This window comes from Lepisma saccharinum, chromosome 2, assembly GCF_977018435.1.
Source record: "Lepisma saccharinum chromosome 2, izLepSacc3.1, whole genome shotgun sequence".
In the NCBI taxonomy this organism is placed as follows: domain Eukaryota; kingdom Metazoa; phylum Arthropoda; class Insecta; order Zygentoma; family Lepismatidae; genus Lepisma; species Lepisma saccharinum.
Window position 1 is genome coordinate 167609906 of NC_139230.1, and position 135679 is coordinate 167745584.

The following is a 135679-nucleotide window of genomic DNA, read 5'->3' on the forward strand; positions in this document are numbered from 1 at the left end:
CATTATGGGATGCCATCAGGAATATATGGTGTTAGATCCCCATGGAGACATATCAGCACCTCGTGGAATCCATGCCATGTTGTGTCCAGGCCGTCTGCTGAGCCAAAGGTGGACCAACAAAGTATTAGGTAGGTGGTCGAAATTTAGTGAGCACTCAGTGTACAATTGCAGAGAATATGCATTGCATAAGTTGATAATAGGAGATTGAATTGTGTTTTAAGTCCACTTTGTGCACAGATAGGCTAATTAGGACTGGATCTACAGTTTAAAGTGGGATCCAAACCACTATGAGCCTCCACCAGGATTGAACCCAGTTCACTTGATTACATAATGGGAGATTGGAAGGGCAGAGTGTGAGATGAAGAAAGAGTCCATAGACACATGGGCAGATATGGAACTGAAAACACTGTTAGTACAAAAGAAAAGAGAGTGTTCAGTTTCTTTATAGATAAGTTAAATGTGAGAATTGCATAACACTATGTTTGTCCTCAGCAGAACAGGGAGTTTATATAAGAACACTATGTATAGATATAATTGAAAATTACTTACACTACTTTCATTGAATAAATGTATAAATGATGATAATTCATCACTTCACCTTTCTCTCTATATAATATAATAGTTTAATATAGAGTTTGAAAGTTTATTGACTTACCACTGTTTCAATTAAAGTTTTGTTTTCCACACAACCCCACACTATTTCCAGTGGAATCCCCTTGTTGTCTTCATTGATCTTTTCAGTTTTAGTCACAATAATAGACACAAGGAAATCTTCGCTATTTCCTACAGGAGATGGATCCACATATATAATATTATTCGGTTGAACTTCAGTTGCAGCATACGCCTTCATTTTCTTGATATACAAGGAGAAACACTTGGTTAAGAAATTAGTAACAAATATCAATGAAAACAATAAACAATAAGTAAAAATCAAAATCATGGTTTACATCAGTGATATCAGTGTCTGAAAAGTTTCTGTGGTAGATATAAAAAGTGCCAATTGAGTCCAAATATTCTAGGAATTATACAATGCATAATTTTCATAAATTTTGATCAAGTATTGTGTGACAAGTGTAGATCAACCAATCAATCAATTCATGATTAAATAATGTCACATATGAATTTAGGAATGACTAAACAATACAAAAGCAGATATTTTTTGAAATTCTATAGTTCAGATGGAATTCTTTAACATTTAAAATTGTTATGAACAACTTTCAATAGCTACAATGTTAAAAGAAAGGGAAATAACAAGTCTGCACTTGAATTTTGTGAACTCAATGAATTTAAAACTTCTGAGCTTAAAAATGAGTCTAAAGCAATTGATGTTTTACCTGTAAATTGGCGTATTCAAACAGGAGCTATTGGCATTGAGACCTCTGGAATATTCTGGAGCTAAAACATAATTATGGGAGGATGTGCTAAAATAGCATTTACATTTGCAAATTTTTAGATGAAATTTTCGTTTCATTCAAAGAAGTGAGTCACCCACATTCTGGAAAGAATTTGACCTCAGAACTTTACTAAAATTTTGAACCTATGGCTTGTAGACATCAAGGGGAACATATTTTTATATTTTTTTCTTTTAGACTTCATTTGTAAATTAGGAGCCCTCAAAAAATATTTTTTATCCTGTATATATGCAACCACATAGTACAAATTTATGTACAATGAAAAGCTGTAGTAGATACGTATATGAATACCTCTGGATCAAATCATTAGCATCAGTTGCAGGACTCGTAATATTGAAATGAAGACTGAAAGCTACTTATCTTGATATCCTCTTGTGACTGGTTGATATATATGAAAGGCAATGTATATTGACATTATTTAGATAGTAACTTACCTGTATGCATGCAACGTTGATGCAATCTGCAAGTATTTGACGATACAACATATCAAATATCCTAAACCATCTATTAATACTCATTGTTGGACTAAATGTTGTAGTAATTATGTGTGATCTTTCTTTTTTTGACATATTGTCAAATAATTTATCTTCATATATCTGCAGAGAAGAAGGAACAATAGTACAAGAAATTAGTAAAGCTTCTTGGCACTCTAACACAGCAAATTTACTTGAAAAAATAGAGGAGTTGGACAAATATATGGAGTCAAAATAATGGGTTAAATTGATGCATGTTTGCTTCCTCAAATTGGATGGAATGTGACATGCATTGGTGCCTCTATGTGCCTCCACCGGGTATCAAACCTGGGACCCCTTAATTACAAGGCAACAGTGCTACCACCATACCATCGGGGAGGCCCACTATTCCAACAAGAGAAAAGAGTGCTGCAACACATGCAAATTGCAGCCTGCTGAGCAATGGAAAACTGTCCAATGAATCATACTTCATGTTGCTCCCAAGCATATTATCAAACCTGGGACCTCTTGATTACAAGGCGACGACGCTACCATTGTGGCATCGGGGAGGCAGAATCCCTAAAGGAACTGAAAGCGGTTTTGCATGAAGAATTGTATAGGATTCCATTATCAACCACCCAGGACAAATATTTGCCCATCTCAAGGTGCATTCAGGACATCTTAGATGCCCAGAGCAGCCCTAAACAATATTATATCAGGAAGCCTGGCTTTTGCCAAGCATTTCCATATTTTTGCCCAACCACTGTACATATCATTCATTTCCGAATTGTGTGCATTATATTTTTTTAAAAAAATAGTAATGATTTGTGGGTTGGTATGCTCTCTAGGAACATGATCTTGAAATACATTAATTATGCTAGAATCAGTGTGGTATTTAAGAAATTTCCAGAGGGGGGAAATTCTACTGACTGTCTAGAGACAGCATGAGATAATGCTTTATATGCTGTGTATGTATATATATAGCTATATACACATATGTTTGTGGCCGCTAGAGGAGAGGGGTTGCGGGTGGGGTGTCTCGATAATTTTAAATGGTAAATGGGGTCACTCCACACTTTGTTTTATGCCACCCAACTTTTTTTTTTTTTTTTTTTTTAAAAAAAAGAGCTTTGAACAACACATATTTTAAACAATTGCTAAAAATTGCCGATTTAAATTTGTATCTTGACAAAAGAAGGTCAAGTCCACTTTATGATCAAAACATCTAATTGAGACTAGGCATACAATTTTTAAAGTGAGATTTTGAAACCCATCCTCAGAAATCTATAGTCTGGACCTAACTTTTGGGGATCTGAATCGAACTTGGACTAGGGGGATAGAATCAAAAGTTTTCTACTCCATAAAAATAGGGCCCAAGACTACTTTGCTAAATTACGGTTACATTTGCGAAATCATAAATATTACTCATTAACTTGCTTCTCAGGTCCCAGGAGGTTAACACAAGTTCCATTAGCTTGTTAATTCTGAAAATTTGTTAAGTGAGCGAGTGCCACCACCAAGTTACGGCTAATTAGTCTGAGGCTCCTTGAATACCAGACAAAAGCAATTACCACTATTATATATCTAACGCCCATCATTGTGTACGTAATTTCATAATCAATTGTTGTTATGGTACTGATTAAGATAATAAATTCAATATAGATTCTTCTGTACTTTTAGTCATGATATTTTATAAATGTCTTTAGCTTGATGCAAAATAACAAAACTACCAACTCGACAACACATGCTCAAACTGAAAAATATTTCCAACAAAGGATACCACATTCCGACTCGCCAATGTGTTTTAGTTTCATTGATTTAGTTTATTTTACTTCACTTTTCTGCCACTTTGGGCTAATTGCGAAGAGGGGGATGAGTGGTGATATGATGAAATTGATGAATGGACACTCACAAACACTCATGCTCAGGTTGAGATTCCAACCCAGGACCCTTGGCATCGTAGCACAATGTGCTAACCACTCTGCCACGGGGACCAGCCTATGTGTTTTAATTCAGATTCCTGATATAGCAGAGTCTGGAACTTGTAATGCTCACTTTTCCACTAATATTCTAGCTTCACAAAGAAATCTTTTAAATATGACTTCGTAAAGGGCTATCACGCTCATGTCAAAAATTCCATGTAGGCTATCTTTGTGCACTATTGTTCCACTCATACGAATACAGACGTTCTGTGGTGACAAGTTCGAGTCACGTAACAACTCATTTGTAACTTTCATATTGATTGGGGTGGCATTTTCCTGCCAAATTCTGTGGACAGAAAAGGGAAGAGGGGAGGTGTCTTCAACCCTGGCCACTTGTTTGACAGTTCCAGGAATATAGCAGCGCTTGAGGCCACATCTATGTTTTCCTATTAGAGATTTCAGTTATCTGACAGAAAATGTTACAAATTAAAGGAGAAGTGGGAAAAAGTAAGTAAATTGCCAATAATTTATTGTTTCCCCCCAATTATCATTCCCCACCAGGGATAAAATTTATCAAGCAGAGAGGGGGACACAAGTATCCAGAGGAGGGAATTCCTCCCATCCCCCCTACAAATACCACACTGGCTAGAATAACTATTGTTTAAGTATATAGGCAGGAAAATAAGATTAAGCAGAGACAAAACAACTTATATTATGCACATCATTTAAAATATAAAAAAGAAATTCAAGTGTTCAGTTGTTACTTGCATGAATGGAAATCTTTAATCAGTACACTATCTGTATAACTGTATAAGAGAGTGACAACGTATTAGTTCATCAGTAAAATTGCTAATACAGTATTTCTAATTTATAATAACATAAACTGACAACATATCTTATTGTGATATTGTTTGCAGCAATTCTATGCTAATTTACTTTTGCAAAACTACATACATTTCAGTGAAAATGTAAGCTTGACCAGGACTTGAACCCGGTTCTCTGGCTTCTTTTTCTTTTAAGTCAACCGTAAGTCGATGTTCCCCTGCCATTCTTTTTCTATTGTTTTCTTATATCAGATTGTACTCAGTTCTCTATTTTTCACATTCATGACAAACACAAACATCCATGACTTACCCAGGATTTGAACCTGGGACCCCCAGCTTACTAACTGAGTTACAGAACTGATTTCGCCTGACTTTTAGCTGTTATAGCTGTGTGGAATTGTCTATCAGTGCTACTGCAGTGCGATCTGTTGCTTTTGAAACACTGTTGACATCGACTGTGATTATAAGTTCCTCCCAGCATAGAGTTGTAAATTACCTTACTATCTGACACACACAGGAGATGTACTACGTAGAAATTTCAGCGAGGAATTGCAGCCTCAACCAGGACTCGAACCCGTACCGTACCGGTAGTTTTCCCTGTCATTCTTTACTCTGTTTTCATAATCAACCATTGAGGACAATCCCAAACATTTGGCCTGATTTTTGCTGTCGCTGTGTGGAATTGTCTCTGTCAGTGCTACCGCAACAGGTAATATCTTTCCCTGAAATATAAATATTTTGTACCTCAACAGCAGAATGATCGTCCATATTGGTATCTCGAGAATGAACATCTGTCAGGTTGACTATATTCCTTTTCTCTCGTCCGGTAAACCCAGCCATTGGAAAAGGCTCATGACGTGGATGAAAGGATGTACCGCTTATAGTATTTGGCAAAATAATAACTGGAATTAGAAGTAAATTCAAAGAATTAGATCATTGGAATAAAAGAAAATACATAATAATAATTTCTAATGTCAAGAAGGGACAATAAGATATAAGATCAAAGATCTTATATTTTTATATATTTTTAACAATGCAGTTCTCTAGAATTCGCTACTGCATGTCCCCCTGATTGGGGGAGGTGGAGGTGGAGACCTGACGAAAGTTCAGTCAGGGAAAGAAAATCTATAATAAATTCTATCTCACTGTTTTAAAAACTCTGTTTTGTAGCTGTAAATGTGTATATATGTATGTTTATATGTCATACCTGAGATATAGAAATGGAATTCATATTTATTTACAAAGTAAAGGAAAGCCGAATCTACACAAAATTCATGACTCTTAAGCTTAAACTTCCACTACACATACACTTGTGAATTGAATGCACATATACACGTATATATCCAACATTAAAATGAACTTCTGCAGTATCCTGTCATACAATTGTTAGGGTGTTGGGATGAAGGCATCCAAATGTCAAACTCACTTCCACCTAGTAAACCCGGTAACTATAGTCTTGCAAGCCAACAAGGCTCTGGCGCTTGGACCTATGGCCAGTATAATCCTCCGTTGGCTGAATTTTGTTCTATGTTTTGTCCATATACAGTGTATCCGTGCTTCAAACAGTGGAACCAATTATTTCAATGATACATTTTGATGATACTTATTTCTGATGAATTTTGATGATTTATTGCAATGATTTTCATTTCTGATGCATTTGGGTGTTGATTCTTATTCTGATGATGATATCATGCATTTTGTTGAATTTTGATGATGCTTCTTATTTATGATGCATTTTCATGAAAATTCTGATTCCGAGGATGTTCTTCAATGACGATTCTTAATCTGACGCATTTTGATGATGATTCTTATTATTATGATGCATTGTGATGATGATTCTTATTTACATTGATGCATTTCGATAATTGTTCTTATCTCGATTATGCATTTCAATGTTGATTCTTATTTCTTATTCTTATAACTCTTGTTTCTGATGCATTTTGATGATGATTGTTATTCCTGATGCATTTTGATGGTGATCCTTATTTTGATTATGCATTTTGATGATTAACTTCTACGATGCATTTTGATGATAATCCCTATTTCTGATGCATTTTCATGATATTCGTATTTTGACGATTATTCTTATTTCTGATGCATTTTGATGATTCCTATTTCTGATGCATTTTGATACGACTTATTTGTGCTGCATTTTTCTGATTCTTACTCCGATGATGCATTTCGATGATGATTTTTATTTCTGATGCTGTTTGATGACGATTCTCATTCCTGATGCATTTCGATGATGATTCCTATTTCTAAGATGCACATTGATGGTGATTCTTATTTCTGATGCATTTCTGTGATTATTATTCTTATTTCTGATTCATTTTCGTTGTGTATTTTGATGATGATTCTTATTTCTAATGCATTTTAATGACTATTCTTATTTCTGATGCATTTTTATGATGTGTTTCGATTATTTTTTATGCATTTTGATGATTCTCATTCCTGATTCTCATTTCGATGATTATTTTCTCTAATGCATTTTCATTATGTATTTTGATGATGATTCCTATTCTGATGCATTTTGATGATCCTTATTTCCATGAGGCATTTTGATGATTATTTTTGTTTCTGGTGTATTTTGTTGAGGATTCATTTCAATGATGCATTTCCATGATGATTCTAATTTCGATTATGTATTGTGGCGGGGCAATATGTAAATTACATGAAATTTGTTCTGAAGATTATTATTGATCTTAATAAAATAAGTAGATTAACCCGGCATAGCTCATACAAATACAAACACAAGTAATAAATAACCTTCATGCATCTTATGGCCATAAGTAAATGTTTGTTGGGATCCCTTACCTTTTTATTGTCACTTATGCGATGCACTTCCTCACACACACTGCTCCTACTTTAGATTGAGGGGGATGGTTGTGGTTCGTTGTTGAGGGGGATAAAAGAGGACTGTTCACGGCTTCAGGTCAGGCTGGCTGACGTTCCAGTCACATCGTGTGATCTGTTTCACGTATTGTTCAGTATCCACACGGAAGTAGTTCCACTTACACAAAATTAAAACACAGCTCTTCTTGCTGCACTGTGCTGTCAGCTGTCACCAATCGCACTTCACCTACTTTGGTGGCTGATGCTCCTGCGACATGTTGTGATTAACCCGGAGAAGTAGCTCGAATTACACAGGAACAAAACACCGCTCCTTCCGCTGCACGGTGCTGCCAGCTGCTCAACAGCCACACTTCCTCTACTTTCGTAACGTGTCTCCTTGCATCGCTGGATGCTATACGCAAAGTTTAGCCACACTTCTAAATACAGCTCCTCACTCCTCTCACCTCTATCCTTGTGTGTCCCGTCTTTCCCCCAAAGACGCTCAAACTTCCCCTGTGTTCTTCCAATGTTGCCGGTTTTAGCCTTGTACAGTGGCTCTAACACACACACACAAACACACCAATACCAAAAAGGAAGAAAAAACTAAGAAAAAAAAAGGACACCCTAGCCAGTGTAACTTGCCTAAAGAGCCCGGTTCTCCCTTTCGCCATGCCAAGCAAGGGACTGGGTGCGACTTTGAGGAAAAAACCAAGACTAGTACAGGAGAAGGCTGGGGCCATACCTGATCACGTGGTCCTTGACTTCACGCGCGGACAGATCGCTCTACGCTCCGGTTTCGCAGCCGAATCAAAGCAGTAATTATGAACAAAAAAGAGCCGTAATTATGCCCAGAAGCTAATTGGGACCGAACACACAGACTTACTTAGGATCCGACATAACGTATGTCCTTACAGTTGGATTACACAGCCATTTACGCACACATTTTATCGGTAGTTTATAAGTCGTCACATTCCTCTGCGAAACATTAGTTTCATGTAAAATTGCGGTTAATACACCTAGTAATGCATTTTGTTAGGGCAGAAAGAAAAATATATATGTTGAATGCGTAAAATAATCTTGTTAAATAAAGAAAGGCAGAAAGCCAAAATTATGGATAAGTTGAATATGTAAAAGAAAACAAATTATGGATAAGTTGAATATGTAAAAGAAAACAATCTCGTCTATTGCTCTCTTTTAGGAGTGAGAGTGGAGCTGTTTTCACTTAACTTCTTCAAATTTGGTAACTTTGCTTCGACTATTGGTATTTATTTCTTAATTAATTTTCGTTATTCAGATTACAATTCTGAGTCTTATGAATCTTTGAACTACACAGGCAGGAATGTGAGGAAGTTCCGTGTGTATTATGTAACACACACTTTAAAAAACTTTTCACTGAACGAAAACTTGAGACATAGAACTGAAGAAAGTCGAGGGTCACTTTATATACTTATACGTATATATAATCAGTGGAATGTCGAACAATGTAGGACGGAAGTTGTCATTTAAGCATCACTCGTATATAAATAGAAATTTTTGGTGTTTTTTTTTTTGTGGCCAAGATTGTTGGTGGGGGGGAAATCCCCCTCGTCCCCTCCAGGATTTCGCACCCTGAACCCAACAATCCAGAAATACAAGAAAAAAGGAGCGAAAAGAAACAAACAGATCAGCCTTTCCACGTTTCTTTCCGTATGGGGTAAAGACTCAGCTGGGTTTTGTCCGCCCAATGACGTCACACCCGCGGCAGTCGCGAAAAGAGGCGTGTCTGACCCCAGCCTTTCCTTCTAGTAGTCTTGGGAAAAAACTGGTAAACTAACTGATAAAAGAAAAACGAAAAGCCAAAATTATATAATAAAAAATTTAAAAAATAATAAATTTAGGGTGGCACTACAGTATTACGATCATTACTATCTCTGATGAATCTTAAAGATATTTATTTCTGATGTATTTTCATGATATATTTTATTAATGATTCATATTTCTAATGCATTTGATGATTATTCTTATTCTGAAGCATTTTGATGAATATTTATACTTCTTTCGTTGGTGCATTTTGGTGATGTTTCTTATTTCTGATACATTTTGATAATGTTGCTTATTCCTGATGAATTTCGGTTATGCATTTCTATGATCTATGCATTTTGATGATTATCTCTGATGCATTCTTATTTCTGATGTATTTTGATGGTGGCTGTTATTTTGATGATGATTCTTACTTGTGGTGCATTTCGATGATTCTTATTTATGATTCATTTTGATGTTTGATTTTTAATGCATATCGATAGTGATTCTTATTTCTGATGCATTTTCATGATGATTCTTATTCCTGATGCATTTCGATGATGATTTTTATTTTTGAGAAGCACTTTGATGGTGATTCTTATTCCGATGAAGGATCTCGATGATGATTCTCATCTGGATGAGGCATTTTGGTGTGTATTTTGCTAATGATTCTGATTTTCGATGCATTATCATGATAATTCTGGTTTCGATGATGCTTTTCATTCAATGATTATTATTTGTGACGCATTTTGATTATACATTTCGATGGTGATTCTTAATTCTGATGAGTTTTGATGATGATTCTCATTTCTAATGAATTTTGATTATGATTCTTATTTCTGATGCATTTCAATGTTGATTCTAATTTCTAATGCATCTTAATAATGATACTTATTGATGATGTATTCTGGTGATGAATTTTTATGATGTATTTTGATAATGATTGTTAATTCTGATGTATTTTGATGAGGATTTTTATTTCTTATTAATTTTGGTGATGGCCCTTATTTTTGATGCATTATGATAATTATTTTTATTTTCATGATTTTTATCTCATATTTCTGATGCATTTTGATGATGTTTTGATGATTCTGATTTTATGCATCTTGATGATGTTTCTTATTCCTGATGCATTTCGATAATGATTCTTATTTCTGATGCATTACGATGATGATTCTTATTGCGATGGTGCATTTTGATGATGATTCTCATATCTGATGCATCTTAATGATGTTTCTTATTTTGATGCATTTTGATGAATATTTATTATTTCGATGATACATTTTGATGATTCTTATTTCTGATGCATGTAGGTGTTGATGTATTTTGATAATGATTCTTATTTCCGATGAATTTTCGTGATAATTCTGGTTTCGATGATGCAGTTCAATTCATATTCATATTTGTGATGCATTTTGATGATGTTTCATTTCTTATGCATTTTGATGAATATTTATTATTTCGATGATACATTTTGATGATTCTTATTTCTGATGCGGTGGCTCAGTCGGTAACGCGTCTGACTACCATGCTCAAGGTCCCGGGTTCGATCCGGGAACTTTTCTAACGGTGAAAGCGGCCCCGGCGTCCACCCAGCGTCGAATAACATGGGTACCTGGGGGAAACCCTTGGGGGTAAAGGCGGTCAGGGGCGTGATGCTGATCACATCACCCCCACTCACGACCGGATCAAGAAAGTGTGGGGCGTTACCCCACACCCCCTATACGCCTTCATGGCGTGGTGCTATGCACAGGGAACACTTTACCTTTACCTTTTTATTTCTGATGCATGTAGGTGTTGAATCTTATTCCGATGATGCATTTCAATGAGGATTCATATCTAGATGATGCATTTTGATAATCATTCATTCCTCTGTGATGCAGTTGATTAATCTTACTTCTGATTCATTTTCATGGTAATTCTGGTTTGGATGATGCTTTTCAATGATCCTTATTTCTGTCGTATTTCGGTGTTGATTCTTATTTCGATTATGCACTTTGATTATTCTTGTTTCTGATGCATTTCGATGATGATTCTTATTTCGGTGTCGATTCTTATTCCGATTATGAATTCCGATGATGCATTTTGATGATAATTCTTATTTCTGATGCATTTTCATGACAAATCTGGTTTGGATGATGCATTTTCGTAATTATTCTTATTTCTGATGCATTTTCATGATAATTTTGGTTTAGATAATGTTTTTCAATAATTCTTGTTTCTGACGCATCTTGATGATGTTTCTTATGTCTGATGTATTTTGATGATTCCTACTTCTGTTGCATTTATGATTCTTATTTGAGCTGCTTTGTATGATTTTTATTCCGATGATGCATTTAGATGATTCTTTTTCTGATGCATTTTGATGGTGTTTCTTATTTCTGATGTATTTCGATGATAATTCTTATACTGATGATGATTTTTATTTCTATGGTGCATTTTGATGATGATTCTTTTTTCAACGATGCATTTTCATGATAATTTTCATGCTTTTCAGTCAATGATTCTTATTTGTGACACATTTTGATCATGCAATTCGAAGACCATTCTTATTTCTGATGCGTCTTGATGATTCTTATTTCTGATGCATTTTGATTATGAGCATCTCTGATACATTTTGTTGATGATTCCTATTTCTGATTAATTTACATGATGTATTTTGATGATGATGCTTATTTCTGATGAATTTTCATGATGTAGTTTGATGATGATTCTTAGTTTCGATGCAATTTGATGATGATTCACATTTCTGATTCATCTTGATGATAGTTCTTATGTCTGATGCATTATGATATTTTTTCGGTGATGCATTTTGATGTTTCATATTTCTGATGAATTTTAATGACGTTTTTCATTTCTCATGCATTTCTGTGACGCATTTAGATCATGCATTTCGATGATAATTCTTATTTCTTATGCGTTTTGATGATTCTGATTTCTGAGGCATTTCGATGATGGTTCTTATTTTTGATGCATTTCAATTATGAGTATCTCGGATACATTTTGTTGATAATTCCTATTTGTGATGAATTTTCATGATGTAATTTGATGATGATGCTTATTTCTGATGAATTTTCATGATGTAGTTCGATGATTATTCGTATTTCTGATTCATTTTCATGATAATTTTGATTATGATAATAATTCTTATTTTGATGATGCATTTTGATATTGATTTTTTAATGCATTTTGATGACAATTTTGATTTCGATGATGCTTTTCAATTATTTTTATTTCTGACGCATTTTGATGATGATTCATATTACTTATGCATTTTGATGACGATTCTTATTTCTGATGCCTTTTGGTGGTGTTTTTTTATTTCTGATGATTGATTCTTATTTTATGTTGCATTTGGATAATTCTACTTTAGAGTAATGCATTTCGGGTTGTTTCTTATTCCGATGATGCATTTGGATGATGATTCTACTTTAGATTGATGGAATTCCATGATTATTCTTATTTTGCATTCTTATTTGCATTTGCGTTTTTATTATGATTCTTGCCGTTGCATTTTGATGTATTTTGATGATGATACACTTTCATGATGATTTATTTCGATGATGATTCTTATTTGTCATGCATTTTGATGAATATTTATTCTCATTTCGATGATGTATTTTGATGACAATTCTTACTTCTGATCCATTTTGATGGTGTTTTTTATTTCTCAAGCATTTCGTGTTGATTCTTATTCCGATGATGCATTTTGATCATGATCGTTATTTCGATGATGCATTTTGATGATGATTCTTATTTTTAATGCACTTCGATGATGATTCTTATTACGATGATGCATTCTTATTTCTTATGCATTTTCATGATATTTCTGTTTTCGATGATGCTTATCAATGATTCTTATTTATGACGCATTTTTATGGTCGATGCATTTTAATGTTGATTGTTATTTCTGATGCATTTTGATGATTCTTATTTTTGATGCGTTTTGATGATTATTATTTCGATTATTCATTTCGATATTGATACGTATTTCGTTCATGCATTTCGATGATCAACATATTTTGATGCACTTTGATGATGATTCTTATTTTTATGCATTTTGATGGTGATTCTTATTTCTGATGCATTTTGATGGTGATTTTTATTTCTGATGCATTTTGATGGTGATTTTTATTTCTGATGCATTTTGATTAATGTTTTTATTTTGATGATGATTCTTATTTCTGATGCATTTTGATAATGTTTCTTATTTCAGATTCAAATCGGTGTTGATTTTTTTATTTGGATGTTGCATTTCGATGATGATTCTGATTTCAATTATGCATTTCGATGATGCCTTTCGAATTGAACATTACATCGCTTTACTGCTAGATCCCTAAGTGACATCCCTCGTCCCTTGTTGGAAACCTTGTCACATTACTTTATTTTTTTATTTTTTTTATTTTTTGTGGTGGTTACAGATTGTGGATAGCCGTCCTTGACTCGGTGAAGAGGTAAGGAAGGCGGATGAGTAAAGCACACTCACCTAATCGGGCAGCGACCCCTTTGGCATCTCGGACTCTGGTGACGACCACGGCACGAGCGAGGCATTCACCTCGGGTAACCAGTGGCGTAGCATGGACATTTCGGGTGGGAACGCCAAGTCCGATGGAAAAGGTCAGCCCTTTTTTGCATAGTAATTTACTTATGGTATTAGTCGCCACAGGTATTATTTGCCTGAAGTAAGTTGGGTTTTCAATAAAACATCATCTATGCACGTTTTAGCTAAAAAATTAGATGCCACAAATGTTTTGAACTCTGGTGTTTTATACCTTTTTGCATGCGCAAGTCATTAAAAAACCTACCTGAATCACAAGCGTCTCTGAAAAACAGTAGACGTCATTGTTGTGGGCGATTTAACTACTGATAGATTTGGTTTATTTTACTTCGCTTTTCTACCACTTTTGGTTAACCGCGAATATGAATATGAGTGATGATATTTATGAAGTTGATGAAGGGACATTCATAAAGAACACCCGTGCTAACGCCGGGATTCGAACCAGGGACCTCTGTCGTCTTGGCGCGCTGTGCAAAACACTCTGACATGGAGGTGGGTGGATGATCCAACTATCGTACACTCTACTGACGTAGCAGTGCCGATTAGTAATTCAGATCACTGTTTATTGCATCTTGGAATGGTGATAAAAATTTTAAAATAATTTTGTCCACAGACCATTCGATATTAAGAATTTTCAAATGAATGCTGAACATTTCCATTGACACAATATTAAGCAGTTAGATACTAACAAATAATAATAAGAAGAAAGGAATAGTTTTGCGGGTTAAGTGATAGAGCAGGCACAGGCTGAACTTCTACCACGAGGACTTCACCAACTTATTTGACAAAAACTGTGTTGATCTTTTAGTTTTTAATGCACATCGCTGTTCGTCCGATAAATTATACAATGCAATGGTCATTAAGAAATGGTATATTTGAGTTTGGTAAAGTTACGTCAGTCAATATTGCGTATTGTAGCATCACATAGCACGAGTGGCACGAGCGCGAAGAACCGGCTAGGAATTCTACCGCTGTCGTCTGCTTCAGAAGGCAGAAGGGTCACATGAACCAATCACGTAGCCCTCTGCTCCATACGCTGGCGTACGAGAGAGCATTTGCGCGCGTGCTGTAGAGATCCAAGCCTGTCCAAGCTTTACCTCCAGAAAGACAGCAAGGAATATAGAGTTCTTTACGCCGAATCTGCCCGGCGTCCAGGCAGGAAAGGCATTGAAAAAATGCTAGAACGAGTGTTGTTAGTGGAGCGTTGCAAGCGGATCGCAAAAAATAGCTGTTATAATGCCATGAAGGTCAAACATATATGAAATTAGTCAAGATTTACTTTATATTTACAGCATTTACGCATTTTTGAAATTTTAAATCAGGGAACGCCGGGCGTATGGTCGTACTATAACGCTACGCCACTGTGGGTAACAGACGTAGGCTGTCAGCACCTGAACTGCGGCGCGCGACCACGATAACGTTTTCACACTCCTAATGTTTCCAAAAGTCCGGGGTATTTACTTATTCGACTCGCCACATGCTGTGTTTCTGATGAGCTTGCAAGTTTTTATTTTTATTTTATTGCTTTATTTTACTTCGTCTTTTGTGCTTCTTTTGGCTAATTTGCGAAGATGGAGATGAGTGATGATGTGATGAAATTGATGAATGAACACTCGCAAACATCCATGCCCAGGTCAGAATTCGAACCCCTGAGCTTGCAAGCTACCGTGCCACTACTTCCCTCTTTCGATCAGGAAGAGCGACCCGGTAGTTGCAAGCTGGATTCTGTCTAGCCAGAGGAATTTTGTTATTGTCGTCGCCTTGCTCGAGTTAACTTGGTTTTTACTTTAAGCTTTTGATGCCCGTTCACCTTCCCGTGACAATATATACAATACATACATACACATATATTAAAAAAATACCGTTTCGGAGAATTTTTAAAGAATTTTGAGGTGGGTACGACTTCAGTCTCAAAATCTACGCCAGTTCAACATTCAACGAGAAAGACGCTCACATTCGCCTTCTGATACTAATAGTGCAAACTATCCAAACAAACCTACAATTTCAGTTTTGGGGGTTGAACTGGTTTTTTAGATTGTCGGCGTTGATCCAACATCACACGGTAAATTAGACTCCAGTCTTGAAAGACAAGTAATGGAAATGGTAAAATTCGACCTAGCATACTCCCAGTTAGGAATGTCCACTTGGAACACTGTAGATCACAATAAAAATCATAACACAGTGGATAATAAGAACTGGTTCAACATAAATTTCCAAAAAAATCCAATAGGGAGAAAAATAAATTTCACAAAATTACCCAAAATAATATACCCTGTGCAACAGTAGAAGCGGGCAACAAAAAGCAGACTTCTTGAGCAACTTACTCTTCCTACTCGATTTATAACTGTGGACAATTTACAATATATTGATCTATGACAAACAATGTTTAGAAGTTCGAGATGAGGGTTTTTTCCCCTATTGATGACTATATCGAGCAAGTAAGTTCATTCGCTATTTCGGATGTCAGATTGGTTGGGTCCCGCTGGCTGACCCAGCACACTCCCGATTATTATCTCAGACACAAGGATGTATTTAGGGGGAGGGTCCAGAGGGTCTGGATCCCCCCCACCACCGAAATAATTTCCAAGTACAAAAATTAAATAATAAAAATATACGTATTTAGTATTTGTTGTATAATCGATGGCTATTTATTTCTATTATATTAGGATCATATGATTTTGATTGACAGTACCAAAGAAGATTTATGCGCACTACTACTTTTGATAATATGCATAAAATATTAATCAGGAACTTTATACTTTTCGTCAACTGGATCTAGCATCCTTTTTTGGTTATAAAAATTATTCAATTCTTTATCTATGTGACATTAATTTCCTTGCCAGGCCATCTGTTTATGTGTAAATTTTGGCGATCTTAACTACGCGTAGGCTAAATAATGAATACGTGCTGTTATATCTGTATTCCTACACCGTCTTTCTACCTATTCATGTAATAATAATTATAAAATATTAATTTAATTTTTAAAATTTAAACATACATTTATATTCTTAATATCATCATCATCATCTCTGAGACACTTACTTCCGATCCCCTCGAAATATATTTCTGGATACGTGCCTGTTCATATATCGTCTTATGATATGTCCTTGGAAAATTACTCCCCCCCCCCATCGATCACATTAAATAATGAATAATAATAATAATAATAATAATAATAATAACCCGTGGCTCGGCAGCCCTTGAAGGGCCTAGGCGATCTCCCGACTGCCAGTCTCCGTCCCAAAATCCTACCTAGAGGTGTGGAGATCTTCAACCAGTAATGGAGTAACGTGGGGTCAGTACGTCGAACCCTCATCCGTTATAGGAGATTTCCGAGACTGGATTACGCTACTCACTCGTAGCTCCCCAATTTCCTCACGATGGTGGGTTGCCACCGGTCCTATACACAGGCCGAAAACACAGAGACTGAACCCAGGCGGACTCGAACCCATGCCATCCCGCAGTCGGAGTCAAAAAGTACAGCGCATAGACCGTACGCCACGGAGGAGGACAATAATAATAATAATAATAATGAACACTGAGTCGTGAAGTTATTCGCTGTGCCCGTTGACTCGTAGATTACAGTTAAAACTGTTGATATATGTTCTAAGTTCACTGACAGAAAAGCATGTGTTTATATTCAGTGCTCGCCTCAAAGAATCTGTGGATTTTCTGGGTTTACACAAAATTTCAGGAACACAGACAGAAAATTGCGGAGCCCCTACACCTCGAGGCCCCTCTGTATTTCGGTGGTTGCGGGGCGGCTGCTACTCCACTGCTGCGATTCTTACCAGTATCTGCTCATGTATCTTCATGTACAGTACTTCTTGCTGTTAGCGGAAACTTGAGTCCATGGTCACATATCTAGAGCAAGAGTATATTTCCAAATTTTCTTTAAAATGAAAGATTTTGCTGGAATGCTGATTAAATGAAATGTATTTCATTAAATTTATTAATTTATTCATTATCATGACTCTCTCTCTCTAGTCTTCTCAAACCCGAAGCTTTATGGCTGCAGCAACACAAGCTTTCCATCTGTCCCTCTCCTGGGCAAGATAAATCCAATCTTTTCCATCCCCCCCGATTATATATATTTTTTCAACAAACGAACAATATTGATTTCCGTATTTGATTGACTGATACGTTCGGATCCCCGTCGCAACGTTAATATTTGGTTATCTTGGATTCGAGACAAGCAAAAAAATACCATGAATATCATAAAAATATCGTCACGATATATGAAATGACAAATACCGACGGGATGGTATTTTTACATTATGTTTGTTTAACGTTTTATATTCATGGCAGTGATCGAAGTGAGCGGTGATGCAGGGGGGATGGTATCCCCCAGCTATCAAAATTTTCTCAAATCATCTCCCCAGCTGTCTCACTGTCACCATGGTAAATCATAGGAACATCTCCTCGGCTACCCCCCAGGCTCGACCAAACATCTCTCCAGCTGGCAATTTCCACTTCAAGCACTGGTTAATGGATATAGTGAAAGTGAACGATGCTTAGATGAAACATGACACAATGGAACATTTATGCCCTAGCCAGAACTCGAACCCACTCTTTCGCAGCGAAAAGTTTTATTGCAAAATAGCGTCTACTTCTGGTGGTCAATAAGCAAAAAAAGTGCATTTTTAACCCTAGCAATGCCAAGGTATTTTTTGTTACACGGATTACCAGGGGGGGCTCAGAGGCTCATGAATGAAAGTTCAATTGAACTGGACTGATGTGTCTTTTCTGTCATGTGTACACGTAAGTTAACTAATTAGACACTACTTTCATGTTTTGTTATTGATTATACATGAAAGATAAATTACATAATAATTTTTAAGTAATTATAGTAAAGCACTGTAACATTTATTACTTTTCTTCAATTACAATGTTGATACTTGGAAAAATGCTTAAATTGTGCAAAATTCTAGCAAGGTTATGTTTTTTTCTTTTTCTACTACCCATACGTTCATTATTTCAAATTGTTACTATAGTTTAGCAATTGAATATATCCTCTCATGTATTAAAATACCTTTAAAACATCATTGCAAAATCTTTCCCGTAAACAATATCAACGAAATAAAGTAACTTTTTAATGAACATTTTTGGGAAAAATCACGCGCGATGTCATTCAAATTATTGCAAAGAACAATTACTATTTTTTATGAATTTTTACATTGATGGATATACATGTAATACGCAAGAAATGAATCAGTGGGCCTGAGAGGCCCCCCCCCTCCTTGGTATTGCTAGGGTTAAAATATACAAAAAATGTTTTTTTATAGGTAGGTTTCATGTGACGTCAGGATTCGCACCGCCGCCATGTTCGCGACCAAGTTGTTTGTCGTCTGCAAGGAAATACCCACCACGAAGCGTTCGTTACACCTGCGCCAACTGTACATTTGTTGTTAGTACTGTGTAAAATGTCGGTAACATTGCACAAAATTAATGACAATGTTGTGCCATCTGGAAAGAGCGGTAATTTTCATGTGTTCAAGCTCTTTGCGCAGTCGACAGAAAAATATATGGAGAAAAGAAGCGAAGTTTTGCGGTGTAGATCCAAATGATCTGGACAATAACGAAATGAAAAGGGGCCTAAACCTTTGGTCAACTCTAGTTCACGTGTGTTTATTTACTTGACCAAGCTAACTGGAATCAATTTGTGTTCATATTTTTTTAGTGGTTCTGATTCTGCTTGAAATATTTACATCCAATACAGATTAACTAAGATTTCCAAGGCTCTGCCATTATCGTCTCTGTTTCCCATTAAGGTTTGTTCAAGCGCTGTAATTTAAAATGTTGAGTTGCTCTAAAACAGTAATTTCACTCCTTGCTTTAACAATTTCGGATATTCCGGCCTCCGTGGCGCGATACGATGCCAGGGGTCCCGGGTTTGAATCCTGGTCTGGGCATGAGTGTTCTTTCTGAGTGTCCCTTAATCAATTTCATCATATCATACTCAGCTTTTTCTTCACGATTAGCCAAAACTGGCAGAAAAACGAAGTAAAATAAACTAAATCAATCAATCAATTTGGGATACTTTGATATATCATTACTATGTATTAACCAAGCAGTGTTTTTTCTCTGACAGTACGCAAACCCTACTACCGGCACCTTTTCTCATGGATCGGATAAAAATTAATACGACATCGTTTAAACAAAATATAGCGTTAACCAAATGTCAAGAAAATGTATTTTTACATGTGAACGTTTCTTAATGAAAAATTCTCAACGAAAAATTACTTCTTTCTGTTTTGTTTTGAAAACCATGTGTTCTACATTTTAATTTGCTGTACATGGGGTTGTGTAATTGCGCGTTTAAAAAGGTTTTCTACATGACACGTAATTACGCGTAAAATAGTATAAAACGTAAAGAACGTAAAAAACTAGAATCAAACACAAAAATTAAAAGAGAACATGTTTTTTGCGATAATTATTGTTATGTATGGCAGTTGGCAATGGTAGGAAACAAAAACAAGATTTAAAAAAAAAATCCTTCCGAATTTGTATGTGCTCTTATATCAGAATTTTACAAACTGCCATATCCACATTCACATCATAATTAGCCTATGCAAGTGTAAAATACGCATAAAAAAGGAATTTGAAACTGTTACTAAAACTTTGAAATCCAATCCAAATCAATTGTCGTTAATCGTTATGTTATGTTGTAAATGAAAGTATTAGTGCAAGACATATATCAACATGTTTCTCAATTTTTGAGAATATGTGAAAGAACAGTTCTATTTTTTAAAATATTTTAGTGTGGGTGAGGGGGCTGTATAGCTAAACAATCTTCAGAAAATAATGATTTTGTGCTGAAATATGTAAGAAAATTAAAGTTTAAAATATAATGCAATTAAAGTAGTCTTTTACGAAAGAAAATTAGTTTTTTACGTCTGCGTAAAAACTGGAAGTAAATTACTAGTAAATTACGCGTTATTTACATAAAAAATTACCTTGCCAGCCCTGGCTGAACATAAAAGTAGCCACCCATGTTCGAAAACTTAAAAATTAAAATACATTGATTTTGACACAAATGTCCAAATAACTGCTGTATTAAAAATGAGAAAGCATATTTATGTGTGTATGTGCATGCGTTTAAAGTACGTTGTTCTAAACAAAACAAACTTAAATGTAGGTGGGTGTGAGCATGACAATAAGCGCAAGTTCGTGCAGCTGGAAATAAGTTGAACTCTAGACGGCTGCTCAGTATTTTTGGGATGCTTTATAAAAATATATAGAAACAAAAGAGAACAAGGATATTATAAAAAAAACACATTGTGGTACTTACATAGAACGGCTACAGCGTGTCCCAAACCCATTGCCAAGTTATGATAAACTACGCAACTAATTTTCACTGATAATTAACAGAATCGGACCAACAAGGTTGGCGGTCGGTTCTTTCGTTCGTTCGCTAATGGAAAGCCAGGAACTATGAACAGCTTGAAGCATGGGCTCTTTGTGATACACTAAACCGTCAGCACGTCACGTAACGTGAACCACACGCAGTCATTGGTCATATCGGTTACCGAGAAAGCCGTCCGAATTTTCTCTAACGCTGACGCCCTCTAGTTCACAAGTTTAAAATTAACACCTTTAGCTTGTGCCACGGATGTACTTCAGAGTTTTATTTTAGGAAATAAACCTCGTGTCTAATATCTAATGGTTTCTTCTATTCTGGTTATTTCTTTTGCTTTTCTGACACAAGTTGATTGATTGATTGAGTTGGAGATTCAAGTCCACTTTATGCACAGTAAGGCTAATTGGGACTGGGTTTACAGGTTTACAGTCTAAAGTGGGATCCGAACCATGACTTCAACGGGTATCGAACCCCTTACCCCTGAATTACAAGCAGTGGTGCAGGAAGGTTTTTCGTTTGGGGGGTATAACTTGACAAGTTTAAAAACAAGACGCTGCAATCCATTGTTTGCGCACCTCACATCACATTTCCCCACTCCATTGTCTGCGGCGACTTTGGTTCGCAGTGTTGCAACCTGGAGGGAGTGGAATCGTCTGAGAATTTTCAACGAAATTTGAATGTGAAAGGCATGAATTAGTATCCCCTCACCTACGCTACCTATCCTTACGCTAAATTCTAAATACATTTTGATATTTTCCCTTTAAACCTTAAATGAATTAAGTTATATTAGGGATATTTCTTACCATCACAAGAAATGTATGAAATAAAATGATAGAAAAATGAAAAATATATAAACGATAGAATTGTGCTCACCTTCTAAATGTTTTCCAGTTCTTCTCCAGTTTCACTCTCGCACTCATCCGAGTCTGTGTCTACCAATGAATCTGTGTCCGTGTCTGAATGGGCTTCACTAAGTCAGTCTAATTATCAGTTCATCTACACGCTCCTCCATAAGTCCATCTCTTTCAAAGTAAGAATCTTGCAGCCAAGAGTAAAGAGCATGAACATTTCAATGCTATAGAAAAGAACACAGGCAAGCGTGTTATCAGATTGACTTCTCGTAGCGATTGTTGTACGATAAACAAACGAACCACCACCCCACTTGTTTTTTTTTTTTTAAAAAAAATAAAAAAACAGGCCAATACTAGATTTTGCATTCAGAAGATGAAGTCATTCGCCCACTAGTTTCTCTTCGTTATAAACCTTAACGCACGTGCGTAATACTACAGTTTACGATCGGCGCACCGCACGCATTTTCAAAGGCCGGATTAAATAAAATGAACCACTGATATAATAGGAGCCTGCATGCACCGTCACGCTAAACAGTGAAAATCGTTTGTCATATTTGTTTTAGCTTAATTTTGCTGAGTTGGCACCACTGGTACTCTCAACGCCAGACCAGTGAGTAGAAGAGTGGTGGGGAGGATGACGTAATAGGAAGTGCTCCGCAGCGATCTGCGCATATCGGGACTTAACTTGTCAGGCTATAGTACAAGATTCAGCCTCCCATATATATATACATACATACATACATATATATATATATATATATATATATATATACACAATATATATACACACACACACACACACGCACACACACCTATGTATAATGTAAGGGCATATGAAATTCTCTTTTAGTTATGTTATCATACTTATAAGGTTTCAATTCAGTTCATTTTAGAACCCCAGCTTCATATATGTAAAAATATCGTTAAGCAATTTATGTCACATGTGTTCCATATACAGTGCCTTTTGGAAGCCATGTATTCGATGTTTTCACAGAATACTAGAGGGTGTGTAACAAGTACTTTTCTATCGAATATTAAAACTATTTGTGACGGATTTTGTGCCACTTCGTCCCTTAGCGTTATTCCAGCACTTATTGACAACTATAGTGTTGTCTACAAAGAAAATTCAACACACTCCCACCTCGCTGGCCTCCGTGGTGGAGTGGTTAGCATTGCTCGCTACGCCGTGTTCGAATCCTGACCTGTGCATGGGTGTTATTTGTGACTGTCCCTTCCTCAATTTCATCATAATCATCCTCATCCTCGCGATTAGCCAAAAGTGGTAGAAATGCAAAGTAAAATAAACCAAATTAATCAAACATTTACACCTCACTCCCCCAAGACCTTGTGAATCCAATCCAAATTTTACCAATATCTACAGCTGAATGTGAAAGCGGGTGGAATGACTGATTAGAGATTAAATTACTAACTGATTAGAGAAATCATTTAGAAGTTTTAAACCTGCTTTTTCATTCAAAGCCCCAGTGCATTGCTTTGATGCAGAATAAATTGCAACAATTAGATCAGGTGTAAGCATCATAGTGCCCTTGACAAGTAACTGGCAAACCATTGAACCTGCAGTGAGTCTTATTTATCTCGCGCATTCATCTGACTAATGTAATTTGCATACAGTTTTACTGGAGTTTTAACTTAAAAAGGTGCCGTGGTTGTTGAATTCGATATCAAAATAAGATTTTATGAAATTAATGTCGAATTCCAAGCATATCTAATATAGGTAAAAATAAGTCCTCCCCCTCTGATAAAATCACAAGTCGCACCCTGTTTTAATGTCTAAGAAACATCGCTGCTCCATTTCAACTAGGAATCATATCGAGATGAGACGAGTCGAGAATTATCACAGTCTCATCTCGTCTCCTGTGTGGTTAGGTCCTCGGTCTCGTTTGTGCTTATTCTTGTCTCGGTTTCGACTCAAAAGTTGTTAAAACTTTTTCTAGGTTTACTTCATGCTCAGATATGATAATTTGGTCTACAGTTTAAAGTGTAATCCAAGGCACTGTGCATGTGGGACCTCTTAATTACAAGGCGAGATATCTCGTCCTGACCCACGAAATATTTAGTATCAACATATATGGACGGGTTAAGGTTACAATGGTGTAAGTCACTTTAAAAAAAAAAGACTTGGACACAGAAACCAGATCTATATAAGTCAATCTGTTAACAGAAAACGTGAAGTAAATCAGATATTCATTCAACTGTCAACAGATGACAGTTTAAGGTCTAGTGATAAAGGAAACAGCTGTTGTGTTGATCATCAAAGTGAGGTGAGTCAGACTGTTTTTTTTTTTCTTTTTAAAGAAGTGACTTACACCACTGTAAGTATATTGTGTATGTCACCACTCAAAACTTTCACAACGTATATATTCCATGAAAGCAAAAACGTTCACATCTTGTTTCAACTCTACGAACTGTCGAAATACGGAGTTGTATACTGAATATATGAAACCGGACAGCACAGGCTCCCAATTGTCACTACTGGATTTACTTTGCAATTGCAATATACAAAATATACGACTTATTTGAAAAATCTATAAGATATACATTTAGTATGTCTGAATAAGACATAGTAATTTAAATGTATTTTTTAAAGTAATTCTTCAAATATGATACGAAAGTTTCGAACGAAGTCGTGTCGGACATCAAGTATAGTCTCGCTTTGATTCTGTAGAAATTTATTTCAATCTCGTCTCAAAACTTGAGAGGAAAGAGAAACTTTTCTTGTCTCAGTACCATCTCTATTTTCAACAAATCTTTTTCTATAGGTTTAAGTATAGTTTTCCGAACACCCTCTGACAAAGTTATGAAAATAATCGGTGAGGTACAGGAGTACATTGTACCCCCCAAATTGGTCTGTCGTTTCTCGTCTCGTTTTCGAGACGAGACAAGAATAGTGGAAGCATTTCGTTTCGGAAAATTCCATTTGAAAAATTCAAAAGGAGAGAAGGTCAGCCACGTACTCTTCGGATGCAGATTTATATATTATCTTCAAATCGACGCGACCATTTCATTAGAAAAGTGTACCCCCCTTAAGCAAAAGGATCATCGTCTGCAGCGTGATTTTCTGAAAGTAAACTTCATCTGAATACATCGTTCCACATACATTCTACACAATTTTCATCTCCTTAAAAAGGTTTCTAAGAACACAGATTATTGAACTATCTAATAGCACAATATCGCAGAATAGGTTTACAATGCTTTGAATTCCTGTGGTAAGGAAGAAAATACTCATAAACAATATATATTCTTTTGCATTGAGCGATTAGAAAATAGGTTCTGCCTGTCAAATTATCTGAGGGGGCACAAGGGGTACAACTGGATCTATAGTTTTAGGGGGTACAGTAACCCCCTTCAAAAATTTAGGGGGTACAATGCACCCCTGTACCCCCTGTTCCTGCGCCACTGATTACAAGGCGACGACGCTACCACACCGCCATCGGGAATGAACCTCTTCTGCCACTAGTAATGGCGATAATGTGGATAAATGATAAAATGGTTGATGATACAAACACCAGGGTGCGAAATCTTGGTTGGACATGGAAACTTTCCCCCAACAACAATCTTGCCCTTAAAAATCCCCCACCATCAAAACTTTCCGGAGGGGAGAGTTTTTGTTATAACAACAAATGTCGTTGTGAGTGTTGAATGCTTTCTCCCTCCCTCCCTCCCTTTCTCTCTCATTCAAGATATGATTAACAGATCTACACCAATAACAATATTTACGCACAATAAAAGTAAAATAAGAATACAAGACAAATATAACTATGACATTTAATTGATTTATATACATAGTAAATACTGAAGAGAAACTTAAACATGATAAAACTGTTTCAACTATTTCGTAATTTTTTAACACCTTTAACCAGTTAGTGATGGAATTTATTTTCTACTTTATAAATATCTGATATATGTAAAAGTTACAAATTAATTCCTTTTTGTGTATTTAATAATAGTGTATTTTTAAATAATTTACTTTTATAATGAATAACATTATTTGTGTGTGTATATATATATATATATATATATTATATATATATATATATATATATATATATATATATATATATATATATATATACTGCTGGACAAAGAAAAACGGACACTTGCATTTTTTGTAATAACGCATAAATTCTGATTCGAAGGCTAACTAAATTATTGGAAATATATTCAACAGAAAACAAACTTTGAGGATGTTCTACATACATTAATAAGTTAAATTAGAACAAAAACGAAAGTTACAGGCAACTACCAAATTGAGAGCGTAATTCATAAGTAATTGCAATTCCGATGTCAAATATTAAGGTGTCCGTTTTTTTTTTTTTTGTCCAGCAGTATATATATATATGTATATATATATACAGAGCATTTCGTGACATTCGCTACGAGACTCGGCGGCAAGCGGCCTGGCGTCAGCGTTTGTCTTTCCCGGCGAACGGAGTCCGCGACAGTCTGTTTTTTTTGGCTCTCCCTGCCTTCGCTTTCTTTCCCTTTCTGTTGACGTTGCAGACTGACACCAGTATAACCCTCCCTCGGAAGTTGTGTTGTGTCGTGTCCGTGTGTTGAAGATTGTGGCTTACTATGGCACCACAAATGTTTACATGACAACAAAGGATTTATCTTGTCGAGTGTTACTTCAGAAAGAGGAATTGTGGAGAAGTGCGACGACGTTTTGCAACGAAATTTCCTGGTGTTCCCGTTCCACATAGGACCACTATATTAAACCTCGTAAAAAAGTTTAGAGTAACAGGGTCAGTTCTGAATAAAAGTGGAAAGAAAAACCCACGTGTACTTACTGAGAAAAAACTCGATGAGATAGGACAAAGGTTAGAACAGTCTCGGCCGACCCTGTGGCACATCGCGCTGCGACGCCAAGGGTCCTGGGTTCGAATCCCGGTCGGGCTTGGTTGTTTGTGAATGTCCATTCATCAATTTCATCATTTCATCACTCATCCTCATCTTCGCAAATTAGCCAAGAGGCACAAAACGCGAAGTAAAATAAACTAAATCAAATCAAATCAAAAGAACAGTCTCATCGGAACTCTCTCCGCCGCCTCTCACAAGAAACGGGTGTTTCAAAAACCCTCTAGGTCCCTCGATTTGTCAGCCTGCGATTTTTATTTATGGGGAAATCTAAAAAGTAAAGTATACAAAGACAATCCGCGCACCATCCGCGAGTTAAAAGAGAGTATTGTACGATAAATCGGGATAATTTCAGTAGACGAACTTGCACGTGTAAATGCCAATTTCCTTCGGAGATGCCAGGAATGTGTTGCAGCAGAGGGACATCATTTTCAACACCTTCTGTAGTCAAGGTTAGTACACAATATGAAAACTGTAATTTTAATAGCCTACTCTACCGACTGTCGCGGTACCCATTCGCCGGGAAAGACAAGTTCTGACGCCGGGCCGCTTGCCGCCGAGTCTCGTAGCGAATGTCAGGGAATGCTCTAGTATATATACAGGGTGTCATTTTAATGGCGCCCACGGACCACGGAAATGTATAGAGGACATCAAAACAAACAACTTTTTTCAATAACATTTTTCTCGTTGGTGCATCAGTTCGGCGCTACAGTCGTTCAAAAAAGCACGTTTTGCCGCCTGAATGCTGGTAACCACAAACAACATTTGATTGCATTTGTGACGTCATATCCCGTCGTAAAGCGATGCATTCCAGGGTTGCCAGGAACACACACATTCTGTGAAAAATGACATCTCTACAATCAGCCATATTATGTACCGTAAAACAAAACGAGAAAACACGTTCTGTAACCTAACAGGAAGTAAACATACGATACGAAAAATGGTAGAAAGAAAATAGAATTAAAGTGGAAGTGGTCATATCGAATTTTGTCTCAGCTTACATGTCAAATACTTGCAAATCTACTTACCGAGTTGGCATCTACAATTTAGTCTATCCACTTCGTCCTTCTGATACTAGTTGTCTGTGACACACTGAACAGATGGCAAAATAGAAATGAAAGAACTCAAAATTCCAAAGGTAAGCAACACATAATATAATGTATATTCAGGGCATTACGAGGCAAGTGGCAAAAATGATTGAAAACATGGGCGTATATATAGTTCACGTAAGGGGAGGGGGTTCAACTTTTGGTATGATTAGGGTTGCTATATTTCATAAGTGAAAATCCGGGACACTGCTGAGCGGAAGCTTGTTGGGGATCGGGAGGGAAGGGGGTGCTGGATCCGACAAAGTTGTGTGTATGTACAGTGGGATCCATGAGTATTATCGTGCAAATTGTCCATCACCATGTTCGTGCACTTTATTTGACCCATTAAGATCTTCAAGAATTAAAAGAAAACTCAAAACAAGCAGTTGACAACTTCTGCACCAGCATACATAAAGATCAATCGCTTAAAAACACACAGGATATAAGATAAAAATTAATGAAAATAGTCATGGACAATTTGCACGGTAATACTCATGGATCCCACTGTACATATCCATTATCATATTCTTTACACTTAAAAAAAATCCACTTCGAAGTATATAATTAATCTTGAAATTCTTTTCGGTGTCATAATGATATAAGCTGCTACCACCCAAGCACTGACTGTTTACAGTAAAGAGCTTACTATGCAATGGAAGAGATTTGCAACTGAAATTCAGTGCTGCTAGCAGACGTAGGAGCTATCGTGAAGTTTGACTTTGCAGTATCTTCTTGTAACTTGATAACTCTTGTATTATTATCGAGAGGGAGCGGTTCAATGTACACCTGCCAAGTTTCATGGAAATCGGAGGGGGACACAGGGGTCAGATCCCCACTTCAATTTGTCCTCATCTTGACATTTGAGGGGGGTATTGCCCCCTAAACCCGTTTCTTAGCCGAAACAAAAAAACACTATTTGTTCCATTTGGCCCCTCTATACACCTGCCAAGTTTCATGAAAATCGGAGGGGGACACTTAGAAAACCTCCCTCATGTGTTTTGCTGTCTCTGGTCATAGCCCGCCCCCAAAGTTTACAAGAGAAGCAAAGTAATACATTAGATCCTCGTAAGCAAATTATCTGGGATCTCTGCCCCCACATTGTTAAAATGGGGGGGGGGAGCTCGATCACCCCCAAGCCCCATGGGGTCGACGCCTATGCTACGTACAACAGGGATTGAATTTTTAAATTGTTAAAACAATATATCTTAGTAATTTAAATGTAATAGGTTTTTAAGACAGTAAATTAAATTTCTTGCCCGACTTCGCGACCCACCAAACGCCTCCTCGGGACCCAGCAGTGGTTCGCGCCGCTTAGGTTGAGAAACGATGTTTTAGTCCATGCTTATTCACTGCTCTACAAATAACGGAACACACAAAACAATACAACCCGCGACGCGAGCTAACAGTGAAACATTGTTTTTTGGAACGATCTTTCTCAAATTTAGACTTGATTTTCAAGCTAACTCCTAGGCTTTTATAAAACGGGACAAATAGTGATTTTTTTTAATAACATCAACGGGACAACCGGGACACGCCTCTGAAACGGGACTGTCCAGGTCAAAACGAAACGTATGGTCACCCTAAAGAAAAATTTACGTGTAATATTATCAATAACAGGTTTTAGAACATCATTTCCTTGCCTCGATAATTATTTCGTTAAATTATCTTTACAATATCTTATTTCACACAAGGAAACCCATAATCTCATTTCATCCAGTGTAAATCGAAAAATTTCGACGGGGGCACGAGCACCCAGAGCCCGCTCCCCCTAGAAACATGCCTGCTCAGGTTGAATTTGCTATCGTAAGTTGTACAACAATTTGTATTAAATACTCAAATTGTGGGGTTTTAAAATCTAATTCTCCGGCCACAAACATTGTTGAAGAGCAGATATATACATAATTTTCTTTATGACATTTGAGATAAACCAATCAATATGCTAGTTTTCCGTATTGCGAAAATTTGATCGAAGTACGGAAATCCCTCAGGGATATAGAACATTTTTCTCCGCCTTGCTTCGATAACTATCTCTCGTTAAATAATCCTCACAATAATTTATTTCACACACACAAAAGCCAAAATCCTCATTTTATCTAGTGAAAACCGTGAAATTTCGAGGTAAGAGCTCAAGCTCCTGAGCCCCCTTTTGTATCCATGCCTGTCCCAGGAGGAACTAATCGCAGAAGTGGCTAATCAGCGTTGCAGCGAGCGTTCCAGTTAAGTCACATACTCTCTGGTGATATATAAAGTTCATGGATGCAGGGCAATCATCCGTACCCCAGATCCCCCCCGCTAGTTACGCCTAGTTATTGGCGATGATTTCCGCCCCAATTTAGCTCGCTCTTATGGGGCTTTGGTCGTTTGCCTATTTACGTCTGCTGGGCAGAGTTTCAGCATAGAACTATGCAATGGTTTCAGTCGTATCAGCCGGTAAATTGCACTTGCCACTCTAGTGACATCTTTGGTGCGTGGTTACGAGGAACTATAGTTCGCACAGAACGTTGTATGAAAGACCGAACGTTTGAGTTAAAAGACGGCTGGGACTCGATGATCACTTGGTTACTTGTTTATGTTCGCAAAATAGTGGCCGTGAACTTGGTGTATTACTCATTCATGTGATAATTTTATATGTTGAGAATAATATGAACTTAGTGAGTCTCTGTGATAGTCAGAACCTGTTTATTCCCATGCAAAGCGCGGAAGTGATAGATTCCTGACAGTTAGCAGGTAAATCGCAACTTTATTTATTGTTCTTTACGAGTACCGTTAACTAAATGGATAACATTGGGTCAGACGGCACACTTTATGTACCTGTAACTTCTTTTATGCTCCATCGCATATAAAGAATTCAAGTTAATGATCCTGTTAAAGTATTTGCAAATTTTCGTCAATGCAAAACATATATGTTTCACGTCTTAAATTGTCTCACGCATGTTGTAGTGCTTAAACGAACGTACATGACCTTCATTTGCACATCATATGACGAGCTTTAGAAAAAGGAACCGTTAATTTTATCATGCTGGATTGAATACTTGGTGTTTAGTGAAATCCAATCTGTCTTTGATGAAAAATGGATGATGTCCTTGCACTTAAGGACGTAAGAGTTTGCATGTGTTGACATGTTACTCTTAATATTGGATGGTATACGGCGACCAACAAACCAGCCGGTTTCAAGGAGTATTCTATGACAAGAGTTGGTGCCACTTTCGACTAGACTAGGAAATTTTTAAGATAATTGTGAGGATGTGTTAATATGAATGGAAAGAGGAAGAAGTAAGAGAGCTAATTCTAAGCAGCAAGAAAATAATCATCTTAAAATTTCTTTTTCGTAGTTCACTTTAGAAGTGTCTGACGAATAACAATAAATTGACAGCTTAAGTAGGAGAGGCCTAACTTTCGATTGCTGAATGCTAATCTCATTATTATGCATATGCTTGTTCTATGCCATATGAATTTGCTACACATGCATATATACACACATGCTGTGGAGACATGACAAAGAATTACTGCATCTTTCTTGCAGAATGATTTTTTGTCCCATGAAATGTTTTATACAGGGTAGTCAATTTCAATAGTGCTACAATCTTTGGAAGATTAGTAAATGGTAATGGTTCCGATTGTGTTATGATTTCTCCTAGCACAAAGACTAATTATCATAGAATTTTGGAAATGATTGTCACACGAAATTTGAACCTTCCTTAAAGTAATGAGCACTGTTTGGACTCGAAAAAGAAGTTATTCATGTTGAAAAATACAACTTAAAAATTACCTTACACAAGCATGCATACTTCCCATGGAGAAGATATTCTCTGTCGACAAGCGACAGTAAATATCGTAGAAGCATGGGAATGAATGTAGAAGTAAATCGGAACCTTAGTAGAATGTATTTACGGACTTTATTTTAATGCTAAGAGAACCAAACCTAACCTGCGTAACCTAACCATGAAAGCATATATTGAACAAAACCTTAAGTAATTGCTAAAACTCCGCAGTGTGTGTTAACAGGCATACATCGAAATCGGACCATGTAAAAATTGCATTCATAGCATGATGAAATCTGAATAAAACAAAAGGAACTTGGGCCGATTAAATGTTATGCACAGTTCTGTCTTCCCATCCCCCCCCCCCCTCAAAGAGAAATTTATTCATTCCGTGGCCCAAGTTCTGATTGTTTAATTTTGATTTCATCATGGTACTCAGGCATTTTTTACATGTTTCTATTTCTATCTATGTCTGTTAACACATACTTTGGAATTTTAGCAATTACTTACTGCATGTTTGCTTTAGAATAGTTTTTTTTTCCCTTCCATATACTCCTACATGATTCTCTTTTTACCACCAACCATTTGTTTACTGTCATCTTGGTTACAGACTGCCAATCTGCCATCTATAGCCCCATCTAGTTCGCTGAACTTTTTGACACTCTGTGTAGTGCAGGTGTATTCCAGTGTCAGGGTGGTGCAAGGAAATTATGTTCAACCAAGTAGATGGAAAGTGGTGTTCAAGTTCAGAAGATTCAACAAATGCCTGTCTGCTGCTTTAAATGTTCATTTGATTAGTTAGCACTCACCGCGTGACCATACACTACACATACACCGACCCAGAACGTAGTGCAAATGGTGCAGACCCCAAATACACTACGACTCCAAATCGACGGACTAGATGACTTGGTGTTGCACTGTCACATCTGGGGTGTGAAGGGGTTTTGTAGTTAGGTTTAGCAGTTCAGGTTTAGGGCTCTTAGCCTTTGAATAATGTCCAATAATGCATTCATAGTTGAGTTAGGTGGTCAATTTAGGTCCCTTAAGCATTCAAATAACATTCCTATGTGCTTTCAAGGTTAGGTTAGGCTGACTGACCAGGTTTAGCACTCTTATCATTACTGTACAATAATTTCCCTAAATGCTTTCAGCATCTGATAATGTTGGTGCTTGTCTCAAGCATGACTCCCCACAAGCCTCATGTCAAAATCCAGCATCTGTGGAATGCATTGTTGATGGGAAGCAGAATTCTTTGCATAAGGTATCTACTTTTTCTAATAAAAGGGACTTTTTGAAACTGCAAGCAGTGCTAGTTACTTTCAGGAAACTTCAGATTTACTTTCGCAAACATTTCCACTAGTCTGTGATGCTTTCCTTTCTTCTATAAATGAAGAATACCTTGTCAATGGGAAGCATGCATGCTTGCGTAAGGTACTTTTTACATCTTTTTTCACCAATAAATTGCACTTTGCATTTGCCTATTCCACCCGTCCTTCTTATTTGCTTATACAATTGTTATTATTATTTTGAAATCTGATAACACAGTTTCAGCAGCTAAAATTTGTGAGAATGATGATTTCCCCCAACTAGGTTTTAGTAAGCATATACCCCTTTCTGCAACTTCAAACATTAAATTAAATTCTGGGTTCGATACCCGGTGGAGGCACATAGTGGTTTGGATCCCACTTTAAACTGTAGATCCAGTCCCGATTAGCCTTACTGTGCATAAAATGGACTTAAAACACCAATTCAACAACAATTAAATTCAATTGATTTTGAAAAGTTGGAATATTTTCTCCATCCTCAAGAGTTATGAAAAGCATATAACATACAGTCAGAGAAATTAGCATAATATGCTACCAAGTATTGTGACTTCTTTTCAATGTATTATGTTTTTACGTAATCTGTATGTCTCTCATATTTTATGTAATCTATATGTCTCTCATATTTTCCTGAGCGTAAAGTAAGATGCCGCGGTGGCTCAGTCGGTAATGCATCTGACTACCATTCTCAAGGTCCCGGGTTTGATCCCCGGCTGGTTCAAATCCGGGAACTTTTCTAACGATGGAAGTGGCCCCGGTGCCCACCCAGCGTCGAATAACATGGGTACCTGGGGGAAACCCTGGGGGGTAAAGGCAGTCAGGGGCGTGATGCTGATCACATCACCCCCACTCACGACCGGATCAAGAAAGTGTGGGGCGTTACCCCCACACCCCCTATACGCCTTCATAGCGTGGTGCTAAGCACAGGGGAGCACTTTACCTTTTTTAGTATTGTGACTTCTGTTCAATGTATTATGTTTTTACGTAATCTATATGTCTCTCATATTTTCCTGAGCCTAAAGTAAGATGCATTATATGTATATTTTTAAAAGTATGCATGTTGTAATTTGCTATTTGAATGCTTAAAAATATTATCCTTTAATGTTGCACAATGCCCTAATTTCTTTTACCATATGAAAACTATTGGTTAAATATTTACATTCTTGCACATTCCATGAAATTCGAAACTACAAACTGAACCAGTGACTGGTTGTGTACCTTGAAAATGTTGACTTTTTAAAATTTTATTTAATTCACAGATTTCAGTGTTCAAGCTAACATAAAATTTATTTCAAACTGTGGAAACCGCAAATAACAGAGATGTTTAGCTCTGAAGTATGTTGAGCGTTCAGCCAATAATATGTTTCACCTTTCTTTTTATAATTAAATAATTGTTGAAGGCATACACATGAATCCAAAAACATGCTGACATTCCAATAGTATTAATACCTAACACTCCTCACTAAATACAACCAATCACATCCAAAAGAAAACCATCATCATGAAATACACATACAGTCCATGAAAATCTTAATTTACTGCTACATAGTTACAAGTATGAAAAGGATATTTGTGGATGCATCAGTATCTGTGTGACCAATATTTATCCAATTTGTTGTAAACAGGAGTACAATTTGTTAGGTATCATTTGCTTTTTTGCAAGTACATGGGGGGTCACCGGCACCATATAAACCAATACAATGAAACGCAAAGTATATTGGATGAGTTGAGTTGGTATTTTAAGGCCATTTTATGCACAGTAAGGCTAATTGGGACTGGACCTACAGGGTTTCTGTTCCGATCGCGGACCACTCAATTTCGCTTATTTTGCAATTTCTACACATGACCCCCAAATTTTAACTTCAAATTCGTGATTAGGAGGCCTCAATTAGTGAGTATGCGAAATATTACAAAAATCGGGGAGGGGTCCGGTATTGTAAATTCGCTACGTCCGTCATTTGATTTGATATTGAAGTGAATGATTTGCACAGTTAATTTGGACTGTTTGGTGTGCAAGAAGAGTCAAGTTGGTTAAAGCACTGGATTTGTAGTAAAATCACAGGCTTATTGTAGGTTTGATTCCCACCACTGGGAAAAAAAATCGCCTGAAGACGAGAGAAGAGGTGTTCTCTCAACATAGTGTTAGAATAGTGTATGTGGCTAGGGATGAAGGTGCAGAACGTTTGCTTCCTGGTGTACTTCACATCTGGTATCCTCCATCTCCTGGAATGCTCCGACTTACTTAGGAGAATTCCACAGGAGACTGAGGTTACAAAGTACAGTGAATTTATCTACTATTAAGCGAAGGGTGTCCTGAGGCAGGTCTCCTTTTTAGTTATGAATTAGCTGGTGCATCATTGACAGTAGCAGCCAATGCTGCCACCAGGAAGCAGGGGTAAGTGCTGGCACATCCCTTGGCCACCTACCTTTTTCCTATTCTCTGTTCGATCCAATTAAAAGTTAAAATTATCAATCTTCTTCTTATTACCCAAGTGCTCTAATTATCATGGTTGGCGAGGCGATTTAAGATGATATAGTATAAAAGCTCTAGGCAATGGATAATGTCCAATTAACAATGCATGTGGGGTTAATGCATCATTATTAGCCCTGCATGTTGTTGAATTTCGTACATGTGGGTGGATAATGATTCATTGTTCCAAGCTAACAATAGAGTTGGCTGTGTAGGACAATAGAAATGTACATACATTTTGTAATGGAAAATACGAGGAGCGCTCAAAAAGTAATGCCCCACATTTTATTCTCATTACTGGTTTAAGATATCGAAGTGTCCTGTTCCTCAGTCCGACTGTGATGCTTCCTTAGTTTGTGTGCAGAGTTTCACGTTTGACCGATAGGTGGTAGCAGTGTAGCGGTGAGTAAAGATGGCAGGTCTGTGTGACACGGAGAGCAGTAATTGAATTCTTGGTGGCCGAGAACGAAAGTGTGGTGAATATTCACAAACGGATTGTGGGCACACCATTACGAACCAGAGACAAAGAAACAATCGATGGAGTGGCACCACACCCAATCGCCAAGGAAGAAGTAGTTCAAAACAACAGCCTCTGCCAGTAAAGTGATGACCACAGTGTTCTGGGACATGTTTGGGGTCGTTCTTTTTGATGTTTTGGCCCAAGGTGAAACAGTAAATTCTGACAGGTACATCAACACATTGGAGCAACTGAAGAAACACTACAGGAGAGTGAGATCAGACAGAAAAACCACACACAAGCCTGAAAGCCACTGAGGCAATCGCCAGATTGGGATTCTCTGTACTCCCCCATCCTCCTTACTGCCCTGATCTCGCTCCTTCGGAGTTCTATCTATTCGGGCCAATGAAGGATGCACTGCACGGTGTGAAATTTGAGGACAATGAGAATGTGGTTCGTGCTGCGAAAACATGGTTGAAGAAACAGCCCTCAAGCCCTTGTTCCTAGGTGGTGTAAGGCCATAGCAGTGAAGGGGAGATTATGTTGAAAAATAACATGTATAGAGGATACATACAACAATATTCTGTAGCAATATCATTAACGCCAATTAAATATTAGCTAAGAAATAAATGTGGGGCATTACTTTTTGAGCATTCCTCGTATGTAGTATCTTCATTCAGTACACTTATTTTTACATAAGATGAAAACAGATTATTGAATTCTGCTTGTAATTAGGTAATAACAAAATTTGTAATTTATGTAGTTTTCATGGATTTAAGTAGCGTAGCATCTTTTCTCTCAAATGAAACTGGGGGATTGAAACATTGACCTAGAACAGGCCCAGTCAGGCAAACAATTTATGAAAGGCCTATAACCAAAAATGTTAAAGTGAAATCAAGAAATGTTCATTCTTAATCTTGTGTTGTATGGTATCATATTTAATTAACAATTATGATCAATATTATGGGTTCCCATCTTGGCTTGCCATCCATCAGTACTTGTTAACTCTAGTGCTTCATGGGAATAAACACAATGGAGAAATTCATAATAGATAAAAATAACTTAAGAAGTAAATTTAATTATATTTAGACAAACCAGTAGCCGTGATATTACTTGTGTGGTGAATCACATGACAATTCAGGCTTTCCTCGATAGCTTAGCAGTTAAAATTGTCATGTTGCAAGGAACCCCAATATACATGAATATGCAACTATTGTACATAATACTACATAATAACTGAGTGAAGTAGTGAGAGTTACTAACAAAGAAAACTGATGAATAAAAATTAAATGGTATTATGTTTGATTGATTGATTGATTATTTCGCTTTTCTGCCACTTTTGGCTAATAGCAAGGATGAGGATTAGTGATGAAATTGATGAAGGTACACTCACAAAGAACACCCATGACCAGGCTGGGATTCGAACCCTGGACCTCTGGCATCATATCGTGCTGTCACAACTACTCTGCCACGGAGATCGACAAATGCTATTATGAGTAGGAACATGTGAAATAATAATTTTCTACTGGAAAATAAAGACCGTCTGACCATATCTCGCCCACCCCCCTCCTTTCGCCAACTGCTAGTTATCTTGGATTCAAATTGCAGATAAAGCATGAGTGTTCGTTTCTTTGCATACATTCCCTCAGGCTACATCGTTGACCCCCCTCTCATATACAATTTCAGTTATGTATAACTTTTACATCAGGTGGGATGGTTAATATATTTTCCGCCATAGAGATGCGGGACTGTAGTCCACAAATGTGAACCTCAATTTACTCGCGTATTTTATCCATTCACTGCTAAAGTTAATCGTTGCGATTAACTGATGGTAGGAAACTGACGTATTATATCGCACCTAAAGTGGAAAATACTAAACTTTCATGATCTTGATTGATTTATTTATTTCGCCTTTTCGCTAATATGCGAAGATGAGGAGGAAAGTTAAGATAAAATGAATGAAGTGACAATTACATACATTTATGTACAACATAACACAAGCTCCGCAGAGGATTATACTGGCTGCGAGACCAGACGCCAGAGCCTCGTTAGTCTGCAAAATACAGTCCAGGATGTACTATGTAGAAGTGAGGTTGACTCTTGAGTGCCTTCTGAAAAAGCTTATCCTCAGAACTCTCATGATATTGTTGAACCATGGTGTTAGTCGTGATAATAAAACTATCATTGGAGGACTTGAGGCACATAACCGGTTGAGTTGATAATGTGCTAATAGGCACTAATGCGCGTACTTGGAAGCGCGCCAGCACTAGGCGAATGGGTGAGGATTTCGAAGAGAGCAACCTACCTCTGCTTCTTTAATTATTCTTCACTGGTTGGATGGCCCAATTTTGAATTGTACATAATTATTGTTTGCAGAATACAGCATACGTTAGAATGATAGGCTGCGTTGGAGTAAACTAAACCCATAGGAGTTGTAAGCTTTCCTGGCGACGTGATTCGAACAAGTGTTCTCATTCCCTGAAGATGAGAGCAATGTATGCAGTCGAAACGTTGGAAACTAACTCCAATTTAACCTGGCTGGTAACCCGAGAACACTTGTTCGAAACTAAACCCAGCTACAAATACGGACATGGAAAATACATATCTATTGCAGAGCTTCTTTTTATTATTAGCCGATAACTCTTGACAAAAATTGCAAAATGGTTATCAATATATTTTTTCTGTCGTAAATTTTGAGTGGGCATGTGTTACAAAATGTACCGTTGGAAATTTTCTTAGTGTTTCCACTAAAAATTGTATCAAGGGACATCGGTTCCATTCCTGGCGGTAGAAGTTTGTCGAATGCTCAGATAGGCTAATCGAACCTAGACCTATAGTTTAAAATGAGATTCCACTCATGATTGATTGTTTTTTGTTATTTTTACTTCGCTTTTCTGCCACTTCTTTGGCAAAGCCCGAAGATGAGGATGAGTGATGGTGTTATGAAACTGATGAAAGGACACCCAAAAAGACCACACCCATGACCAAGAAGGGGTTCGAACCACTATGTGCCCCACCGAGAACAGGACGACAACGCTGTGGATTCCCGTCGGAGCACGTTTCTGTGTTTCCCAAGCTCACTTTGTCAAATCAAAGTTTTGAATCCACTTTTTGCAAATGAATGCTGTGCACTATTGCAAACTTTTTATGCAAGCTTGAAATGGTTATTTGGCATTATTCTTTGTAATTTACAGTACATTACTGTGTAGTATATTGAGTACAATTCTGAATTTTTATAGGATACAGACAAACGTTAATTTTATATTTTGAATAACATTGTAATATTGATACACGTTCTTTAAATCTAAGGCAACTTCATTATGAATTAATTCATAATAAACATCTCACCGGGAAATTGTAACGTAACTGTAACGCTGCTAAGTTACGTACGGAACTTTGGACATGACAAAAGTAGTGGCGTTCGATCAAGACGTCTTCAAACATTGCGGAAATTCACGTCCTAAGTTGTGAAGGCGTTTAGCGCTTTCTGCTTGCCCCGTAAACTTAGTATGTGTCGTGAAATTGACAGAAAAAAATGAAGATTATTGTGTAATATGCAAGTATCATAATTTGCAGTGCAAAAACGTGAGATCCTTTTCTTGTAGATGCCTTTACGTCTTAACTGTTGCAGCATTTACTATAATCCAGCCTTTCTTAGAGGGTTTTCCGCTAAACTGACAAAGCTGGCAATAGTCAGTGGCTGAACCTGTGAAGAGCATTGTTTATTGCCAATATATACAGTCCCGCAGAATTAACTTGAGACAAATGGCTGCCGGCGCCGCTGCAGGAGTACCAACCTACAGCGAACGCTTGGCTCTCACGTGAATCACGGGCAATCAGCTGACGATGGGAGATTTGAAAAATAATTACATTGTGTAACGGAAATATCACTGTATTAAGAGGACGTGCTAAGAAAATTATAAGTATTCTATCTTACACAATAAATGGATAAACAGTTTATTCTTTACCTTTAATCCGTAATTTGATTGATTGGTTGATTTAGTTTATTTTACTTCGTGTTTTGTGCCTCTTGGCTAATTTGTGAAGATGGGGATGAATGATGAAATTGATGAATGGACATTCACAGACAACCAAGCCCGAGCGGGATTCGAACCCGGGATACAGAAAGTGTTCGCACTAGTCAATGAAATAAATGCCAGTGTCCTATCCTATATCATTGAGGCAGTCTGCTAGCCAATAGGGAGCATTCATACACAAACCACGCCCACAATCTCTATTTCAATGTGCACATGTGAAATACGCAACCCGGGTCCCTTGGCGTCGTAGCGCGATGTGGTAACCACTCTGCCACAGGGTCCGGCAATCCGTAATTTGAAGACACTTAGGCTCTATGCACTGCTGCTTCGCTTGCTTTACCAGTCACTGCACGTGAGTCCTTTCAACAGTTGGTAACATTTCGCGCGCCCGATCATTAAGCCAGTCTCACACGGTGGTTAAGTAGGTCCTCACTTCGCGACTCACCTCCGACTCGAAACTACCATAAGATTTTTCACGTCTTCAGTTCGCGAAGGCAACAAAAGGGGTCTCAGGACTGCACAAACACGGCATAACACTTCACAAGTTTAGATGCTAATAACTGCTGAAGATTTGGGAAAATAATTTTTTTTCTTAAGAGAATAAGAGCATATCATTGGCACTGTTGAAAAAATGTAGCGCATGTAACCCGTAGCAGTGAATGTGAGTGTATAACATATGTTACTTCAAGTTGATATACCACCTTACGGACACACTAGCATAAAGTTGCATTATCCATATATTACGATAGAAGTTGTAGTATATTCTAATGAAACCTTTCTCGTACGGTTTTGAAATATATCCTCCAATACCAACTGGTCAATTAAATTACACAAACTTCACAACATTCAAAGTGCGAAAATTGTGGTGTTTACATTAACATTAAGTTACCATATTATATTTATATTTCATTGATACTCTTTGCTCCTAAAATACTTATTGTGAAATTTACTTTGAAGTCTATGGGGAACTAATTACAATTCATAACTTACATATCATTTGATTACAACACTAGCAGATTAATTTTCTGCGATGCTACATACAGCACAGTCTATTTGTTACAACCAGCCAACAAACCAGAGCACATATATGGCTGTGTTCAGTTTACTTCAAAATAAAATAGTATTCGCGTCTGTTGTGAAAGTAAAATAACAGTATCTCAGTAGGAAATTTAGACATACGAACTATTTATTTAAAACACTAATAATTTGTAGACTCTTCACTCAACAAATAAAATATTCGCTCCAATCATTAGACGAACATTTTCTTTAGCATTTTTTACTAGCATAAATGCTATGTAAAAACTTCCAAAAATCTTATAGCAGATAGTACTTTACACGCAACGCAAGCATTTCATTAACTTTTCGGCTAGCTTTTGCGATTACAATGTATAACATATACAGCATGAACGGCACGTCGAGTTACACCATCTACATATGTTGAGTGCTTCGATTGAATAGTTATTGGCTTTTAAGGCCGTACTAAAGGCAATTTTGTGGTAATTTTTCGATAACAGATGGCAGCACCGTTTGCCATGGCAACCGAGGGCCATGTTGCCAGATCTCCGCGTAATCAAGGTAGATACATACAGGTTGGTCGATTAGGGTACTCCTTGATGGGATATGACGTCACGTTGGTTAGCAGATTTTATTGAAAAATCTAAGGAGATGTGGAGCAACGAAATTGTTTATCATGAGATTTTAATTGTATTGAAAAAAAATACAACAATTTATCACCAATGCAAGATAGTAATAGTCGTAATAGTAATATAAAATCCCTTGTATTGTATTATGTATTTCTTTTAATATTTCGAAAGCAGAAGAGAACATACAAAGCTAGCTGTAGTTAATTCAAACACGAAATACATAAAGTAAGAAGAGTTATTGAAATAATTGAAAACATTTTGCAATTACGTTTGAAGCGAATGCTGCATTGACTGTAGAATTCACTTTATATGACAGTACTTGAACATATTTATATCTTTTATCGGTGACGTTAGCAGATTTTATTCATAAATTTGCAGAATTTCAGTGAACATCTTGTAAATATTTATAAATATTAGGGTCTCTAACGATCCTCAATCTTTTATCCTTCAAGTGAATAAACATGTAATTCTGCACCCTTATTTTTACTGAGGTTTAATATCGCGATTTTGAAAGAAAAATGTCAGAAGAATCCTGGATACACAATAGAAGACATATTTGTTATTTTTATAATAGTTCAATATTAAATACAGTTTTGTCTACATCTAATTTATTTGCATGTCATGTCACCACACAATGTCCTGTTTCATAGTTCTTTACGGATTTGGTCTATTCTGGTTTTCAGTTCTGCAGCTGATGTAGAATCTTTGGAAGTATCAGTAACATTTTCAAGTAACAGTAACTGTGAACTACTTACGTTATGAAATTAGTAATTGTAACTCAGTTATTTTTCCACCTAACTAGTAAGTTGTACAATTACTTTACTGCATGGAAAGAAATATTAACTTGAACCAAATGTTCTCTTCAAAGAATGGGTAAATTGACAATTATTAAAGCCGGCCCCCGTGGCGGAGTGGTTAGCACATCGCGCTACGACGCCAGGGGTTCCGGGTTCGATTCCTGGCCTGGGCATGGATGTTCGTGAGTGTCCATTCAACAATTTCATCATATCCACTCATCTCCATCATCGTAAACTAGCCAAAAGTGGCACAAAAAGCGAAGTAAAATAAAGCAAATCAATCATTCAATCAATTGATGATTGTTAAAATCTTGAGACCATGAGGACAATTTTGTATTTTTTTTCGTCAAGGGCCAGGATGTATCCCAAGTTTATTTGTATTAGAACACTTACCATATAAGATTACATACATAATCTCCAACATTTCTCATGGACACACAGTAATTTTATAGTTCAACAAAAATTCTAAAAAATATTTGGTTTGCTCAACAAAATAAAATGAAATGTTAATCGTCATTGCTTTGTAACAGAAGTTTACTGTGAATTTTATTGCCTCAATGTTTGTACATGAAATGTAAGAAATAAGTTATAATTTCATGAAACTTAATGCTTAGCATTTAGTGGTCATCGGTGGTGAAAAGAACATCGCGCTTGCAACTCATGATCCGAACAACGTCTTAGGAGATGAAACAAATCTAGAATAAAGTAACTGCAATAATAACTATAAAGAACAGTAATAACAGTAATTATATGCGAATTACTTTCTCAAGTGATTAACTCGGAGTTACTTTTAAAGAGTAACTATTCAAACACTGCTGATATATCATCGAGTTCAGCAACATATTGGTATGAATTGCGAGGGAAGTTGAGCCTCCCCCTTGGCAAAGTGATAACGTAATCGCCTTGTAATACAGGAGTCCCAGGTTCGATAGACGGTGAGTGTACAGTATTCGTCAAATAAAAATGGGACAACTAGATCCTGAAAGTCTCCCTTTTCTGCAATGCGTCTAGTGTGTTGTCTAAATCTACGGCGATGAGTGAATTGTAATGGCAAATTTTCAATGGCAAGTTCTGTCACTGCCGTTGAGTTAGGCAACACACATAACGCATTGCAGGGATGCAGGTATTTCAGAATATAGGTGTCCCATTTTTATTGCCGGTGACTGTATATAGTGGTTTGGATCGCACTTTAAACTGTAGGTCCAGTCCCAATTAGCCTTTCTGTGTATAAAGTAGATTTAAAAAAACGTATTTCGAGGGAAGATTCAATACAGTAGTAAATACCATTAGAATAGAAGTTCAATAGCTTACAAAATAATTGTTTACAGGGAGTACTAAAACTAGATTTTCGGGATATATAAAATCATATTTACGTTGTTGTTTCAATTCATATTTATTATTTTTCTTTATAGTACCCTGCAAAACATTATTGCGTTCTCTGAGAGCAGTGTTGGCGATTGGGTCCCAAAACTGGGAGAGAGCAAGGACACTTTAATTTCCATTGGTAGATGAGGTTTTGTATAGGATTGGGGTAAAAGTGGGGGCCATCTGCCCCTCTCCCTAATTGCCGCCATTGTCTGAGAGATATGCTTTTTGCAAATCATCATCGTATTCAGGAAGAAATTTATTTTCTTAGGATTTTTGAAAATACCTCTAAAAATTTAAACTTGCAAGAATATCAATGAATGCGTACCAATGCTTGACAGACAAGACAAGTAAGTCACACCCCTGGCACTGTTTTTTTTCCTCCTGTTTCTCCTAATATACAATTTACAATTGATGACCACTTGCAATCAGATATTATTAAGGCTTGAAACATAATTTCTTGAGCATATTTTGGACTCTTGATTTCTAGTAAATCATCACCATTCAATCAAGTGTCTACGCTAGCAAGCAAAAATGTATGTACTCTTCCATGTAAAGTTCAAACAGTCCACTTTGTTGATTTACAGTATATTCCGTAGAAGCTTATACACCAACTGCCATTGTCGGTCAAACCTATTGTCCTTTTGTAAAATTTCAATAGTGCTCTTTACTATTGGTAGAAGTCACTTCGATTAGTTTCTCAAATGCTCATCTGCAAAAGGAACAAATAAAAATAGTTTTAACATCGTATATGAGACTATGAACTTACAAAACATGTTTAAAAAATATTGATATTACATTGTTACAACCTTAGACAAGTTGAGTTAATAATGGAACTTACAGATGTTGAGTAAATGGATTTGAAAATAATGGATCCAATTGGCACTATAATGCTTAACGATATCGTCCTGTTATTAAAGGGCAGTTTGGTTCACGATATGAGCTCACTTCAATGATCTAACTTTATAATGAATGTTAAATATGATGAGCATAAAACAGAAATTGGCAAAATAATTGTTAGAAATATTTTCATAGTAGAGTGATGATTGCAACGCTATATTGAGTGAGGTTCCTCCAGGTTCGAATCCTGGTTTCATGTATGTATTTAATCATTATCTTTGTTCCAATCATCCATTTTATTAAATCATTATTCATCATCATTGTTCCAAGGAGCAGAAGTTGGAGGTAAAATAAAAGAAATACATTATGAAATGGAAATTCAGTTCCTACTATATTTTTATTTGAATTATTATAGTAGACCAGCCAAGAAGCAAAAAAGCTTAAAAAAACTTTTATCTGCATGGAATGTTAATAATAGGCATCCATGCAAAATCAATCAGTCATAGGTCTGAGAGAAAAACTAGTCAAGCTTCAAACTCACTGGTATTCGAAGTAAACTATTTAGTACAAACGGCTACTGAAATCTAATCTGATATTGAACCAAATATACGTAGCATAATCAGGACAAGTTATGATTTCTATGAAGCTCTGGGTCATCCACAATTAAATTATTGCCCTTGTACTTGCCCTATACCGGTACTCATTTGGAAATTCTCAGTAAACATACAGACTTGTGTTCGATAGATGGTAAGATTTTAGTCTCATAACTGTTAGGGTGTACTTTTACACTTTAAATATATACAGCATCAAGTTATTGGACGAAATGCACTCTCGTTATGAGCCTTCCTAAATTATAAAAGGACAAGAAAACAGAAGAGCTTCATACAGTTTACAAAACCGGTTTTCTGACGTGTTTCTGTAAAGGAAGATAATAGAACTGTGTCCGAAACTTGCAAACATTCAGGGATCTCACGTTACATCTATTCGAATCAAACCTAACTTAGCCTGACCTACTTAATACATATGAATATTTGCGACCTGCTTCAAAAATAAAAAGAGAAAAGCTCTTGTAGAAAATAGGTCAGCAAGTACTCGTTTCAACCATGTACAAGGGCAAAGTAAAAAACATTAAAACAAACTACTGATTTGTAATAAACATTCCGATGTTGTACATGTAAATAGCACGAGTTTCGTAGGTTTGGAAATTAACTTACAGTAATGAAAATAGAGCATTTTATGCAATATTGATTTAATGATATCAGATATAATCTATATTAAGCTACGTATATTTTATGCTATAGTAATGATCTCAAAACGGTAGTTATTAGGATTATGCCTAACGTAAAATATAACATTCTATTCTGATTTTACATTTACAAAGAATTATCAACTTCGTTTGGAAGTTAAAAAAAAAGTAATGCAGTGTCAAGCGATATTCTCACCGATATTACATCAGAAGATATTTCTTCAACATGTAAATAAATTATACATTTTGCCTATATTTCAAACATTTTGCCTTTGATGGATAATATTAAGCAACAAGCAATTAAATATTAAGACTTACCTTCGAGCTTGTTAAGCTTTTTAACCTCCTCCGTGGAATATTTGTTCCCTTGTTCTCGTATCTGTACGGGATTCGATATCCTCTGGTAGCTTGGTTTGATTTTCACTCTTTCAAGAACTTGCATTGATCATATCGTTAGAAAACACGGCGTGAAACTCGGCAACAGTGTTGGCTAAAATCTGCACCACAGAGTATATTGCGACGAAACGGCACTTCAAAAGTTTTAATGATAAGCACTACTCTCTGAAGGTACGAAATGTTTTCATTTTCTCACATAGTATTTCAGATGCTTGCGGGAAGAACATGTGATCTTTGTTTCACCACGAAATCTTCCATACTAGTCATAAAAGAAAGAAAATGCACCGGTATTAACAAAACTACCACTTCAGCGCCATCTGTACGCAGCAGTTTGAACATGACGGAGACCTTATATTTTCTGTTATTTACTTAAATCCCTTCAATCGTAACAAAATTATAAGGTTCACATGTTCTAGTGAATAAAACAATCTTTTATATCGGAAAATTTCTTCCTTACCGAATCTATATTAATTGTACGGTTACCCTTAGAAATTTGGGTCTATGCTTTAGCATGGCTTTAGAACCCCCTTAAGGCTCCTTCATACATTTGACGAAAACGCGCAGTGCAGACGTTCCGTTTCGAACAGATTTTTCAGTTATGAGCAAAGATAGGACCTCGGGGTTTGTTTTCTATCCTTCAGAAAATATGGCTGCGTAAATCCTACAAAGCAGAAATTTAAAAGACCCTGCATAATAAGTAAATTGGGCATAAAAATGGGGAAAACCCGTAATTTTCACATGCAATTATCTCGTTCACCACACAAGCTTATGGAAAACTGTTTTTTTGGGGGTCATGCAATGTTCATTGTACTTGACATTAACATCATCACTGTAGAAGTCAGTGTTCCTATTTTGAGACTGAGGAAAACGAAACCCTTGGAATGCATAAAAGTGTCCCTGCACTGTAGCGACACCTCGTGCATATAGTTAGAAGCGTTCTAAACCCCACCCACAGTACAACGCGGAGGGATACAACAAAAATAGCTCGTGAAGACAAAACACGATCGCAAGCGACAGGGAAGTAAGTGTGCATGTGTCAACTGGACGTGTTCAATTGCAAAATATGGGTGACGGCAGCAAGCGTGTTTGGCGCAAGAAGTGGGCTCCGAGAAAATCGTCTGCTGCAGAAACGACTATGAAGTTTCAAGTGCTACAAAATCGCCGGCAAAATAACTACAGGGACGTTCACGTATTGTGGAAGGGTTCAAAATGAAATATAAATAAAACCTATCCGTTTACTGCATCATCAAATGGGGAAGTATTTACCGCTTTCCACTAGACGTTTACATTGTACGTACGTAATCCAGTAACGTTATTTTGAGTAATTCAATTAAACCGGTCTCCTTGGCAAATATTACACTATAATACGTAGGACAAGTGTGCTGGGGGTCCGGACCCTCCCCCCCGAAAGGATTATGAAGTACTAAAATTAAATAATGTAAATATACTCCTTTAGCGGTTTTTGCATATTAGATGGATAATTTCCTCTGGACGCGTATTGGAAGGGAAGGATTATAGCTATAAATATCACACGGCTTTGAAGTATAGCACCCAAAATACTTATCAACTACTGCTATTTTTACTCTGAATATATTGGAAGGCAATGATTAGGATTGATATCATACGGCTTTGAAAGAAATAAAGGATTTATTTAGGGCGTTTGGACCCCCTCCCCCAAACGAAAAGATTACCAAGTAATAAAATAATAACAATACTCTTTTAGCATTTGTTGTATACGATGGTTGTTAGCTTTATCTGAAGAGACTGAACTTATTGGAAGGCAAGGATTATATTGGGATCGGACGGCTTTGAATGATATTACAAAGAAGGTTTATGCATACTACAACTCATAACAAAATGTATACAATATTAATCAGAAACTTCACTGTATCTAACATTTATTTCGTTAAGCAATCGTATTCAATTCTTCTTCTATTTGACATTAATTTAATTGCCAGGCACTTGTTCTTATGTAAATGTTTCTACTTTTAACTACAGGTAAGCTGCATAATGAATATACACTGTTTGCCTCTTTACCTAGTCACGTAATAATAATATATTAATTTATGTATTGAAATTAGTATTACTTTAATTAAAATAATAATAATTATTATTATTACTCTTATTGTTGTTATTATTATTATTATTATTCGTAAGACATTTCGTTCAGATCCCCCCGAAACATTTCTGGATACGCCACTGTTTGTTCAGAATTTTCTTGAGGTGTAAGAGCTATCACAAATTACGATCACAACACAGCGAGCGAAAATAAAACTACACAAGTGAACGCACACAGATGAAATATCACAGCATTGTTTACAGCGTGTTTCTACCTGCTTCCCTTCTCGCGTTTGGAATAGTCCTTCCAGATCGTTTTGTCTCCCGTGGCCAGACTGTAACTGATACTGAAGTGTCGTGTGCGTTTCACCTTTTAAAGTGCGCGTCAAATCTCCTGCATATGGCCTTAAACGGCTGAACAGCACCAGCGAATCACAGACGTGCGGCGTTGCCTAGTTCAGAACCTGTTTCAACCACGCTGTCTCTTTCCCATGTGAGATTTCGACATGGCACCGCTGCAGTGTGCTGCTATTGGCTATCGCCATATGCAGGCGATTTGACGCGCACTCTAGTGGAGTTTGCAACAAGAAGCCGAGGAAAAATCAGGAATTTATCCAAGTGAGCGCAGAAGCAAATCAAAAAGAAGATAGAAAAAGTTGATGCTGCAACAAAGGAATCGAGAGAACATGGCAAGGTATAGTCGGCGTGCTAATTACGTTAACAACCGGCTGGCTTTGAGGTCAACGAAGCGCACCCACCAGCTGCAACAATCACATTCAACGCAAAGTCTTGCCACACATCTACTCTACGCCACCCTGTCCCTCCGCGCACAATCACCTTCCCACGGTCTCCACACTGAAGTTGCAAGGTACGGCAACAGCGTATCCGCAGTCATGTGACTGAGACTCCACGTGGAGTGGACGAGCAGAATGACAGCTGCGCCCATTGACTGAAGGTTGAGTGTGAATGGACGAAAACAACTCGCCCGCTATTTATCCACACCCACGTTTGTGGCGTCGAGTTTCTTTAGTCTTCGACGTTAAGGAAGTAAACACGTGGACTATATTTTTTTGGATCATTATATATTCTAATAATCTGAACTATAATGAATCTGAATCTGCACCAGATATCTATCTTTGAGAAATCGCATAAGGGAATAGAGCGCCTTGTTATTCTTTGTCACAGAGCCGCTTTCTTTTCATGTAATTATTTGTATTTTCTCTTTAGCGGCTATAATAAACTTAAAATATCCACAACTATCTTGAAAATCAATTACTTATGTGTGTATAATTCCATTTTTGTAACCATTTTGTAGCCATTTGAATTGTTAACATTTGTCAATAAAAATAAAATAAATAAAAAATAAAAATAACATCTAATCAAAAACTGCCTAATTGAGTCTAGTCCACCCGATATATCTACATACGAAGCTGTTACTTATGCAATAAAAATAAATGTACCTTGAGAAAAACCAGTCTACTCCGTTCCCTGCGGTGTAGATGGTTCTCATCATCCCATTCATTACTCTTCACCACGAACTGAACTTTATCTGCAGAAAATAATACAGAAAGACTGCTAATTCAGTACCGCACAACTTTACTCTTCCAGTGTGAGCGTTGTTCGTTGTAAAAGCAAAGTTGTAAAACTACAATTTTAGCATACGTGTAGTTAATTGTGCATGATCAGAATGATATGTGTATATCTTATGGAACACTGTTCATTCAATGAACCTGTTGTGATCACTGACCGGGCAAACTGAAGAAATGTTTAATTCGTGCTCTGTTTTAAACTAATTACTGTCACATCCAGCGAAAAAATTAACAATTCATATTATTAGATTACTATTGTTAATAAATGTTATAATAAAAGCAATGTATTGTTATTATTACTATAAATACTAAAATCTAAACAAACTTGAAACACATTGCGACAAAATTCTGCTTATAGTTACAAAAATTGTAATTTCTATTTAGGAACTGTAGGTACAAAATAAAGAACAATTTTCCCTTCATTGCTCTTTATGAAAGTTTAAAAAGAGAGAGAGAGACAGAAAGTGCCTTTTCCTGTCCCCGCCTCTCCCACATAATGATATATCCAAGATTCAAGACAGATGAAAGCGCGGCTGTGTTTACTATCTTCCAATTCAAAATTGTTTGAGAATCTTTTGTCATCAAATTACGGTTTTACCATCCATGAACAATTAAAAGAAAACCAAGCAAATCTGAAATACCCCATTATGCTTGAAAGGTGAAGCACCCGAAAATATATATTTGTGTCTGATGTTTTAAAATTTATTTAAAAGAATTGTCATGATGATAAAAAAGCAAGTTGGTTATTTGCAGTAACAATATTAAAGATGATGGAAATATCCTAAGCCTATTTGAGATTAATTGCCTGATATTGGGTTATTTTACGTCGCCCTTCTGTCACGTTTTACTAATCATGGCAAAGAGGGTGAGTGATGATATTATGAAATCGATGAAGTGACATTCACAAAGAACAATCAATCATCCCCAGACCAGTATTCGAACCTGGGACCCCTGGCGTCGTATATTGCTGTGGTAACCACTCCATCACGAAGGTCCGCTCTTAGGCCTACCTGAATTGAAATTGGTTTATTTTGGGAATCTCAAGTTATGTATAACAAGAAAATTATGTTTTATTTGGTACAATAATACAGAATCGTTTACAAATATACTCTTATTGCGATATAGACAGTGGCGTGCATAAAGGTGTGGGTGGTGGGTATAATAACCCTCCTTTGGCCCAGTAAAAGAATGTCAAAGGCAGGAAAAGATGGCAAATAGATGGCTGACTACTAAAAAATGTATAGCCCCTCCCCCCTTTCGAAAGTCCTTCCTACGCCACTGTATGTAGAGCTTTGTTTTTAAGCTTACTTTATTCAAAGGAAAGCTAATCGGGACTGGGGACTTGCAGTTTAAAGTGGGATCCGAACAACTTGTACCTCAACCTTGCATCAAACCCGAGACCCCTTGATTACAAGGATGCGACGTTAACACTACGCTGTCCATCAAAGAAAGAAAAACGAAAACTGTCCCACAAGACATGGGCTGTTCCATTTGGAACAAAGAAAAGTAGGAGAAAAGTCTGTTCGTTCCACTTTCTGATAGGGGAGGAAGTGTGATAATTTACATTGACATTTCCTAATATTTTAAAAATTATTTTCTCGAAAATGGGACGAGGCCCCAAAGATTTTTCATTTCCTGGTGTTAGTACATATATTCACCTACAAGGTGGCATACTTAGTGTATTTTTACCTGGATGCTATTTTGAGATAGGCCTAATTCTAAAGATGAGGATTTCGCAATTTTTGAGCATTCAAAGGGTTATATCTGCTAACAGCATCAATATCCCAGTAATGTGCTATATCAGGTAGCTTCAATGCCCAGTAAACAAATCTTTGGGGTACTGTTGCTTGACCAAGATATTAAGGGCCGAAAACAGGTAACAACTGCATTTTGGACCCTCTCTGTTGCCGCATAACAATGGAAAGCAACAATGTCCCATCAAAAGAATTGAATGTATATAAGCAACCAGTCTTATATTAACAGTATATCAAAACAAAACTTTGGGATGTTATTGATTTCAAAAGATACAGCACTCCGATCTTACCCATGTTTCAGTTTTCATGAAAAAATGGGCGGTCTGACCTTGAACTTGGACAATTTCTACAGGGGAGGGGAAAATTTTTCAAGGTTTCAAAATTGCACAATATTCATTTCTCATGACCTACTTCAACATAAAAAAATGAAGCCGATCAAAAAATACAACTATCTTACTTTGTTTGAATTTCAAAATAATGGCTTTTAATAGCAGCCATGCGCCATAAGGTTTTTCTACCAGTGCAATAGAAGCTAATTATAGTGAGCTGTACAACTCGAAATTCGTTGTTCCAGGTTCGAATCCCGGCCTGGGCATGTATGTGTGTTAGTGTCCATTCATCATATCATTACTTCTCCCCATCTTCGCAAACTAGTCGAAGGTGACACAAAATCGATGTAAAATGAAGCAAATCAATCAATCTAAATTCGTTGTTCTGGGAAACTATTAATATTACCATCATCACAGTTTCCGCATGTATACTTCAGAATCAACACGCGGATCTTTGAACACTACCTACTTTTTGTTTCCAGTTCTTTGGAAGTTTCCGAGGAGCGCTTTACTGCTTTTTACTTTATTTTACTTCGCTTTTTGTGCCACTTTTGGCAAGTTTTCGAAGATGGGGATGAGTGATGATATGATGAAATTGATGAATGAACATTCACAAACATCCATGCGCAGTCCGGGATTCGAACCCGGGACCTCTGGCGTCGTAGGGCGATGTGCTAACAACTCCGCCACGGAACCGGCTACTTTTTGCCTCCTTTTCATCACCAAATAACTCCCTGAGTTGTCTCCATTTTGAAGGTAATAGGGTAAAGGTACCGTTAGGGTGTTGTAAATCTTATTTCATCCATGCCATCTAACATTACAGTGATTACTTTGTGGTAACATTGGATATACGTGTGCGGGAGTTGTAGAGGAAGTTTCATTTCGGGAGCAATCAAAAGGCAACGACCTCTCTTGGTCGTAAAACACATTGCAGAATTGATTTAAGAACAGACGAGAAGGTACCGTCTTGATAATCACAGGTTGTGGATTAGATCGCCGGCCAGATTGTTATTACATCTATTCGTCTAATAACCATTCATCCACATGGTCACGATTAAACTAAAGAGAAAGAAAAGTTGTGTTAGAAACTAATACTAAGGGGACATATTTAAGGAGATGAGAGCTTTTGAGATACGCAACCTTCCTTAAGTGCGGTGTTAGGTAGGTTGTGAATATATTGTAATTAATTTGTGGAAATAATCCAGGTGTTGCCGTGGTGAAGCGGAAGACATGAAACTACATGAAAACTGTAAGAAATACTTACATCAAGTTTTCTGTATTATAAAGCATTGGGATATTTAAAATAATACTTTTGATTTCCAATTTACTCCAATCAAGAAATTCCAGAAATTATTTAATGGTTCAAGATAGAGTATTATTTACCAGAATGCTAATTTCGGGGGAGAAAACATGAAATTATCGGAGGGTCATAATTCGTAGTTCTGTGACTGTTGCCACGTTAATCTGGTTCTACGACCAATAGGGGTGGCGTGCAGCACTTGATTGGTTTGGGAATAGCTTTTCTGTCATTTGTCAGTTCTGTCATTTTTTTTTTTAATGACTCGCACTCATAAATATTCGGACAAGCAAAGATTTCCGATAACACTGGCAACAAACTTCATGATATGTAACTAAACATTCTATTTATTAAAATGTAACAAAGACATACATTCAAAATTGCTTTAGATTTCGAAAAACAAAATATAAATTTTCCTCCTGATAATTAAGAAGATAAACATTTCTGGACGTTTCTCGAGACCCGCAAAATTATTCGGCACCTGACCAAACAAGACAAACTTGTAAAGAAGAAACGAAAATGAATAATAATATGAGGTGTTTCGTTACATTTCTGGCAATAAGATTTTTGTTGAATTTGAATGTGCTTTTAAATCCCGTTGTCTTGGAGAAATCCCGTTCTTCGTTGCTCTGTAGGAGCAGGATGTTCAAGCCTAATCATCCTTGACGAAGTGTGTGATATTATCAATTCAAATACAGAGCTGCTCTTCATCTGCAGCATTTCCGTCTGTCGGAAAATTTCCTCTTCTTGTGGCGGAAGACAACCATCACAGAAACGATGTGGTGGTGTCCTTTCCTCATGATTTATGCAAGCACTCACTGGCTACCCGGCATGAATCTTTGGTGCAATTTCCGCATTGTAATGCCTCATATCTATTGACCGACTTTTATTCCATGCCAACCAACTGCTGTCCGAATCACTATGTCGAAGCAAATTTTCGGACGCTGAGAATGCTTAGTTTGTTTTTATTTTGTCAACTCTATTCACAGATAGGCTAATCGGGACTGGAGCTACAATTTAAAGGGGATCCGACCTACTATGTGCCTTCACCGGGTAACGAACCCGAAACCCCTTGATTACAAGGCGACGGCGTTACCACTACGCTATCGGGGTGACGCTGAGAATGTAGAAGGCCATGTATATAATTTTCATTTATTTGTTGCAAAATCAGATATGGGTTAAAAAAGAGAAGAAATGGGTAGGTGCCGCATAATTATGCAACGTTTGTAAACCTTTGTTGACCACGACATGCACTATTCTTGCATTTTGTAAGAGTGTCGCTTTCAAACCTTTCTTCCATGCAACCCACCATGGAAACTCCAGCATCGCAGCTAACGAGGCTCTGGCGCCTGTTATGTGTTTGTGTGTTCTGTTGTGTCCTTACGAGTGTAGAGTGCACCTCAACATCTTCACAAATTAGTCGGCGGTGGACTTAAATTTTAAAGAGGAACACGACCCAGTTTGCTTCCACCGAGAATCGAACCCGGAACTCGATTACGAGACGACGGTACCCGGTGTTCATGCACAAGAAGTTCTGGGGCATAGACTGCATCTCATCAATGTGTATACTATGTCCCAGGAATCTCTGGAGCGAGAGAACGAAAGCAAGTCTCTGCGCAAGTAGTGACTCGAGAGAACTGGACCGATGAGCAGGTGCTAGGAACGGGATTGCGTGGAGGAGGGATAGGGGACTTCAGGCACCAGCTGTTTGAAGCGGCGTGTACTGCTTCGCTCCGCCCACTAGCTTCTCTACCTTCATGCGCTGCATTGCTCCAGAGATTCCCGGGAGAGCGGGGCTGGCCGAAGCGCGACACAGATTACACCACTTCCAATATGGTAGGGCTCGAAAATGCGGCAACTCACACATACTCTGTATGCATTTATGGTACGTTTTCATGACCATGAGGAACCCTTCTTGTTATTTTGTACCGTCAAGGACGGATTTCAGCAAGCGTTTTCAAGCAACCGAAGAATGGTAAGTGCCAGACATCACGTTTGATGATACTGCATCCTCTTATGGGAATCTCAAATCATGTCAGTCTCTCAGCATTACGGTATATTTTTTACGACCTCTTCGTCCAACGCGAAAGACTGACGCAAGCTTACGTCAGTTAACCTGTTTTGCACATTTCGGACACAGCTTCGACAAGGAAATGCGGTTCTCTTTATTTCTTTTTCATTTGACTGGAATCTTGAACAACATACACTATGACCTTCATGTGTGCTTATTTGAACTAGGTAACGTCTCGCATAATTTAGAAGGTAAAGAACATAGGATATAAGATGGAAATAGAGAATAGGTTGTCTTCTGTACAGGGTGTCTGTTCAGTCACGACTCAACCGATTTTATTGCAACAAGTGTGCGTTTCTTTTGTACACGCATCATAGACGGAACCAGACCTTTTTTTTCCCGTTGGTGGCAAACGCTATAGTCTATACCAGCTAACTGTAGAGCAGGGCCACGCATATCGACAGAGGAGGAAGAGGAAAATCGAGTGGTGAAAGCGCAGCGTTGCCAACCGTACGGTCCTGACCGTACATGTACGGACGTAGGATCCAGACCTTAGTCCATACGCTAAATTCACGGCTTGTGAAAATTTGCTCTTGCAGTTTTATCGTCCATTACACAATCCCGTTTCTCTCACTGTTCATTGGTGGAGCCGTCTCGCGTCACTACTTGCGCAGAGACTTGTTCTCGTTCGCCTAGTCTACAGTTAGCTGGTATGGACTGTAGACTCAGATTCACAGTTTGACACGGTTATTTCTGTCGGAAAGCGGCAAAATTTGTTAGCACGATACTGATGCACTAGGCAAGTCTGTGTTCTGGAGTGTGTATATCCCATAGACAGCTTTCAGACCGAAGCGACAAGCTGCACGTGTTGGCGTGTTTCGTGTTGCTTTTGTCTGTTGTTTGCGTATGCGCGGTGAATGCTTTCTTAAGACTGAATGGGCCTATGTCGCTGACATTTGCGAAAAATCAAATAGAACTTTTTTTTTGTAATCCATCTAATGAGGATCAAGACGAAACATATACAGGGTGGGTCAAAATCGCAATACACCTAAATAAAAGAAGCCACTGTGGGGATAGGTGTCAGTGAGTGTTGGATATGCGTGTTGGGGGTGGGGGAAAACTTTATGATGAGGTTGATCTTGACGGCCGCCATCTTGGATTCAACTTCATTTTTTTAAATGGGAAGGGGGTCGTGTGAAACATAATTTTAGGCTAGAATTTTGTCAGGAATTAAATGGTGTTGTCCATTTTGACGTATCTTTATTCGTGTAGGAGTTACAAAGGTTTCTTTTTTCAAGTTTTGAAAAGTGGCACACTTTACATGATGTGTTCGATGTGGCCTCCTTCATGCTAGACAGTCATTTCCATTCTCTTCTGCCACTCCGTATGCACACGTAACAGGACATCTGGTGTAATAGCCGCACATGCATCAATGATCCGCTGTTCCAGGTGGCGAAGATCATTGATTTTGACCGCATACACCATGGCTTTGAGGTGGCCCCATAGGTAAAAGTCCAGGGGAGTGAAATCGGGGGATCTTGCAGGCCACTCCACTGGACCTCGACGGCCAATCCAGCGCTGTGGAAACTGTTCGTTGAGTAATCCACGTACCTGCAGACCGTAGTGAGGTGGTGCCCCGTCGTGCTGAAAACATAAGGGGAAGTCACCATCCTCCGTCGCTACGGATGGGAACACCAGCTCCTCCAACATCTCTTTGTAGCTGTCGGCATTCAAATTGTTGTGGATGAACACAGGACCAATGACCCGTGTTCCCCAGATCCCGCACCACACCATGACTTTGGTATGTCCAACCATCTTGGATGGATCAGTCCAATGTGGGTTACTGTCTGACCAATAACGCAGGTTCTGCTTGTTAACCTCCCCGTTAACGTAAAAGTTAGCTTCGTCCGTAAAGAGCACATTCTGGGCGAACTGTGGGTTATCTGCAAGCTGTGCTGTTGCCCATTCCGCAAACTGAAGCCGGCGGTCAGGATCGTCTTCAGAAAGGTGGTGTAATAACTGCAGCTTGAATGGATGAAAATGATGTGTCTTCAAGATCCGGCGTATGGAGCATCTGCCAACACCAGTCACATGAGACATGCTGCGCACACTTATTGTGGAGCTGAGGGCGAAGCAACCTAACACGGCGATGGTTGTCGCCTCATCTGTTGATGAACGTGGCCTCCCAGACCGTGGCGTATCTTTCACACTCCCTGTGGCAGTGAACCGGGACAGCAGTGATGCAACTGTGGCGTGGGAAATTGGATGTCGGTCTGGATGGCGAGCGTTGAAATCGGCTGAAATGGTGCGAGAACTTCTTTCCCCTGATATTAGGATGATCTCAACCCGTTCAGTGTCGCTTAGTTTCATGTTGTCCTGTCAACCTGCAACGAAGAGAAAACCTTTGTAACTCCTACACGAATAAAGATACGTCAAAATGGACAACACCATTTAATTCCTGACAAAATTCTAGCCTAAAATTATGTGTCACACGACCCCCTTCTCATTTAAAAAAATGAAGTTGAATCCAAGATGGCGGCCGTCAAGATCAACCTCATCATAAAGTTTTCTCCCACCCCCAACACGCATATCCAATACTCACTGACACCTATCCCCACAGTGGCTTCTTTTATTTAGGTGTATTGCGACTTTTGACCCACAGTTAGTTATGGAGATATAGGTCAGGAACTGTGTGTCTGCGAATGAGGTTTCTTTTTTTGTGATAGGAACCTTTGGGATTTTGCACTTCTAGTAATGATCTAACAACTGACCAAAATTCGGCTTTTACGGAATTATTCCCGAGATTCGACGTTTTTTTTTTTCACTTCATTGATTGGGCTATGCTTGCTATGAAGCCAAAGATTCTGGGTTAGAATCCTGGATAACAGATAGATGTGTGTGTGTCCCATAATGTATTTAATCTAATCATCATTAATCTCATCAGTGTGATTAACTTATAGATGTATGAAAGTAAAATAAAACAAGCAAATAACTGTGTGCGTGATCCTGCTTTATGGGTTTAAAACTTGTAGCCATATTTTAAATTTAACAATGTCATCCTTCCCTCCTCTTGTAAAAATAAAAACCACTCTAGGACCAGATAGACAAATTGGGACTGGGCATACAGTTTAAAGTTGGATACGGTGAAATGTGATTGCATTACGCCACCCAGGAAACTTGGAATCGAACTCTTTGTCAAATATTTCAGAACAGAATATTTTAGTTAGTTTATTTAGTGTAATGATTTAAATGGTATGAGAACTTCCTTCAATTCTTCTAATGTGTTGACAAAAATGCGAACGCTTCCTATTCAGGCAGTAATGAGACCTTTTATATATAAATTCAATAGTATTAAATAATTTGTTTCAGTGAGCTAAATAATACAAATTGAATGTTCAGATACATTACTGCCAGGGGGAAGGGTTTATTTTTAAAATACATATTTTTTTAGTGTAACTTGAGAAAACCCATCTGGTTCGTTTTTCGCCCCACAAAAAACATGGACAAAATGACCAACCCTGTCTCTTACAGTTATACAGGAAGACGTTTCTTTAGTCCTTCTCGACGAATGATTGATTTGATTTTATTCACGTTTCTATCAGTTTTGGCTAATGACAGACTAGAATTTGCCGAAAGTAGTTTTCTCAACTTTTGAAAGTTCGAGGATTTTCCGTGAACCGCGCTGGTGTCGCTTTCGAAATACTCAACCTCTCTCCTATCTGAGGTCATGTGCTGCTTCCGGGTTGGGACGTCATCGCCCTCACTTAGGAAAATCAATCAATAAAAATATATGTAGATTTGTTCTTTTGTGCGATAAATTTTCAACTCTTTCATCTGTGCATTGATTGAATAACATAGTCAGATGTCGGGCACACCTGTTACTGCCCTCTGACATGACCAGTATTGCTAGTACACTTCGTGATTGAAAGAAAAAACATATTTTTTTATGAATGTCACAATTAACCCCATAAATCATCTGTAATGCATAAAATGCGTAAATATTTATCGTTCTTTTTCCAGTTCGATAAATACTCACAAAGGCCATCGATATACACATCGAATATTTTTGCAAGCGACTCCACAGCTGTCTTTTATCCATGTTTTACTTAGTACAAAAACTTTTTTGCACCTTAGTAACTTTTTCCCGCATACTGAACGTTAATGTAGAGCATGCTTTTCTTGTTTAATGTTTAAGAACTATCCACATGAGCAACGTTAATACCTATTTTAAGTTTCACGTCTCTATCGCTTTTTGTACAAAAGTTACGTACGTTCAAAGTCTTGGTTATGTGACTTTTTGGACACCCTGTATTTCGCTTTGGTTGTACATCCAACAACAAAAGAAATAGTAGGCGAATTACTTATCGCCATTTTCATTCAGTCTGGTTTTCAACAATGTGATGATCATGAACTGAAATTGATTGATTTGTTTTATTTTACTTCGCTTTTTGTGCCACTTTTGGCTAATTTGCGAAGATGGGGATGAGTGATGATGTGATGAAATTGATGAATGAACACTTACAAACATCCATGCCCAGGCCAGGATTCGAACCCGGGACCCCTGGCGTCGTAGCGCGATGTGCTAACCACTCTGCCACGAAGGCCGGCTATGAATTGAAATAAAAACATCAATAAGCAGAGGGCAACATCAGCTTTACTTCAGTGTAATTCCACATTTTAAAACAACACAGGAAGTAGAATAAAAAAGAATGAAATTAATGATGGCTACTATTATCTTTGCCGTTGGGTGTACGAAGGATATCCAAGTAAAAAGTTGTGTTTGAAAATACTGCAGCGGCTCGCTCACGATGATGCACCTGCATGTCGACTTTGTCTATTATTTGGCAAGTCACTGGCGCCATTTGTAGACAACGAACAGCGTTTATGCATCATCTGCTGTGTGTTCATAATGTTTTAAGAAAACCGAGAAGCCCACCGCATGTGAAATTCTGTGTGTAATCCGTTTCTTGAATGCGAGGAACATGAAACCGGCTGACATCGCGCTGCGACGCCAAGGGTCCCGGGTTCAAATTCCGGTCGGGTATGGTTGTTTGTGAATGTCCATTTTCATCCATTTCATCACTCATCCCCATCTTCGCAAATTAGCTAAGAGGCACAAAACGCGAAGTAAATTAAACTAAATCAATCAATCATGAAACCAGCTGAAATTTATCGTCAGCTTGCAATGAGTGATTCAACGGCAGCCGCCTGCACACAACACGCATAGACTGGTAAACAGCGCAGAGTTAAAAAAAAAAATAATAATAATAATTAAATACTGCAGGGGAAGGTGCCCCCCTCTTCACGGAACCACCTCCTGTTTCTTATGCCATGATTACAATGCCCCACTGCACTGTTACTTACGAATAATATGACGTTGGTTTCCCATTCCAGGAACGCAACCGACAAAGCCTCATGACTCCCTCCTTTCCGTCCCTTTTACAACGCTACAGTACCGCCGCAGTTCACGGTGCATAGGAGACCGCTCTTCCACGAATGCGGCCGGTTGCCCAGGCCTGGCTTACAGTCATTTTGCAGCCAGACGAAGTCGAGAAGAACTTGTCTTGTTTTTCGTCTGGGAAAGATGTTGCAAGAAGGCGGTTTCGGATAAAGTTATTTTAGGAATGAATACCGTTATTTTTGGCACAATCTGACAACATTCTTTGTATTCAAGGTAAATAAATTATACAGAGTGTCCGAAAAGTCACGCAACCCGGTGTTTACGACCGTATAACGGAATAGCGAAACGGAATGAGAAGAAACGCTTTCTGCCAAGAGAATGCCCTGTATATTGGGAAAATTTAGAGAGACAAACATGCGTAAGAACATGCATGTTTTAATAACAAATAAGCAAAGTGTTGCCAAAGGCGGAAAAAAAATATTTGCAAATCGTATGTATTGATGCACAGAACTCACTGAGGTAAATTATCGCAACATTTCACAATACCAACGAACAATTTGGATGGCCATCTAATGAATTTGACAGAAAAAGAACTTTGACGAAGTTTCAAAAACATTGCAGACGGGAATAAATGGGCTGTTCCAAAAATCGATGTTTTCACAATATTACGCAGGACACTGGCAACACTGTTGGTGTCACGTGTCACCAACAGATGTGTTTTACCTCAGGCTATCACACTAAGGCACTTTTAACGACAAAGGAGAAAGTTGGTTATTCTCGAACATATGCAATAAATTACATACACCTTGAAACCCTGAAATGTGGGTATCCCTAATAAATGCATCTCTTACGCGAGAATATGACGATGTTCGGATATATTCATCAACAATAAACACTCTTTTCTGTGTAGAATATGGCATTTTGAAAACACACACACGATGTCAGCATAAGTAGACACAATCTGGAATGCCGTTCGCGACAAACAGCAACCACTTAAGGCACAGAACACATAACAATTGATACATGTTCTTCTGTACCCACATTTCAGGGTTGCAAGGTGTATGTAATTTATTGCATATGTTCGAGAATAACCAACTTTCTCCTTTGTCGTTAAAAGTGCCTTAGTGTGATAGCCTGAGGTGAAACACATCTGTTGGTGACACGTGACACCAACAGTGTTGCCAGTGTCCTGCGTAATATTGTGAAAACATCGATTTTTGGAACAGCCCATTTATTCCCGTCTGTAATGTTTTTGAAACTTCGTCAAAGTTCTTTTTCTGTCAAATTCATTAGATGGCCATCCAAATTGTTCGTTGGTATTGTGAAATGTTGCAATAATTTACCTCAGTGAGTTCTGTGCATCAATACATACGATTTGCAAATATTTTTTTTCCGCCTTTGGCAACACTTTGCTTATTTGTTATTAAAACATGCATGTTCTTACATATGTTTGTCTCTCTAAATTTTCCCAATATACAGGGCATTCTCTTGGCAGAAAGCGTTTCTTCTCATTCCGTTTCGCTATTCCGTTATACGGTCGTAAACACCGGGTTGCGTGACTTTTCGGACACTCCGTACATTCAAAGGTTTTTAATGTTGGTTTGAAGTGCAACAAGAGAGAAGTTCGGTGAGAGGAAAGCCTCCCCGATGGCGCAGTGGTAGGTAGCGTCGTCGCCGTATAATCAATGGATCCCGGGTTCGATACCCGGTCGAGGCACATAGTAATTGATTGATTCAGTTGGTGTTTTAAGTCCATTTTATGCACAGTAAGGCTAATTGGGACTGGATATACAGTTTAAACTGGGATCTGAACCACTATATTCCTCCACCGGGTATCGAACACGGGACTCCTTGATTACAAGGCGTCGACGGTATCACTGCGCCATCGGGGAGGCCTGGAGGCACATAGTGGTTCAGATCCCACTTTAAACTGGAAGTCCAGTCCCGATTAGCCTTTCTGTGCATAAAGTGAACTTATAACCTATATCAAGTGAGGGGTGATTCTTTTCGAATCACCCAAATGTCAACTTCACTTCCGCCGGCTTCTGTGGCGGAGTGGTTAGCACATCGCACTACGACGCCAGGGGTCCCGGGTTGGAATCCCGGCGTGGGTGTTCGTGAGTTTCCATTCATCAATTTCATCATGTCATCACTCATCCCCATCTTCGCAATTAGCCAATAGTGGCAGAAAAGCGAAGTAAAATTAACTAAATCAATCAATAAATCTCTATTATAATGGTGCTTTATAGTTTTATTGACCTCGTGTTATGAGCGAGTACGAAAATATCTCGGCATAGTGTTTCTCTTCAGGTAAACGGTCTGGTCGTGAAGTTGCCTACTCCCAGCTGGAATTTTCCCCATTGCTTCCAAAATATATTTGTCCGTAGTGTTTACTTTTCACCTTGCATCTTAAATGTTGCATTGACTAGTTATTACCGCAGACTATGTGTGACAGGCCATGTCCGAATCGGCAGCCACTACCGCCTAAAGCGCCGTTCTACCCGCGGAATCCCCGTACTGTTGTAGTCCGAATCTGCGACGTTGAAGGACGTAACTATACTGCGTTTGGTAGAACCTGTCCCGTTTCCCGCGCTAGCGATCGCTCGACAGTTTCGGTGCCAATGAGAAACGAGGAAAAAATCGTCTGCTGGGCAGCGAGGAGCGAATGGAAGCCAGAAAAGAGGCGCTTACGTAGACGCTGTTGCGGCGTTGCGTATTTTAATTGGCTGCCTGGCTTTGACTTTCCCCAGCACGGAGAAAGGCCAGCGATCAGCTAGCGCGGGAGCCCGGACAGGTTGTAACAAACGCGGTATAGTGCACGCTTCAACTCACTGTAGCCCTACGTTTTGCAGCCATACAGGTATTGCAAATTTAACGTTGCAGTGGCAACGTTTATTAAATAGAAGATCTAAAACTTAGTGCTACATGGATATATTATCGATAACACTTGCATTTAAATGAAAGGGCAAATAAGGAAATCACGTGACATTTTCAGTTGAAATAGGAGGTGGAAAACATTATGATGTTTGGTTGGCAAACTTCTTTCTGCTTCCGTATTGTGCGCCCACCCAGGGCACGGTCGGTGACGTTCGAACTGGCACCTGGCGGGATAAGTGGCAACTGTATTACTCTGGATCTTTTCGATTCGATCGACTTCAACGGCACAGGACAACGACGTACAGAAAATAATGACTTTATAATATCGCAAGGCTCAAAATCCCGGAGTGCTCCCTCGCCAACTATCTTGTCCCAATAAATTCCCGCACTAAATTTTTTCGGTGAGAGTTTCTGTATTATAACAAAAAATTAGCAATTTAGTTTTGATTTCGCACATTAGGATAGTGCCCCCCCCCCCCTCTCTCTCTCTGAACAAAGCCGTACGGGAAATCGGGCGCCAAGAAAAGAAACGTTGGAAAAAGTTAACGTCGCAACGCCGTGTGAAAGTATTGGCGCCCTATTTAATTAATGTTATTGCCGGTTTGTAATTTTGCTATTTATTGTCACTTTTCTGCAACTCTTGCCTAATCGCCACGCTGAGGATGAGGGATTAGATAAAATTGATGAACGGACATTCACAAAGAACGTCAGTGCCCAGCCCGGGACTCGAACCCGGGAATTTCGATTGCGAGATCGTAAGTCAGCTACTTAAGGTGATCTTACACCGTGGCAAAAATTGAGTATTTTTCTCGACAAGAAGCTTATGGGGTGGGGTAACTTTGGTCACAATTATCTCAAGAACCGGTCAACAGAAACATTTCAAATTTTAGCTAAGCACTGAGAAGGGATGTTTCTAGAGAACCACTTTTTGATATTTTCATTTTCTGCATCAGCATAATCAATTAATTTTCCTCTTGCTTTTTTTTCCACTTTCGTTGTCACGGCAAACCTGCTGCCAGCCAGCAGGCTCACTTCTGGGCCTCATGGTCGCCTGATGGGCTGGTAGAAAGAGAGTTTGAACTAGGGATGGCCAAAAAAAATCCGATATCCGGGTTCGGAAAATATGTTATCTGGATTTCGGAGGCAATCCGGATTTCGGAGCGAGAAGGATTAGGGAGGCAAGACAGGTTTTGGAAGGATAACGGATTACAGAGGGAAAGCGAACCCCCCCCCCCCCCGCGCCACTCATGCATGAGAGCGAGAAAAGTTTGGTCGAAAACAGGTAATCTCAGGAAGCATATGTAATATTCTTTCGGCGTCAGAAAGTGTTTGCGCATTAAACTGAAGAGCGAACTTGTCCAAGCTATCAAAATATCGCTTTTGTGCAACTGCTACGACAGATAAGGAGCCATTGAGCAATGTGGGCATGTTTGGCCGAAATAAAGAACTGTTGTAGCTTTACAATACTGCTGCAACAACACTCATCCCATCCCATTGCTTTTCAGTTAGCCAACTATTCCTCTTTCTCAGTTTGGGATTAGCTGCAAACATATTCAGTAGACTTAGTTACGTGTTATGGAATATATTATTTAAAATAAGCGTGAGCCAGGATGGATCGAATTCGAGATCCGGATTCCATTCAAAATCCGGATTCCTTCCAAAATACAGATGCCTTCTGAAATCCGGATGCCCTCTGAAATCCGTATTGCCTAGGGTTACCAGACGTCCGGTTTTTGCCGGACATGTCCTACATTTTAGCCTTATGTCCAGCTTCCGGGAGGAATTTGAAAAATATCATAAATGTCCTACATTTTAAGTGTCACAAAATATGAATTAGGAAATACATGTTTCAGTTGAACAAAGAGAGATCATGCAAGTTACAAGTCTATGAACTACACTCCCAAACTCAATAGTGAAATTTATTTTTATTCAGTCATTGCCCAAAAATAAAATAAAAGTTTGTTCTGCTACAGGATAAACGGAAAAATGGAAGCAATTGATGAACAAAGTTTTGGGGGCCACATTCGGATGATGCCACTGTTCAATGCTTGAGTGGAATCTTGCCTTGGGGTTTATACTGATGGAACAAGGTGTTTCCCTGTCTTATTCAATATTTTGATTGTAAATTATAGAGAACAAAGTTATTCGGGGTGCCTACCAGTCAAGAAAGTCATGAAAATCAAGAAAAAGTAAAGAAATCAACAAGTCAATATAGAGTCAAGAAATTATACTTGTGGTCAAGAATTTTTGCTATCACAATGACTGATTGGTTGATTTAGTTCATTTTACTTCACTTTTCTGCCCCTTTGATTAATTAATAGACAAAGCAGGTCTAATTCTCTTATTAAATACAGCTTAAGTTTTATACTTAACTGGCCTTTTGGTAGGGTGTTTTCAATAGATAGATATTTATTTTCTTAATTGCTAATTTCCAACTTTACTTAAATAGAGTTCGAATAAATGAAGGTTAAGAAAAACGGAAAAAAGGTCAAGAAAAAGTCAAGAATTTTGGACTTGTTTTTTTGGTAGACATCCTCTTATTGAACTAAAAACTACACAAGATGAAATTTCTAGAACCATTTCAAATTACAGTAATTGTTGAATATTTGAGGACTAATTGTGGTAAACGTTGTAAGTGCCAAAAGTGAAAGAAAGTGTTCAGCCCATACGAACGTTCACACTAGTGCCTTTTTACATGCCATTTGAACTACTTAGAGGACTACCAGCCACTTTTCACGTTTACCACATTATCAAGCATGGCACATTTCACAGTTTAACATGGAAAACTGTGTTTGAATTATTGTGGCACTTACAGGGTTTACCAATTTTAGTCTTCATTTGTTTGCATTACAGGTCATAATACAAATGTTGAGATAGTACTTTAATTACCATCAGCACAAAACACTCATGAGAGAAATATTTTTTTCATAAAGTCTGTGAAAGGTTTGGTACTGGTCACTATAATTTCAAAAGTCTCTCATAAATATATTTCGATTAAACCTTAAATTTTGAGAAAATTTGGCTCCTCTGCGAAGTACCAGTTAAAAGATGTAGTAAAAGTTGCATTGTTTAGTATGATTACAAATTTGGAAATTTTGCATTTAACAATTCGTTAACAAATATTTTTTTTTAACTGACAAGTGTCAAACTTAAATTACTTTTTAACATGTTCTATAGAAATATGTATTATTTATTGTAAATGTTTTGTGTCCTACATTTTGACGTAAAGTCCTACATTTTGGGACGTTATGTCCTACATTTTCCTTATAGCAATCTGGTAACCCTAGTATTGCCTCCGATATCCATATTGCTTCCGAAATCCGGAATCTTCGTTTTTACTATCCGGAATTCGGATTTTTAAAAATCCGGATTTGGCCATCCCTAGTTTGAACACAGTGGGTGGTTTCATCCCAGCATGCAATAGGTTTAGAGGATGAACGAAAACATGTCTTCTGAACTTGTAACGGGCTATCTTTGGAATTATGCACTTGAAATGCTAGAATAAAGTTGCTGAAATGTAGAAATTTTGAGCGAAAAATGCAGGCTCGACCAGGACTCGAACCCGGGTCTCTGGCATATCATGTCATTGCTCTAACCACTGAGCTACCGAGCCAGCCTAGTCTCGCCTGATTTTTCGCTATCGCTGTTTTACCTGCGTGGAATCGCCTCTGCCAGTGCTACCGCAACGGGATCTGTTGCCCTTGAAACACAGTAGACTTTGACGTTGCCTGGTTCCTCCCAGCGTAGAGATGTTAATTATTGTAGATTAGCCACACACAGGAGATGTATTACATAGAAATTTTCAGCGAAAAATGAAGGCCAGGACTCGAACCCGGATCTGAGCCTGCATTTTTCGCTGAAAATTTCTACGTAGTACATCTCCTGTGTGTGCCTAATATACAATTGCTGAAATGTGTTCCGAACTTACAGAAATATTAAGTTGGTTTGGAAAGTATTATTCAACTTACCACGATGATGAAATTATACTTCTAAATCATTAATGGTTCTGGTTGGGGTGTTGTTTGGAATATCTAATATAAATTGATTATGGTGGAACCTAAGAAAGAGATGGTGTAGTTGTTGTTGTGCTGCCACATTGTCATCAAGTGGCTCTAGGTTCAATCCTCAGTAGAGGCACATTGCACCGTGGTTAGGATACCACTTTTAATCTGTAAGTCCAGTCATTGACCTATCTGAATATAAAGTGAACTTAAACCAACTTTGAGTTAAAGAATGAAAATAAACATGTTGTAAATGTTGTTTGTAAATTGAAGCATTTCTCGCTTACATTTTTACACAGCACATCTGTGTGTGCCAAAACATAAGGTAATATTGCAGATCTGTTTTTAAAGGATTGTAACATAGAAAGCTATGATTGGTATGAATTGGGATTTGCATACAATGGAAATATTTTTTTAGGAGTTTTTCAGGAAATCTCAGTATTTCATCTATTATTGTTAGTTCTTCATACACATAAGCAACTAGCAAAAATGTTTCTATAAATTCAATAGCTATGCCAATTAGCTAACTGGAATCACTGTTAACCACTGTTAATGATTAACATTAAGAATATTAGTAAAATTATTGAAAAACAAACTTTGACTAATATTGGTCATAAAACAATCAACTATTATTTCCAAATCCATGCTTTCTTAGTAGTGATGTATTCTGAAAATTTGACCTGGTTTACCACAAAAAATTTTATTTATTGTATGTATTTATTAAACACCCCATCTAGATCAATTAGATACAATAGAAATAAAACACCAATGCTGGCATGCAAGTAAAACAAAAACAGAAGTCTGACAATTTCAAATTTTTCTGCAATTTCTATATTGTTTTCATAAAATTTCCCTTTTTACCTAGGATTGAACCTATATTCCCATTACCAAGGGAAATTTCCATTCATGTAGCAACACTGCCTCTGCCAAGAGTGGCACAGCAAGCTGGAAAATAACATCGTTGAATTGTAATCAATAGGTTCTGGGTTTGATACCCAGTGGAGGCACACTGTGGTTTGTATCCCACGTTAACCAAGCAGGAAGAAACAAGTTAGAAGCTTGTTTTAACAGTTTTCATGTACATTGATGAATTATCCACATATTAAAGCTAATGTACACTCATGCTCATAAATTAAGGATATTAGAGGTTTTGGTGCCCCACGATGCAGCACTGAAAGAAACTAGTTCTGGTAGCACAGACACATGTTAGACACACAAGAAAGACATCCATCCTACCTCTTCGTCCTATCCAGTGTCCCGTCAGATTCTTGGAAAGCCCGCATGCCTCTGTTGTAGTGTGGGTGTGCCCCGTCTTGTTGGTAGAAGAACTCACTGTTTCCATAAAGTTCACGTGTAACTGGAAAAATTGATGTGCGTAGCATTTCCAGATACCTGGTGCCAGTAACTGTACCTTCAAAGAAGAAGGGTCCGGGCAGGAGATTGACTGCCTTGTCGACATGAACGTGAGGATTTTCTGGTGCTCAGTAAACACAATTATGACGATTCACTGTACTGTTTAGTTTGAATCTTCATCACAAACTCTTCATCCTCACCTGCCATATGCTGAAACCATTTGCAGAACTCCATGCAGTGATCAGGATCATCATCATTTAATTCGTGCATTAATCTTGGTACGTATACTTTCCACTTGGCGGCTTTCAGAATGCGTCGTACACTTGCACTGCTAACCCCTGTTTCATGAGCACATGGTGTAGCAGACTTCTGATGCGACGTTGCAAACTTGTCTAAGACCATAGCCAAAGAAGTAGGACTTGTAGCTGTACGAGGTCTTCCTGATTTTCCCTTGTGCACATCACAAATGGTACCATACATCTCAAACTTATCACAAAGCCGTTTAATTGTCAAGCGTGTTGGAGGTTGTGTTGCAAACTCAGCCCCCATGCACATTGAACTTCAGCGACATTTTCAAACTTGAACCACCACTTTAAAATTAGCTTCTGTTCCTCAAACGTCAGGCATGCAGTGGCCATTTTGATTCACTATCATACGTAACGTGTTAGTCAAGAGAGCCATACGGGTACCAACATCTGTTGAGAAAACACCATGCTACGTGTTCCGCAGATAATTCAATGCAACTCTAAAAACAATGCCCAGATACCATTACTTAAAGAGTGTGTACATTTTTTGATGGACTCTGTATATTTATTTTCGGTGTTATCTTTATAAAGATTATGGTGTATACAGAAGCCTGCATTCCATTTCGTCAATACATTTTAACACTTGTAATGTATTTATTGCATAATATATCTCTTTATGAACCTCATACTGACATACGGTGAATGTAGCATTATTAGACTCGCATACAGGGGTCGAATAAATAAAACATGCGGGGTGGGTTAAAAGCATCCACCTAGAATCTTAGATGGTCACACTTGTTCCAAGGTTGATTGATTCACTGGTAGGTTATTTTTCATTGCTTTACTACTGTTAGTTTAATTTTAACGAGCAGTATGCGTGCTAAATTTTTCATTCTGGCGAATGCCCACTCATTCCTTTTGCCAGTTAATTTTGCTGTTGGAAGGACTCCCCAGTACATTCCATTAATCTGGACATGATTTAAGTGATTTAGAACGTTTGTCTGGTGAAAGTTATTTGCCAAGTTTCATTGTTCAATTTCTGTATCTGTGCCCACATGCAGACTTGATTTTTTTTTTTTAACAGAGATGTTAATATTTTTTGTGTATTTGAACTAGATAAAAATGTTTGTAACTGTTCTATGTGTAGCCTGGTAAAAGTTTGTTTTTTTCTCAAATAAATAATGTGCATACTATAACCCAGTGAGCCCTACCCTGTGGCCGAGTGGTTAGCACATCGCGCTGCGATGCCAAGGGTCCCGGGTTCGAATCCCGGTCGGGCTTGGTTGTTTGTGAATGTCCATTCATCAATTTCATCATTTCATCACTCATCCCCATCTTCGCAAATTAGCCAAGAGGCACAAAACTCGAAGTAAAATAAACTAACTCAATCAATATAACCCAGTGACGTGCGGTGACGTCGATACTTGGGGTAGCAATCAGTGGTGTGCTCAAGGGGGTAGGGTTGGTGTGGGTCATACCCCTCCCCCTATAGGACACAATATTCCTAAAAATAGAACGTCAATAACAGGAAAAGATTGCAAAATGATGAATCAGTACTAAAAAAATGTACAAGTAACCTCCACCCCATTCGAAAATAAAAAAGATTTGATTTGACTACTAAGCCAGAGATCCTGGGTTCGAATCTCAGCTTGACCATGGGTATTCTTTGAGTGTGTCCCTTCATTAATTATATTGTATCATCTTCGCGATTAGCCAAAAGTGGCGGAGAAGCGAAGTAAAATAAACCAAATCAAGCAAGCAAACAACGATTTGACTTGATTGTTGTTACTTAGCGCCGCTTTTTTCTCATATTTGGTTAATTGCGAAGATGATACGATAAATTAATGAAGGGAGAAACACAAATAACACCCAGGCCCAGGTCTGGGTTCGAACCTGGAACTCCTGGTGTTGTAGCACGCTGTGATAACCACTCCCCATGGTTGATTTAGTGTTTTAAGTCCACTTTATGCACAGAAACAAAATAGGTAACAAAACACACTTTTTTGTAGTTTCTTCAATAATATCCATTTGGCTTCTTGAGTTCTGAGATACATTTTTCATTTCAAATTATTTCATTCTTCACTGCAGTACAATACAGGAACAAGAATGCGCGCTCATCACAGGTTCGAATCCCAGCCTGGATTGTTCGAGGTCCCTTCATCAATGTCATCATATCATCACTCATCCTCATTTTCGCGATAACCAAATGTGGCAGAAAAGCAAAGTAAAATAAACCAAACCAACGACAATATGAACGTGCGTTCTCTTGCCCAAATAAATATATCCGTTGGAGGCCAAGAGATTAGTATATTTAAATAAAACACTACTAAAACGAGAGCAAGAGAGAGCCTGAGCAAATATTTGTAATTTAATCATTATATATTCCATATTTGGAAAAAAAGTAAAGAAAGCATAACATTATTGTCTGAACATAACACGTTCCCATTTCATAAATAATAAAAGTACATCCCATAAGGTTCTGTAAATATAGAGAACATACGTAAGTACTGCAGAAAATTTTCCCTTGAGTTCTTTAGAGGATTTACAAAGAATCAAGGGAAACAAATTCCCTATCTGTCGTATAGGTGATAGACTGAAGGACCTGAAACCACGGGCTTTCAACCATTGCAGCGGGGGCGAGGGGACAAGGGAGGTAGAGGCAGAAATCTTCCCTTTTCCTTCGGAAACCCGTTTCTACCTGGAACTGTGAGGCAGAAGAAGAGCGAGCTAGGCCAGTTTTGCCCACGGATCACATCGAGGGACGAGAAGCGCGTGGAAAAGAAAGTGTTGCATATGAACTGTGGCTTTAACAAGACAATAAATATTGTGATTTGAAAATAATTATAGATGAGATTGATTAATCTATCTCTGCTAGACTAGCTACTCCTCAGTGCACGTCACTGCTATAACCTTTCATTTCTTACAGGGTCTCACTTGCCCCACTCTCCCCTATATGAAAAATGTTGGTTTACCAGCAGTATTCATGGTAACATGGAGAATAAGCTACTGTGTCTTAGTGTAAACTAATATTTTTTTCTTGATTTACAGCATATGCTAGTGAAATCCATTTATTGATAATATTCTTTGTTTATTTCAGGACATACAAGCATGAAAATTTCTATTCCTGAAACCTTTCAGAAGAAAGAAACATTACAAGTGAAGCACTTGTATGATCACATATGGAAAACAGTTCTTTGGATTTTACATTAAATGAACAAGTAAGTCTTATTAGTACTGTAGTAGTATTAGTATTATTGTTTAGCATTACATTTACACATTTAGAATATGTATTGGAAACATGTAAGATTTTTGCAGGTTGGTATCATTGATTTCACAAAGTGTTAAATCTATGTGCACTCAAGTGCTATTTGAAAAAAAATATTATTAATAAGACTAGTATTAATAAAAACCTCACGTGAAAAAAAACTTTAAGATATTATCCCAAGAAACACTAAATTGCAAAGATCATAATCAAGCTTGTGGTGTTGAATCAATGCACTATGTAATAAGACAATGATGGGAAAGGAGACAACATTGTGTGAAATTTAATATTGATTCAATTACATTGCATCTACAATAATTATATGGTACTAAGTCAGTGTTTACAAAACACACCAAATGGACAAGAAATGAAAACAACCATCTTCACAAAATAAATCTTCATAGCATGATAATCAGTTTTTTAATGACGTTGAACAAAGTAGCTGGATCAATAGTGTTCATCACAGAAAAACTATGTATGCACCTGTGGATATGATGCTAAATTATTCTGTTAGTGAGAACTGAAAGCATAATTTTGGAAGAGGACCATATTTACTTTTCTGTATGTGTATATTGTGGAATCTCAATTATATGTTTTCCAGAAGACTGTGGATAAAAACCATATAATGTGGAAAAATTATTATCCAGGAAAATTTTATAATTTCACTGGACCTGAAAGTTAATTGCATAGAAGAGATGAATGTAAAATCTGCAATCATAAAATTGGGTTTTACCGATTCACTGTAACATTCTTGGAAGTGTGATATAATATTCAAACTGGTGTAGCAAGTTTTTAATTTTGGGCACAATTTTCATAAACAATAGAATATGAAATGCAAGTTTGAAACTGGATGACATTTGGGGCTCCAAGTCGGAGGCACAACCACGAATTTTTGTCTGGGGGGGAAAGTACCAGGATAAATGTACCAATAATAATAATAATAATAGTAATAATAATAACAATAATTTTAATAATAATAATGTTAATAATATTATTATTATAACATTATTATTATTATTATTATTATTATTATTATTATTGATTTGCTTTGCTTTACTTTACTTCACTTCTTGTGCCACCTTTGGCTAATTTGCGAAGATGGGGATGAGTGATGAAATTGATGAATGGACACTCACAAATATCCATGCTCAAGCCGGGATTCAAACCTGGGACCAACATTATTATTAATATTATATTATTAGTAGTAGTAGTTGTATCAAAGATGTTATTACCCTCATAAATTATGCAAATAGGGGATAGAAGTTGGTGCTATAGCAATTGTATTCAAACAAACGATTTGAATTATTTTTTCAACACGTTCAATTTCACATTAATAATAGAAAACAAGCACACAAACTATTTTTGAAAGACAGAAAATGCTAGATAAATACTTTCCAAATATTATTCTTTTTTACATTAACATGTATAACTATCACGCACGATATATGTTTCACACATATGCAACATGGAGCAACATGGACACTAAATTGTGTATGTATTCAAAGTTTCTTTAATACACATTTTATTTGATTGATTTGGTGTTTTAAGCCCACTTTATGCACAGTAAGCCTAATTGGGACTGGATCTACAGTTTAAAGTGGGATCCGAACCACTACGAGCCTCCACTGGGTATTGAACCCGGGATCCCTTGATTACAAGGCGACGACACATTTTTATTTGAGAAATCCTGAATACAGAGAGAATTCATTTTATATCAGGATATCAACAGAGAGAAAAATAGAAATTAACAAACAAATTGCTCACAGGACAGCAGCGCCAGAGAGACTTTCTCATCTTTGCTGAGCAGTAGGTAAAACCACAAAAGTTATAAAGACATTCTTAAAAGTTAAAAAGACATTCTTAAAAGAATGTTGTTTCAAGAATGTCTTCTTACTTTTGTGGTTTTACCTAGGGATGGTAGTGTAGTATGGAATTTTTAACAGGTTTGGGAAAGCTTTTAGGATTCCTTTTGTACCATAGTTATTCCTATATCCTTTATTCTTGTTTTTAATTCAATTTGATGTGGCTATGAGGCGATCTCGCTAGTCAAGAAGGAACTTGATGAAGGGAACAGTTGCTTCCTGAAATGTTGTTTGGAAATTTTGTATACTCACTAATCGAAGTAAAATAAGTTTAGTATTTTTTAAATATTTTCTTTTTAAATATTTTTTGGAATACTTATTATTCTGTAATTGTGAGTAATTTGCACAAACATAAGGTATGAGTTCAACAATTACTAGAGTATAACAAATATTAAATACTCTTCAGCTGCTTGATGCATGCCTTTCTGAAAGCCTGCTTAGAAAGATGGAAGCCTGGAGGATCATTTAGTGTATTGTACCTTGTTTGTAGCCTAGAGAAATGACCTTTGTTCTAGGGATAGCCTTGATTCTTTTGCGTAAAAGAAGTTGTTGCATTTGCTGTTGGTACGTTGGATCTGGATGCGAAGGTATGGCAAGAGTTCATTATCAACATATATTATTTAAATACATTGCACAACCAATTCATCCATTTCACAAAATTTATGGATCCAATATTTTTGCAGGCTGTAATCAATATTGATTTAATAGGATGCAAATAATTTCATAGGACGCCAATGCATTCTCTCTTTTACAACTTTTGTGCCTCCCCGATGGTGTAGTGTTAACATTGTCACCTTGTGATCAAGGGGTCCCAGGTTTGATACCCGGTGGAGGCACATGACACTGTGGTTTGGATCTCACTTTAAACAGTAGGTCCAGTCCCGATGAGCCTTTTTGTGCATAAAGTGGACTTAAAACCAAAAATCAAGCAATCAATCATACAACTTATTTTCATTTAGATCGTTCGGTGCTCAGGGCCGAACGCAGAAAAGCAAGCATTGTGAGCGAAGCGAAGCGAGCAAGAAAATTTTATGAAAAGTACTTTTATTTGCGTAAGATTTGAAGTTGTGAGCGATAATTTCCCCCTGCAGGCACACTTATCCATCAATGTTTGATCCCCCCTAGAACCCATTTCAGTCCAAGGTTGGGGGGGGGGCAATGCCTCCCCCCTGTGGTTGCACCACTGATCCAAGTCAAGATGAACTGAGAACTTATGGGACAGTCTACAAAATTTCAAAGATTTAATCAAAATAGTTTCATTGGATCTCTAATATGAATAGGTCACTAAGTTGTAAACTATGTGAGGGAAGATTCTATTCATATGAAAATTGAAGAAATGCTCACTTCTTGAGTACCTGCTCTGCTGCAGTTGGGGTATGTGGTATGACCAGCCACTCATTTTTATTAATAAGACTTAATGGTGAATTGTATTATATGTTTTTTGGTAAATTGTTGCTCACAGACTATTTGCATTCAATTTTGTATGTGTGCAATGACTTTCAGTTTTGATTTGTAGGATGTAATCTCTATATAAGTGGAAGCTTTAGAAACAGTGCCAACAGTTGAGGACATGCCAGTTTTCATGCAGCTGTACTGATTTTATGGCCTGATGTATACAAAATGAGAGTTTATAAAGATGCCTAAAATTAAAATTAAATGTTGGTAATTAAAGGCATCTCATCTTCATAAACAAGACAATGTGGAATTTCCTTGCTTTCTTAAACTACATTTGTTACTGGTTTGTAGAAGAAAAGAGTTGGTACAAACCAGGCAAGATGTTTTCATAGTACTTGTGGAAATGCAAGGTAAATATTTTTCACATGAATGTTGTGTGAAAAGTGAGGTTTAAGGTATCATCTTAGTTTCAGTTAGTATGGGTATTTATGTGCAATTATTGAAAATAAATGGAAATTTTCAGTAGAGAATATTATTACAAATGTCATTTTATGAAACAGTGCCATGCTGGTCTACTTGGTAGGTTGTCTTGACTGCCACGTGGAAGATCCTGGTTTGTTTCCTGAAGTGGGTTCAGAATTTTTACAACCTTCTTCCTGTATAAAGTGTGTATATGGTTCACTTAGTGGCCAGAACATGGTGCTGATCACATCCATACAGTGGCCAAGATGAATGTGTGGGGTCCAACCTCCACATTCCTCTATGTGCCTTCATGATATGTTGCAATGAGCATGGTGATTTTTACCTTTCACCATATTATGAGAAATAATAATTCATAATAATTTTATATTTGTAAACAAGCATAATTTATTTATTAATACAGGGTGATGCAAAACAACTTCAACAATGCTTGGGTGCTGGTAGATATCATAAAAACAAGTAACTTTTCCTGAGAGGTAAAGGGGGTGGAGTTTGGTGCTGATCACATCATCTCCAAAATGGCAGAGATCGAGAATATGTGGGGCCTTTCCCCACATCTCCTAAATGTGCCTTCATGGAACGGTGCTATATTCATGAGGAACTTTACCTTAACTTTTTAGTGCTAGTGTTATTGCTAATCAAGTTTGTCATGTATAGGAGGAAAAGAAAATTGTTTTATTGTTTTGGTTTAATTTACTTCGCTTTTCTGCCACTTTTGGCTAATCACGAATATGAGGGTGAGTGATGATATGATGACATTGATGAAGGGACACTCAAAATAACACCCATGGCCAGGCCGGGATTTGAACCCTGGACCCCTGGCATCATAGCATGCTGTGCTAACCACCCTGCCACAATAGCTGGCTACTGAAAAGAAAATAATTGTAATGGCAACACAAGACAACAAAAAGCACCACAGAGGAATATCCTTGAGCTACCTCATTGACAGAGCACTTTTAGTGATAGACACACGATCTCACTACCAAAATTTCCGGATATGAGTTCCGGCCTGGAAAAAGGTGTCACTGGATAATTCATCCTCGTAGTTGCAATTTGCCTGAAAGGGCAGAAAAATGACAAAGTGAGAAAAATAGAAATTCACAAGTATTATCCTGGAAATTGATCCAGATGTCAGAATCTTGCTAGTCTGCTGAAACAACGTTGTTTCCAGGGTGAACTAAAAGTTAACATTTCAGGACTTTCCAAATGTACTCTTACATTCCAATGTTGGTATCAAGTTGAAATAATGAATGAAAAATATGTACAATTTATGACATGTACTCAATGGTTTCCTTTTGCTTGATAATTTTTTTTCATTCGATGATAAGAACTAGAAGCAAAGAAACACAATGAGGAAACTAATTCCCACATGTGAAAAGAACATGAATGACAACGATCTCTCTTTATGAATCAATGTCAATCGATTTTGTGAAGTGCTGAATAAACTCATACGGGCACCGTACTCACTGTAGTTTCTCTTGAATTTCAGTCAGCCTATTCTTTCTCTTGGTCAGTTTATAAATACTGAAAATGCTTCTAAAACATGGCAAGTACCATTAATCTTTTGGATTTTGCTCAGGTAAGACTTTCAACTTTTTTTAAGTCATCTCTTGACAAGAGACACTAGTGGCAACCCTGCCAGGCACCCTTGGAAGTTAGATCAGGGCGATCGTTTGCTGTGTTGGGTTGCATACATACAGGTGAGATTTTAAGCACTTTTGAGGTAATGTTTGTAAGGAAAAGTTATTTGTTACTATGATATCTACCAGCACCCAAGCATTGTTGAAGTTGTTTTGCGACACACTGTAAATTGAGTTCGCTTATGGAAATTCCCATTACTTTTTTTAACAAAAATGTGAGTACAATATATGTTTTTGAATGTTTTTTTAAAATTTTCTTTCTTAGGTGTATCTTTAAATCTGAATGATAAACATGCCATTGTAAAATTTGCACTCTTGCTAGCCAAGTTTTAAAATCTGCAGGGATATGTTGAGCTGGCCATATATTAGAATGTATTGCATAGTTATTCATGCTGTTACCAGTTGAGCCTTCTTTAGGAAGGCCTCTCTGACAAGAATTAATTACTTTTAATCCAATCTTGTATTAATTAATAAATTAAATGTTTTAAGATCACATTTCGTAGCTTATCTCAGTTGGATTCATGGCTTTCTTAGCCTGTACTCATCTCTCTAAGTTGTTCATATATATATATATATATATATATATGGATAAAAGCAAGGAGGGCCAAAAGGGCTAAGTAAAAATCAAATAAGGTAAAAGGAAACACTCACCGGACAGTAGGAAAATTCAAAATTTTCGCTAATTTATAGCATCATCGGTGTGAGAAGAAAATTTTGAATTTTCCTACTGTCCGGTGAGTGTTTCCTTTTACCTTATTTGATTTTTATATATATATATATATATATATATATATATATATATATATATATAAAATATATAATATCTTATTTATCATGTATGCTATGAAATACTGGCCTCCATGGTGGAGTGGTTAGCGTAATATGCTATAAACAAAGAGATTATTGGTTTGTAAGTAATTTCATTTGTCCCTTAATTAGCATTATTCATCTTTATTCTTGATTAATCCAAGACTTAGAAAATGACAAAAAAATAGAAATAGAAGTTTTCTGTGAAATACAAATGAAATTTTTACAAACAGTATTTTCATAAATAATCAGTGGTTCCGCATGTACATAGTTTTTTTTTATTTTTCATTTAACTATGAAAATACTGCTGTTGACAGAAATTATGGCTATCACTCCTTCTTGGTGCTGATGCTTTCTGAATTGGTTTAGTTTCAGTGAATTCCTATTACACTCCATTGTGACATAAGTTTTTTTTAATTTGCCATAGGCACATGTGACTGTATATCAAACATTAATAGAGTTCCAATTTTTATGTGGCACTAATATACAGGGTTTTTGTAAATTATTGTCGGGGTTACAAACAAGCACTGTATTTTACGTAATAAAGATAGATACATGCAATTTTTTGCAAAATGTTAGAAAACTCTCCAAGTTTTTATGACAAAGTCACAAATGTTCCATGTGCTCGCCTCGCGATATCCTGCAGATATCTAAGCGATAGTCCATTTCCTGCCACACTCGGGATAGCATATCACATGTAACACTGTTGATGGAATTTGTTATGCGTGTTTTCAGTTCCTCAATGGTAGTGGGTAATGGAGAATAGTAAACGGTATCTTTTACATGTCCCCAGAGAAAAAATCGCAAGGAAAAAGGTCAGAGGAATGAGGCGGCCATGATACAAGATTTTCATCCTCATCACTCCCACGCCCAATCCAATGTTGTGGTAATTTTCTGTTGAGCAATGATTGCACTTCACAGTGGAAGTGAGGTGGGGCCCCATCCAATTGCATGATGAAGTTCTTAGAATCTTCTTCCACTGGAGGAAATAGCCACTCAATCAACATATCCAGGAATGTCAATCCTGCAACTGTTTTCTCCATGAAGAAGAATGGACCGTACACCTTTTCTCGTGACACAGCACAAAAAACATTCACTTTAGGCAAGTCCCAAACCAACTCAACAAACTGATGAGGATTTTCCATTCCCCATATGCGCACATTGTGTGTATTTACTTTTCCACTTACGTGGAATGTCACCTCATCAGTGGAAATTATATTCTCGATGACATTGTCATCGTCAGCCATGAGATTTTGAATATGTCGCTGTTGAACGTTTCCCATACACAATGGTCGTTACGTGTTAGCTTTTGATGCAGACTTAGGCAGTATGGTTTCATGTTTAGCCATTTTTGTACAGGGAGGTTATTTCAGTCGTTCACCGCCAGAGTGACGGCCGTTCGGCGGACTCTTCATGCAACAGGTCCCGGCAAATTGCATTACAGGAAGTCCGTAACAGAAACCGCTTGTTTTCTAATGTTTCCACTTTTCACAATTACAGTTACAATTACAATTGAAATAAGCACGTAACTTGTCGCAAGGATGCTGGAAAAGGTGCCCTCCCAAATACAAATATTTCTGGCACCTTATTTCTGACATCTAATCTTAGATTAGACATCGCTACTTTATCCTCAGTTGCCGCGACAGCGCCGGCAGCTTATCGGGGGTTGGGGGAGTTGTCAGCCGCGAGAGGGTGCTTCATACTGCACGTGTCGACAGTGATGCCAGCCGTAGGGACATGTCCCTACGCATAGGGACTTTTCACTAAATTTCGCCCGCGTAGGGACGTAGGGACAGAATTTGCCAAATGAGAAAAAACGTAGGTACTTTTTTAAATCTTGAAAAATGACATTTTATGAATTAGTTTATCTGGATACTTTAGCGAGGAGGAGAAAAAAGAACTAACTAACAAATCTCCATCAGAATTTTGGAACATGTTATCGGTTACAAAAAACTTTCAAGGCAAGTTCTTTTTTGAAAACATTTCCACTCTCGCGAAAATAGTGCTAACATTGCCACATTCTAACACGGAAACGAAGAGAATATTTTCAATGTTAAGTGATACAAAAACAAAAAAGGGAAATAAAATGGGACCAAAATTGTTAAAGACTGCAGGAAATACAGCATATATCACCAACCAACATCTATCTCTTCACAGCAGCAACATGTATGACTTCAAATAAAATAATCAACAGTAAACGACTCAACGTTATTCATTAGGGGTGTGCGGGATCCCGAAAGGTCAGGACCGGGATCGGGAAAAAAATCCTGTCCCAATCCCGACTTCGGGAAATGACTTCCCGACTTTTCGGGATCCCGAATAGTCGGGGAAATACCGAATGGTCACTTTAAGAAGTCGTTAATTCTCGGCGTTTTCTGCATTGTAAGTTTCTGGAACTTATCAAAAATTGTAAGTTTTTATTCTGGAAATGCAAAAACAATCACTTAAGTGAAAATGACTTGTAGAATTCGAGATTTCCAGTGCTTCGGGAAATTTCGAACATTTCCCGTCCCGAAAATTTTCCGACTTGGTCGGGAAATTGCAAATTTTTCAGTCCCGAATGTCGGGATTTTAAAAAAATTACCGTCCCGATCCCGTCCCGACCCAAAAAATTCTGTCCAGCACACCCCTATTATTCATTAAGACAAGAATTTACAATAACGGACCCTTCTGTAATTTCTATGCTACGTCTTATACTCACGAAATAATTAGTCGTGATGATTTATCTCAAGTTAACATGTTGGAGTGAGGTGAAAAAATTGTTCATTAACTGTAGAAGTTGTAAAATAAGCATTTCAATTCTCGCAATGATTCTCCGTATACAAGTATGGCAGCCATATTTGTTGATATGAACAAATTACAATTAGTTACGCTGTCTACAGTGTTGCCACACTGTTGATTTCATACTTGGAGAGTATGGATTGTGTAAGAATGGCGGAAGAGAACAGTAAAAAGATTGTTAATGTTGCACAGATTGTTAGGTGGAGTGGGCTAATTAATAAACTTATGGATTTCAGTATATTGCCCAAAGAACGTGCTTACATGTGACAGCGACAATCACGATGTAGAAGAACTGATTTGATTACAGGTAAATTAGGCAACAGTACATCAATCACAAAATTGCAGGATACGAAAATGGCGTCTTCGATGATGAACGTTTGCCGTTAAAGTGCTACGAAAATAAGATTTTTTTATCGGTTCGTAATCACAATTACCGCAAAACCATTCAGGAATAGCCCCACTGACCATTCTCGGTAAGGTTAGGTTAAGTTAGGTTAGGCAAGGCAAACAGTTAAAATTTGGGCTCGAAAAAAACATGCACGGTTAGCCCTACAAACCATTGACGGATAGCCCCACGAACCATTCAGGTACGGTTAGGTTAGGTTAGGATAGGCAAACATAGTTAAAATTTGGGGTCGTAGTAATATCAGGAATGTATATTTCGTTTTTTAAGTATTGGAAACACAAAATCTTCCGGTAAATAATGAGCAATCACGCCGATCGCGGACCACTCAATTTCACTTATTTTGCAATTTCTACACGTGACCCCCAAATTTTAACTTCAAATTCGTGATTAGGAGGCCTCAATTAATGAGTATGCCAAATATTACAAAAATCGGGGAGGGGTCATGTATTGTAAAGTGGCTCCTTCATTAATTGTGAAAGCACCGAGCAGAAAGATTTGGTAAGTAAATGTGTATATTTTATCTTCTGTTTTGCATGCTCATGAGGTGTTGTTTTTTTTAGTCACTTTACTTGGCGTAGGGAATTTGGTCAGTTGTAGGGACATTTTGACTACGTCTGTAGGGACATTGCCGAAAAATGGTTATGCCGAAAAATGGTTAGCAACACTGTCGGCTACCAGACGTAGTCAGTGTACGTTCTGTTTGCGTTTATCAGTACGCGTGTTGTTTATACCGTGTTATTATAATGTGCTACTCATGGCCAGTGCTTTATTGTGTGTTAATTGTTATTCATTCATTACTTATGCCGTTAAACAAATATAGTCTTGAACAGAGAGTTTTTATGTACGATAATTACGTCAAAACGAATTCTTGCAGAAAAGTGTTCAGGGAATTACGAGAGACAGGATCTCTTGAACCTAAGAAACGTGTTGTATTGCTGTTGAAGGAGGTCATTTTCAACATCTCTTATAACACAGGAGGTTAGTGATCATCATTATTATTACTTTTAAATATCATTTTACGCTTTCGGTTTGCTTTATGCGCCGGGATGCTGTCTTCCATTTCTGTCAAATGACGATAAAGTAGCGATGTCTAATGTAAGATTATATGTCAGAAATAAGGTGCCAGAAATATTTGTATTTGGGAGGACACCTTTTCCAGCATCCTTGCGACAAGGTACGTGCTTAATTCAATTGTAATTGTAACTGTATTTGTGAAAAGTGGAAACATTACAAAACAAGCGGTTTCTGTTACGGACTTCATGAACGCAATTTGCCGGGACCTGTTGCATGAAGAGCCCGCCGAACGGCCGACACGCTGGCGGTGAACGACTGAAATAACCTCCCTGTAGAACACTCCATAATGTTGTCTTCTGAATGTTTAGTTCCTTGGATCCAGCAGGAATCGATTTCTTCAGGCCCTGTAGATAGGTTTAATGAACTCGATCCACATCATGTTCTGACACTGATGGTCGACCACTCCTTTTGCCTTTGCAAATGCAACCTTTTCCTTTGACCTGTGTGCCCGACCCTGTGGGCGAGTGGTTAGCACATTGCCCTGCGACGCCAAGGGTCCCGAGTTCGAATCCCGGTCGGGCTTGGTTGTTTGTGAATGTCCATTCATCAATTTCATCACTCATCCCCATCTTCGCAAATTAGCCAAGAGGCACAAAACGCGAAGTAAAATAAACTAAATCAATCAATCAATCAATCTTTGACCTGTGCATACCACCTTCTAATCGAATTTTCCGACGGTGCATCTTTCCGATATCGCACATGAAAATGTCGTTGCACAACTGTAACGGACCTCGTTGTGTGATATTTAAGGCACAGAATGCCTTCTCACTAGTAATATCCGCCATCTTGGAAAACTGCCACAGCAGTAGAATCGGGAAACAGAGGTCTATGAAACAAATAAGGAACAAAACTTGTTAAGTTTCTCAACAATATCATTCATTTGTGTTCACCATGTCATTCACCCAGATTGATTACAACAATGAGGAAACCCTGACAATCATTTACGAAAACCTGGTATAAAATATGTTCATAGATAATACGAAAAGCATGGTGCAAAATATTTTATATTTTCAATTATCTACAGATTTCAAACAAAGAATTGACATCTCGTTGCTCATTTTTATGGAAACCAAAATAGTGGAATGTTAGACACCCTTTGTGATGAATCAGATGCCTTGCTGCTAGGGGTCCTAGTTTCAAATCTTGAGAAAGGCATGAACTTTAGATTCTGCTTATTCTCTCAATCATTTTGAATTTTTTTTCCAAACTCTAATGGCACTGTACAATTTCTACAACATATATTCCATAATACTTACAGTCTTAAGCTTATTTGAGATAAATTATCGCAAAAATACATAACTTTAATTATATTTTGAAGTAAAATCACTACTGATCCACCACCATATTTGTAGTTCTGGCTTGGAAACAGTGATGCTAGTGTCATGTACAAGTTAGGAGGGTGACAAGAACATTGTTCCAACAGCACGCAGGTAAACACTAAGAAGGAAAGGGAAGGAGAAGCCTTAGAGTTTACATTTCTGCTACTGTACTAATATGCACAATTGGTTGAAATATGTAAAATAAAAATACGAGGGAGAATCAAATGAAAACATTAAAAGTGCGATAAAAATTAAGACAGACTATATGCAGGTCAAATTTACATCAGGTGTCAACTGTTATCTACAAAACGACCTCAAGGGTGCAACACTGATCAAGTGAGCTTCACAGCACCATTTTCGTCATGTTTAAAAGATGGAGCCTTCTTCACATGCACCAGTGAAGAGCAGTGGTTTCTTGCCCTCCGAAAGACTAGAACTTATAGAAATTCTCTGGCAGGTGAAAATTTAATATATCTATGCATGATTACCATGCCAGCAAGATTACAAATGGAGGGAGAAGTACGACAATGGCTTCAATTCACAGGCAGATGGGTGGAAAGACCTTCACAATGAGTCATAAGTGACTGTGCGTGCATCCCAAAGATTCTTCTTCCTGAGGTATACAGGCACTAACTCAAGACTTGAAAATATATGTGGATCAGCAATGCATATATATACTGTAAACTTGTGCAAGTCTACATGCTGAAATCTACTAGATAAAAAACGAAAACAAATTAAGGTTCTCATTTGACTTTCCCTCATATAGTGTGAGCGTTGATCAATATTTTAGATTTTATTGTTCTACTTACATTGGAATCAAATATGTAATTACTTGAAAGTCCAGGCTCTTGATTTAAGTAATATATATATTTTTAAAATATTAACATTGTAGAAGAGTCAGAGTCCTTGTAGGGTGTTTTACAAGAGTGTAAATGATTGCATAAAAATGGTTTTGCTAAGTGTACTGTATTGCAACAACTGGGAATATCTGTAAGGGTTGTAACACACCTTCTTATATTTCAGGTGATTGAGTCAAGTTTTAGGAATATTTTGTGATGTAACCCCCTGTAAATGGCTGGGATTTCTAAGTAATTCAGTTCATCTAGTATTGAATGAGAAAACTTTTTAATGCACACATGACATATGTAGTGGACAGTTCAAGGAAAATGGTGACACGTTTCAGAGAAACATAAGAACATGGGACAATAATTGAATGAAGGACATGGCAAAAAATTCGGAACTAAGATTTATTTTCATTGCACTGTTTGCTTTGAGCATTGTGAGTGTGTGCGTTTACATATCAAATTTATCACAAGTGGAAAAGCCAGGTAAGTTTGTCAGAAGTATTTCCTTAATTATTAATAGTTTAAGGTTAGATAACACTGTTCAACAAATTTTGACCCAAAGTTTGTAAATGCCTTCAATTTAGGTTTTTTACATTCATTTGAAGATTTAGATGAAATATGAACATAAGAGGAAATACTTACTTAGCTCAAGTTTCAGAAATGGGGCACATAATAATAATATCAAAAATATGAATTTCATTATATAACAGTACATTGACAATAATTCATAGATACAGGTAAGATCCCTCATTATTTCAAAATATTCAGTTATTTTTTTATTAAGAAATTTTTAAAACAAGTTTCTTTTTTTACTTCTATTAATATTGACTAGATAATAAACCAACACATGTACCTTCAATATCAACCAGTTTTTATCTGAATCTTTCCACACAATTTGCCAGCTGTGTACAATATTGTGCATGTATCTCATAAGAACTCTTTTAGAATTGAAAATTGATGTGAAGGAAGTGGATTTTCGAAGACAAATTTTTCATAACATGGCAGCAGCTCATCCGAAATATCACTGTGATTTGTTGATTTTTCTCCAATAACTGTAAAGAAACATTCCTAAAACTTTCATACCTGACAAGTAAATGACAATATTTCATATACTCTAGTTTCATGCCTATTAACCTCTTAACATACAGATTATTACAAAGAATATGTTTAAATTTGCATCTAATTTTTTTATTGCTTAAATGTAATAAGCACTTAGGTACAATAATCATGGAACCTATTAGATTAATTTTTAGAAGCTCAACAATGAAATACTGACCTCAAAAAGTTCCAATTTTAAAATCCTGAGTATATTCGTGATGAAAATGAACAGCATTTTTCTGATCTCTCACATGAAGCTACAAAGGAAAAGGCATATTATCACTCAACATTTAACTAAAAGGCACATTAGCACAAAGACTGTACGTGAACACCTCTGTTTATATGTTAAGTGGCCACGTGATAGACCCTGAAACATGAATCAATGCACAAAGCTACACCACACTCCTCACACATATTTATTTTGGTTCTCTTTGAGCTTTCTTTCCTCTAGCATCATGCACATTCTGCATAATCTTGTTGGGTTTCTCTTCTTTGCAGTGGGAGGGATAACCGAAATAAAGTGAAGACCAACAAGTCACGTTGGGGTTGCGTTTGATGATGGACGGCCTGCTGCTTTCAGAGGAAATTCCTTTCTCTGATGTTGGTCAATCATTTTTTCAACAACAGCCACACGAAAATCAAGAGCATTCTTCTTTCTTCCATGTTTCCTGAAGAGAATGAAGGCATTCCACATAGCTAGTTCCAATAGGTGAAAAAATATCTTCTTATAGTACTTTTTGCCTCTCTTTTGTGGCAATGGATTGTTAGCAATGTGTTGATCCATCTTATCAATGCCCCCATTATATCATTGTATGCAAACACAGCCACTGGTTTCACAACCTCTTTGTTCCTTTCCCTATGTGTTTGCATTTCTGCATTATGTATTGTGGACAACATGTAGTAATTACTCTTATCTTTCCACTTCCCTCACTGGAATGCTACAATCTGTCCTTTCTTAAGTTTTTTGCTCTCAAAAGATGGAGGCTTGTCCTTTCGTTTGGGATGCACAGTACTTACATATCTGTTCTATTGGTGATTAGAATGTCAGCAAACTGTAGCAGTTATCTATAGCCGGGCAGTACCCGTTATTGAGAAGGGATCTCATGAGTGTCATAACAATTTACGTTGATTGTGGCAGATGTTCATAATGTTCATCAAATTTAGTGCCCTTGCCTGTGTGTATTACTAGAGACCAAACATACCCAGTAGCTGACTCACACAGTATAAACGACTTGATGCCAAATCTGGTTCGCTTGAGAGGCAGATACTGTACCCATCCTAGTCATCCTTTGTACAACATCAAATTTTCATTGATTGTCACATCTCTTTCTGGGGTACAGACACTTCTAAATTCATTACATAGACATAGGTTATCCAAAATGGGCAATGTTTTATTCAATTTGGTTGTGGATGATTTTCTGCTTCATAAGAACTATTGTCAGAAAAATGAAAATACCGTTTCGAATTCAAAAACCTTTGGAATGGCAGAATTTGTCAAAATATTACTTACTCCTTGGCACTACAGCCCATGTAGGGTCTTAGCCTCCTTCACAATCATCTCTATCAGTTGCCTTCGTCCTCCATCTCCGGGCTACCAGTCTTCTCAGGTCTTCCTGCACGTTATCAAGCCATCATTTCCTAGGTCTTCCTTTCTTTCTTCTGCCACCTGGTCTGCTGCTTAATACCTTCTTGAGCAATCTACAATCCTTAGAGTGTGTACATTCCAGGTTGCAATATTGATTGTTCTTTCTTTGTTGACCTTTCTCAAGTTCCTGGTCTGTCCTGGTCATCTTCCTAAAAATTCATCCTTCCGAGGCTCGTTTATTGGCTTCTCAATGAGTTGCTCTTTTACAAGGTAAGGGTTTCAGCTTTACACTCAACCTCCAACCTGGAGGACCAGGTGATTTGTTTTCAGGGTTTTCTTCCACTAGTCTTTGTAGATCCCTCTACAAGGCAGTAATCCTGGTTTTGGTCCACCTGGGGTATTCTGATTGCCCAGTGTCCACTAAATCTAGTGAGCTTTCCTCTATCCGCTACCTGAGGAGGTGCCCAATAGGAGACCAGGAACTCCACTCGGGTGTCAAAATATTGGTGTCGCTAAAAATGATTCTTTGTCCAGTACATTTGATATGTGGGTTTTTTACAATGCTTTGCAACAATGTCAGTACAATAAAAATGTACATTTCATGCATTGTTGTGCCCTTCCATTCTTGTGCATTTGCCTGCATGGCATATCTGTTAGTTTGTTACCAATATCTCAACAAAATCATCATCAATAAACTGACTTGCATAGTACATGATATCCTCAGTACCTGGCTCGAAATGAATTGCAGGATTATTTGTAAAAGGAAAATGTAGTGCTGCTGGTGGAAGTTACAAGCTTAAAAATTAATACTTTCTTTGTAAAATTGCCCTGATAGCTATTGCCTGTTATTCGTATATGGATGATGTTACAAAACCTGTGAGACTGATACACATGCTCCTGTATAGTATCGTTCCTCGATTTCCTCCTCTTCATCCATCATGTGGGGTTCTTCCTCTCCATCCCAATCTGTGGGTGGATGATAAATCTTCAAATGTTGGACTGCAATCTCATCGATCATGGTATTTCCCCTCTTGTTCTTAAATTCCACTGTATATGTATTTGGATTTATTTGTTACATTAGTGTGGCAGGTCCTCTAAAAATTCCACTAAAACAAAGTGAAGTGCCAATATGCTGTGTCAGATCATAACTCAATTTCACACCACTGTCCAGCATTTGCAGTATCACCATCGGATGAATCTGAGGAGTGACTTTCTTCTTCTGAACTGTCCTCAACACTCTCTTCAGCACTTTCAGCTTCTCTAAATTCAGTATCCAAATCTTCGTCACTCTCCATTTTCATGAAAGATACATAAGAAAAGTGGTAGCTGCTGGAACTGTCTGACTTAGAGACGCTACCAGCAATAGTGAGAATGCAAATGCAAAACGAAAGCAATTACAGCAATATCTAGCAGGAATGACAAGAACTAAAGGAAAAACAAAAGTTATTGTGGCAATATCTAGCGAGAATCACAAGAAACAAGCAGAAACTAGTACACGCGGGCATTAAAAATATGTACTATAGGTCTTTTCTACTGTTTTGGTGGCCAGTCCTCATGCTGGCAAGGGATGTGGGGAGTGGATATTATGTCACAGACCGATCAGACAACAGCGCTTGTGCCGAGAGTTACGATGCGGTGGTAGGAAGTACTATGTGCACCTTGTTCTACAGGCTGCTGCATTTCTTTACATGCTGGATTGGTCGCTTCCCTGCTCCCCACTTCCCTTGCCAGCATATAGAGCACCTGCCATAAGAGTAGAAAAGACCTACAGTAACACTGAGTATACTCGGGATTTTATTTTTTTGTTAAAAATTAGAAAAAAAAACTAATACATTCGGGGTGTTATGTTAAAAGGTTAAGAGTGCACATACACCATAACTCTATCCATGGAAATCACTGATGTATTTGTCAATTTTAAGGTGATGATGTTACATACTTTCATAAGATTTCTTCATAGGAAATATATGTATCCAATTGGAATTGAAGGAATCTCGTTTCTGATGTGGAGGAGTATTGCTTCCAAAAGGAGAAGAATCAATGGACTTTATCCACTCTTCAACCTTTTAACTGATTCTTCGTTCATCCACAAGGGTGAAGAAGAAAGTGAAGTTTTTCTATTTACACCAGTTGATTGAGATACATTTTCATCGAATACATTCCACATTTGTAATTGTGAGTCTAGAATCTCAGTTAAGGGAGAGAAAAGCAATCTTGTTTGTGGCCAGTGTGGTCTTTCCAAATCATGGGCACTGCAAAGAGCATTGCATGTTGTTTCACGCTATAATCTAATTTCTTTGATTTCTGGCACAAATTCAAACAATGTTTGGGATATGAATATGAATTTTAATCTTTGTGTAAACAATATCTTTATTATCATAATGTAGCATTATTATCAATATTACCCATATGATGAATCTTGAATCCACTTTGTATTCATTGCAATACTTTTGCAGGTTCTACAGAACTCATGGCAGTGTTCCAAAAGCTTATTGTAAATATCACAAACAATAATAAATATCTAGAGAGGAAAGGGCATCTGCAGAAAATGTGCAAACTGTATGGATATGACAAGGACCAACAGAAGCTTTCTGTGTGGGAACATAAGACAGTACTTGATCACATCCTGGTGGATGAAAGGCATAAACTTTTATATTGTTATGTTCCAAAGGTACGGTAAACATATTTGTTTGGAGTGAAATTGTTTACTTTTCTTTGTACACTGTTAAATTGTACAGTAAGTGTAATTTCACCATAAAACTGACAAAAAAGTTTATATTCATTTATGTTTGTGAATGCCCCTCCATTGACAAAAAAATCAAATTTCAGAATCTTGTAGAGAATATGGTATTGTGACAATATTGCATTTGAGCCTACTATGTGACCGGGGCCTCCCTGATGGTGCAGTGGTAGTGTCGTTGCCATGTAATCAAGTGGTCCCAGGTTCAATACCCAATGGGGGCACACAGTGGTTTGGATCCCACTTTAAACTGTAGGTCCAGTCCCGATTAGCCTTACTGTGCATAAAGTAGACTTAAATCAATCAATCAACCTACTATGTGACCAGGCAACTTATAGACACACTGCATTTACCAGGGAAAAAATACATTCATGTAATCCATGTAGTTAGAAAATATACACCTCCTTTATAATACACAATCAAACATAAATTAATAATGTTACAGAATTATATAATAATTAATGTTCAGAGTGAAAGCAGATAGATTTTGGTGAGGTTTGAAAGACTGCAACAAATATTCTTCTACCTGGAGAAAACCATCAAGCTTGAATAAATAAGAGTCAAATTTCTCTCTACCTGCCAATGCAAGGTGAGACATGCACCAGTCTCAGATGACTGTGCCGTCAGGCTTGAGCAGTGTCAACTCCAAAGGAGCTATCCTAAAGGGTTGCTTTCTCCCTTCAGGTATGGGCCATATCAACCCCAACTGTAAGTGATGCTCAATCTCGATAAGTGCTGCTATACTATGTCCTAGGAATCTGTGGAGCAAGGCTGCGCATAACAGTAGAGAAGGGGAGAAAGCAAATGGGCAGAGTGAAGGAGTGCATGCTGCTGCCAACAGTTGGTAGCTTCAATCATGTGTTTCCCTTCAAGGGGGCAAGGGGGGCAATTTTGCCCCCTTATTATGGACGTCCACAGATTTTTTCCATGGAGGGACAAGCAAGGTATTTTTCTATGGGGTATATTACCCCGATAATAGTGTTACCCCCGCAAAAAACACCACTTGAATTTGAAATTATTGCATTAATGTAAATTACTATGACTGAAATCAAATTATACGTATAAAATATATATTTTTAGGTTGACATTCGATTTCTAAGAGTGAGGTGTGGCCATCCTTGCCCCCCCCCCCCTTTCCAGATGTTCATGTCCCTACATTATTATACATTTACCTTGAAATTTAGAGCAGAGGAATCTTATCGCCGTTATTAAACGATATTATACTCTTCAAGAAAATTAAGGATTTTCAAGCCAATTAAAGTTCAAAGCAAATACGAGGGAAGGGAGTGCAGTGGCGCAACCACAGGGGGCAACGGGCATTGCCCCTTTACAACCTTGGATAGAAATCAATTATAGGGGGGCAAGGGGGGGACAAACATTGAGGTAAAAGAAAGCAAGACTAGCATAATCTAAGAGTAGCAGGACAAAAGGATACTCAAGATGGAATTAGTTTTCATGTCTTATTTCTTCCACATGGTAAAGAGCACCTGCAGGGGGCACAGAGGGGCAAATGCCCCCATTGATATCAAATTTTATACAAATAAAAACACATTTCGTAAAATTTCTTGCTCGCTTCACCTGCAATATCTGCTTTTCTTACAGTCTTGTCAAGTTCAGAGCCAGCAATAGCTAGACGTGGTAGGAGTTGGTCCTGGGCACCAAACGACCTAAATGAAAAAATTGTAAAAGAGAATGCCATGGCACCCCATGAAATTTTTTGTGCCATACTAAATCAATATTGTTTGCAAAAATTTGGATCTCAAAATTTTTTTTCCCACTTCGCTCGCAATTTCATTTTTCGGTGATGCATTCTAAATTACCAGACAGAGAAGTTATAATTACTAAATGCTTCAGATGCACGCACACACATATCAATGCAATGAAACTAGGACAGTGAGATAAAATGAGGTTTTTCCTTCCCAACTGAACTTTCATCAAGACTTTTGCCCCCTCCCCCCTTAATCAGAGGGTCTGTGCACGCCTAATCAGAGGGTCTGTGAATGCCTATGTGTACGAGTACTTAAATATAACACTGCTGTACATTCTACAGATTGTAATATGTAAACATATATTTTTTAAATATTTTTCTAGGTTGCCTGCACAAACTGGAAACGGATATTTATGATTTTGACTCGCAAAGAGAATACCACAGATGTTCTGGCAATCCCAGCAAATGCAGCTCATAGGCTAGGTGCACTCAACAGACTAAGTAATTATACAATAGATGAAATTAAGGAATTTCTTACAACATACAAAAAATTAATATTTGTTCGGCATCCTTTTGAACGGCTTCTCTCAGCATATAGAAACAAATTGGAGCAGCATTATTACAGCTCTCAGTACTTTCAGAAGAGATTTGGAAGACACATAATAAAAAACTACAGAGTGAATGCAACAAATGAATCACTTTTAATGGGTCATGATGTGACCTTCTCTGAATTCACAGCATATTTAATTGATCCTAAAAATGTAGGTGTTTACAATGAACATTGGCAACCAATATATGACCTTTGTAACCCCTGCACCATTGAATATGATATTATTGGAAAATTTGAAACACTCTATACGGATGCAAAATATGTATTAAATTTGCTAGGAGAAGGAAATATTGTCTTCCCTCAAAGGAATAAGCCTTCGACAACTACCTCTCATATACACAAGTATTTTAGTACATTGACGCGTAACACGATGATGGAACTATATAACATTTATAAAATGGATTTCAAATTGTTTGACTACAGTGTGCACAATTTTTTAAATATGAGTGTTTTTAAGACAGTGTGATCAATGTATATTTTGTAAATGTGATTAAGAGGAAGATTAACGTATACTCACACATAACATGACTTATTTTGTTGATTTGGATAAATATTTTGTATATTGTATTTCTGTATGTATCATTGTACATAAGCTTGTTTATATTTCATATATTTATGTTGATTTACCACTTTAGATTACTGACAAGGAGTGTGCAGTGTATATCTAAATTAAGTTAACTATACTGTGGCATTTCAAACCTTCCTCTCTCATAAAACAAACATGATGTTCACAATGATTGAGTGAAAACGTGAAACGGTGTTTAAAATTTATGAAAAATTGCCAGAATGTTTAGAAAATAAGTACAGTGTGATATAATGGCAGCAATTGTGCAAAGGTAGCATACTCTTTTGTTCAGACACACACTGAGAGAACAAGTCTCATTGTGGCCTGTCGTATTCTCCCAAACTGTATCAAATTTCCTTTTCTAATCTTTGACCACTTTCATCCTCAGTCTGTGTACAGGGAGGTCACAAAGTGGGTTTATCCCCCCCCCCTTTGTTTCTGATACTACAGTGGTTGTTGTTATAGCGATGTGATGACGTACCTGATAGTTCACTTGTCCAGGACATCGGTATGGAGACCATCATGATTGTAGCACAGCTGAATTCTGCCATGTCCTGGCAGATGTTTTGCAGAGATATTCCGGCATCATGTCCTGGAAGACATCTTCGACAGCTTCTCGCAACGCATTCAGTGTGTCATAGCGGTGCTGTGTACTCTTATACCAAAACAAGTTATACCACATGCCAAACAATTGCAAATCAACAACAATTACACATACTTTCCGATGAAAAAACCAGGGGTACGCCCACTTTGTGGCCTCCCTGTAGTGTAGTGACCTGATGGGTCAGTTAGCCTTTGGAGGCAGAATGGTTAGTGTATTGCATATTACGATAGGACACTAGGTTGGAATTCTAGGTGCATAGACACATATTTGTCTTATCATCTAATTCATCTGTGATGTACAATGAGGAGAGAGAGATAGCATGAGATTCTTTTATCAAATTAATTATACAGGGTGTTTTCATGACCTTGATTCAAACTTGCAGGGTGGATGGAGACTGACACAAATACCTATATGAGATAAGGAACTCCGGTCTGGAAATGCACCATTAAAAGGTTATGAACCAAAACTCTTTGGGTCTTCCTATGACAGTGAAATAAGACAACTGAAAGATACAGCTTCTAGATTTAATATGGACCATTACTACAGTGTATCGTAGCACTTTACGATGAAAACGTTACAGTAATTGCTCAAAATGACAGCCCCCAGCATCCCAAGAAGCTTCGTCATGTCCCACTCTGGAGTCATTCTGATGATATAGCAAGGATTTTTTGCCAACGGGTTCTCACTGAAACGGTTGACGATTGGGTGCTGAGCTGAGGAGCATCCCTTGCATCCCCTCTTGGCAATAACCCTTGCTGCCTGTGATATCATCAGAATGACTCCGGGAATGTTAGAGCAGGTGCAACAGAGCTTCTTGCGATGCTATTGTGCCTGCATCGATGCTGGGGGCCGCCATTTTGAGCAATTACTGTAACTTTTTCATCGTAGAGTGCTACGATACACTGTAGTAACATCCACATTAAATCTAGAAGCTGTATCTTTCAGTTGTCTTACTCCACTGTCATAGGAAGAGCCAAATAGTTTTGGATCATAATTTTTTAATGGTGCATTTCCGAACTGGGGTTCCTTATGTCATATTGGTACCTGGGTCAGTCTCCATCCACCCTGCAAGTTGGAATCAAGTTCATGGAAACACCCTGTATACATAGAAACTTCCATAGCCAGCTTAGATTGCCCCCCACTCTGCACCTTACTGCTGTGAGCAACAGAAATAACATACATATTTAGGTGAAATGGTAAGATTTGGTTCTAGAATCATGACCACTGGTTCGATACTGGTCTGATTATGTAAATAAATTGACATGGAACATGCAGTACAAACACATGAAGGCAACATATTCAAAATTGGGATAAAGGAAAGCAATTGAAACAAAATAAGAAGTGGCCATTTGTGAAATTATATTGTTACCTTAATTCTCTGTCCTCTTAATCAAGATGACAAAATGGTACACTTCTCATGCTGGGGCCTGAGATTCCGTTGTATTTCCCTTTTGTACCTGAAGACATATTCTCAGAAATGAGGTCACTAGACACTGCCCTTTTGGTTTCATCAGTTGGATGCGATGGCTTGGTAATGCTGGCTAGCAATCCCACTCTTTGTAAGCACCAGTAAATTCGGCTATCTAATACATGGGTGGTACATACTGTCTAATTCATCAGTGGTGATCTTACAATCACATCAAAGTAATGTACTCACTCTATGCCACCACCTGACTTGTCTTTATAGTGATGTATCCACAATAGATTCAACATTTATAACTCACATCTTGCATCACCATCAACACACAGGTTCTCTTCAGCCCATTCAATCTCTTTCTGTCCCTTTGTCCATTTCCCGCTCCCATTACAGTGTTGCCTCTTTTAACAAAAGTGTGTACCATTAGTTACATCCAGCAGCTATTTACACAAACACACACACACACACACACATACAAAAAGATCCTAGCCAGCGATTCTTGTGTAAAGGTACACACTTCTCCCTTCCTTGCCATGTCAAACAAGCAACTTGGTGCAACTTCAAAGAAAGAGGGGGAAAAAAACCACTATGAATATACATAAGAAAAATAAAATAATAATAATAAATTTAGAGATGTACTACATATCAGTTCATCTTTCATCCTCATTGTCTTTATGAACCTGGAAATACTAAAAAGAGAGTTTGAATTTGAATGTTTGAATTGTTGAGTCCACTTTGTGCACATATAGGTTAATTGGGACTGGACCTACAGTTTAAAGTGGGATCCAAACCACTGTACAATGTGCCTGCACTGGGTATTGAACCAGGGACCCCTTGATTAGGATAAAAAAACGTAAACTAACCAAAATAGAAATAGAATATGTAACCGTTTGAAGTTAAATGTCTTGAATGTAAATCTCGAAGAAATTTTATTGCTTATTCCTATCACAGTAAATATGCAAAGAAAAATAAGGAGATGAGTGAGATATAACACTCTAAACAACACTTTCAGCATGTCTCAATCCCTTTTGTTTAATACACTTAAATTCTTACCTTCCCATTCCATTTTTAATGCAATTTAAATATTTCCATTTCCATCCCCATTTGATGTAGATAAACTAGGTGACTTTGTGTTTACATTTAATTATTTTGCCATGTCTTATAATTACAAGTTCTGCATCATGGCTGTGCAGTCTGAGGCATCAAGCTTTGGGCTACAGGATGCATGCTGGTTGAAGTCTCCTGGGGAAGCTTAACAATTTTTTTCCTGAATGTATACGACAGGTGGCCATCCACCATTGTGAGGAAATTGGAGAGCTATGAATGAGTAGTGTAAGCCGGTCATGGAAACTGGGGGTTCATCATGCTGACCACGTGTCACCCTATAACTTGTTGAATGATCACCCACCTCTGCTGAGGCTAGTAGTTGGTAGGTAGAACCTGGCCCTCAAGGGCTGTTGCAACATGGGTTATTTATTATTCATGTGATTGCAAACCCACTCTTACATAGAAACCACTCCAATAGTGCAGCGGTCATTGCTATCATCTTGTAAACCCAGTGCGGCTGCATGTAAATGGCTCAGTTCACTTTAAACTGTTCAATTCTGATTACCCTATATTTTTGTAAAGTGGACAAACAAGTTGCATTTGGAAGGGTAAGATTAGATGACAAAGAAAAAGCTATGAGTAGGGACACTGGTCACCTGTTCTATAAAAATAAATTTAGTTTTGAAGGATCTGGGTAATGAATATGTTTCCTCCCATTTCCTTCTTAGTGTCCATGGTTAGAGGTGTCCTCTCATCTTACTTGTAATGATCAACCTAATGATACAAATAAGTAAGTGGCATTATTTATATCAACCAACAAATCAAATACAAATAATACTTGCACACGGAAAGAGGACACAAAAATTAGATTAACTTAATGTAACTGGGAAGCCAACTAAATCGTGGATTAAGGGGAATTCATGCAAAGGATGAAGAAATTATATTTAAATATATTTAAAATAAAAACAACAGGACATTGAAAAAAAATTACATTTCTCCTAATTTTATCAGTGCACATTTCCAGTGTGCTTTGTGATAATTTTCCAGTGACATTGGAGGATTCTAGTAACATTAAAAGCATTGTAATGTGCTATATATAGCACCCTGCCCCAAATGATAAAAATTTACACAGAAAGGTGGATTTTCCCATCATCCCATACACATATACCACTCTGCACTTTTACCGACCCCCCTGGCAGAGTGGTTAGCACATTGCGCTACAATGCCAGGGGTCCTGGGTTCGAATCCCAGCCTAAGCATGGATGTTTGTGAGTGTCCATTCAACAATTTCATCGTGTCATCACTCATCCCCATCTTTGCAAATTAGCCAAAAGTGGCACAAAAATGAAGTAACATAAAGCACGTCAATCAATCAATCACTCAGCACTTTTCTAACCAGCACTTTGCCTACAGATACCTATCAGATAACCTGATTTTCTGCACTTCAGTGCTTTTTTAATATAATTATAAAATGCAATGCAAGGAAATTCTTTGAAATTGTACAAAAGCATGATAATCTGCTTTATAGAAAGCATACTCAGCCTGGTTCTTTCATCATGTGAGTGAGAAAATTCTTTCAACATTTACATATTGCATCATTTTAATGTGGTTCAGGTTGTCTAGTATACCAAGCTCACCCCCTTCCCCTCTCGAATTTCTGGGAATTTTTTCCCCCACAGATAGATTAGGTGTTTTTGAGGATTTAGAGCAGTATTTTTAAACCACCGGGCCCTGGCATAGATTATACTGGGGCACAAAAAGTTCTGAAATTTGTCGCTTTAGTTTGTGCAACAATTTTCATAAACAAATATTTATATTTGGCAATAAGCCTAGACATAATCGACTATTATTCTTTATGATTATGCCATAATTTATTTATTGATATTTAATTTCAAGTGCACACATGAAGTTTAAAAAGTTTGGAATTTATTTAGGAGAAAAATTGTTGGGATCGGGTCATCGACTTTTAGAAAATGGAATTTACCTGGCTACAGTCTTATGAAGGTTGAGAACCACTGGTTTAGAGTGTAAAAACAACTAAACTTTACTTGAGATCACCTACCTCAAGTTTGTGTATTGCTCACACAGTGAAATCTGTCATACCATAAACAAAAGTTTGTAAAATCTACAGGTAAAAATCAACATTTTCTCACTTGTGATGCTCATTGTTATTCACATTCCCTGTGATGGTCAAATTTGCTTTCAAATGGTAATGTTTACTTGAAAAACAAATACTAAAAAATCTCATAATTTATATATGCAAGTTTTCAAGTTTGGTAGTGTTATTTACAGCAGCTGGTCATAATTTTGTTGATATGTATGCATGTGAATTATTTGTATTTATGATTTTACATTGAATATCTGAAAAGGCAATTATAATTTATATCTCCTTTTTATATATGAACACTTGACTTGTATACTGTAAGAAAATGTTATTTATTTTGTACTTTTTATAGTAACTTTTCTTATTAAATAAGTTGTGAAAATGTCAATAATAACTTTTGTTATATGCTTCATGATTTTTTTTTATAAGGCACATTTTTTCTGTTTGTCTTTTTTAAACAGAAGTTTATAGTAATTGTACTTTTGGTATATAGTTTTTGAACAATTACATGCAAATTTACAAACAGTAAACAAACAAGCAGTGAATATCATTGTTTTCCTCTAGGGATGTGACGAAGCTGATAATTTACCGATGCCGATGTACTCGCCGATAATTTTGGGAACCGATACCGATGCCGATATTTAACCGATTCCGATACATAAGATTATTAAACAGAAATGGGATGTTATTTTCAACATGACAAAAATAAATTTGCTATGTACATTTCTATTGCATATCATATGTATATACATATATATTCTCAAGAGATGCGAATGTACATTTGCATCTACAAAAGGTTATGTGAACCTTTAAGAAGAACATGGATTCTCAAGAGATTAAACATTAGTACACAAGCAGTTCTTTGAAATGCAAAACGAATTCCTGTTCTGCCAGATTCAACTTCAGAAACACGAGATTGGGAAGCACTTGAGGAAGTAACCTACTTCTTCTCTTATCACAAATCTGTTCAGCAACACTGAACACTCAATCACTGAATACTGATGCAGCAGGTATGCCCAAGTATTTTCTCAGCACTTGCTTCAGGTTTGAAAATTCATTTTTGAATTTCCAATACAACAGCAGATCCTGGTTCAGCAATGTACTGTTTTATTTACGATTTATAGTTAGGTTGATCCTCTGAATGAGTTTGCAATAATTTTATTACAAAAACTCTACAATAATGACGAATCATAACCAAATTTTCAATAAATCTTACAAAACTAGAATATAAAACTTATTAGAAGGTAAAAACTCTAGTATAATCTGTACCGGTTTAAATATCGGATTTTTGCCGATTCCGATACCGATGCCGATGTGTCAATTTCGGCTGATTTTCATACATCTGTAATCGGCTTCGGCACATCTCTATTTTCCTCTGTTCATCAGTTAATAGTAAACCAGTGAATGGGTAAGATTAAAAATTATACATGTGTACCATTATATCAGCCTTTTGAGTTTGAGTTTTAAGTTCACTTTTATGCACAGACTGAACAATTGGAACTGAACATACAGTTTAAAGTGGGATCCAAATCACTATGTGCTTCCACCAGGATTGAACCTGGAGTCCCTTCATTACAAGACACTGACATAACCACTGTGCCTTCGAGTAGACCCCTATATAAGGTTCGAGGAGTCATACAACCAACCTTTTGGCTAAAACTTGGTATTTCCAGCATTGTGATATAAAATATGGGAATTTCCAGTTTCTGTGTTACTCAAAAATTGTGATAAATGTTGAAAAAAATTACAGAATTGACCAACTTGAAAGTGGAGGTTCAGTGATCTATTTAGTGCTTGGAACCCATCTTTTCATGCTCTTTATATCTCAAATGCTGAATAATATTATTGGCTATCATTGCCTGAATGCAGCAAATCCTCATCATTGCAAGTAGCTAAAAGTGACAAAAGCAATGTATAGTGGAACTCAGATTTTAAGTTCCCAGATTATACATTTTCCCATATTATACATTCTTGATGGTTACAACAAAGCAAAAGGTTATAAAAGTTTCCTCAATTTTATATTTTCACGTGTTTTAACCTTTTGCCGCCCAAGCGTCTCGATCGAGACGCTGTGTCAAGGTCGTAGTTTTTACGTTTTAACTTTTCTATTTTTGGCTAGAATTTCGATTTTTTTTTATATTGTTCCTAACACATGTATTTAACAGAAATGTTTTTTTGCATTTTTTTTTGTCTTCATGAAAATGGAGGGGGAAAGGCGGGAAAAGGGACTTCTCTTTTGCGTCTCTTTTCAAGGTCAAATTTTTGCCGACAAAGGAACACCGGCTTTGTTGTTCTAAAGCAATGCTTTTCACTCCCGCCTGTGAACTGCTTTTGAAGGAAGCTTGTTTATCAGTATCCGATGTCAAAATGAAAGTTTTCCATGAGGGGGAGGGGAAGGGGGGAGACTGGTTGTTGAATCTGCATTGTGAGAATGGAATTTCGAAGCGCGCTGAAGGAAACCTTTGTTTTTTTTTAGCACAAGTGTCTACAAGTGGCAACAGGGGTTACCCAGCATTGTCTAAGAATAGAATTTAAAGCAGCTGCAAGAATCGGTGCTCATTTTTCACTGTTCTAGCTTTTCGTCCGTGAATGTTGTGTGTAGGTGTCATTTTGTGCCCAAGTGCGAGGACATTTTTTGGGTGAAGTGACACTTTTTTAAAATAATTTTTGGGGTTTTTCTCCCTTTCCCCTCCATATATACACCAAATTTGCATAATTTTTTCATTTTGTGCATTTTGACATTGGGGGGGGGGGGCGGGGGGAAACACCATTTTTTTAAGAATTTTTTTTTGAGGGGATTTCCCCCTTTTCCCCCTCCATATGTACGCCGAATGTGCATAAATTATATATCGTCTGAATCTGTGATTTATTCTGCGTACAACGGTATATCTTTCATGTCTCTAGGGCATTTAGTTTCTTATCTATAGTCATTTCAAGGTACCGCTGCATTTTGAAGCTTGAATCAGTGGCCATTCCTTTTGGGGGTACAATTCAAGTTACATTGGTCATACAACAATGATGCAAATATTTTTCTGTTTCTTACATGCCAGCGATAATTTCTATGTGCATTTTGAACTTTTCATATCCTTTTTTTCGGGGGGGGGGGTGGCGAAACCCCATTTTTTAAGAAAAAGTATTTTCAGAGGATTTCCCCCCTTTCCCCCTCCATATATACGCCGAATGTGCATAAATTATATATCGTCTGAATCTGTGATTCATTCTGCATACAACGGTATATCTTTCATATCTCTAGGGCATTTAGTTTCTGAGCTACCAGGCTGTCCCAGAAGTCCTGCACCATACAAGGACCAAAATGAAACACAGAATATCAGAAACAAAGACAGACTTTATTCAGAAAAGTACAGGCCTCCATGTTCAATTACCTTCACCCATCTCTGCGACAACAGTTCAATCTGATGGTGATACCAGGTGGCAGGTTTAGAATTGAAAAACTCATGACAGGCATCATCATATGAATTGAAGTGCCGACCCCACAGGAAATGTGAGATAGAGCGAAACAAACCGTAATCCGATGCTGCAACTTCCAGACTATAGGCGGGATGAGGTAACAACTCAAATCCGTCAAGCTCACCTAGTGTGTTGGTCACTCTTCGAGACCGGTGACTGGGAGCATTGTCATTTTGCAGCAGTAACCTCTTCATCCTCGTTAATGCCGGGTATTCCCGTTCAGAATGGCATACACTCGGTGTAATTGTTCAGAATACAGTTCACCTGTTACAGCATGACCTTCTGGAACAAACTCATAATGGACAATCCCGTCAATATCCCACCACACACTCAGCATGAGCTTTTTCCCAAATCTGTCCTGTTTCACATGGGCGATGGCCTCCTGTCTTCTTTTCACCCACTGTTTACGTGTATCACGGTTTTCAGAAACACCCAGTTCTCGTCTCCTGTCACAATTCTCCTCCAAAAACGAAGATCATGCCGGTTTTGTAGCAATGTCTGGCAAATTGCAAATCTGCACTGGGCTTGCACCTCTGTCAGCTCGTGCGGACTTTGTCGGGGCTGTTTTTGGTGTAATCCATGTCATACAAACGATGGTTTACTGTCAGTTTGGATTCCCCAACCACTCTTGCTAACACACGTGTGCTGGATTGTGGTGTAGCATTCACAGCATCCTGCATGGACTCGTTAATGTCCGTCGGAGGTCACCCCGTGCGGGCCTTGTCCGCGAGGCATAGATCACCTGAAGCGAATTTTTTAAACCAACGGGAAGCTGTCGATCGATTCATCACTTCTTCATTCTCCACACGACAAATTTCCTCCGCTGCCGCTTTTGCTGTTAGTCGTTTTTTTCCATAAAAAACGTAGCACTGCACGAAGTGCAATTTGGTCCTCACTCATCGTGCCCACTTTAACTTCACGGGAACACTCGCTACACATGCTGTGCGTGCCTTCACTTGATCCCACGAACCTGTCCTCTATGCCTGCCAACAGCCTTTCACCGGTGGCATCACCTACCCTCGCAAACTTCACTTCTTGGAGCTCAGTTTGCTGATGGTGCAGGACTTCTGGGACAGCCTGGTATAGTCATTTCAAGGTACCGCTGCATTTTGAAGCTTGAATCAGTGGCGTCCCGACCATTCCTTTTGGCGGTACAACTCAAGTTACATTGGTCATATGATAATAATGCAAATATTTTTGTGTTCCTTGCATGTCAGCGATCATTTCCATGTGCATGTCGACACTGTCATGTACTTTTTTCTTGGGGGGAGGGTGGGGGAACCAATTTTTTTTCCGAAATTTTGGAATTTTGAGAGTTAGCCCCCTCCCCCCCACCACATATACGCCGAATTTGCATAAATTTCATATAGTCTGAATCTCTGGTTCATTCCGCATACAACGGTATATCACTCATCTCTCTAGGGCAATTAGTCTCCGATCTACACTCATTTAATTGAAACTTTGCATTTTGCTCAAAATCGGCTCAGGACACAGAGGCTTACATGTGAAAAAGGCCTTGGGTCTCAAAAGGTTAAGTTTTTTCAGCTTGGTCCTCTGGAAAACGTTAAATCGATGGTTCCACTATATAATAAGAAAAATGCAATTCATATACATTGGTCTGTTTCCTTCGGTTATGGTGCACACAGCCCTGAATATTTATTTCCTTAATGTTTCCCTCCCTTCAGAATAATTTGCAAACACATGTATAGGCATTTGCATTTTCATTCAGTTTCCCATTGTATTAACTATGAACGTACTTATTTTATTGTCAAGGAATTTTCTTTCCTTGCAGTAGGCTATGCAGATTGCTATAACAGCAGACAGTGACAGCACCAGATTAAAATAATTGGGGGGGGCTACAGATTTCGGTTGAAAATTCCCAAGGGGGGCTAAAAGGTAGTTACGTAATACTTTACTGCATTATAATTTTGCCAATGACATATCTTAGTCATATCCAAAGATAAATAAATCACAGAGATGTTGCATTTTGTTCCATTATGTACAAATATACTTTTAGGCACGAATAGTTTGTCAGATAAAGTGCATTTTTTCTAAGCCGTTATTGAGTGTAATAATATCAAAGACTTTAACTATTCATATGAGCAGTACAAAATACACCATAAAAGCTACATTCATTATGAATTCTATGGATATACATGTAAATACTACTATGTGAAGAGAGTGAATACTTTTTTGCTGAAATGAGAAAATTAACCACAGCAAGATATTACAATAAGATACGATACGTCTGTTTTTATGAGCAGCTGCAAAATTATCGACAACCTTGTTTAAATGAAAATATTTTGCAAGCTTTTTCTCAAAGGACATAATAGATAGAGCACTCAGCTTCTCGTTACCAATTTGATTATGAAGATAACACTTGATGTCAATGGTGGTATTCACATTTGAATAACACAACATATAAAGTTCTTAATAGACAATTTTTTATGTTTCAACCATTGCAAACAGCTGCTGAAGGGTCTATTATTTTCAGTTTCCTTTCTGCTTCATAGTGTGCCATAACTTTTGGTATCAACTCTAACTCTGACTCTAAACTGTCCAAATGATAAGAGTAGGGAGCGGTGAAAGGTTGCAGATTTATGTGCTTCAGAAAATACACACTAACTTAATAAAGTAAGCATCCAATAAACAATATCACTCTTCAATAGCAAGCCTGTTAGTTATACTATTTTCTCTGCCAAAATGAAGTATCTTTCATTTTCTTGTTCAACGACTGGAATTTATGGCTAGAAATGGGGAGGATGAGAGAAATACCGTCCACTTACAGTAATATTTCTAAAGAAAGGAGATGTCACACTCAAAGAACAAACATATTTTCACTTCAAATTTACCTTCTCTAGGAGAGAAATCTAGTGATGTAAAAACAATGGATACAGTGGCAACTCTTGCACTGGACATTTTGGATTATAACTTTATTTAAGATTATATTTTCCATAAATGCTGATCAGAATTGGATCAATAGTTTTAGAAGTGCTTCAAAGATTGATTCTCCTGGATGGAATCAAATGTCGCCACAAATTATTTTCTAACCTCACAAAGATAATTAATTAAATAGCATGTAGGCCTAGGTCTGTGAGCAATAAAATTGCCCAAGCATGCTAATTGTTGCACTGTATTGTAATGTTTAGTTGGTTGGATTTGTATTAAGGTCAATTATATGCACAGAGGCTAATTGGGACGAGAGCTACAGCTTCTTGTGGAATCCGACCAATTTACATTTTAATGAAATGTTAGTTACCCCCACCAGGTATCGAACCTGGAGCTCCTTGATATCAAGAATCAGCCTTACTGTGAGACTACCAGAACTGGGAGCCCAATTTTAATCTTTCCAATTCTTAGCATTTTTAAGAATTATGTAGTTTGTGTACTCTTTGATTCCTTAACATCATATTTTACCATGGCGAATATTTGCAATGATAAGGATAGATATATATGGATATAAGGATGAAACCAATGACAACACTCATGCAGTTGTCGATATGCGAATGAGGAATGAACAAACAAATAACACTTCTTTAGATTTTGAACATCATCATACTTATAAAAATGAATTTGTCACAGCCGTTAGACATATTCCGAAATATAGTGATAATATTTATAGAGGCTAATAATAGTACACATTTAGCTGTATATTCTTTGTCACCATTTGAACCTCCAACTACCAAAGAAAATCTCACGGCCACTGAATAGATCCATCTACCAGGAAGGCAGCAGTGTATCATGTCAATTTCGTAGCAAGTTTGGCGACTCGTGATTGGCCAACTACTTAGTATCAAATGATCAGTGGTCATTGTTATCCAGTCAGATCTGCAGCTGCCCCTCTTCGATTTTAGAACACATCATAATAAAGTAACTTTGCAATCTTACTGAAGTAGGAAGTGCACTTGAACATTTTAATGGCATTGACCAAATGGAAGTTTTATAATGGAAAATATTATGTACATAAAATTCTACTTTTTAAAATTTTTCGGTCAAAATGCATCTACTGTACTATAAAAATATAGGGGGCTGAGACCTGTTTTGGGGTAGCTTCACTCATATGCATCCCATGTGATGGGAGGTGCATGCTCGAATTCGGCCAGAACGGCACTGCTTTTCTTGGTGTCACAGAACCAAAGTGAAAGTGCAAAGTGAAGAATCATTAAACTTTTATATGTGGTTTTCAGGGACGGCGACAGGGGTGGGCACGGGTGGGCAAGTGCCCACCCAAAAATTCCTGTGCCCACCCGATTGCCCACTCAATCAAATTCAATAAGTACATATACTTGGGGATATATGAATGATTCAATAAATAAGTGTATTCTGGTGTACATAACATGTATTTTTAACTTCTGAATAATATCTATGCTAGAAATGTTCACATATTATCAACCCATAAAAAGGTAAAGTGTTCCCCTGTGCATAGCACCATGCCATGAAGGCGTATAGGGGGTGTGGGGGTAACGCCCCACACTTTCTTGATCCGGTCGTGAGTGGGGGTGATGTGATCAGCATCACGCCCCTGACCACCTTTACCCCCCAGGGTTTCCCCCAGAAAAAGCCAATTTTGTTATTAGAAAGTGAAAGTAATTACTAGAGGTATTGAAACAAAAACTGTGATCAAATGAACACTTCCATGGTTAAAAGCAGCTAGTAGGCTTAGGAGGCTCAAAATTATGCAGGGTATGATCAAGATTAGATCAGAATTGAGGGTGAACTTGAGGACTTCGCTCGCAATGCCTGCTTTTCTTAGTCTTATCAAGTTCAGAACCATAGCTAGGGGGTGGATGGAGTCGGTCCTGGGCGCCGAACGATTTAAATAAAAATAAGTTGTAAGATTGATTTTTTGTTTTAAGTCCACTTTACGCACTGAAAGGCTAATCGGGACTGGACCTACAGTTTAAAATGGGATCCGAACCACCGTATCATGTGCCTTCACCGGGTATCGAGCCCGGGACCCCTTCATTAAAAGACGACGATCTTACCACTACACCATCGGCGAGGCACAAAAGTTGTAAAAGAGTGAATTCATTGGCGCCTCGTGAAATTATTTCCACCCTATTAAATCAATATTCATTATAGCCTGCAAAAAAATTGTATCCAAAAATTTCTATGTCATTCTTCCTCTGTAATGAATTCTAGATTTCCATCTTGCATATATGTGAAACATATATCGTGCATGAAAGTTGTACATGTTAATGTAAAAAACAATTATGTTTGGAATTCATTTATCGAGCATCTTCTGTCTTCCAAAAATAGTTTGCGTGCTTGTTTTACATTATTAATGTGAAGTTGAACCTGTTGAAAAAATAATTCAAATAGTTTGTTCGAACACAAATGCTTTAGCACCAACTTCTACCCCCTTTTTGCATAGTTTACGAGGGTAATAACGTCTTTGATACTACCGCTGCTACTACTACTACTATTACTAATAATGTTGGTCCCGGGTGCGAATCCCGGCTTATTTTTGGATGTTTGTGATTGTCCATTCATCAATTTCATCATATCATCAATCATCCGCATCTTCGCAACTTAACCAAAAGTGGCACAAGAAGCGAAGTAAAATAAAGCAAATCAATAATAAAAATGTTATAATAATATTATCATTATTAATTTTTTATTACTACTACTATTATTATTATTATTATTAGTGGTACGTTTATCCTGGTACTCCCCCCAGACAAAAATTCATGACTATGCCTCTGGATTGGAGTGAGGTTTTGGTGCTGTTCCGGGCCTCCACATACGTATATAAATCGCGGCCTGAGTATGGTTAAAATAATCTCCAAATAAACAAATAAAAACATCATCTTAGCGTTACTTCCTCCGGCAAAAAAAAACATTATTTCGACTTTTTAATTCTTATTAGAATAATTTAATCAAGAAGACTTAGATGGGAAGACCATGCGACACGAATGACAGGGGAATGAATAGTTTACAGGATTCTCGTTGGGAAACCTGATGGTGAGAGACCTGTAGGAAGGCCAAGACAAAGATGGAGGGATAATGTTGAGATGGACCTAAAAGAAATCGGCAAGGATGGAAAAGATTGGATTGATCTTGCCCAGGATAGGGACAATGGAAAGCTTGTGTTGATGCAGGCATAAACCTTCGGGTTTAAGTATGCTAGCAAGTATAGTAAAATTTTAATTAACTCTGCATTGAAATTCCAGAGGTGTCCCTTTTTTTATTTCATTACAATTTTTATATAGCTACCTGTCATCTTAAAATATCAATATGGTATGTGGAATATCAACTTTATATTCGTTCTACTAATAAGAAGGAATCACAATAATCACTACAATGCCGAACTGAATAAATTTTAAGTATGGAAAAAGCTACAGAATTATTCATTTGCTAATGAGTGGCTTATCCTATTTAGAAATCCTCATTCCACACATAAATTTTGCCACATGAATCAGCCGAAGATGTCAACAGAATTGTAGATGCAGCTGAAGTAAAGAAGGAAAAGTTATGTCACGAAGTATCCAGAAGACGATTTTGTGAGTTTGATTTTAAGCCCACTCTTAAGCTCATATAGGCTAATCGGGATTAAACATACAGTTTAACAAGTAGTCCGAACCAGTGTGCATTGTGCTTCCACCAGAAGAGGGGGAGTCGAACACATGACATCTTCATTATAATACGGCAGCGTTGTGCCATTGGGGAAAAAATATACAGAAAGATCTCGCACCAAACGTATCATTTTATCACCACAGAAGATGCGTCTACTTTTAGAGGGTGATTGACTGAGACTTTCGAAAAACAACGTCATTGTTCATGGAATTAGCTGCCTTGATCCACTAATGAAACGCTGTGCGATTGAAACTACCACCTCAACTTTCTAAGAGGTATGAACTAATGAAACTCCATTTTTGCAAGAGTAAGTTGGGGTTGACTTGTTTTATTTTAAGTCATTTTTCTGCTAATTTTGATAATGACGACGTTATAAGGTTCAATGGTGATTATATGATTATATGAAAGTGACGAAGGGGCGAAAACAAACACATGCTGACTCTCAAAATACTAACCCCCACAAATTATTACTTTGACAGTGGTTCCAGGTGCCAGGGACTCGTTTCCCTGCAAGAATAAAGTTTCCAGGGTATGCTGCACAGGATAAGGGTAGACATTCTATTGTGTTCGAAATGGTCACACCATAAAACCCAAGTCATCTATGAAAATAGATGAATTATTACTGGTACGGTAATCAACTTTGATGAATTCCTTGTGTCCTAAATCATTTTGTTACCTCATAAAATATGTTCATGTAAGCATACGTGTATTGTTTCTCCTGCATTAGTAACATGAAAGTTCAAAAAACTAATAGCAACTTAGCTAATAATCTCTTCAATTCTGAACAGATTTTTCAATCTTACTTGTTTATTACTTATGAGTGATATTTTGTCAAAATAGCCTTTCATTAGCCTAGGGATACTTCATGGACAATGAACGAACAATTGGTTATCCGTGTGTGTTTTAAATCATTCCTAATAAGACGTTCATTTTAATCCAAACATTCAGTGTCGGCGATTAGGAGGAGCGGGAAGTGGGGGATGCAGTTCCCCCGCCACATTTTGCCCCCACCCTATGACCTCTTTATGCTAAGCCTTTTCTACCAAGAAAAAGTATATTGTCCCTGCCCCTCAAATGTTGGCACCCAATCGCCGCTAATATAAACATTAACATTCAGATAGATTTCTCAGTTGTAAAAACCTTATAAGCTAAAAAATGTGACCCCCAAAGAGTAAGAAAACTCTTTCAGTCAAAAACTCATACCATGAAAACACTATGCTCAGGAACATGCATTTAAATTACGAGAAACTTCACGAATGTCTACCATGGCACTTTCTATCACTGTCGCCGAATACATAAAATCAAGTATGTGTCTTGTATTTGCAACACAAGCTTAAATAAACCTAATTCACATTTATTTTACACTATTAACATGCATGAATAAATGTGACTAGAATGTTTGGCTGCGATGGGTAAACACTTCCTTGAAATAATTGTGTCCATCAGAGACAAAGCGAAAGGAAATGGAACAAGATGCGAAAATAGATTAGAAAAGAGAAAGAGGATAACAAGAAATGGAAAGGGAAAAGAAGTAAGAGGAGAATCGGGAGTGTAAGAGAGACGGGGATACATACGTCTTACATACTACTGGGAAAAAAATTCATGCCTAACAATTCCCATACCCACAGAAAGAAACAGTCATTGGAGCACACGTCATGAAGAAATTTGGAAATTATCGTTTAAATCGAAGAGGATTACTCGAAAAAATGGTAACATACTTAACATAAAAATTACGGAAAAGAACTTCCTCGTTTCATAAGTTCTCCAAAAAGATACAAATGTTGTCAACTGGCACACGGGTTGGAGGAATCTTGGTTCTCCTGGATTCGATGAACAAGATGAAAGAATGAATTGATTTATTTTACTTCTCGTTTCTGCTACTTTTGGCTAATTTCAAAGATGAAAATGAATTATAAGATGAAATAGATGAAAGGACAATCACAAACACATATGGGCAGCGCAAAACTGAAGTCCCATGGGTCCAGAGCATTGATTGATTGATTGAGTTGGTGTCTTATTTAAGTCCACTTTATACACAGTAAGGCTAATTGAGACTGGACCTACAGTTTAAAGTGGGATCTGAACCACTATATATGCCTCCACCAGGTAACGAACTCGGGACCCCTTGATTACAAGGTGACGACGAGACCACTGTGCCATCGGGAGGCTCTAGACGTCGGAGCAATGTAATACATGATTGCATGCCTCCAAATGAAAACATCCTCCATACACAAGTCTTCCCTTCATGTAAAAACCCAAGAAACTTACAAATGGTCAAAATTACTCCTAAAGGAGTTAAGAAGATATAGTCGTTTTGTCTGTTAATATCTGCAGAGGCAGCCATCTTGGATGTATGATATCTCACAGGTAATACAACATAATAGTAGGCATCAACAAAATATCACAGGCAGTAATCTTCCGCCTCTATATGCCAGAATGTCAAGTAAAGTGTAAAATATGCATAGAATCCTTGCAGAAAAGGGCACGAAATAGTTTCACTGGATATATCTCCATAACAGGGTGAGATATGAAAAAACAAACTGTAAGAATATTTTTTTTCCTTTTTCAATTCTGAACAAAACATGTATGTATATTTTTTTTCCAAAACCACTATCAAAGGAGTTATGATGGATTTTCTTAGTTAGTGCATGAAGCGGTAGCAATCTTGGATTTATGACGTCCTACAGTCCTTCTGCCACAATTGCAGGTAAAACACCTGGTACCACACTAACAACGTATTACCAGTAGTCATATATTCCCTTCATTCAAGAACCCACGAACTATAGAAATATTGACATATGCCCCTGGACAATTAGTTGAATTGCAAAGGTTTGAAAAGTGTGTTTTTAAAGATAAGGATAATTTTATTTTGTACTTCACTACATGGTTCTGGTTCAGTAAGACTGAATATTTACATTCTATGACCACTTTCTTGGAGTGTAAGATGTAATATATATATATATGTCATCATGGGTGTTCAAAAGGGAAGGGGGCGCAGCCTCCCATGGTAAATGGGTGTTAACCTAAAATTATATATTTCACACACATGATTTAATTTCAGTCAGTTATTTATGTTAATTATTGTAAGAGCATTGCAGGAAAATATCTTCAAATTGAAGGAGTGTTTTTAGGGGGCAACACTATGGGGGGGGATATGCCTGCCTAATTTTGTTCCCTCCCCTGGAAAAGTACCTTGCTGTCCTTGCAGGGGCGCCGACTTGTCAAAATTATTGGGGGGGGGGCCTCTGATCACTGAAATAAATGAATGATGATGACACTCCCTCTCTTTTTTAAAAAATAAAAAATACGTCTTCGTATAGCAGTTTTTAAGCAGCTATTATATTCCTCATGCAACTGAAATGTAACATGAAAAACGTATAGAAAATGTTTCAAAGTCTCTTTATGTCTATTGTGTCTGCTCATTTGTTTTTTAGATAACAATTAACATTTTTATTGAAAAGTATGTATTTACATTAAGAGACCAACCTAAAAGTTTTATGCCGACCTCGGTGGCCGAGCTTGTTGGGTGGTAGACTCAACCCACTTTGATCGAGAGGTCTCGGGTTCGAGTCCCGGCCTTGGCATGGGCATGTTTTAATGTCCGCAACAGACATGTGATGGGTTGCAAATAACCCATAAAATAAACAATATTTAACAGTTTTATTTAATTATTTACATAAATGCTAACACAGATCCCAGGAAAATGGTTTTACTTTTTTGTTCTTGCTACAATATTTTACTTTTTAAATTTAATTTTGCAATAATAAAAAAAAAAATAGCATTTACACTAAGATATAAATTGACATACACAACAAAAACATATGAACATGATTTAAAAATAAAGCAAAAGTCTCTCTACGCAGTGGGTTATTTTTTATGAACTCATTAACGAGTGGTCTCAGGTACAAATTATCAAGCACAGTTTGATGTATGTGGAGTACCGCTAAGCTGCTTAGTCTCTTCTGCCCCATTGTAGATCTCAAATATGTCTTTAGTCGGCTAATAGCACTGAATGACCTTTCGGCTGTGGCTGTCGTCACTGGCACAGTGCTGAGGACCATCATGAATTTTGCTCCTGGAGGGTGCTGTCTTCCAAAAGAAACTTTCTTATGTCACGCATGGTAGTTAGAACCACTTTCTTCTGTTTGGCGATATCACCAAGCATGGACATGTGTAAGGAGAGCCTATCGGCATCCAAATCTTGGCAAAAGAATTCTCGCATTTGCTGAAAGTTTGTTGTGCAACTGTTCACAGCTGAGATGCATTCTTTCTCTACGGCTGTTACTTTTTGTAGTCCTGTAGATTCATGTCCTTGTTTAACACATGATTTTGCTGTGTCACACACGTCAGTGTATATTGATTTGTAATACTATTTTGGAGTGTAGAACTTGTGATGTTTGGCAGCATCAGGATTTTCAAGTCTCTTAGGGACCTGACGTTGCCGGAGCAATTCTGGCTCAACGAGGCTCGGTTTGCCCTCTGTGCATTTCAGCCAGAACTGCTCAAAACACATTCGCTTTTCTTGAAAGATGTCAGTCAAGTATTTTAGTTTTGATTCTACTTCTGTAGCACCAATGCGTGGAAACTGAATCTTACAGTTTACCTCTTCTATTGGACCCATCACATTGCAATAGAGGGAGAGAAAGAAAATGTCTTGAAGTGAAGCATTGTCTCCAGATATCCAGCACATTTTAATGTTGCGTCAGTAGAATCCTCTTCAGAAAAATTCTCAAGAAAATTGAGAAGGTTCTCATAGTTCCTTAAGATCTGTTGCATACTGGAGGCTCTCAACGTCCACCGACGAGGGCAAAGTGGTCGCAGTCCAGTATGGCCAGCCTTCTCATTCACATCAATAATATTCCTAAATATTTGCATTCTTTTAGGGGATTCCCAAACAGTCTTTAACAAGTCGTTGGCTAAATTCATTATGTCTCTGATTAATATATGTATAATAGTAAATAATAATTATATACGTACTTAGTATGTAGTTATAAGTTATGTGTTTTACTGTTTCCGGTCATAGCGCCCCAAAGTTGATGGTCTAGAACATTTCAAATGTGTATTTAAAGTTAAGTTCATGTGGCAAAATTCAGAGTAAACTTTACAAGAGAAGAAAAATAATACATTACATCCTCTTAAGCAAAATTATTGGGGGGGGCCTCTGCTCCCACATCATTAACATTGGGGGGCTCGAGCCCCCCTAAGCCCCATGGAGTCGGTGCCTATGTGTCCTTGAACAAGCTGTTTCTTTCATTTCCAAACATGTTATTGTGCTAGAATCATGCCAAAATGAAGCAAGTCACTAGTATTCTTCCATTTCATTGGCATATTATCATATATGCATACTAAAAGTTGATTGGTATTTGATATAGTGGGCAGGGCTGGTGGAAGGGGGGTCGAACCGTGCCACTGCCCAGAGTAGCAAAATTTGAAGAGAGGAAGAAAATAAACCTGTTGAAAACTTGAAAGTTGTAATATTATATTATATAACTTGGAAGTTAATATATGCCAACCCACCATTTTGAAGGAACATATCAGTAGTCTCACCTGGAAACCATTGAGTGCCAGAAGGTGGGAAAGCAGATTCGATGCCTTAACTCCGTTGAGATATCAAGTGGGAGAGGTCTATGATGCGCTCCTTCAAATAATTGGCGACAATAAAACTGTCCAAGTGATTGCACATGAGGCTCAGTGTATTGCAAACTAGTTGTGTGGCTTTACATTTCTTTGCTCATTAGTTTTCTGGTATGACTTTTTACTCCATGTAATGAACGAATGTGTTCAAAACATTAATCTATGATGTGTTAGATGCTGTTAGATGATTTCTTGCAAACATATCAGCGCTTTGAAAAAAGCAGGAGTGATGAAAAATTTAAAAGTTTCTTAGACACCACTTGGGAGCCTGGCAAAGCCTCCCCACTTGTTGAGTCATAGGGGGGCGGTGACCTGTGAGTTCTGGTTTATGAGAAAGAATTGCCATTGAATTTAGATATAGAGGATCCAAAGATAGGCAGCACTGTACAAGGCCGAAATCGAAAGAAGAAGCAGTTTCAGTATGATGAAACTGTTGAAGATCCACAAAAATGGTACAAAGTTGATGATTTTTATTATCAGGTCATAGACGATTATTTTAGCTCTAAGAGAAAGATTTGAGCAGCTTAAACATCATAGTGAATTTTCAATTTCTTTTATGATGTTAGTAAGCATAAAGATATGCCATCTGATCTCGTGTCTGAAAAGTATAGAACACTTTCTGGAATGTTAACACATGAAGGCTACTGAATTAAAAGATGAACGAAAAGTGTTTTCGGCTATAATAAAACAATTACACCAAAGGAGAACTTAAACTGATAAAGGGTCATGATTTTGCACGTAATGTGAGTGTAGAACTTTGAACCGTGGCAAGTGGTGAACAAAGTTTTTCTTGGAAATTAAGGCTAATAAAAATACTATCTTCGGTCAATCATGTCTGAAACACGCTTGTTTCCATTTTTAGCAAGATAGCATTATACGAAAAAGAATGTTACATGCAGTGGCGTGGCGTGGATTTTTAAAAGTGTTACCGGTTATCAGTAGGACATTTAAGGGAGACTTGGGTGCCTCCCCACCTCATGCTCCTCCCCCCCCCCAATGTCTTCCAAGTAGTTCATATAATATTAATCTGGTACGTATGCAATTCAATACTACATTTTGGTAAAGTTATTAATCAGGAAAATAAATGTTGACATAAGGACTTAAGTGAAATCGCAAACATTGGTTGTTGACACAATAATACGTAATTTGATACTTACAGAAACATCGAAGGCTACTTATAGAGCAGATCAATCCGACTTTGAAAATTGTTATATGATGCTGGGATCCCGGGTTCGAAACCTAGCTTGGGCATGGGCGTTTGTGATGTCTATTCATCAATTTAATCATATCATCACTCATCCCCATCTTCGCAAATTAACCAAAAGTGGCACAAGCGAAGCAAAATCAATCAAATCAAAAATGTTCTATGATGCTGTCATAAAGAGAAGTTTTTCATTTGAATTTGAATTTTTGGGTGCGTCATGGTCATGGTCCATGTTATCCACATCTAAATTCGACACGTTTTTTTCTTCACCCGAAAATAGAGTACATGGCCAACAAAAGAGTTTCGACAACTGCACACATCCACATAACCACGGATAGTCGGTTGAAATGTCGGTCATATCCAGCAGACGACTTGGTTTTTAAATCGTTCAAAATAGGCTTTGGCCTACCTTTCGCCACAATTTCGATTTTTTCTGCAAAATAACGAACCGAAAGATTGCTTCAAAATATCTTCTATCGCACGATTACACATACTGTCCAGATAGGATGAACCCGCCATCTCGGAACTCGGAGCAAGCTTCATTAATTAATTGACAATGCCCGAAAACAACATAAAGATGAAAGACACCAGTCACAAAACTCCCACTGCACAGTCCCTCCCACAAACCGTTGTTTACTTTTGTAACACGTGAAGCACCCTCCTTGCCCCCTCCCCTCCACCATCGGCCCTTCCCCAATATTTCCCTCGGAACCTGCAAGAAGTCCAGTTCTACTAATGTTGCCATCTTAGTTCTTTTGAAACCAGATTTGCCCAAATCGCGAAACTTTTCATTTCAAATAAGACGTATGTAGAGTAGATGCAGTCTTCATCTGTTTCCTAACTACTCCCACTCCCATGTTTCGCTAAATCCACTGAAATCTCATTTCTGACACCACTACTATTTCGTATATTTTACATCCTTTGCTACCTTTAAGGCTTTCGCTTTATAGGATAATCGTGACGATGAGGATGCATGGTGAATTATTGAAATAAAATTATTATTTCTTTGTGTATGTAATTATTAATTTTTATAATTATGTAAGTAAAATAATAACAACAAACATTGAAATAACCATTTCTTGCTGAGAATTCGAACTACGACACCTGACACTTCAGAGCGTGCTAAGATAACAATCGGGAAATTATGCTTGTAAGTATTGTTTTCACACAAAAACAGTTCTACCACCTCAGAAACATTGCTTCAATCCGAAATTATTGCATTCCTGCGACAACGTATGCCAATCTCAATCAGTATTATCAACAATTATCACAAATTCCTGTAACCGAAATAATATTATATGTGTGAAATATAGAATTTTAGGTTGACATTTTTAGAAGGACAGCGGACCCCTTGACCATATCCATCACTCTCTCCTCTCCTTCTCGCCCATGAAGTCGAAGAAGGACAAAGAGGACTTTCATAATCGCTGATATTTAGTGTAAATACAAAATATCACTTGGTAGTTTGCTTTTGCCCCAGTGTGATTTGATTTTTTAAAATTTTGATTTGGCGATTTAAGTCCACTTCATGAACAGTAATGCTAATCGGGACAGTTTAAAGTTGGATCCGAACCACTTGTGCCTCCACCGGGTATCGAACCCGGAATCTCTTGATTATAAGGCGGCGACGCTACCACTGCGCCATCGTTCCCCAGTGTGACTGGACACCTTCAGAGTAAGATAGACCCGATTAGGCGACTTAGCTCTTTTCTGTCAATTGAATATGGCAACACTGGTATGTTTCCGGTAAGGATCACCGGCAACTGCGCCGGCTAAACGGAATGCCATTAACCCGCCTCCTCCTCCCGCCATAACAGTCTTTGCCACGACGGAAAGTCTTCCTTGGGTGGGCTCAGGGCCCTTTCCTCATGTTGCCTGTGGAGGGTACCGGATCAGTCCTCTCTTCGCTTTTGCCGGTGTCAGAAAAAATGTCAGTCTGCAATGTTTACTTTACGACAATATTACCAGTTTATGTACGTAATGATATTTTAAGACGGGTTCTTCAATTCTTTATATTTTGGTGTTACCTGCGGTAACAGCGGCTACATGCACGCCACGCCTCTGGTTACATGCACAGGTAAAGTTCCCTGTACATATAGCACCAGGTCATCAAGGCACATTTAGAGGATGTGGGGGTAGGGCCACACACATTCTTGATCTTGGCCATTTTGGGGGTGATGTGATCAGCAGCACTCTCCTGCCACCTTTACCTCGGAGGGTTGCTCCCAGGTACCCATGAATTTGAGGCTGGGTGAACCCCAGAGCCACTTTATGCGGGGCAACGTAGGAAAGAATTCAGACGTCAGATCACCCATGCGGAGATCTGGGAATACTACATGTAATGCAATCCAATCATATATCACAGACCTACAATGGTAAACATATGAAGTCAAGCCTTAATTTCTTTCCTAATACTTGTTACTTTTAAAATACGTTAAGAGAGAGAGAGAGAGAGAGTTTTCATAAAATATAATAATAATATAAAATTAGTGTTGCATTTTTTATAGTTTAACTGTGGTCGTGCGAGATATCCTTTTGTGCTTAATAGTATCAAAGTGGCATAACAAGTCTCATTATTTATTTTATAGTTTGATGTTTTACTTAGGAATATATTGATTTTCAATTTCCCGTTTCTACGTAATGACTGGGAGGGGGAGGGGTTTCGAAAGAGAGCAGCATCTGCCGCCACCGCCCAGGGTGGAAAAATGACTAGCACCGGCCCTGATAGTGGCTGAAGGTTGCATGCGCATTTCACATTTTGTTTATTTTCAACTTTGCACCCCCTCAGCGCCCCTACATGATTAATCTTGGTGCCACTGCTGCACCATGATTACACCTGTTTCGAGCGATATTTTGAAAGAACATTAAAATTAAATTCATCTTTCCATTGTAAAATTCACCAATAATACATGATAAAAACATTTCTGAAAATTTCTGACTTTTTAAATCATCTTTAAGTGCATATTTTGCCATATTTCAGTTATATATTTTGCTATTTTTGCACATTGAATCATCCTTTACCGAAAATCGGAACACATTTTTGAGCAACGTGTATTGTTTGTCCATTAATCCATTCTCATCCAAAACAGATGTGGTTTTCTTTTAATTTAAAAATTGGGAATTCACATTCTGTATGTATATTGTATTGAGACTTGATTTTGATTGAATTGCTTTATTTCACATCACTTTTCTGCCACTTTCGGCTATCACAACAGTGGGTATGAATGGTGATACGATGAGATGGATGAAAGGACAGTCACAAAGAGACATGGATGACACAACACAATTCCTACAGAGGATTATCCTGGTCCAAACGTCAGAGCCTCTTATGTCTTCAAAAGGCAGTCCAGGTGTACTATGTGGAAAAGATGCTAACATTTAGGTGTCTTTAGAAAGGGTCACCCCTTAAATCCCATGTATTGAGACTAAATGTGTTCTTACTTGAATGTAATAAAATGCGAAAACGGCTTGCAGTTTGTGTCGTCTTCTTTTACATTGCATCTTTTTCACATTTGGCTAATCACGATGATGAATCATGAGTAGATGAAATTGATGAAGGGATACTCACAAAGTTACATTCAAGCCAATACCAGGACTCGAATCTGGGAGGTTCAGTGGTGCAAGTTCATCACTCAAAAAACTCAACCAGCACAGTATTTTTAAACACGCAATGTCGTAAGATCTAAAAGAGGCTTCAAATGTTAGTTGCTTCTTGTGAGCAGTGCATGAACTAAGGTTTGGTCAGAATTGACCAATAGAATTTTTTTATATATATTTCTAAGTCTACATTAGGAACAGATAGGCTAATAGAGATGTATTGATTACAGGGAGACGACGTAACCCCTATGACATCGGGAGGAAAGGGGGCAGGTGGGAACTTGCCCCCCCCTGAGATATCTGGATTTTTTTTTTTTAATTTCCTGATGCTAGCGAAAATCTTGAATTGTACACATTATTTCCCCCTCAAGTGATTGTTTTTTTGCACTTCTGGAATAAAAACTGTTAATTTCAAGAAGTTTCAGACATTTATAGTTCAGAAAATATCAAGAATAAATGTTCTATACATATAAAAATGTATGTATGTAAGTGCTCACCGGACAAAAAAATAGTCACCCCTGCACAAATGGAAAGTGGTTTCCTGATGCCCCTACAGATGGCGTTGCAGAGGAGTGGTGTGGTGCATTATGTCTGGATCAGTGCTGTGTAACTATAGCAGTAACATTGAGTGTGGAAGATGTTGTCCAGTATGGGAATAGTGTGTCAAGATGGGCAAAGCCAGGGATGTGTCGGAGTGGCCAATAGGGGCTATCGTATTTGGGTGTGCCCATGGTCACACAGTGAGTGAAGTTGACGGATTTGTTGGTGTATCGACACGAACTGTCCAACGTGTGTACAATGAATGGTGTACCACTGGTGGAAGTGAAACACGGTGTGACAACTGTGGTCAGAAAAAGATGCTAATCTAGAGGGACCAGAGGCGAGTATCACGTCTCATGAATGACAATCAGTTTCAAAGCAGACAGGAATTGTTGCAGTCAGTGAATGAAGGTCCATCCCAACCAGTTTCCAAGCGAACATTGTGACAAGAACTTCATGCCATGGACATATGGAGTCGGGTACCTTGAAAGAGGCCTTTGCTCACAGCGACACATAAAGTTGCACGTCTGACATGGGCCAGACAACACCAAACTTGGAGAGTGGCAGACTGGAGGCATGTAATGTGGTCTGACATCAAGTGCACCGATGGTCAAATGAGGCATTTCATCCTCAGTGTGTGGAGGGTGTAGTTCAGGCAGGGGGTGGTTCTGTGATGTTTTGGGGGTGTTTTTATTACTATTAACTGGGCCCACTCATTCAGGTGACCGTGAACATGAACCAGTATGTTTATTTGAACATTCTCGGTGATCAGGTGCTTCCCTTCAGTCAACATCTTCGTGATGAGCATGCTGTGGACACCCCCATTTACCAAGATGACAATTGCCATGTTCACAAAATCACCTGACCTTAACCCCATAGAACATTTGTGGCACTATTTGGAACAGCGGGTGAAACACCGGAATCAGTATCCCGGCAATTTGGATGTGATCTTCTGATCAGCGATCACATCAACTGGATGTGGAATACCTGCAGAACCTTGTGGACTCCTTACCTCGCCGAATCGAGGTGGTTATCAGGGCCAGAGGTGGTGTTACTCGGTATTAGAGTGATGTCTCCAGGGGGTGACTAATTTTTTGTCCAGTGAGCTTATGTATGTATGTTTGTTCTGGCATAACTCTCGAACGCCTGGAGCAATTTCAACCAAACTTGGTACACATATTACTTTCAATCTGGAAAGAAATATTGTGGAGGTAAGACACCCCTGGCACCCCTAGGGGTGGGAAGGGGTGACATGAAAAAATAATAAAAAACGACCAATATTAGTGTGGAATCCATAGTTTTTGGGGTTGCTAAGATGAATAGTGACACTCCCAATGCCATTCAACTCCAAGTTCATTTTACACTAGAGTTAGAATTCATTATTTTCCTGTCTAATACAAGATTGGTATAAGTAAATATCTGGGCAATGCCGGCAATCAGCTAGTAAATAAATAAATAAGATCCTCAAGAGTGTCTTTTAAATAAGATCCTCTTGAATTTCTGGGCTTTTTGAGATTACGAAGAGTTAGGAAATCATTTCCCCAAAGTCTGGATCTGACCTTTGTAATTCACACTCCATCATTTTGAATTATTGTTATTATTTTTGTTACAGTTCCCTTCAACACATAAAATAATGAAGCTGATGTCACGTTGTCTCTGTTTGATATCTGTGCATTGTGAAAAAGTACAAATGGAAAATAAACTCTTTATCAACAAAATGATGGATGTTTATGGAAAGGAAACAAGGTGAATCCAGTTATATCTAACAATAGACTTGAGTCTGAACTTGTACACAGCTCCAAAGTATTTTCAATTCAATTTGAATTTTATGATTTGTAAAGTAATAATAATAATAATGATAACAATAATAACTAACAACAACAACAATAAAAGTTTCTATGACTGAATATATGAAATCTTACTCTGCCTCCCATGAGAAAAATCCTGTGGGCAGGACAACCTTCTCAGGAGGCCCCACCAATAGTAGGCATTGACTACTCTGCAATTTCTATAATTATTATGCTTTATTGAATCAGAAAAAAATATTGCATTTTTTAATATCACACATTTCAGATGTGGTATATTTGATAAGAAGGTGAACACAGATCAACTATTAGTGTCCTTTAGGGAGCTTTCAGACCAAAGCAACATGCAACATGGGGGTTTTGCACCAAAGTGACAACCAGCAAATGTAAGGTGGCCCTTCAATCTATGGTTGCTTACAGACCAAAGCGACATGAGGAAGTGGCAAGTGGCATGGGCTCTTCCAGTCTAAAGCAAAACACACACACACTGCAAGTGCGTGAACAACAGACCAAGGTGACATGATTCACGCTAATGAGAAAAAAGCCTGATCCGAGTAGGATGCAACATGCACAGCTTGTCTTGTTCTTTGGTTCAAAAGGTTGAATTTATTTTTGATGGTTGGTTTCCAAGAGGCATCTGTCGATTCGATCTGAAACCTCCCTATAAGAAAGCATTCACTGCGAATGCATGGACAACAGACCACAGTGACACGATGCACACCATTGATTAAACGACCCAGTCTGAGCAACATGCAAGTGGCAAGCAACATGTGCAGTTTGTCGTGTCACTTCGGTTTGAAAGGTTGCGTTGTTTACTGAGGGTTCGTTTGTCACTTCTGTCTGAAAACTACCTTAGGGTGCTTTCAGATCGAATCGACATGTGTTATTGGGGGAAACCAACCTTCAGAAATAAATGCAACTTGTGATACGGTAAGCAAGGACGTATTTAGGGGGGAGATGTCCATGAGGACCGGACCCCCCTCCCCCCTGAAAGCCTTACCAATTACCAAAATTAAATATTGAAACTATACGTTGTTAACATCTTTTGTACAATTTTGTGATATTTATTTCCATCAAACTTATTTGAAGGCAGTAAATATTTAGTTTTTATAATTGCTTTATATAACATTAATTTGATGTGTGTCTGTCTAAACAAAAGCTAACGTAGTGCAATGACTCCTTTGATTGGATTGATTTGTTGTTTTAAGTCCACTTTATGCACAGTAAGGCTAATCGGGACTGGACCTACAGTTTAAAGTGGGAACCGAACCACTATGTGCCTCCACCGGGACCTCCTTGATTACAAGGCAATGATGCTACCACTGCGCCATCGGGGAGGCCTCAATGACTCCTTTGTTGAATAATTATTCATTATTAATTATCAACTGGATGTAACATTTGTTTTTGCTATTTAATTAATATTATTTTTTTATCTATTTGACACTGATTTGCTTGTCAGGACAGTTGCTTTGATGCAACATTTAAGCGATCTTTACTACATGTATGCTAGATAAGGAATACATGTTTTTATATCTCTATTCTTATACCATATTTTTACCTATTCATATAAATAATAGCAATACAATATTAATTTATATATTTTAATTGTATATAATTATAACAATTATTGTAATTTAAACATCAATATTATCATTATTTCTGACATTTATAGTTCAGAAAATATCAAGAATAAATCTTCTATCTATCTTTCTATACATATAAAAATGTATGTATGTAAGTGCTCACCGGACAAAAAATTAGTCACCCCAGCACAAAAGGAAGGTGACTGACAGCCTAACGGCAAGCTGTACATGGCGCTTGTTGGTTGTGTGTCACAATTTTCTCAATACTGTGCATTGTCTTGTTCTGGGTTTTTTCATTCATTTATTTCTGAGGCATGGTTTCCAAAAGACACGTGTCACTTGTTGCTTCTCCCTGAAACATCCTAAAGGACACCTAATATAATGAAAATAACTTTTTTTTATAAACTTCATTGCCATACGACATTACAAATCCACCAGATTTAGCATTTTCTTTGCAAACTTGGCAACTACATGCATTTGTGTGGCATGACCAGATCGGAGATATTTTGCCTCATCTAGGAGCAAAAGAGAACATTCCACAATGGTTTACAGTACAGCGCCTAGAATAACGTAGTGTGGAAAACGGCATGCTTCTGCACTCTCTGGCTGGTTCCACTTGAAAATGATCCGCTAGAGGTGCTGGTGTTGACCCTGGTGCTTGGTGTTTGACTGCTTATAATGGAAGTAAATGGAGTTTTCGCTGCAACGTCTGATTCTTTTACATGAAGCATTTCTATGAATGTGATAATTGCTATGATATTTGGTACAGTGGTCGCGAAGATATTAACAAACATTCTAGACAGTCAACCATGTCCTGTTATCGTCATACTTTCGTTAATAATACGGGAGAAAAAATACGCGTGGAATGTTCTTGGCAACTAAATTTTTGTGTATGAATTAGGTTCATTATTATTATCATCATCATCATCATTTCTTTTAAAGATATACACACTGAAGCATTTGTATTTTTGATATTTACTGTCTCTTTTCTTCTGCTTTAAACTACTCGCGGTGATGATGATAATGATGATTCCATGAAACGACAAGGGGAACCCCACAAAACCTACTTAGTGCCATCGACATGAGTGTAAGGAAACTTTCAAACCAATGGGACAAGCGACACGGGATGTTCACACTGTCACACTAGTGACACACACTTCCAGACTGTAAAATAGCATTCATTGCACATGAGGGTCCAAACAGCAAACGACACGTTCATATGGCGTATTCGCGTGCTACTTGTTACTTCGGTCGGAAAGCTCCTTAAAGGAAGGATGCTGAGACTGAAGCGATGCCCTACAGGGGGAGTTCCCAACTAAGTGACAAGCGACATGGTGCCTTCAGTCTATTAGCAAGCGTTGCTTGCAAACAACAGATAGGCGACATGATAAACCGCACATTACAACAACAGATCTAGGTGACATGATAAGCCTAACGCTTCTGCGTCGCTCAAACTGGGCCATTTCCTCAATAGCTTGCAACATGTTGCCATGGTTTGTTGTTCGCGCATACGCGATGCAATCAGTGTCTTGCTTTAGTGAGATTGCGCACCAAAGCGACAAGCGGCACGCGACACTTATCGCTTGAGGATTTCACCAACCGAACGCTGGCCTGTGCTTCCCGTCATGCCGCTACGATGTGAAATGTTGCTCTTGATTGGCTCCTTTCCAAGCAACATGTGTTACTTCGGTATGAAAGTTGCCTTGGACCGAATGACCCGTGTTGCTTTGGTGTGAAATCCTCGTATCGTTTGTTGCTTTGGTGTAAAATCTCCTTGAGGAAACGGTGCAGTCAGAGCTTTTGTCCCTATGGTTCGAAAGGCTGCATTGATTTCCGACTGCTCGCTTTCAAGTGACATTTGTGGTTTGTCACCTCGGTATGAAATATCTCTCAGGATACTATTTATATTCTAATAACATAGAAAAATAAACTCTAATACACAGTCCAAGACCTGACGTCCGGAATCACATTGCGATGTTTCTTCTTGTGTTACGCATGCTATTTATATTCATTTTATTTTACTTTTCTTTCCAAATTAATGCCATTTCGTGACTGCAAATCACTCCACAAATATAACTGTTTCCATCAATTCACTTACCGCCTTTCTAGAGAAACAAATCTACACAATATATTCCAAAAACTAACTGAGCCGCATTACTTTCATAACAAAATTAGGACCTGGGTCGATCGCACTGCCATCTACTTGTCATCGTCTCGGGGAACCAGTTTCTTGGGTCGTTTTCCACACTACGTTATTCAAGGTGCTGTAGTTTACAGTCTCTCGGTGGACTTGCAAAATCTGCTCTATAAGTTAGCAAAGTAATGACAAAGTGGCACTCAACAGGGACATGGGACTCAAACTGGACCCAGCCTGGTTAGCAATAGTCGACTGAGAGTGTGGATGTCAAAGAGACGCACCTGATTGGCCCACCCACACCAAATACATATAACCTCACCCTGACTCATCTCTGTATTTCAATTCCTGAAGATGAGAGAGACGTTAGCTCTCGGAAGCATATCCGGAAATCACCTGGTTGATATCCCCAGAAAACATCTTCATCATTTTCCACCAGGAAAGCTTCAAGAATTATTTTGAGGTATAAACGTTGAGCACTTACAGCCGGGAAGGAATAAACTGGCAGTGACGTCACTCCCTGCTAAGTCAGCACTGTCAACTACTACGAAAGGAATCATGGCACAAGTAAGAGTACGAGCAGTAAAGATAGCGGTGCAAACTACCAATCTTCAATTTAAAGTTAGCACTGCTTGTTGTTTATTTTATGTTTGTTTATTTTAATTATTTCATATAATTCGGCTTTCAGCAAACCTTCTGCATGCGGAATATTGTGAGATGACAGCCAAGACTTCATTTCATCCTTCCTGCTGTTTGATGTTGGGATTTTTTCCACCACCTTCTTGTGGTACAGAGTATTGTCACACACAATAACAGAGTTTGGGAACAGATTGGGAAGAAGCTGTTCTTCGAACCACAACATAAAATTGTTAGTGTTCATCTCTCCATGATAGTCCTCAGAAGTTGTTTTTGAAAGGAACACTAACTTTGCCCCCTCCACAAATCCACTTTCACCACCGGCATGCACAATAATAAACCTGGGATCCTTGCCTGTTGACACTTTTAACCCCCCCGGAATCTTTGGAATCCAGCCAAACTTTGGGGACAGTGTGGTGTGTGTTCACGAAACTTTCATCCATGTAAATGAAAGACCGGCAGGGTTGCTCTCTGCGCAGTTCTTTAACTTCATGCAAAAATGATGGTCGCAATGCAACGATACGGTTTCGCTCAAGGAGTAGCTTCCTGCTACTTACACTGTGCTTTTTAAATCTGAACCCTAATTTTGTTATGATCATATGCAATGACCAATGCGAACCCTTAAAATTAACATTTTTTTGCAGTTCCTTCATCAGTTTGTATGGTGACAACAATGCCTTTCGTGTATAAATCATGGATTGTTTGGCACACGACTGCTTGATCAAAAGAATCCAGATTTGTGACACGTTGCTGGGCATTCGGTCGGTTTTTGCCCAGCGTTGAAAATGGTTTCCTGCTCGCACTCGCAACACTTTCGTCTTTCTCCTTCAAAATTCTCCACACAGATCTTTCACTGACACCTGTCACCACAGACATTCTGTGAACAGCTGTGGTTTTGTTTTCAATGCAATCAAAGTATTTATACACATTGAAAACTATTTCTCTTGCATCGCCACTGCTCATTGTACAACAATTCAATTACAAAATCAGCAAAAAAAAAAAAAAAAGAACCCTCACTAACAAAGAAAGAAAATAGCCTTCAATCACTCGTTCATAGCATCACCCCTCTCGGAATGATTTCCATTGGTTTGCACATCACCTTGTTCGCTCTAGCGAATGAGCCTTCACTTCTGGAAGGAGAGGTGAAGGTGGGAGATGACGTCACTACCAAGTTATTCCTTCTGCACTGTAGACAGCTTGTTAAACTTTCCTCTGATTTTCTAATCCTTTTTAGGTTCAAAATGAGCTCAATTCACTCATTTTGAAATTAGCTTTATTTCCTGAAACTCTTGTACAAAAATTGCAATTTATTATATTGACCGTAAAGTTTGAATAAAATTTAATTAACGATTTTAGTGGAAGTATTAGGTTTCTGAAAATTCCATTTGAAAAATTCTTCTTAAGCAGATTTGTATTTTATCTTCCAATCGATTGTTTTTTTTTTAGAAATGTATACCTCCTATATTCATATATAGGAGTTTTCCAAGAGCTCGATAGGTTTACAATGATTTAAATTCTTGTTGGGAAGAAAGATATTACTTGTAGACAAAATAAACTTTTTTTTTGTGTTTAGCCATTAGAACCAATATTCTTTGGACAGGAGCGTCTTGCATCCAACAAATTATTTGAACTTGAGGGGGGTACAACAAGGAGTACAACTTCAATCCATGGATTTAGTGGGTACTGTACCACCTTCATAAAATTTGGGGGTACAATGTATCCCTCTACCCCCTTGTTCCTGCAACACTGTAATTACAGCCTGGATATTGGCCTAATTGCCAATTTGTTTCTGTGAAGCTTGCATTGCAGAAGTACGTGTTGGGGTAATAAAATAATTATACGTAAATTATGTGGTGCCCGTTTTGGTTATTAGTACCTACAAGTGCTTAAAATGTTCCACTTCAACTATGAAAATTGTGTTTTGGACTTTTTTGTTTAGGGTTCCAGAATGTGCTTTCCCTCCTTTTGATGTCTAAAACTTAACAATAAATATTCAATAAACATGAGAATAAAGAGCGATATTCTCCTTGACATCATCTTCAATGTGCATAGCAGGTGGCAACTCCCGCATCTCGAGAGGAAACCCAACCATCGCTGCTTTTTGGCTTATGTGTGACCGAACACATTAAACAGTCCACCCACAATCTCAATACCAAAAATTCCAGGTTCGAGTACTGACCTGAACATGACTTTTCCTTGATGAATGAATGCACATCATCTTATACACTATATTTTTTAACAGATAATTTTATTTTCTGTTTTGATATGTCAAAAATCAACAGAACCGGAACAAAAATTAAAACTGGGTTGTTCCATAAAACCCTTGCCAGAGATTTATACATTCATAGCAAGTCAGAACATGCCAAAAGAACAAAACACAATGTCTTTCTTAACTTTTTCATCTGGGGAATACGATTATGCAGTCAAAGAGATGAGAGAGAAAAAGAAGAAGAATGGATTTATAGGATGGGAAGAAAGAATGGATACAAAGAGGAACATCTGAATAAGATATGCAGGGAAGCACACAAGATATGTAAAAAGGATAGGGGAGGGGGAAGAAATAAACAGTGATAAAAGAAAAAAGATGCAAGAATACGAAATTAACTCTGAGAATAAGAAATACAAATATATCGGCATTCCGTATTTCAAAGGAATTTTGGAAAAGATAGAAAGAGTAGCTAAAGAATTTGGCATTGAATGCGGGATGAGGGCACCACGAATGGTAGAGAAACATTTCACACCATGTAAAAAGGATGGGAAAGAAAAGGAGAATAAAACGGAAAATGAAAAAGGGGTTTATAATATAACATGGTCATGTAATAAAGAATATATAGGTCAAACTGGCCGGAGCATGAAAATGATGTGGGGGAAGCGTGACAAAGACATAAAAGAGGGAACCCCAAGAACTGGACTATCAGAACACGTGATAGAGGAGGAACAAGAAATTCAGAAGCGAGAAATAATGAGAGTTGATCATAAACCATTAAGTAGGAATGTATACAAGGCAGTGTATATCTGTAAAGGGAGGGACAATAAACTAAACAGAGAAGACGGGAACATTGATGAAAAATGAATTCAAATGTTCAAAAGGTGGGATACAAGAGAAAAAATTGGCTTCCAGGTCACCCCGGCTGTGATCAACGCATCTCTCAAAATAATAGATTTCGAGCTAGATATGATGTACCCCAATGGAAGTAGGGGGAAGGGGAGTAAGAGGGAAATACACCGCACAACTTCCGGCATTCCATCAGAGGTCTCCTTAGACAGCTGTACTGCGTTCACCGTGTCTCACTGGAAAAGTGTTTTTAACGTGTTTTAGACTGTTTTTACGGATTTTTGCACCAGAATTCTAATGTAATGGTAGGAATAAGTCACCTACACATGTTCAGCTGCCTTATATCACATTTTAACCTTTTATCTATTTTTACCATACCTCTTGATCCATGTCTTGTTTAATGCAGCCAATGGTATAATTAAATTGGCATAATGATGAAGGGAGTAGTTACATCCCGAAACTTAGTTTCACGGAAATCATATACTCACCAACGTAAGTACTTTTAGGTATTTTTTCTTTTTATATTGTACTGATAAAATAAGATATGTCAATTATGTATATAATACATTTCCGGTAATGAAAAATTATACAATTATTACACAATCCTCGGCATGCATTACGAAATTACAGCCATTAATATTATGAAATATTACATTTTGGATGGGAGAATTTTAATTTGCTGCCTTTCATTTTTCATAATATTAAAAATGAATGCATATTATATGCCTTTTATTTTTAGTGCCTATCATCCAGCCTATTTTCCACATTTTAGGTGCCTTTGAGCAGATTTTAGTGTATAACATACAATGATCCACATATTCAAAGAACAGGAGGAACATCATTTTCCATTGACCTATTCGCTGAGCGATACAAGCACACATTTGTCATTGTCATAGGTGGGTGAAAAATTGGGAGTGTTGGCTCCTGAACCAATCAAGGAAAGTGAGTTATACCATGGTGACGAGGAATTTTTGTTTTGTATTGCATTGCCAAACTTAACAACAGCAGCCTCTTAGCAGTAGGTTGGGTCTTACTTGGGGATAAGGACAAGTCTCATTCTCATCTTGAATTTCTAAGCGTGCCCATGCCCATGGGATCATTCAAGCAAGTAAGAAGGCATGCTGGGTCTTCTCTGACAAAGCAGGCTTCGTCAAAAGCAGTTTGGACTCAAGTGTGTCACATCCAGGGCTGTGCATCCACTTCTCTGAGTGCAATTGAGCATGATGGGACATTGCATACTGATTCGGGAGACATAGCACATATCCTGGCCATGCAGTTTTCCCACGCTTCCAGTTCTGAAAATTATGAACAACTGTTCCGTCGTGAGAAGGAACGACAAGAACGTAGTGGTCTAGTTTTCCAGAGTGATAACACTGAGCCCTACAACTCTTCATTCACCAAATGGGAGTTTGATAATGTGCTTTGGGATTCCAAGAATACAGCTCCTGAAGTGGACAGGATCCACTATGAGATGCTGCATCATGTGCCCATTACAGCTAAGGTGTTCCTTCTCACGGTGTTCAACAGGCCTTGGTTGGAGGATTTATTTCCTGTATCGAGGAAGGAGGCAATTATTGTTCCTATCCTGAAACCAGGCGAAGATCACTCAGCAGCCTCTAGTTGTTACAGGCCGATCGCCTTAACCAGCTGTGTTTGTAAACTGATGGAACGTATGATCAACAAACGTCTCACCTGGTTCTTGGAGCAGAACTCCTTGATCAGCAATTTTTAATGTGGATTTTGCTCCAACAGTTCCACACTTGATCATCTGATTCATCTGGAAACTCATATTCGGGATGCTTTCGGTAACATGGAACATTTAGTTGCAGTCTTCTTTGACTTCCAAAAGGCCTATGATAAAACGTGGCAATTTGGTATATTGAAGCAGCTCCATTTGTGGGGTGTTCGTGGCCACATGGCATACTTTATTAGAATTTCTTTTTGACAGATTTTTCCGCATACATGTTGGGAACTCCTTTTCAGATCCTCAACTACAAGAGAACGGCGTCCCTCAGTGCAGCATTTTGAGTGTGACTCTGTTTGCCATAGCAATAGACAGTGTAATGGCAAACATTCTTGCCCCTGTACATGGTCCCCTCTATGTGGACAACCTCACAATCTTTGCTGCTCATGGAATCTCGCGTCAACTTCAGCTCCAACTGACAATAAACCATTTGGTCAAGTTGTCCTCCCAAACTGGTTTCAACTTCTCATCCGAGAAAACCATGTTGTTCATTTCTGCCATCAACATTCCTGCCATCTTGATCCTGACCTGTACATGGGGAGATCACTCCTGCGTTTCGTGAATCAGGCTCGACTTCTCAGCCTCATTTTCCATAAATTAACCTGCCAATCTCACCTTTGTCAGTTAAAGTCACACATCTTGGGGTGCTGATAGGACGGTACTGCTCCACCTTTACCATTCACTTATCAGGTCAAAACGCGAGATGGCTGGTTATGCACCAGCTACATCCTCGTGCCACAAGACCATTCGTTCGTGCAGATGAAATCCTGTCAGCACTTGGTGTTGACAGTGATCTGCCTGGCATCTCTCCACTCATAACACCTCTCCCTACTTGGGAGTTTCCTGCACCTTCAATTGATATGACATTAACTGCCCTCCCTAGGCTGAAACACCAGTGGTCGTATACCTTTAGCAGTTCTTAGAGTTTTGCATGCAGTACCCCAATTTTAACATGTTTTTTACGGATGTCCAAGTCAGTTGAATCAGTAATTTGTACCTTCATCTTAGACTCTCAAAGTTCTAGTTACTCATTACATCCTGCCTGTTCCATCTATGCGCCAGAGTTGTACACCATCCTCAAGGCACTGGACTTTGCAGATGTCAACGGTCTGCAGAGAGTCCTTGTCTTCACTGATTCGACCAGCGTGCTTCAGACACTGGAATTGCCATACTCCCAGCATCCAGTAGTGCAGCATATTTGTCGACGGCTCATGTCCTTATCTGCCAATGCTGATGCCCACTTCTGCTGGGTCCATAGTCACATGGGCATAAAGGGGAACGAAGCAGCTGATGCTGCCACCAAGGCTGCTGATGCAGATGGTGATGTTCTCATCCACCTTCTTCCAGCTAGCGACTTGCAGAATGTGTTTCGTGGTTGTCTTCTTGACACTTGGCAGGAAGAGTAGGATGCATGGCATGGCATGGCATTCCTCGTCCCATCCCTCTCGTCAAGAGGAAGTTCTTCTCACCAGACTGCATATTGGTCACAGCCATCTAACACATGGGTACTTGCTGCAAGGACTTGTCCCTCTGATGTGTCATATCTGTAATGTCGTTTTAATGGTTCAACATATTCTTATCAAATGCGCCGACTTTGCTTTCCTCAGACAGATTTTTAACCTTCCCAGTTGGGCGATGACAACAGTGTTTTATCAAATATTTTTAGGTTTTTGAGAAGAACTGATCTCTTCCACTGTCTGTGAGGAAGCTTTTAGTACATTCTGACTTTTTAATGTGTTGTTTGTCTTGTGCAGATCTCTTTACAACCTTGCACTTTTAATTTTTCCTAAGGGCTTTTTACACCCCTTGTTTTAAATTTTTTAGTCAGAATTTTAGATAAGGGGGTATTTCCCCATATACATAGAAGGGTGCAAAATGGCCTTAAGTGCCGACACACCCAAAACTTTAATTCAATCAATCAATCATCTTGAATTTCCAGATTTCTATGGACATTTGATATTAATGCTTCTGACTACTACATACTTCATTCTTCTTCATGTTACTTAAGTCTGGAGGACTTAAGAAAAATAGCACTGCTTTCAACGACAGGGAAATATTCTGGAAGATCAGGCAATCATTATAGTTTGTTGTGATGGTTGCATAGCTTTAGGTTAAACTTGAAAATTTATGTATTTACTCGTGGATTGTTTTGAATAATTATAGATGGACAAATTTATCATGAAGAGTTGATTATATTACAAACAGAGTGCATGACACTTTATTTCAGGAATCTCTGGAGCGGGCAAATGAAAAACAAGTCTCTGCACAAATAGTGACTCGAGAGGGCTTGCGAGAGGGGAAGTGAGTGCACCAGCATGCACTCCTTTGCTCCGCCAACTCGCTTTCTTCCCTTCTCTTCTGTTATGGGTGGCCTTGCCTCACAGATTCCAGAGACGAGTGATGCTTAATATAATAAGCAACACACACATCAAGCAAGGTGTAGGTCAGGGATCACCAAATGGTCAATTGCGAGCTACCTGTAGCTTGTGGGGTCATTTCCAGTAGCTCACAGGGGGTTGGCTATAACATGCTGTAGACAGGTGCAGCAGCACTGAGTGAAACCTTTGACATGATCGCATCTTCGTGCTCGCCACACACATTCCACTGAGTTCCGAAAAACTTTCGGTAGTCTTGCTGTGGTTTCACAGTACATATGAAGTGTATGCCACAGTAATGGCGAGTGTAAGTAAAAAAAACAGATTATCTATAGTTTTTATTCAGAGTGGGAGGTGGAGGATGTGTCAGTGGAACAAAAGGGAACATTGAAAAGTACTACGAAACAGTTTATTCACAATTTGAATAGAGTTTTCCCTGCATGCTGCTGTGAGAGAAGAAACTGTGAGGCTGCTGAAAAATCAGTTACTTGGACAGCAATGTTTTCAAAGACAACAGACAAAAACAAAGCAGCAACTAAGGCTTCCTACCATGTCTCATGGATCATCGCCTAAAAGAAGAAACCATGCGATAATGGTGAAATGATAAAAGTAGCTTTCATAGACGCTGCTGATGCATTGATAATTTGAAAAATAAGAGTAAAATAATTTCTGGCATAAGAGCTATTCCGCTTTCTGCCAATACAGTAATGTGTTGAGGTTATGAGTGATGGATGTTGTTCCACAACTGAAAACAACGTAACATTTTGAAGAATACAGCCCTGCTCCAGAAATAATGCTCATAGCTCTTTGAAGTGATTTGTCATTGAAATATCTCTTTTCAATTTCATGTGCAATTTAACCTTTTGTGTCCAAAGTATCCTGTTTTGGTATGAGTTGCATTACAAGTGAAGGTGTTGTTCAGCTCTATTTATGTGTGCAATCAGGCGCGGCTCGTGCATAATTTTCCTGGGGGTTCACCACAATTATGTAAAGTGGACTTATCTAAACCTTTTGAGACACTACACGCTTTCGTTCCTAGAGATAGTACTGGGAAAATTATCAAATTGTGGCCGGTAGATTACTGACAAAGTTAATTTGCTTTATGTTCAGATAACAGTGACAGCACCAAGGAGTGTGTGTGTAGGGGGCGATCATTTTAATTTAAGATTTTCGTATGGTATTGTATTTAGGGGTATCTCAATTCAGAAAATACTCTCGCCTCAATTTTGCCTTTTCCACTCTTGCCAACTCTTTTCTGGTCCCACCACTGTCAAATAGACTATATTATTGAAACTGGATCCTGAACCTACAGTTAAAAATACAAATCTCTGCCTGCTTGCTGAGTATGTATCAATAATCGAACCCAAGACCCCTTTATTCCAAGATAATTCATATATAACTATTCGAAAGTATATCGCTAAATCAAAGCGATTCGATTCTATTCTATGCAATATGTTAACTTCGCACACAGCAACAACTACACTCCTTCCAATACACAATCCACCTCAGTCCACTCAACGTATCACCACGCCAAATATATTTCAATCACCAGCCACGCACTTCAAAACAAACTAACAAGTATGGAGGCAATGACACGTAACAAAGTCAATCGCGCGCGTCCCCTCGAACACCCTCTCCTTACAGCTGTACTCTCGTTCTAGAGTATAACTGATCGCACGAAACCCAAACAACATTTTGGTCGTCTTCTGACATAAGTGCGAAATGCCTTCATTGTTAGGTTAGGCTTGAATAAACAGTAAATACTACATTTTTGGTCAAGCACGGTAAAGAAACCGAAAATTGTAGTGTATATATTCTAAGACAACTAAACCTAAAAAGCCTAACATGTCAACAAAAGCATTTAGTCTCACGTAAGAAGACCAAAAGGTTGTTTAAGTCTTGTCCGATAAGCGACTACTCGCTCTCGCGCTATTTTTGACTTTTCGGCTCCTTCCACCTGAAATGTTTCCATCTTAAGGAAGAAAACTCTGAATGTGTAGGCAAGTTGTTTTCTATCATATTTATCTTATTTGTCCAATCATCTTTACATCTAGCTTTCGTTTGGGGTCACCTCTACATTTATATTACACCCTCTTCATTAATTTAATAAGTCTTGTAAAATATAAGTAATACAAAGAGAATGCCAAATAAATTCAAATTGAAACACACAGAGCAACACTGGAAGAGAGAAGAGCGTGGTTCACTCCAGCTCGCTGGTGATCCTACGAACTGCGCATGTCCGTTTTGATGAGACGACCTTCCTGAAGTCTTAGACTGCATGTATTTTCGCCATATGTACGCGTCGAGCTTCTGTTAGCCGTCCAATGCTTTAGCATGGTAGGGGTTGCCTTGCGGAGGTTCAGCGGAGACTTTGCACGAAACGGAACTAGAGGGGAGCTGAGTGGCTCTGGCCCGCGTTTTCTCCTTCTCACTAAGATAATTTGGCATGCTATGCTTATGAACATCTCAGTTATTGTTGATTTTGTATATTACTGGGGGTTCACTGCACATTTGCGCTATACAGCCAACTGCGCCTGTGTGCAATGCTTCTTTATTGAACATGAAGGTGATAAAAATAGGTTCGGAAACAATGACAGATGGTCATCGTGACATTGCATTCCAATGGCTGGTGTGGATGAATATGAATGTCATCCTTCCTTGTTAAGAAGCAAGATGATAACGATTTGGTGATAAGTTTTATATATGTTGCAAAGAAATTAAAACTTATATTTTGATTAAACAACTTATTTTTTGTTGCAAAGAAATTAAAAAGAATATTT

General features: G+C 37.9%; 2 protein-coding genes and 1 non-coding gene across 3 annotated transcripts; 1 reads left to right on the plus strand and 2 right to left on the minus strand.

Annotated features, from left to right (window-relative positions):
* Positions 1 to 1350: 1350 nt before the first annotated feature.
* LOC145983751 (uncharacterized) lies at positions 1351 to 21179 on the minus strand. Its single transcript, XM_083116800.1, has 4 exons — positions 21071 to 21179; positions 5355 to 5512; positions 1847 to 2008; positions 1351 to 1395 (listed from the first exon to the last, which is right to left on the minus strand). The coding sequence occupies exons 1-4, from the start codon at positions 21099 to 21101 to the stop codon at positions 1351 to 1353; spliced, it is 396 nt and encodes a 131-aa protein (XP_082972926.1). The 5' UTR covers positions 21102 to 21179.
* Positions 21180 to 30466: 9287 nt separating this feature from the next.
* Positions 30467 to 94463, plus strand: LOC145980563 (carbohydrate sulfotransferase 11). The gene is made up of 5 exons (XM_083113596.1): positions 30467 to 30680; positions 72300 to 72420; positions 85252 to 85556; positions 90210 to 90424; positions 92585 to 94463. The coding sequence occupies exons 3-5, from the start codon at positions 85442 to 85444 to the stop codon at positions 93275 to 93277; spliced, it is 1023 nt and encodes a 340-aa protein (XP_082969722.1). The 5' UTR covers positions 30467 to 30680; positions 72300 to 72420; positions 85252 to 85441; the 3' UTR covers positions 93278 to 94463.
* TRNAI-GAU (transfer RNA isoleucine (anticodon GAU)) lies at positions 67145 to 67216 on the minus strand. The gene has a single exon. It is a non-coding gene; the product is annotated as a tRNA-Ile (tRNA).
* Positions 94464 to 135679: the final 41216 nt, after the last annotated feature.

Excerpts from the sequence above, each read along its gene's own strand:
- LOC145983751 (XM_083116800.1), bottom strand. The coding sequence starts at position 21,101 with ATGGGTTTGGGACACGCTGTAGCCGTTCTAT. Across the intron at positions 2,009-5,354 it reads ACGATCATTCTGCTGTTGAG|ATATATGAAGATAAATTATT; the intron begins GTACAAAATATT and ends TCTTCTCTGCAG. Across the intron at positions 1,396-1,846 it reads TCAACGTTGCATGCATACAG|CTCCAGAATATTCCAGAGGT; the intron begins GTAAGTTACTAT and ends ATTATGTTTTAG.
- LOC145980563 (XM_083113596.1), top strand. The coding sequence starts at position 85,442 with ATGAAGGACATGGCAAAAAATTCGGAACTAAGATTTATTTTCATTGCA. Across the intron at positions 85,557-90,209 it reads ATCACAAGTGGAAAAGCCAG|GTTCTACAGAACTCATGGCA; the intron begins GTAAGTTTGTCA and ends ATACTTTTGCAG. Across the intron at positions 90,425-92,584 it reads TATATTGTTATGTTCCAAAG|GTTGCCTGCACAAACTGGAA; the intron begins GTACGGTAAACA and ends ATATTTTTCTAG.